At 37.2% G+C, this 144,179-nt stretch overlaps 12 protein-coding genes and 2 long non-coding RNA genes across 15 annotated transcripts in view; 7 read left to right on the top strand and 7 right to left on the bottom strand.

The window, feature by feature from the left end:
- The window catches only part of LOC130714432 (multisite-specific tRNA:(cytosine-C(5))-methyltransferase trm4b), a 4,139-nt gene extending 2,168 nt beyond the window's left edge, over window positions 1–1,971 (top strand). Inside the window, exons 7-9 of the mRNA XM_057564328.1 lie at window positions 750–817; window positions 933–994; window positions 1,582–1,971. Of these exons, the coding sequence (XP_057420311.1) occupies window positions 750–817; window positions 933–994; window positions 1,582–1,715 (264 nt within the window). The 3' untranslated portion in view covers window positions 1,716–1,971. The remainder of the gene's footprint in view (window positions 1–749; window positions 818–932; window positions 995–1,581) is intronic.
- Window positions 1,972–4,137: 2,166 nt separating this feature from the next.
- LOC130711338 (oligopeptide transporter 7-like) lies at window positions 4,138–10,529 on the top strand. Its single transcript, XM_057560910.1, has 6 exons — window positions 4,138–4,288; window positions 4,371–4,965; window positions 7,905–8,474; window positions 8,569–8,827; window positions 9,251–9,433; window positions 9,595–10,529. The coding sequence occupies exons 1-6, from the start codon at window positions 4,255–4,257 to the stop codon at window positions 10,207–10,209; spliced, it is 2,256 nt and encodes a 751-aa protein (XP_057416893.1). The 5' UTR covers window positions 4,138–4,254; the 3' UTR covers window positions 10,210–10,529.
- A 5,001-nt stretch (window positions 10,530–15,530) lies between these two features.
- Window positions 15,531–27,582, top strand: LOC130713897 (calmodulin-lysine N-methyltransferase). The gene is made up of 7 exons (XM_057563723.1): window positions 15,531–15,671; window positions 15,782–15,965; window positions 16,796–16,875; window positions 21,557–21,617; window positions 21,752–21,867; window positions 26,616–26,748; window positions 27,260–27,582. The coding sequence occupies exons 1-7, from the start codon at window positions 15,581–15,583 to the stop codon at window positions 27,543–27,545; spliced, it is 951 nt and encodes a 316-aa protein (XP_057419706.1). The 5' UTR covers window positions 15,531–15,580; the 3' UTR covers window positions 27,546–27,582.
- Window positions 27,583–30,201: 2,619 nt separating this feature from the next.
- Window positions 30,202–31,812, top strand: LOC130712417 (uncharacterized). The gene is made up of 2 exons (XM_057562253.1): window positions 30,202–30,212; window positions 30,297–31,812. The coding sequence occupies exons 1-2, from the start codon at window positions 30,202–30,204 to the stop codon at window positions 31,810–31,812; spliced, it is 1,527 nt and encodes a 508-aa protein (XP_057418236.1).
- A 2,909-nt stretch (window positions 31,813–34,721) lies between these two features.
- On the top strand, window positions 34,722–35,264 carry LOC130712416 (uncharacterized protein At4g04775-like). The gene is made up of 2 exons (XM_057562252.1): window positions 34,722–34,889; window positions 34,971–35,264. The coding sequence occupies exons 1-2, from the start codon at window positions 34,722–34,724 to the stop codon at window positions 35,262–35,264; spliced, it is 462 nt and encodes a 153-aa protein (XP_057418235.1).
- Window positions 35,265–36,005: 741 nt separating this feature from the next.
- LOC130712415 (uncharacterized) lies at window positions 36,006–37,301 on the bottom strand. Its single transcript, XM_057562251.1, has 2 exons — window positions 36,288–37,301; window positions 36,006–36,193 (listed from the first exon to the last, which is right to left on the bottom strand). The coding sequence occupies exons 1-2, from the start codon at window positions 37,299–37,301 to the stop codon at window positions 36,026–36,028; spliced, it is 1,182 nt and encodes a 393-aa protein (XP_057418234.1). The 3' UTR covers window positions 36,006–36,025.
- A 6,548-nt stretch (window positions 37,302–43,849) lies between these two features.
- Window positions 43,850–46,060, bottom strand: LOC130714346 (thaumatin-like protein 1). The gene is made up of 3 exons (XM_057564242.1): window positions 45,818–46,060; window positions 44,852–45,521; window positions 43,850–44,299 (listed from the first exon to the last, which is right to left on the bottom strand). The coding sequence occupies exons 1-3, from the start codon at window positions 45,888–45,890 to the stop codon at window positions 44,113–44,115; spliced, it is 930 nt and encodes a 309-aa protein (XP_057420225.1). The 5' UTR covers window positions 45,891–46,060; the 3' UTR covers window positions 43,850–44,112.
- Window positions 46,061–85,938: 39,878 nt separating this feature from the next.
- Window positions 85,939–87,898, bottom strand: LOC130716272 (pathogenesis-related thaumatin-like protein 3.5). The gene is made up of 3 exons (XM_057566482.1): window positions 87,724–87,898; window positions 86,778–87,489; window positions 85,939–86,582 (listed from the first exon to the last, which is right to left on the bottom strand). The coding sequence occupies exons 1-3, from the start codon at window positions 87,785–87,787 to the stop codon at window positions 86,441–86,443; spliced, it is 918 nt and encodes a 305-aa protein (XP_057422465.1). The 5' UTR covers window positions 87,788–87,898; the 3' UTR covers window positions 85,939–86,440.
- A 16,116-nt stretch (window positions 87,899–104,014) lies between these two features.
- Window positions 104,015–105,323, bottom strand: LOC130714440 (cold shock domain-containing protein 3). The gene has a single exon (XM_057564336.1). The coding sequence runs from the start codon at window positions 105,191–105,193 to the stop codon at window positions 104,288–104,290; it is 906 nt and encodes a 301-aa protein (XP_057420319.1). The 5' UTR covers window positions 105,194–105,323; the 3' UTR covers window positions 104,015–104,287.
- A 1,951-nt stretch (window positions 105,324–107,274) lies between these two features.
- On the bottom strand, window positions 107,275–110,203 carry LOC130710942 (ferredoxin--NADP reductase, leaf isozyme, chloroplastic). Its single transcript, XM_057560341.1, has 9 exons — window positions 109,937–110,203; window positions 109,592–109,829; window positions 109,382–109,515; window positions 109,029–109,107; window positions 108,774–108,865; window positions 108,602–108,679; window positions 108,007–108,069; window positions 107,674–107,908; window positions 107,275–107,559 (listed from the first exon to the last, which is right to left on the bottom strand). The coding sequence occupies exons 1-9, from the start codon at window positions 110,039–110,041 to the stop codon at window positions 107,492–107,494; spliced, it is 1,092 nt and encodes a 363-aa protein (XP_057416324.1). The 5' UTR covers window positions 110,042–110,203; the 3' UTR covers window positions 107,275–107,491.
- A 7-nt stretch (window positions 110,204–110,210) lies between these two features.
- On the top strand, window positions 110,211–111,477 carry LOC130710943 (uncharacterized). The gene is made up of 2 exons (XR_009010511.1): window positions 110,211–111,127; window positions 111,204–111,477. It is a non-coding gene; the product is annotated as an uncharacterized LOC130710943 (long non-coding RNA).
- Window positions 111,478–116,820: 5,343 nt separating this feature from the next.
- LOC130710044 (uncharacterized) lies at window positions 116,821–120,057 on the bottom strand. 2 transcript variants are annotated; one of them, XR_009010272.1, is made up of 3 exons: window positions 119,721–120,057; window positions 117,458–117,723; window positions 116,821–117,375 (listed from the first exon to the last, which is right to left on the bottom strand). It is a non-coding gene; the product is annotated as an uncharacterized LOC130710044 (long non-coding RNA). The 2 variants fall into 2 exon arrangements; XR_009010273.1 differs by lacking the exon at window positions 119,721–120,057 and adding an exon at window positions 119,146–119,178.
- A 4,913-nt stretch (window positions 120,058–124,970) lies between these two features.
- LOC130711565 (uncharacterized) lies at window positions 124,971–127,519 on the bottom strand. Its single transcript, XM_057561247.1, has one exon. It carries the CDS (start codon window positions 127,125–127,127, stop codon window positions 125,160–125,162), a length of 1,968 nt encoding a protein of 655 aa, XP_057417230.1. The 5' UTR covers window positions 127,128–127,519; the 3' UTR covers window positions 124,971–125,159.
- Window positions 127,520–140,886: 13,367 nt separating this feature from the next.
- On the top strand, window positions 140,887–141,528 carry LOC130712414 (uncharacterized). The gene has a single exon (XM_057562250.1). It carries the CDS (start codon window positions 140,887–140,889, stop codon window positions 141,526–141,528), a length of 642 nt encoding a protein of 213 aa, XP_057418233.1.
- The last annotated feature ends 2,651 nt before the right edge of the window (window positions 141,529–144,179 follow it).

Below are 144,179 nucleotides of genomic sequence, written 5' to 3'. Positions count from 1 at the left end.
TATTCTGACACAAAGCTCCAACTGAGAAGAAATAGAAAAGGTTGGTAATTAATGAGATAGTACAGGGTTATTGTGTTGTTGTCAAACACTAAACAGTATATGCATTTTCCTGTTGGATAGCTTCTAAGGGGTAATCACTTATCAATGGTGAACTGACTACTGAGGCAACCTTGGACTTCAAATGAAGTGCATTGCCTAAAACATGTTTGAAAATCTATGTGCTTAAGTGATTAAGCATGATGCAAGTTTATATAACTAATTGGATGAAGATATGTCTGAGTGGGTAAGTTGCTGAAACAAGCCCACCCGCTGCAGCATTACGTCTAAACCTCGTCAAAAGAAAAATAGTGAATTTGAGATTGCCAGCAATATCACTAACTGAATATGAGTGTAAACTTCATTTTAAAGCTACTGCTTTTGGTTGTGGTATTGCTACCCAAAAAGCATTTATGGGCTGGAGTGCTGGACTAAACAAATATCAGTCCATCAAAACATTATAGTAATGCGAATGTATGGATTTTAAGTTGATAGTTTCTACTTGCCAGTATGACAACTATCTTCAATTGGTATATTATTTTGAGTTTCTGTTTCATAGTTATTATATGTGCACCATTTATTCCAAAAAGAAAAATTAAACATGAAATTTTTGAACACCGTATTGGAAATTATTCCTATTACCATTTTCGGCTTAGTTCTTGCATCCCAGTCGTCTTAAATATTACTTTGTTTTACCTTGTGTCTCACTACAGCTGAATCTTCTCACCAACGGTTTCAGACTTCTAAAAGTTGGGGGGTCACTCGTATATAGCACTTGCAGGTTCCTTTTACTTTGCAACTTGGCCTTTTTAAATGCAGTCAAATAACATGTGTACCAAGACACTATCGTTTATATCATGTGATTTTATTCTGACAAATATGTTATTGTTGATTAGCTTAACTGTTGCTCAAAATGAAGATGTGGTGGAGCAGTTCTTGAAGGAAAATGTGACTGCTGGTATGATCGTCATGCTTCATATTCAATTTCTTTTCAGTTGGAAAATTGTCTGAAATGTCAACTATTTCTATTGTCCATGTTTAGTATTATTTGTTATCTATTTCAGCAATGCGATTAGCAGATTTACTGTGCTTGTTTCTTGTCAAATGCTATGTGCTTATCTTGTAGAAAACCCCCATTCTTGGATGCATGATCCCTCTATCCTCAAACCCTTTAACCCTCTTTCCCCCAACCCTCTTTAACTCTTTTGTTGATGGAAAAAAGTTCTGGTTGAATAAGAAATTGTCGGAGATTACAAGATCCTCAATTTAACTAGTTGACCTTTCATGTTCAGTATTACTCTTCTTTTTTCTTTTTTCATTTTCATTTTCATTCTTCTGGTGAACTCCGTTAACTTATGAAATGTAATGATATAGGATAGTTACATGTCGAAATCGTTTACATTAATTTGCATAATGAGCTGAGTAGGCATAGTTTTTAGTAATAATTCTTGATCACATACATGTTCTGCATTTGAGTTACATGCATGTGCTTGAGGTGTTTGAACGTTCCTCTTATGTTTTTGAAACTCATTTTTCAATCTACAGAGTTGATGGAGATAGATGTTGCTAGAAATTGGCCTTGCAAAGGTGGTCGCATACCAAAAACATGGCGATTTGACTCCTTAACATCACAAACCAGTGGACTCTTTGTGGCGAAGTTCACAAAAGTTGTCATATGATCTTTTTTTACTTCCTCGGAGAAAATAGGGTATGTTTGGTTACCCATTTCATTTTTCATCAAATGTGTTTAGAGATCACAAAGATTGTCATTACCAAATGAAAATGTATTTTTTCACAACTATTCTACTTCCACCTTTAGAGAGAGATAGAAATAGTAGAGAGAAGTGAGAGATATGATGTGTCATCCTTAGTTATGTTCTTTGTAAAGTTCGTTTGACTTCTTATGAATGAATTGTCCAGCACTAAGAACCGATAGTCATTTTTTTTAAAGAGAAATATATTAGATAAAAGGAGGTCTTGAAAACAAGCTTTCTCAAAGTAAGCTAACATGAAGAAAAACAACATAGGAAAACAGAACAAAAACAGCAACAGTAAAAAAAAAACGAAAGAGAAAAGAAGCATAAAGCTCTCTCCCCTCGCACTTCCATGTCCCAAGACAACAAGGAAAACAACCACCAGAAGCTAAGGCCATCCATCGAAAGCAAGGTACCAGACGAATAAGCAAGAGCCCTGCAAATAGAGGAGACAATCTGCACCACGTAGAAAAGGAGAGGACAGGCCAACCGAGAAGAAAAACTCTAGAAGGGTAAACAAAACAGTTCCAGCCAACAGCACTAGCAGACACAGGCGGCGAGAAAAAACAATAACAACACATCATAGGTCACAAAATAATGTTGTCATCTCAGCACCAGCTCAACAGAACCCATCACATACCATGAGACCAACTAGCGCAGCACAATCGAAACAGCAGGAAAGGCTTACAAGGGGCCTGCAAAGCACAAAACTCATTTTACAAAGAAAACGAGTCCTCAAAGTTATAACTAGCCCAGATAGAATTGGTCCTATGGCACCCAGATTTAGCAAGATGATCCGCCAGATTATTAGCCTCCTTGTAGATATTAGTCACTCCTAGACACCCCATCTCTGCCATGAGCAAATCTATCTGAATAAGGTCCTGAAGCAACTTCCATGGTCTATTTTGTTGAGAAACCTACAGCTAGGGAAGAATTCAATTCAATTAGGACACGACGAAAACGAAAGTGCTGACAGAATAGCAATTCAAGATCCCTTTTACTTTTGCTTCATATGCCCACAGAAAGCCAACTGTTGTTGAAAACACACCGAGCACTTGTCTCGCCGAGTTCCTCAACCACCCCCCCCCCCCTAATGCCACTCCTCCCTGGGTTCCCTAGGGATGATCCAGCCACATTGAATTGGGTGATGTCCCGAGCAATCTCAATTGGGTGTCAAGTTTTTCACTTGGATTGGGCTTTAATCAATGTATAAGCATAATGCATGTACAGGAAAGCAAGGAACTTCTTTGGAATTAATTGGAATCCCAAGATGATTTATGATTTGATTTGATCGTCAACGAAGGTATCCAATCCAAATTCTCCTTCCATCATTCATGCATCTGAAAACCCTAATTTTGCAATCTTTCAATGTCAGCAAATTTGTTCCAATCAAACCAGTGAAATTGTCCAATCCTTCTACGGAAACTCGACGGTCCTTTTCCCCCTCTTTTGGAAATCATAAATTTGTGAGGTTTCTTACCCAAAAATAAGATTATTCATAGAAAATGAATAAAACTTTCTGAATTTTGCATTGTAAATTCTTGGGGCCTACTCGTAATTAACATAAGTGTGGTACCTTATATATGAGATCAATAAAACATTGCAATTTCCATTCTCTCAATGTCCACATCATTTCCATACCGTACCTAAAATTTTACTTATGTAGCCTAATTTTGTTTGGTCCTTAATAAAAGAAAAATTGAATACGGCAGTACACCCATGACCCAACCCTTCTAAAGTGAATGTGTCCGAATTCCCGTCACAATTCAACAACTACAATGAAGATCGGAAAAAATTTGGCGCCCACTGTCCAATATTCGATAAATAAAGTTGGTGTCTCCTGTCCAATCATTTTTTATTGTGTACTTCATGTCTCATGCCACACATGGACATAAAAAATCAAAATGCAAAAATTAAATCCTTATTTATAGTATATTTTAAGTATCATTAGTTCACTTAAGATTACAGTGATTTTTGTTTTCCAATGAAGCAAAAAAATTATAGTGATTTAACTTAAATTTTATTTAACATTCAAAAAAAACTTAAACTTTATTTGAAGTTATTTAGAAAACTCCATATAAAATACAACTAAACTAAAATCTAGTAAAACTTCATTGGAAAAGAAGACAAAAGTAGCGAAAATAAAATAGTAAAATGAGTGTGGAGCGTAACAAAACCTGATTTTTAAAAGATATAATGTTAAATATATTGTCAGTGTAAACTTTTTTTCTACAAATCCCCAATTGTTTTCTGTCACCTAAAATTGTAATTTATAAATAATTTTTTCCTATGTGACATACTATGGTATGGTTGGATATCAAATCAAGCTTCTTTACACTGAAACCGTTGATATTCATTAAAGTCTATTTAAATTTAAAATATATGAATGATAAACGTTAGTAGCTTAACAACACCATAGCTTTGGTTTCAAAAATATCCCAAAATTTTCAAAGCTCAGAGCAACATGGATGATGACCACGAAATCAACGCTCCTCTAAGTACGTTTGCACCTTTAACACTAACTTTCCCTTTTATCTCTCAAACGCTAACTTAATCACTTCCTTTTCCGTTGACTTTCAGTTACAACCCACCGCAGCACCACCAACCACGCTACCACTTCCGGCGACATTTCCCCCTCACCGGCCGGCGAAAATTCCCCAATCGAGCAGGTGGCGCTGACAGTCCCAGTAACCGACGATCCTTCTCTCCCTACCTTCACCTTCAGAACATGGATCCTCGGAACACTCGCGTGCGTCGTCCTCTCGTTCCTCAACCAATTCTTCGGATTCCGCCGCGAGCCGCTCTCCGTCACGGCGATCTCGGCGCAGATCGCCGTGCTACCGCTGGGACACCTCATGGCGTCGACGGTGACGGATCGAGTGTTTTTCAGGGGGAAGAGGTGGGAGTTCACGCTGAATCCGGGGAGGTTCAACGTGAAGGAGCACGTGCTCATCACCATCTTCGCGAGCTCCGGTGCGGCTAGCGTCTACGCGATTCATTTCGTGACGGCTGTTAAGGTGTTTTACCGGAAGGATATGACGGCTGTGGTGGCGTTGCTGGTGGTTGTGACGACGCAGGTTTTGGGGTTCGGTTGGGCGGGGGTTTTCCGGCGGTATTTGGTGGAGCCCGCTGCTATGTGGTGGCCCCAGAACCTCGTTCAGGTCTCGCTTTTCAGGTACGTATTCGTATTCGTTGTTTTTCTTTTATGTGAATTGATAGTTTTCTCGTGAGTAGTGTAGTGCCTAGAATTTTGGTCTACGTTTTCTAGTCAAACTTAATATTTTTATGCTGTGTTTGCTTTGGAGGGAAATGAGAGGAAAATAAATAGAAAGAAAGAAAAATAAAGAATATGTGAGGAGAGTGAGAAGATTTTGTGGTACATTGGAAAGATGGAGAGTGAGAAGATTTTAAGTTGTTTGTTTGTAGAAATTTAGGGAAATAAAATAATTCCATAAAAATTTCTATTTATTATTATCAGACTTACTAATTCATTAAAGTTCTCAATTTATATTTAATTATTTATATTTATATCTTATAATATAAAAAGTTATTTATTATTATTACTATTCATCTACTTTTTTTAAGAGATTAATTTCTATGCACCGACGGTGTAAAAAGTTTTACACCATCATTCAATCACAACCTTTCATTTCCTATTTTTAGATATTCTTAAATTCAAAATTAATTGTAAGCTAACAAAATGGAGGGATGTAATTGAATGATGGTGTAAATCTTATTTACACCGTCGGTGCATAGAAATTAATCTCTTTTTTTAAACGTATTCATCTACTTGAGCACGGATAAATTTATTCAGTTATATTATTATCAACCCTAAAAACGCTAGTTATAGGTGCCCACTAGGGTGAGCTATTTTTAAATTGGTCCACCGGTGCACCCATGGTTATATTAGTAATTTACAAAAGCTAAAAAAAAATTTAAACCAGAAACCCTCAGTCACGCTCAAGCATCTCTCTCAATTTCTTCTTCTTCTGGCAGCAGCCCCCACCACCATGGCCTTCCTTCTTCATCTGAGAAGTTTCTCTCCGGCCGCACCACCGCCACCACCGTCGATGAGCTCTTCGCCGACGGCGTCCTTCTTCCCCTCCACAACTAAACCCGACCCGACACCCAAGCCTGACCCGGAAACTCCCACCCCAACGCCTGACCCAGAACCCTCCCCTGCAATCACCGACTCTGTAACCACCACCCCGTTCCCCTTTCCATAATGTTTGACGCGACCTGGATTTGCGATCTGCGTTCGAATCAAACTCAGATCTGGGCTTGCGATTTGAGACCTAGGTCTCGATTTGGGTTTGAATCAATCGATCTCTGAGCTCATATAGAAGGGCTTTTCACCACATATGAAGGATGAAAATATGGGTTTTGGGTTAAGGTTCTCCTCCACTCTATCCCGATATGGGTTCTAGGGTTTGAAATTGGTGGTTTGGAGTTTATGTTTCTTATTCTTCCCTTTTCCCTGTTGTTGATATGGATTATGGTATGGATGATTGAGGTTTTTGTCTTGGCGATTGATGGTGATTGTGATGCTGGAAAATTTTCTTCACGTTTCCGCTATCTCCAGCCCCAAATCAGAGTTCAACCATGGAGAAATGGAGAGAACCACTGTTTAAAAGTGAAATCGTGGAGACTAGTGGAATTATGGGCATTTGCCCTGTACCGCGGGTTGGATGGAGAGTGAATTTTTGAGAGAGGAAAGTTGGAGAAGAAGGGAACGAGAGTTTTACGTTTTTATCCTTTTTACATTAACTCAATCCTAACCACCCATTTTTAGAATATTCTAAGATTCCTTCATCCAACGGTTCTTAGGCCTTGGTCCACCGGTGGACCAATTTAAAAGTAGTCCACCCTAGTGGGCACCCTAGTTATACTGTTAATTATTTTTTAAAAACACAACCAATCAATAGAAAAACCACAAAGATGATTTGACACTAATGCGCCACCTATTGAAATATATAACAAGGAAAGAGAGGGGTAAATATATGATGTGTATTTTGATAGAAAAAGAAAGAAAGAAATAAGAGCAGAATTTAGAGAAATTGAGATGGAAGAGAATGATGATGTTAATAAATTAAATGTAGAAAAATAAATTTTTAAAACTTTCACACACACAGAGAATACATGATAAGCATAACCAGATGTTTTGTAATTTGGAGATTTTAATTCTTTTACACCTAACTTTTTTCCATTTCTTTATATCTCTCTTTTAATTTTTTTATAACATTATTTATCATATTTCTTATTTTTTCATATCTCATAAGTGGTAGTGAAAAAAGAATGTGAAGAAATTTTCCTTTTGGGAGGAAAAGCCCCCTAGCATGAGAGATATTATGCTGAGGGTGTTTTGTCCGTTAAAAAACAGATTCTCTCATTTTCTGCCCAGTAGTGGGTGGAAAGAATCTAAAGATGGGCCCCACCAAAATTAATCCAAACATAGGAAAGCTTCATGCCTTTTTCTTTCTTTTATTTCTTTCTCTCATTTTCTCGTATACCAAACATAGCATTAGTATCTTTCTGTCTTTTCATACCCTGCTTAGTATATTGTTTATATTTTTATAAAATTTTACAAAAAATGCATTTAAAGAAACATGGTTATTTAATTAAAATTCACCAATTTCTCATGTCATAATTTAATTTGAACTAAAAAAATATAGCGATATGATGAAGAGAGTTCAACTTATACTAGTTTTTTTGTTATCCTATGACACTCATTATTATTCATTGATTTCTTTTAGATGTGATGGTTCAAATGTATCAAACATTAGTGACTCACGTGATATTAGTTCAATCTAAACATCATGTGATGAGTCCACAGCCGTCACCCCCTTTCCCCTGGTTGGTGATGCAACACGGTCATCTCATCCAGTGGCCTCAAAATCAATTTCCTTCATGCTTATTTCACAAGAATTTCAAACTTGACATAGCATCCAAAATTAGCAAACACCAATGTGGATACTCTTAAGTTACCAACTTGAGGGTCCTAGACTTTGAGTTAATTTAATCCTGTCAAATTTATGAGCAATAGTAGTTACATAGTCTGCAAATTCCATGTTGTGCAATAATTTCTCAATTCATGCACAACACAATGGATTTCAGGGCGCTGCACGAGAAAGAGGAAAGGCCAAAAGGCGGGTTAACTCGGAACCAGTTCTTCCTCATAGCTTTCATTTGCAGCTTTGCTTATTATGTCTTTCCAGGCTACTTGTTCCCAATGTTATCCTCACTTTCCTGGGTCTGCTGGATTTTCCCCACTTCTGTACTAGCACACCAGTTAGGTTCAGGGTTGCATGGTCTTGGAGTTGGTGCTGTTGGTCTTGACTGGTCCACCATATGTGCTTATCTTGGCAGCCCTCTGGCCAGTCCATGGTTTGCCACGGCTAACGTTGCTGCTGGTTTTGGCATTTTCATGTATGTCATCATGCCCATTGCTTATTGGCTCAACCTTTACAACGCAAGAAGATTTCCCATATTTTCAGATGGTCTATTCATGTCCGATGGTGAAAAATACAATATCTCAAGTATCATGGATTCCAAGTTTCACCTAGACATGGAGGCTTATCACCGTCAAGGCCCTCTTTATCTTAGCACCATGTTTGCTATGGTATATGGCATTGGTTTTGCTTGCCTCTCTGCAACCCTAGTTCATGTGTTTCTCTTCCATGGGAGGTAATTAAGTCACCCTTTAATGGTTCCACTATTTTTTTAACTGTTTCATTTGAAATAAACTTTGATGGTTGAAGCAAGTGATTTGATGGTGCAGTGAAATAATGCAGTTGAGTAAGTCTGCTTTCCAAGACAAGAAGATAGATATACACACGAAGATCATGAGGAAGTATTACAAACATGTTCCTGAATGGTGGTTTGTTTGTATTCTTTTGTTCACTATCATGGCAACTGTATTTATTTGTGAGTATTATACTGATCAACTCCAGCTGCCATGGTGGGGTGTGATTTTAGCCTGTGTTGTTGCCATATTGTTTACTCTTCCAGTTGGAATACTCAGAGCCACGACAAATCAGGTATAGCCCCAATTTATCAGGTAGAAAAGTTATACTACAATTTTATGACTCTGGAGCACCCTCATTTGGAGTCTCATTCTCTGTCTCACCAATTAAATTGTGTCATGTCATTTAAAAATCACATATGTAAGGTTTTAATCGCCTACATGACATAATTTGATTGGTGGACCAGAAATGCTGTGCCAAATGATAACATAGGATCTTCATCCCCATAAACTTCCACTCTAGAAGTTTCCTGTTGTAAATAAATTACTGATTGTACCATAAATTTTGCCAAACTTAAAAGGTTGAATGTGAAGTCTTCAAAGTTCAAGAGCGCTTTTGCTACCTCTTATATTGAAAGTACTGCATATGACCTGAAATAGTTTGTTTTAATCCACCTTATTATCGACAGTACTAACAGAATTTTTTCTTGCTGAGAAGGCACCGAGTTTGAATATCATCACAGAGTTCATAATTGGATACATTCGCCCAGGATATCCAGTTGGTGTCATGTTGTTTAAAGTGTATGGGAACGTGAGTATGAAACAAGCGGTTTTCTTTTTGCAAGATTTTAAGCTTGGCCATTACATGAAGATTCCTCCTAGAGCAATGTTCATGGCACAGGTATGAACCGTTCTCCCTCATAAAAAACTAAAGTGAAAATAGACACAACTCGCACAAGTGACTCTCTTTTATGCTGTATTACATTTCTGCTACCAAATGGTCTTGTCTTGTTTGTAAGTAATTAATTATCTTTCCCTTTGCTTGCTCTGTTTCCTCTGCAGGTACTTGGCACCTTAGTATCAGCATTGGTACATTTAGTAACAATGTGGTGGCTCATGAACACTGTACCAAATTTTTGTGATAAAGAATTGCTTCCACAAGGTAGCCCATGGACTTGCCCAGGTGATCATGTCTTCTATGATTCGTCTGTGATATGGGGTTTGATAGGGCCTCGAAGAATTTTTGGTGATCTTGGACACTACTCTGCCATCAATTGGTTTTTCTTGGCTGGTGCTATTGCCCCTTTCCTTGTTTGGCTTGCACACAAGGCATTCCCTGAAAAGGAATGGATTAGACTCATCACTGTTCCTGTGCTCTTGGGAGCATTATCTGAATTGCCACCTGCTACAGCAGTGAACTACTCCAGTTGGATTCTTGTTGGATTTGCATCAGGATTTGTTGCCTACCGTTACCACCGCGGCTGGTGGAGCCGCCACAATTATGTCTTGTCAGGTGCACTTGATGCTGGATTAGCCTTCATGGGTGTTTTGCTCTACTTGTGTTTAGGGATGCAGCATATCAGTTTAGATTGGTGGGGCAGTGACTCGGATGGGTGTTCCTTAGCTTCATGTCCAACTGCTCCAGGTGTTAAATCTGAAGGGTGTCCTCTTTACTAAGTAGATGAGATATGTACAAATGTCTTCTAGCATGTTTGGATAAGCTTCTCTTTCTTCAAAATCAATTCTGAAACTCAGAAGCTCCTCACCAAAATCGACTCTAACAAATCAATTTTAGAAGGATTTTCAAACATGCACTACATCATTCTTAATTCTTCAATGTGTAGAGGTTTTGTATAAATTTTGTAAATCATTGGATTCAATTGTGAATGTTAATGTAAGTTTGCTTTCTATATGTGAAGAGGCCTTGCAATTCATTGAGTGGTATAACATTGCTCTCATAAGATATCTTAATAATGTAAGATGCTCATTGGCCCTGCTTTCCCTGTTCTTAGTATTAAATAGTACTACCTCGGATCCTATTTATACCCATGCTATTTATAAGAAACAAATGAGAGGTCTTTCATAAGATATCTTAATTATGTAAGATGCTCATTGGCTCCTGCTTTCCATGTTCATCCTTCATTAGCATATTGGGTGAATTATTTATGGCTCATACTCAAGAGTTCTACATCAGGTTTGCTTCCTACACAGACCTTTTCTTTACTTTGAAAATATCCGTAATAGCTTTAACGCATTGAGGTTCTATGTTATATTCCAAAAAACCAGCTGGCTTGGAATGATGCTTCTCTCAATCTGATAGCTTTGGGTTACATTGAAAATTAATGCTTATGAACTTGCACTGTGAGGCTTAGTTTATTTCTGTGTTACCTGGAACTATTTGGCTTCAGGGGAAATTCTTTGATGGGAACTTCCTAGGCATGCAAATTAACTCCAGATTTGTTGGAGACTTGAAGTTATGCTAATGTAGACTTGTCCATTTGCTAAATGGCTCACAGACTTTAATTATGTTAAGCCCAGTTTGGGGGGCCCAAAATTTTTAATAAGTGAGAAATATATTGATTATTTTAAAAATATACCTATAATAGAGAGTGTTCAAAAGAGTATATTGATGTTTTCCGATGAACAAAAATGAGTGTATTGAATGACAAAAATATATTATTACTATCTAATAGGGGAAATAGGGCAGGGCACCGGACGGGTTAGGTCGGATTCGGGCCGAAAACGCGGGTTGTGTCGGGTGGAAATCACCCAACCACCAGGTCCGCCGCCGACCATCCAGTTGCCACGGGCTGTTCGGGTTCGGTTTCGGCGGGTCACAGTTTCGGCGGGTGGGTTCGGCGGGTTGAACAATCAGAAAAAAAAAGAATAAAAATGGAAGATGAAGATCAAGATTCAACATTCAGAAACATTCAGAAAAAATGAAATTAAAGTTTACATTTCTCACTGGCATCTCATTACAAAAGAAAATCACAAATAACATGGAAGAAAGATCTGGATCATTTGCATCTTCATCTGCAAGAGAGGAACCTGAGGCGGTGGTGCGGCGGCTGTTTGTGTAAACATCACGAGGGTGGGACGGACTCCGGTTGCGGCGGCGAATCTTCAAGTGGTGGCAGCGTTGGACCTCAGTGAAGGAAGGGTTGCGGCGGCGCTGCAGCTTCACGGTAGTGGTGAAGGCGCACGACGTCAGAGAAGGAGGTGGTGGTGTGGCGGAACACGATCAGAGAGGAAGAGAAGGAATAATGGATGGTGGTTGTGCGTGGTGGTGGCTCGCGGTGCATGGTGGTGGCTCGCGGTGGGTGGTGGATGTGCGAGGTAGTGAAGAAGAGAAGAGAAGGGGACGACTGAATGTGTTAGGGTTTGAGAAGAAACTGAAGCTTTTAAACCTAGGGTTGAGGGTTGAGACTGGACAGGGTTGGGCTGGGCTCATTTTTTTTTTTTATATATGTTCAACGGTCGGGTTCGGTCTTCATTGGGTTTTATTTCCCTGGACCGAACTTGACCGCCAAAAACCGTCTGGGCGCGTTTTTTCTCACCCGCGAACCCATGGACTGATGCAACCCGATCCGCATGACTCGGTTTGGGCTGGGCTGGTCGGTTCCGGACCGGGCCGGTTTTTTTGCCCAGCCCTAAGGGGAAATGTAGCTCACTTGTGAGCTAAGGGAAATGAAGAGATATACAGAATGAAGGAACTAGCACTCTGGTGAAAGAACTAATTTACTAACAATTAACATTGCCAGTAAAAAAAAACTAACACTCCTCTATTATATATTCCAAAACAAAAAAAAGCAAATATCTGATTTCCTCTAGAAGACTCCTATGACATGTATCACCCCTTAAATCATTCAATTTCCCTCCAAGACAAAATTGTAAAATCAGGGTTATTAGTCATGGGGTCCATTTGGGTGGTTTCCTTTGTTGTGTTTTGGTGTGGTTTTTCATCTTGAGATGAATGTTCTATCAAAGAAGAACTGACTGAAGAAGGTACAGAGGAGAGAAAAAGCATCTAGTAATTTTTAGCAACTGCAGGAATGAACTTAGGTAAGTGATTCTCATTCTTATATCAAAGTATGTGAGTCTCAGGTTTATCATAAATTTGACAACTAAAGACGTTTTTCATCTGAGCAAATCATCCTCTTTTTCACTCACCCTACCAGTGACCTCAAGCAAAACACATGATGACTTCAAACGTTGATCCAATCTCCAAATCAAGGTTACAAACGATGAAAGGTTTTGATGATCATTGTCAGAATCGATTATGGAGACTCCCAAAGACGAAGATGTTCGACCAATCAGACTTCATCGACATGCTTCTCATGGATGTAAAGGTTTGTTTACTAGAATTTCCATGTCAAAAGTTGAGCACACCTACTTATTTGTTCTTATTTGTGTGAAAAAATTATACTACATCACCTTTTTTTTTACAAAAATACTATAAATAATTGAAGTATAAATTTTTATTAATTATATTTCATTATTTTAAGTGACAAAATCCAATGCGTGATTTGGAGCGTAGTCATGTTGAAAAATTCAAATCACTCATGAAAGAAGGAATGTGCTATGAGATTGTCAATACCACTTTGGCTATCAATTCGTAAGTTTAAACCTTGCACTCACTAATGCAGGTTGTACTTTAAGTTGATGACAACAGTGAAACCAATATAGAGTTTATAAATTCATTTTTATGGGTTTAGCTTTCTCCAATGTTTCAAGAAACCAAAAAAGATTCAAAATCTATTGACATCCATATTTTGGGAAAAAAATATATAAATATGATTTAAAACACACTGATCGGTTCTGAATTCTCTATGATTTCTTCAAGTATAGCAAAATAAGGATTGAAACTAAACTCAGGTAAAGGAATTTGTAATCTCTCTATTGGTTTCACTGCTCCAATCAACTTAAGTACAACCTGATTCAGTGAGTGCAAAGTTTAAACTTGTACGAATTGATAACCACATTCATGTTGACAAGTACCACATTTATTCTTTCAAGAGTGATTCAAATTTCTTAACATTACTACTTCAAACCTTATATCGAATTTTGTTACTCTAAAAAAATGAAATGTAATTATTAACATTTTATACGTAAATGATTGATAGTAGTTTTGTAAAACAGAATGACTATGTACTCAAAACATTTTAGATAGTAGAATTATTTCTTACAATTAAGAAGAAGAAAAAAGTTGACGTGGAGTGTCTTAGTTTTGTTTCTTCTCAATTTTATCATTTTCCAATGTATAAAAAAAACTTTTAACATGGATTTTTTTAAACAAACATTTGCATCTGTGAGAAGCATGTCGATGAAGTTTAGTCGGTTGGATTACTTCGTATTTGGGACTCTTTATAATAGTATGAATTTGAGAATGATCCTCTAAACATTTCCATCGTTTGTAACGTTAATTTTGGAGGTGATGTGTTTTGTTTGAAGTCATTGGTAAATGATAGGATGAATAAACAAAAGAAGGGTTTGCTCAGGGAAAATAAACGTTTTATAATAAACCCTATGATACCATAAATTACTCTTATTTTTAATGAGAGATCCACTTGTTACTCCAAGAGTAAATCTTTTAAACTTATTCCAAATTTCCACCCTCCAAATATTTCTAATATTGCGGGTTAAATCACAAATCCCGTTTGGAAATAAGGCAGGCATGAGTAATTACGAAGTTGCTTTGGCATGTAAACATATAGATTATTTTGACTTTTCATTTAGATAGAAAACACGAGCAAAATATCCAAAGCAAAGTGCAAACAATCTCATATGTACATTCACACTACAAACGTATAGAGTAATTAAATGTTCAGGACCAAATGTTTACCTGTTCTGAAACGTGAATTTACTTAATAGTATCTGGACAACACCATAACGACCCCCTCCTTCTCGTAGTTGTTGCTTTTTCAGTTTTTCCACCCGATTGAAGCAAAGATGAAATATGCTTTCACGCTCTAGTATTGCCTTATTTTTATTTTTAGAATTGTTATTCATGGGTGGAACCACAACTCTTTTAAAATTTTTTCTCTCACACTTCAAACGTCTCTACAATTCCCTCTATTTATAATCATCCACCTAGGGTTTGGTGTCTCCATTAGTTTGATTCACCCTGGATTTTTATTCCCAATTTCCTAATTTTAGTACAAATTAACAGGATTGTTTCCTAGAATTTTCCTAACCAATTAATTTTAGATCCTGAACCGATTTTTCTTTAGAATATTCTAATTATTCCTTAGAATCATCCTCCAATTAATTATTCCTGTAAGAAATATTTTATTTATTTTCTAAATAAATATTTAATTAAGAGAATCCCCTAATTAATTTTTAAACCCTTTAATTATTTTATTGATCACTCTTTTGATGCATCTAATTTTTTTAATATTTATTTATTATTCTTGATATTATTTATTTACTATTATTATCGAATTTTCAAAATTATTTGTTTATTTTAAATATTATAATAGATATTTTTTACGAGAAGAACTTTTTTTGTTGTATTTATGAAAAACATAATACAGCATTTATAGATTTTGGTGCATGTTTTTTGTACTTAAAAATAATATTCCATAATAATAATTATTAATATAATTTCAGTTTTACCATTTCCTATAAATTTTATCAAAAAAACTCATATGAAATATATAATTAAAAATAAAATAAAAATTAAATATAGAAATAGAAATATTTTAAACTAAATTTAAAATATGATTTTAAAAAATACCTAAATTTTAAAGTGTAGTTAAAAAATGATGTATGAAGTATTTTGAAAAATTTATATGTGAGGGACCAAATAATAACTATATATTATACTTATTTTTTACTATCCTTACTTTTCCTTTCATTCTCCAACCCTTTTCACTCAATCTAAACAACTTAAAACTCCCATTATTTCCCCCTAAAATTCATTTCTACTATATTCCTTCCTCTCCTTTTCTCTCTCCATCCAAACAGAGCACTACAGTTAATCCCCTTAAAATTCGTTCTCATAAAATTGGACTAGTCACTGAAATCAAATCCTTCCGAAAAATTGGACATGGAAAACAAAACGAACGAGAAAGCTTCCTCTCTGCGATGGAAAATCCTTCGTCGCGCGCTTCTCTCTCACCCTCCCACTCCAAACCCAGGTCAATTTCATTTCCACACCCATCAAATTCCCACAATTTCATCACCGAATCGCTTCCACTGAACCTTCCATTTTGCTATAATTGCTTTTTCATGCTTAAAATCTTTGCAGATGAGCAATCTCAAACCAGTATTAAGCGCATTTCAAGAAGGACCAGTAATGGTTTCAACATGATACCCTCTCATATAGTCGATGATGAACGTAGTAGTTTGAGTAAATGCAATGGTTCTGCAGCAAGGGATGCTCGCGTTTGTTACAGTTTACCCATCCCTGGTTCTCCACAACTATTTTTAACGTGAGTGAGTTTTATGGTGTTCTTGTTTATATTCCAAGTGTATTCATTGTTAGTGATTAGAAATTTAGAACTTTAGCTTTTAGGAAAAGAATTTGGTTTTTTCTTTTATTATAAATTACTATTAATTTGGTAACCCATTTGCATTTTATTTCTTTTATGTTACAACAAACACTAGAAATTAGACACAAAATGTAGTGGTTGACTGCATTTTGTTTGCAAAGCTTTTTCTTAACCTGAATCTGTGTGGGTTGAGTGAGAATCCCACTCTCATTCTCATTCTAAATGATGTACTGAATGTAGACATGTTTGTTGTTTCTTTATGAATTATCCTACCTCTCAGAAAAAAAAGCAAAAAAAGAAATTCGGGAAACTAGGAAAAAATTAATTATCTTACAATCCCAGGATAGACATACGGCCCCGTTTGGGAGAGCATATTTGAGTTTATCTGATAGCATAAGCGCTTGTGTTACTGTTTGAGAGAGCTTATTGCCTACCATAAGCTGTTTTGAACTTATTTTCATAAGCTACCCAGGAATCAAGATAGCTTATGGAAAAGAGCTTATGCTTATAATAACTTATTTTCAATTTATTTTAATAAATTTGTTAAAATAGCTTATGAATAAGCGCTAGCGCTTATGGTTTCTTATGACCATAAGCGCTTAATTAAGCTGTTTTCCCAAACGGGGCATTGATCCTGTTTTCTCCCTAGCGCGACATCTTTTGGTTTCTATAGAAGTAAATGTCAATTCCATTATTTGGTGAGAGATTCTGGGTTGAACATTTATGTGCTTTTTTGAATGATTATCTATTGGTACATTTTATATATGCAGACAACGAGTGGACAACCGAGCTGACCTCAGTGATTTTGAGATATGTAACAGATACAACATCGACAACACTGGGCTTGTGTGTAAGTTTATTTCATCATCTTCACAACTTGTCCATTATGGATTTTTATTTTTAATGTTTTCTGGGGCTGATTATATTTGCATAAAGTATTCTCATCATCGTTGGCTTAAGCTTATGATGAAAGATTTCTACTCTTCTATTGTTAGCTTAGAGAAGTATAGGTTTTCATAGCACAGTTCAGAAAACAGATGAGCTACAAACTCATTGGTAGCTGATTTGGAATAAGATTATGAGGCTTTTATTTGGTTTTAGGGGTTTCCATAGCTGATACTGAATGGGATTGGGTTCTGTTATTGAATTACTAGTACCATCAGTATTCTCTTTCACTCTAAACACCCACTTGCAACCAATGACATGTCTATGTGGAGGTAAAGGAACCAAGTCAAGGTCTGATTCTTCATAAGAGAAGAATACTCCTCATGCTTATAGAAGCCAAGCAATGAGGATGGGACAAGGCTTGTTTGACAGTTGTAGGTTCCATATGAGTGAGCAAATGAGCAAAAGGGTTGGGTGAAGACGAGGCTTAACAATACTAGATTTAGCCCTAGTTTGCATAGGATTGGAATTGGAAACATGGTGCTGAAGAAGGTAAGGGAAAAAGAGGAGGAGAAGAAGTAGGTGATGGTAAAATTGAAGCGGAAGTTGGGGGCACATGTAGTAAAAGAGGTAAAGAAGTAGACGAAGATGAGGGTGAAGAAGGCCTGAGGGTCAGGAGGATGATAAGGGATTTGAGATGGTGGATTAGAATGTAGAATAGGAGGAACAGCTGGGATGGAATTGAGGTAGAGGAAGAGGGAAACTGAGAGGAAAACAACACATGATAAGGAAACCGTATCTCATTGAACAAGACATCCTTAGAGATAAAAATGCGGCCCTCAACATCTAGACACTTGCAACCATGGTGAGATGGAGAGTATCCCAGAAAAATACCGTCCCTAGAATGATAACAAAACTTATTGCGTTGATTAGGTCTGATAAAATGGTAACAAGCACAACCAAAGGTTTTGAGAAACTGATAATGAGAAAGCTTTTTGTACAAAACTGCAAAAGGAGACTGAATATTAAGAACCTCAGTGGGAAGACGATCGATCAAATAGGAAGCAGTAATAAAGGCATGATCCCAGTATTTGAGAGGCATTTGGGCATTAGAGAGGAGGTTTAGACCAGTTTCTACAAGATGTCTATGTTTCCTCTCAACTGTCCCATTTTGGTGATGGGTATGAGAGTATATGACTCTATGAACAATGGCTAGATCAGCAAAAAGAGACTGAAAAGGCCTAAACTCACCCCCCAGCCAGTTTGAACAGACTTAATACAAAAACCATGCTGCAATTTTACCATAGTTTTAAATTGCTTAACTTTTAGCAAAACATCTGATTTTTGGTGAAGGGGGTACACTCAGATATACTTGGAAAAACGAATCAGAAAGCACTTTCTTGCGATTCTTCTCCAATTTCATTTCGTGAGCAATGAGAATCGACGTAATCTCAGAAATAGAGGATTAATCCGATCGATGCTGTAGAACAGTGATAACAGAGGAATATTAGTCAGGCAAGCCACCCATAATCCCTTCCAAGTTCCAATTGATCATGATATGGAACTAGATCCCCAAGCGTATTCATAGTGTTAACGATGACCTTGATCCGCTGCAAATACTCCTTCATAGTTCGTGTTCCCTTTGTGATATGCTTGATTTCAGAACAAAGTTCATTAGATTCAACCTTTGATAATTCATCCAAGACCTTCCACGAATGAACACAAGTGATAACATACGGAAGAACTGACTCGGAAATTGAAAAGAGAGTCCAGGTGAACAGAAGTGAATCTTGCTGCTCCCAAACAAAGTATGTGATAGGGACCTTGCTGTAAGTAAGAGCAAGGATTTCTCTAAAGTTTACAAGCGTAGGGGCAAGGTGGGAATAAACAATAGTCCCACTACTAGTGATGAGTAGTGTAACCAATTGCTGAGCTGGTAGATTCTCTCTGCAGAGAATCAGGCCAGGTGGTGTGTAAAAGAACCAAGAGAGTGGTGAGTGACGGTAGGCAGAAATTCTGTTAGGACTAGGGGAGGTAGGAACGCTCTCGAATCTGTTCCTGGGTTATCACTTTTTCCTGTATTTCCTTTCTGCTATTGTAATTCCCTAAAGGGATTCTGGCATTCATACCAGGATTCCCTTGAATTAATACACTATTTTTCCAGTATAGTCTCTGAAATCCCTATTCCCTATCAATGGTATCAGAGCCTTCCACCATGTCTCTGAGCTGCAAACGAGTGGCGCGGGTGGTGACGCCGGCATTGCAGTGTTCGCCCGGGACTAGACAAGGGGCTAGTGCACAGCCAGCCCGCGTGGGCGCCGAGGCTGCGGAGCGTGGTGGGATGTTAGGACCCCATTGCAAGGTATGGGACTTGAGTCCCACATTGGAAGTATGGGATTCTAATGTGGGGTTTATAAGGCCTTGGGATCTCCAACTACAACAACTAGCTTTTGTGGTGTGGTTCTCCCAAGGTTCTTATCATTGGTATCAGAGCTCCCGATCTGAGGGAGCTTTGTATGGCCTTTACCCGCGCACGAATGGAGAATCGGATGGAGAACGTAGAGAAGAACGTCACTGACATGATGTCCGTTGTCGACGAGCTTCGACAGTTGATGCTACAACAAAACCGACGCCGGAGCAGGGGTCGATCCAAGACACCACGACGCCGACACCGTTCGGGAAGCCAGAATTCGTCTCTCTCTGGAGACAATTCTTGCAGCTCTCGTTCCACGTCGCTGCGACGCGACGACGCTTCACCCAAGAGGCATGTTCGAACGGGGAGGAAGATTGATCTTCCCGTGTTCAATGGCGAAGATGCTTATGGGTGGATCGTTCGGGTCGAACGCTTCTTTCGACTCAACGACGTCGATGACACCGAGAAGGTGAAGCTCCTTGTGGTAGCCATGGAGGATCGCGCCTTGAACTGGTTTCAATGGTGGGAGGAGCAAACACCGGAACGCACCTGGGAAGCGTTCAAGGAAGCTTTGATCAGGAGGTTTCAACCCGGGTTGGTACAAAATGGTAACAAGTACAACCAAAGGTTTTGAGAAACTGATAATGAGAAAGCTTTTTGTACAAAACTGCAAAAGGAGACTGAATATTAAGAACCTCAGTGGGAAGACGATCGATCAAATAGGAAGCAGTAATAAAGGCATGATCCCAGTATTTGAGAGGCATTTGGACATTAGAGAGGAGGTTTAGACCATTTTCTACAAGATGTCTATGCTTCCTCTCAACTGTCCCATTTTGGTGATGGGTATGAGGGTATATGACTCTATGAACAATGCCTAGATCAGCAAAAAGAGACTGAAAAGGCCTAAACTCACCCCCAGTCAGTTTGAACAGACTTAATACAAAAACCATGCTGCAATTTTACCATAGTTTTAAATTGCTTAACTTTTAGCAAAACATCTGATTTTTGGTGAAGTACACTCAGGTATACTTGGAAAAACGAATCAGAAATCACTTTCTTGCGATTCTTCTCCAATTTCATTTCGTGAGCAATGAGAATCGACGCAATCTCAGAAATAGAGGATTAATCCGATCGATGATGCAGAACAGTGATAACAGAGGAATATTAGTCAGGCAAGCCACCCATAATTGCTTCCAAGTTCCAATTGATCATGATATGGAACTGGATCCCCAAGCGTACACAGAGTGTTTATGATGACCTTGATCCGCTGCGAATACTCCTTCATAGTTCGTGTTCCCGTTGTGATATGCTTGATTTCAGAACAAAGTTCATTAGATTCAACCTTTGCTAGTTCCTCAAAATAAGCATGTAATCCATTATCCATCCAAGACCTGCCACAAATGAACGCAAGTGATAACATGCGGAAGAACCGGCTCGGAAATTGAAAAAGAGTCCAGGTGAACAGAAGCGAATCTTGCTGCTCCCAAACAGAGTACGCTGGATTCACATTATCGAGAGTTTGATCCTCTTCTTTAAGATACCGTGGTGGAATCGTTGGATTCACTAGTCACCACAAACTTCTGAAACTTGTGTCCTTTGATTACTCCTTCTACTCTGAAATTCTTCTCATCAAGCGACAAGCTTGATTGTCAATTGATGTGAAAATGTTTCTGGTGCGGAAGCCATGGAAGCTGATTGAGTCAAGCTCTGATACCATGTTAGAAATGGTGCGAGAGAAGAGAGAGAAGGAAATAACAGAAAACTGATTCTATCCAATATTATTCTTTCTTATAATAGAATTTCAGTAAAGCTATTATTTATAGTAGATTGGGGAAATAACCGAACCTAATGTTCAGTTAACTTATAACTAACTAACTACAGCTGGCAACACACTAACATATAATATTCTAACCGAATAAGATATTATTTTAAGGTATGTTTTAAGGAAAAGTAAATTAGATTTGATCTGTCATGAATATGTTTTTTCAATTTATTCACGAGAGGAACCATTATAATTTTTACCAAAATGTTTTATTTGAGAAAAAGTGCATGTTCAATTACTTTTACTTTAAGATGTATTAAGAAGAAAATGAATCAGATGTTGGCTGGTGATACATTTTAAAACAACATAATTGATCATTTCAGTCTCTGATAATTTTTGTTATCTTCTAAATCTTGATTCTGCCTGTTTTATTTTCAGTTTGTGCTTATAAACTCAAGATGTCTTCTGCAGGTAATTGGCCATCAGAAGACGTTCTTGCTCACTATTGCTTGTCAAATGCTGATATATTCAGGTTTGTTTCTTTGCAGAAGATTTTATTCAGGATTGAATAACTATTTAATTTTACCACATTAGCATCATTTTCAACGTTATTTTTCTGGGAACTCTGGCTGGTATAATTTCTTAGTATGCATTAAATTCCTTTAGGTCTAAAAACGTTATTGAGCTTGGTTCTGGCTACGGCTTGGCTGGATTTGTTATTTCAGCTGTTACCGAGGCATCGAAAGTTGTAATCTCTGATGGAAATCCACAAGTGGTTGATTGTATCCTTTCGGTATGGTTATATGTATGACAATACTTCTTAACTTCTTATGTTTCCAAAAGAGAGAATTAATTATATTGTAAAGAATTCATACTTTTTTCATAAGTGAATGTAAAAAGGGTACTATAGTCCCTTCTGGGTATAAACTTAAACAACTTTCTTCTCTTTTAATTTTACTTTAAAACGTGAAACAACTGGATTTATATTTGGTGATCATTTTTTAAACTTTTGTTTATAGAGGAGGTTAGTGTCTTATATTTGTAAAATCTAATTTGATTACACCTGTGATATCAGTAGTGGATATATATTTACAAAAATGGATTTGTCACACCCCTTAGGATGTATACACCAAGGGGTGGATGAGATAGATGGAAAGGAAAGGAAAGGAAAGAAAGGAAGAGATGATTGTATTAGCTGGAAATACCCACCTCTTATATAGGGAGTGTTGGTTAGTAGTTAGTTAGGGAAAATTTCTGATTCATTATAGTGGAGTAAACCTGGACAGTGGACACTCAAATTCCCGGGGCCATTGTTTCCCTTCTATTTCTTCTCATTCACTGAGAGTACCAGTAATAACAGTTCTTCCATTTTCTCTTTCTTCTTCCTAGTTGATCCTATCATTTTGGTATCAGAGCTCCATCCAGGAGCTGTGACACTCAAATTCGCATGGTCAAGAGCAGAATGAAGAGTAGAGTGGATTCGATTGAACGTTTTTTGGAAGGGCTAAATCTGGATCTGTAAGAAGCCTGGATAATTGGAGAAGAGGATCGCAGAACACGGGAAATGGAAAAGGAGCAAAGCAAAGTGAGATATCGCAAATTGGAGAGGGCGCTTAAGGCGATTTTGTGTGCCTGGGAGTCGAGCGCAAGGGAGAAGCTTCTGGCGGCGGCGACACTGAGGAAACGATTCCGGTGGCCAACAGTGGGACAGTGCGAGGCAGGGAAGGTGACCGAAGTGATGGAAACGGCACGGATCATTGGAGAAGGTTGGAAATTGAAGTTTTCAAAGGAGACAGTGATGCGTTTGGTTGGGTGAACAAACTAGAGTATTATTTTTGAATTAAAGGAGCTTGGGATGACGAGACATTGCAGGCTGTGATGGTTGCTTTGGATGGAAAAGCTTTGAGATGGTTTCAATGGTGGGACTTGGGAGGCTTTTCACCCTAATTCGACTTGGGAGGGATTCAAGATTTCTATTCTGGAAAGGTTTCAGGTGAGTTCTTCATCGAGTCTTTTCGCATCTTTACTGGCACTGAAACAGGAAGGCTCGGGGGGAGGAATACGTAGTTTGAGCGATTCGCAGGGATGTTGAGGGTAGTAGACAAAGAGCATCTCATGGATGTGTTAGTCAATGGCTTGAAGTAAGAAATAGGTTCTGAGGTCAAGTTGTATGAGCCTAGGATGTTAACAGTCATGGATAAGAATGCATTGATGATTGAGCAGAAAAACAGGGCGTGTTGGAAGAGTGGTAACAGTGGAAGTGGATGATTTGGCAATGTGGCGAGTTCGTACAAATCTCCTCTCCTTTTTCCAGAAATGTGTCAATTGATACTGGACAGAGGACTGGAACTAGAATTCCTGCTGCAGTTTCTGGTGCTGTCAGTGTTACTTCTGAGAAATCAGTGAACAAGGAAAGCACTGGGGGTTACAGGAGGTTGCGTGAAGTTTTAATGCAGGAGAAAATCAGGAAAGGAGAGTGTTTCCGTTGTGAGGAAAAATGTGGGCCAAATCACATTTGCAAGAACAAGCAGTTTAGGGGGATGTTGTTGGAGGAAGAAGGCATTGAGGAAGAAGGGCCAGAGGTGCAGCAACAGGAGGAGGAACGGGGAGAGTTCTTACAGTTGTCATTGCATAGCATTGGTGGATTTACTTCCAGGAGGTCTTTAAAGGTTTGGGCATTCATTGGAAAGCACAAGGTGGTGGTGTTGGAGCAAACCCTCAACTTTATTTCCAAGGATCTGTGATAAGAACCTTGGGAGAACCATACCACAAAAGCTAGCTGTTTAGTTGGAGAGCCCAAAGCCCAAAGCCTTAGAATCCCATACTTCCAATGTGGACCTCAAGTCTCATACCTTGCAATTGGGTTCCTAACATCCCACCACGCTCCGCAACCCCGGCGCCCACGCGGGCTGTCTATTCACTAGCCCTTTGACTAGTCCCAGGCGAACAATGCAATGCCGGCGTCACCATTCATGCCGCTCGTTTGCAGCTGAGAGACATGATGGAAGGCTCTGATACCAATTGATAAGATCCTTGGGAGAACCATCCTACAAAAGCTAGTTGTTGTAGTTGGAGAGCCCAAAGCCTTAAAACCCCACATAGAATCCCATACTTCCAATGTGGGACTCAAGTCCTATACCTTGCAATTGAGTTCCTAACAATCTGGTGCAGTGTTTACACTTGCAGGTTCTGGATACCTCCCCTTAATGGTGGAGGAAGGAGATGGCCACAAGATTCAGTGTAGAGGTGTTTGTAGCAATATGATATAAAACCATTCATGTGTCCTTTACCCAACAACTTAAGCTTTTGGTATAGTTGGTTCATGATATGGTATCAGAGTATCTATGAATAAGTAGTATGGAATTCGATCCTTGTTTGCCCCTATTATTCTAATAAAAAATTGAATTTATGCACATGGTCTGTGGGCCTGTGCATTGTCCATGCTTCAAGCCCAAGCGGGCTCTTACGTGAGTGGGCGTGCTAGAAATGTAATATAAAACCATTCATGTGTTCTTTACCCAACAATTTAAGCTTTTGAGATAGTTGGTGTATGACATATACCATTAAAACCCGAATTACTCTTAATGGTTTGGCCAATAGTTTTCCCTCTATCTCTAACTGTTTTGCGATAATTTTCCCTTGTGCTTTATCTAGTCTTCGCCACACATATCCAAACCACCTAAAATAGGACTACCATTATTTCTACTATGAGAGTTATGTTAACGTTTTCCTTATAATTCCATTCCTCATCATATTGTATCTTGTATGATTACTCATCCAATGTAGCATTCTAATCTCTGCAATACTAAGCTTACTTTATCGTTGGCTCTTTAATTTAGCGGTCAACATTCAGTCTTATACAACATTGCAACTATGTGGTAAAAAATTTCTTTAAGTTTGAGTGGTATTTTTCTATCACAAATTACACTTGAAGCATTTCTCCATTTCATCCACCTTGTGTGGATCCTATATTTGACATCTCCCTTTATCTCCTTATAATTTTGTATAATAGAACCGAGATACATAAACTAAGAGACTTGTGGTATTGTATGTTTTCCGGCTTAAACCTCTAACCTAAAATTTATGTGCCTCTTCCTAAACTTGCATTCCTTATACTCTATTTTACTTCTACTTAGAAGAAGTTGTGCTTCCAAGGCTTGATTTATGTCATGTGCTTGTAAGACTTAATTTAATATCTCATATTTTTCATTTATATTCTCTCTAGACTCTCCATCATGACACTGGTTCTTGGATATGTTTAGTAAGCACACTAAAACTAAGACAAAAATATATCAGCTCAAAGTTGACCCTTGGTGCAAATTTGTAGTAATCAGAAGTTTTTTGCAATTCCCGCTTTTCTTTCACACACTAATAATGACGACTTGTACATACCTTTGATGATCAATCTACTCAATATGAACTCTTTCCTTCTCTAAAACCTTGCACAAAACTTTCTATTAACTCTATGGTACGCCCAGTGTTATCAAATAGCGGCTATAGGGCGCTATGCCGCTATGGTGTAGCGGATTTTTGGCTAATCGCGACGCCGCTATTGCCCGCTATTCCCGCTATTTCCGCTATTCACCGCCAAATAGCGACCGAAATAGCGGAATTTTGGCTCACCGCGATGGTCCGCGATCGCGATTTGATAACACTGGGTACGCCTTTTCTAAGTCAATGAAAACCATTGTTAAATCTTTTTAATTCCTCTTGTATCTCTTCATTAGTCTTATAGCAAAGTGTATAGCTTCTATTTTCGACCTCCTCGAAATAAAAAAATGATTTTCTATCATGTGTGTCTCTTCTCTTATTTTCTCAGTTTACTCTTCCAAAACTTCACAGTTTGGCTGAGCTTAATCTCCTATAATATGCACAATTTGGTGTCTCACCTATGTTCTTAAAATTAAAGATTCACTCATCTGATATGCTTTTAGACCTCCTAATCTTGTTAAACAACTTTTTGAGCCTTCATATATCTTTCTCTCCTCGCCCCTTCCATACCTCAATAGCATTTGATCAACTGCTTTGCTATTATCTGTTTTTTGTTTTTTCAAAACTTTTTTTACCTCAGATTCCCGGAGTCTTCAATAATGAAGTGGTTATGAATTTATGATCCTCCTTTCTAGTGTTAACTGTTAAGTCTATCTAAGTTTTGTGAAAAGTTGTATCCTGCATTAAATAGTTTAGACCCACTTTTCCCTCAACATTATATATGCGTAAGGAAAAGCTAAGGAAACTATCAAATTACATATATTATTTATTCAAAGAACCAATGTGATCAATTTGGTATTAATCCCTGTTTCTGTGCTATAGCATCCTTTACCCTGCTTTTGGGTTGAACACTCTTGTGCATATTTGACATTTCTCAATTGTAGCGTACTTAATGGGATATTTATTTTCTCATAGTAACCAACACAATAACTAAGCCTCTTTTCTATTTAAAAAAGTATTGCTGCAGTATAGCCTTTTTGAGAATATGCTTCATTAAATATTTTCATGTCAAATGGGATTGCTCTTCCATGACAATCAGATACTCAGCATAACATTGAAGCCAACTCTGGAGCATTTGGGGAAACAATTGTGAAGTCTATGATGCTTCACTGGAATCAGGAAGATATATTTAATGTTACTGACACTTTTGACATCATTATCGCAAGTGATTGGTAAGTTTTTTTCTTAAGTTTTCTACTGTTCTATACCGTTTTCTATTTCTCATTTCCCATTCTTAGGTGAAAATCTTATTTGCATTTCTACTGATATAGCTGTAAGCCTATAACTGCATACTTAATGAAAATGCTATTTTATGTCTAAACATTTTCTTTTAATCATTTGGATTAAGATAAGAGCAAACATGAGGTAGTGGTCAGACTCTAAATCTCTTGTTTATCTGGTGGGAGCTTTGGTTTATCCCATAAACAATTTTATTATATTCATGTTATGCTTGACCAATGGGATTTACTTTTTTATTTTCCGCTTTTGTTAACTTTTTATTAGTTTTATTTTTGAAAGTTAGATATGTTCAGATTTCTAAATTTATTCTCAAGTGGACAAAAAGCAGTTATATCGTGTACGAAATGCATCAAGCAGATTCACATGCATGCAGCTTGACTTGCCTTTTGTTTTGGTCTTTTATGCTAGTCTTATCTTTAACGCATGGAATGGTCATTTTGACAGCACTTTCTTTAAGGATTTCCACAAAGGCCTTGCTCAAGTTGTCAAACACTTGTTATCAAAAGCAGCTTCTTCTGAGGCGATATTTCTAAGTCCGAATAGAGGCAACTCGTTGGACCTGTTCTTGGAGGTAGCACAAGAAATTGGCTTGCATTTCAGTGTAACAGAGAACTATGACAATGATGTCTTGAAACGTCATGAGCGATTCTTGAGTGGTGAAGATAGGGTCTCTTGGCCCAGTTATGATAAAGATCACTGCTATCCACTCTTAATCAGAATTACCCTTTGAACTTTCTGTAAGATATTTTGCCTAGGGCTTCTTTCCATGGTTGGTTGACTCTAAGTTAAGACAGATAAATTTTGTCACCCAGAAACTACTCACAAAAGCTTCTCCTCTGAATTGATTTAAGCTTTAGAACCAATGAATATGAAGCGTATGCGATGGTTCACCACAAAATTGAAGATTATATTTTTGGTCACTAAAGTACCTGATATTATCAAAACTTTTTTTCAGTCCACTTGGTCTAGGAACATGAAAAAAGAAAAAGTGATTAACAGTTTTGCATTTGGTAGATAAGTATATTTAAAGTGATTAAAATGTCTGCACTAGTGTCCTGTTTATGATAAAAACATGGTAGGTTAGCTGAATCATGTGTGTATTTGCTATGAAATTATTGTCTGAGATGGTGTCTTGGATATGCTATTGGTTTCTACTCTGCAACTTTTGACAGAAAGGTTGTTAGCTTCACTGAAGAGCAGTCCATTTGAGTAAACAAAGCAACTCCACCACCGGTGGGATGAAGGTGCAGTGTAAAAAGCTGGCAATTTGTTCAATTAAACTAGATTTTAATCCAAGTGGAGGGTTTGATGCTTGCTTTTCACTTGTATGCCATAGTAATGGGATATGCTTTGAGATTATTGATGGACATGACTCGGGATTCTTAGCTATTACGGAAATGTCTATTAGACACCTATTAGTATTAATTTTCATCTATTGCTTTGTCGATTGGACTTGTCTGAATGTTTCCTTATACCCTTCTCAATTTTTCTTGCTACTTTCTAAAAAAGGATGATCTGATCACTAGTGTCTGGTAGAAAAATAGTGGGGGCCAGGGACAAGCCCAAGACAGTTCATGCTTGGTTATTTTTTGGTGTAAGACAGGAAAGACACTCATTTTCCAGTTGGGAATATTCACATCCGGGCGGGGCTTTTCCAAAGAGGTTTTTTCATTGACTCGAACCTGAGACATTGCTTAAGGGGAATCGAACATGTACTACTTGAATCAACAACTTGTTGGTAGTTGATGCTTGGTTATAATAGTATATATGGGGTGCTATTTTAATCAATAAAAATTGGGTTTCAAAATGATTGATTCTAATGGTTTCCCCCATTGTGGAGAGGTTTTTTTGTAGGGAAATGAATGGAAGAGGATTGTATAATGGTGAGACGAGCTCATTGAAGTTCAATGTTGAGGATTATAATGACAGGACAAAATACAAGTGTTCACAATATAGCAGAATAGAATCCCCAAATATATGACATGAAAGATGAGCTTGTATCAAATATGCCCTTATTGAATTTCCCTTCCTATACTTGGTCTACTTTTTTTTTTCTGTTTATTTCTTTGACACTGATCGGTTTTAAGTACACGTTTTATATCTTTTGGCATTTTTCATCAACAACCAATGGTGTGTATTGGCCTGTTGGGTTAGTTCAATTTGCCTTAGGAAAAAGGTGAAATTGGAAAGTAAACAAGAAGAGCCAGTGAGGAATAGACTTTATGTTGTCATCTTATCTTGAGGCTCAAAGTGGAATGATTTCCCTTCTTTGTGCTCTGAATGCTGTCATTGTTAATGTATGTTTGTATTAATTTCTATTTGCTTAAATCAATTGTAACACTTGGGAGCTGCTCACATAAATTTCTCTATACAATTTATTTTGGTTTTTGAGCAAACTGTAAAAAATTTCAAAGAAGAAATTCTTTCACGTTTGGGAATTGGGATGGAGTGATTCTGAAGAAAACCATTAATTAGAAATAATTTGTATGAAAGAGGAAGTTATTTTGGGAGAAGTAAAAGTGATTCCACACACGGATGAAATATCCATTTATAAGCCCACAAAGTTAAAGCATAAACACGTATGTTTCACCTATAGAACATGATAGTAAAGTTGCCAGCAAAGAAAAATGATATATATTTACATGCAGAGACAAAACAAGGATGATGATACAGTCCCCATATATGTGGGATCAATAAATTTATATATTAATATGTCATTGTAGTTTATCCATCATGAACACTGTCACACAAATAATATGCATATTATATTCACAGACTACCACACTTAATTAGTCCCTTTGTCTTTTATGAAATAATAATGGATAACAACATAATATTTTAACACTTCAATATTAAATAAAATTCATGTTATATGTATTGTATGTACTATGTAGAGTGAGTGACTTCTCTCAGTTATAAAACTTGAATTAGACCCACTTTCTCATTCATCACTTTTTCTATCGAATAACAAAAAATCTCCAATGGAATCATTCCTTATATATATATATTAAGTAAGAGTTTAATGGATATGCACTGACAGTGTAAAATAGTTTTACACAGTCATCCAACCAAAGCATGTCACATAGGAGAGATAATTGCATTTGACTTTAATTTTAATTAAAAGAATAAGATATTTTCTGATTTTGCGGAATTCAATTAGATGTCTGTGTAAAACTATTTTACATTGTCAGTGCATATCCATTAAACTCATTAAGTAAACCATTTTACAATTAAAGAAGCTCGCAACAAACAAATTTTTTGTCAACATGCGATACAATTGGTCAAATCTAGTCACTCTTGTGACATCAAAGTTTGGCCTTATTCAATTATAGAATTATTTCTCAAAGGTTGAATGTGCCATTGTTTCTTGAACATGGAAAAATATAATGAGAATAAAGTAATTTTTTTTTATTTAATCTCGTTTGGAAAACTAAGTCCTCAATAGATTTTTGTTAGTTTGAATTTCTGTCCTCATCTATAGGGATCTAATTTATCTAGTAGCTAAGAATTGGTGGGAAATTTACTCTCATCCGGAGTCTTTGTTAGCTCAAATTTTCAAGGGAGTGTACTTCCCCAAGGTGTCTCTGGTCAAGGCTAAGAAAGGTTGGCGTCCAAGCTATGCTTGGTCGAGTATATGGAGCACTAAGTGGGTTTTCGAACGAGGTGGACGATGGAAGATTGGTGATGGTCGTCAGGTAGATGTGAGACGGGACAATTGGTTGCCGCATGGCTCTCCTATTATTTATAGTGAGGATCTTTTGGTTGAATTGAATATTAATAATGTTTCTGATTTGCTGTTGAGTCAGGGTAGAATGTGGAATAGAGAGCTTGTTGAGCATGTTTTTTGCCCTAACACTGCTTTACAGATTCTCTCCCTCCCGCTGTCTGTGCACGGAGGTGTAGCAGATTCCCTTTTTTGGACAGGTTCTATTGATGGTGTTTATTCCTCAAAGCTTGGGTACTCTTTCATTAAGGACCATGATGCAAGGTCTCAGACATCTGCTTCTTTGGCGGTCTCTCCTTTGCCTGCCAATCTTTGGAAAAAAATTTGGAAATCTAATGCAATACCAAGGTGCAAAGAGCTAGCTTGGCGTGCTTTTTGTTCCCTCCTTCCGGTCCGTGATTCGTTATGGCGAAGGGGTGTGGAGGTTGATCCCACTTGCCCTTTGTGTGGTGAGGAGAATGAAATTGTGAGTCACCTTTGGCTCAATTGCCCTATGTCTAAATGTTTCTGGTTTGCTTATTCTCTTGGCCTTCGTTTGGATTCTTTTTCATCTTTACCTGAGTTTCTTTTACAGTTTTTAGCTGATGCTGATGCTGATGATGGGGCCATTTCTCGGTGGTTGTCGGCTTCCTACGCCCTGTGGGAAGCACGTAACAAAGTTATCTTTCAGGACAGACCGTTCTCGTGTGATGTTGTGCTCCAGCGGGCGTTTCAACTTGAGTTGGTGGATGATCCGACGTCGACTCCCTTTCATCCAGCGATAGAGCAGGCCGTGAGCTGGTGTCGACCTCCCCAGGGGCTCTTCAAGGTTAATGTTGACGGTTCTTGGAGATCAGATTCAACGTCGGGTTTGGGCATGGCTGCTAGAAACCATGAGGGCTTGATTCTTGCAGCAGCAGCAGATGTGGTGGAGAGGACGTCATCAGCGTTGGAGACGGAGGCTTTAGCGCTTCGTTGGTCCATTGGTTTAGCTATCTCTCTTGGCTTCCGACGAGTTTGCTTGGAGACGGATTGTCTCAAACTGTTCCAGCTGTGGAAAAAACCTCCAGATGGGAGGAATTATTTAGCTACTATTCTTAACGATTGTTTCCAGTATTGTCGCTCTTTCGATTTTATTTCCCTTTCTTTTGTTCGCCGCCCTGGCAATACTGTGGCTGACTATTTGGCTAGGCATGCTTCCTCTTTCGCCGGTTGCGTGTGGATTGAGGAAGTCCCTCCTGAGGTTGAGACTTTTGTAACCGCAGACATTTTGGCTTCTATGCCCCCCGTTTAATACATTGCAGGAACTGTTCAAAAAAAAAATTTATCTATCACCAAAACGAACATCTTGTTTTTTCTTCATCGGAAAATAAAAGGAACATCTTGTTAGTTAGGTATAATGTATATGCATTACAGAAGGTTGCACTATTATCCAATTACATTTGAGAAACATCAAGAAAAAGTTATTATTCAAATTAACTAAAATATTTTATGAATTTAAATATTGATGTCTTTAAATATGAGTGACTGACAGTGTAAAACTCACTTAATCAATGCATATAAATTATATTCAATTTGTATTACAGTTATATTTATAGAAAAAGAACTATTAGCTATAGGATCAAAAGAATCAGGGCTACTTTTGAAAATGAGGGAGCTAATGGTTTTGCCTAAGAAGTTTTTGGAGTCTTATGGCAATCTGACAAGAGCGAGGACTGAGGAGTGTCGTTTTAATGAAAAAACGATGTAGCATGAAGTGTGATTGCACAAATGATGTTGCCTGAACTCTACTAGATTACGACCCAGATCAATGCACACAGATCTTCTTAGGGGAGTTGTGGTAGTTTCTTGGGTGTTGACTATTTCTTTAGGAGTCTTTTGGGCTTTTGAGTTGTTTTGGTTCTTTGGCGGTTGATCTTTGTGTTATTGGGGGAGTCTTTTCCCTTTCCGTTGTTGGTGTTTTCTTGGTTTTTCTTGTTTAGTTGTTCTTGTCTTTTGGGTTGCGTTGTCGCTAGCTTTGCAGGTTTTTTTGTCCCTTTGGATCATATATCCTGAACATTTTCCTCATCAATATAGATCTTTTACTTTCAAATAAAAAGAATCAGGGCTATTTTGATTCCATTCTTAGATTTATATAGGTGTTCATCGATTTGGATTGGCTCGATGATTAAACCAAATCAATATAACTGGTTCAAATCTGTTTGGTTTTTTTTTTTTGGTTAATGGTTTCACTTACGTTAAACTTGAACCAAATAAAAATAATTCGGTTCGGTTCTCAAATTTATTGTTTCAACCCGAACCAACCGGATCAATAACTCTTTTCTATTTTTTACTTTTTGTCCTATCATCAAGTGACTTTAGATATATATTATCCAATTTTATTATATATTCTAGATAAAAATATTAATAAGTTATAATCTTTCACTGAATATCGGGTCAATATTCAGGGAAAGATGGTTATCTTTGGCTCAGAGACAAATTAGAAATCCCAACAGGAGGGTTTGATGGTGGTTGGATTTGGAAACTGGCTATCCCAAAAAAGGTATGTATGTTTGTTTGGTTAGGGATGCATGGGGCCCTCCTTGTCAATTAACATCGTTGTCGCCATCACTTGGTGGATGATTATTCTTGCTCGCGTTGTCGTTGGTGATTGAAGATGACATCCATTGTTTGAGAGATTGTGTTCACTCGCGTCAAATATGGGGCTAGATTGGAGCTTGGTCCTGGCCTAACTTCTGGCATCTTGACTTGAAGGAATTGATCCAGTTCAATGCCCGCGGTAGCCATTTTTTGAAGTTTCTCTTGGGTCTTTGGGGAGTGTGGCGGTGGAGGTGCAACATGGTGTTGGACCAGCACCCGTGGACGTTCCAGGTAGCTTGGAGCAAAGTCTGCTGTGACCATGATGATTTCGTGAGGTTTGGTCGTGATGGTGAGGTTGGTGAGGGCAGGTTGTTGTCGCGCGTTTGGCAACCTCCACCGGTGAACACCGTAAAATTGAATACAAATGGGAGTTTAAGGCCGGAATTAGGTCATATGGGTGGTGGAGGATTGATGCGTGACAGTGCAGGAAACTGGGTTGTGGGCTTCAGGTGGTTTGCGGTGAGAGGTACAACTTTCAGAGCGGAGGCTGAGGTGCTCAAGGAAGGGCTTTGGTTAGCTTGGAATAGGGATTATCGTGATGTGATTTGCGAGACGGATTGCGCTGATCTCATTGTTGTGCTTGGCGCTGAGGACAGGATTCGGTTTCATGATCAGGTTCGGGTTCTCATGGATATCAGAGAGCTACTTCGTCGGGATTGGAGAGTTACGTTAGTTTGGGTTGATCGTGAGAGGAATGCTTCTGCTGATTAGCTTGCGCGTCAAGGGTTCTCTCTCTTTTACCAGTCTCTTTGACTATTGATTCTCCTCCTTCAGAGCTTCAAGTTATGTTGTTGAAGAACTCTTTAGGCGTTCCTTAGTTGTTTTGTTTTCTTTGTTTATTTTCCGAAGCACCAAAAAAAAAAAGTAAAATCAACATTCAGAATTAATTTGACTATTGCATAAAATTATTGAAGAAAAAATATCTAAAATTAAATATTTTGTACATAGAAAATAGTAATATACATAGAAGAAAATAAAAAAATTCAATGATTTATTTTTAAATACCAACTCGATAACTCAAATCAAACCAACTTGACAATAACTAGATCGGGTTGATCTGGATTTCCTAATCTTTTTTATAAAATCAAGGGTTAAAAACTATAACCGTCCCTGAACTTTGAGCGAGATTTGAAAACCGTCCCTCGCCGGAAAATTATCTGAAAACCGTCCTCAGACTATTGAAAACTAAATTGACCCGTCCCTCCGGCCACCATCCCTCCGGCGAGGCCCTTATGTGGCACGCCACGTCATTTAATGAGATGACGTGTAATATTTTTTTTTAAATAATAAAATAATACTTTGATTATCAGAATTAACACAATTAACCCTAAATCCCAAATTAACCATAAATTCCTAATTAACCCTAAATCAACCCTTTATCTAACACTAATTTTACCTAAATCCCAAATCTATCTACACATAAAACCCCCAAATCTGAGTTAGGGTTCATCATGTTCCTCTTCTGCTCTCCCTTCGTGTTCCCCTTCTTCTCCCATCGTGTTCCCCTTCTTCTCCCATTGTGTTCTCCGTTTTCTACTTCTGCTTCTCCCATCGAGCAACACGATGAGAAGACCAACAACTTCTTCTACTTCTGCCACTGGTTCTCGTGCTTCTTCTCTGAACGCATTGCCTCCTGGAGAAACTTGCGAGTGTGGAGAATTGATTTTGCACCTGACCTCACACACTCCTAAGAACCCAAGTCGGAGGTTCTGGAGATGCAGGAATTTCGAGGTAAATCATACTCCTCTACCCCTTCATGGTTCTGTTTTACCTCGAATTCAATGGTGTGATGATTTTGTTTTTTATTTGCAGACACCTAAAGATTGTGGGTTTTTCTTGTGGGATGATTTTGTCCAAGGGCAAGGTGCTGAAAGACAACCAGACCTTGAATTACTGAAAATAATGCATGAATTGGAGGATTTGAAGAGGAAACATGATGAATTGAGCAGAAAATTGGAAGAAAGCAAGAAGAAGAACAACAAACTGCAAAGGAAGCTTGACTGTGAAACCATGAAGAATAATGTGGCCTTTTTTAGTGTTGGCTTTGCTGTGCTATTGTGGGTTGTAGGATTAGGGTTGTTCTTCACTTCTGGGAAATTCAAGTAGGTAGAATTGTGACTAGTTAGGTTAATGCATCTTTGTTGGTTGTGGTTGCAATAGCACTATGTAAGCTTGACAAAATTTCAATTGTAACAGCTTTGGTATTGAAAAGTAATGACAAAAGTATGGTTGTTGTTGTCTTTAAAAAGTTGTTGTATTCCCTTGTCCCTTTATTGTTTCTGATTTCTTTACTGGCCTAGAAAGCACAAATAACTTAAATAAAACATATTATAACCTTTAATCAATGCTAACAACAATTAGAGAAGAGAATCTCATTGACTAAATTGATCCCAATAGGAAAAAGTGGTCCATCCCACTTGCAATAAAAAACATAACATCACAACTTGTGGTCCACATTGAATGCCATCTACATCAGAAAAACCCACCCATATGGTGTCCAAAGTATATCAAAATGAGCACACATGTGCTATGCAAAGTACATCAAAATGAGCACACATGTGCTATGCAAAGTACATCAAAAAGAGCACCCATGTGCTATCAAAACAAAACAGAGAGTAATTAGCCCTAATTACATCAATCATTCCTCCTCATACAGCTTGAGATGCAGATGCAGCTGCCAGATCTTCCCCACCATGAACCTGAGATGCAGCTCCAGATCCTGGCAGATTCGCCACACCTTCTTCCTGAGTTCTTGCTCCATCTTCAACCTGAGATTGCACAGCTTGAGAGGCTCCATCCTGCAATTTCATGAATATGACCTTAGATCTGTCATGAATAATGATTTGTTGTATATGACCTTAGATCTGTCAAGTATACAATAAACTTACATGAACAGCTTGAGAAGTAGCAGTTTGAGTTATGACAGGAAGACTGCATCTCCTTGAATTGTGTCCAACTTGCTTACATCTGCTGCACCTACGAACTTGAGGTGGTCTAGCAACCTGAGATGGCCCAGCTTGAGAGGTTCCTCCATCCTGCAATTTCAGTTCATATGCATATACAATTTTTAGTTAATATGAAATTTTCAATTTTCAGTTCATATGTCAATTATACTTGAATTATACTTACTGTGGGAACTTGATTTTGTGCTTGGGTTTCAGTTTGTGTTTGAGTTTCATTAATGACCTGACTTTCATTTTGTGCTTGAGAATTTTCTCCTTCTTCATTTACAGGTGGGGGAAGTGTGCATCTCCTTGTATTATGTCCATGCTGCCCACATCTACTGCACCTGTGCCTTGCAACTCCTCTGTTTAGATGTGTCTGCTCTGTATCTTCATAAGGGTCCCTTCTTCTCAGTTTCTTAGGTCTTCCAGGCCTCCTTTTAAACAGTGGTGGTAGTATGTCAGGGTCATTGGTAGGTTCCCACATTGTCTGGCCATTAATAGGACTGATCTCATGACCATAGGTTGCTTCATAAGCTGCTCTTTTGTAGTAATCATGCACAAAGGACTGTGGGTTTAGACCATTGTATGATATGCATGCAACAACATGCCTGCATGGAATTCCTACCAACTCCCACAGATTACAAGTGCAAGACTGTGCCCTCAAGTCTACAATGAAGCTATCACCATTAGTACCCATGAACTTAACCTCAAACTTATCCTCTGAACTGCATGTAGGAAACCAGTATGAACTTTTCTTTATCTCCACTGATAACCTCTTCATGGGTTTGGGCATCACCTCTCCTCTATATTTCTGAAACTTTTCCCTCGGAGTTGCAAATCTACCCATTAGGTAAGTTCGAATACAATCCATCATAGTCAAGATTGGCTTGTCCCTTGCCAGAAGGATGGTTGCATTGAAGGACTCACTCAGATTGTTTAGGAGCACATCACACTTAGGGTAGAAGGTGAAGTCATGCTTACACCAGGACCTTGTAGGTATGGCAATAAGGTACTCCCATGCTGCTTGATTTTGTGCCCTCAGCTCATTCATCTTCTTTTCCCATAATTGTCTATATGTTGCCTTGGCTGCTCCCATCATGAGATCTCTAATCACAACCCCACCTCCAAACTTCTTCTTGAAGTTGGCATAAAGGTGCCTCAAGCAGAATCTGTGCTCATATCCTTCCAAACATGACATGAGGCCCTGCAAACATAGAGATGCTAAGTATTCATTGACAATTATTGTATTTATGCAAATAAAGGGTCAGTTTATTGACTTACCTTCTGCTGATCAGATATGAAGATCCACCTTCTATCAGGACCAATGTCATGCAAAAGTAAATCAAGGAACCACTCTCAGCTGTCCTTGCATTCAGACTCAACAACAGCAAATGCCAATGGAAAATATTGGTCATTTTGGTCTCTTGCAACAGCACATAACAGAATCCCACCAAATTGTGTCTTCAAATGACACCCATCTAAGCCAATGAAAGGCCTGCACCCCTGTAAAAATCCCCTTTTGCAGCCTTCTAGACACATATAGAATCTCCCAAATCTTGGTTGAATAGCCCCAGTAGGGTGTTCTAGTTGCATCTTACATGTGTTACCTGGGGATACCCTCCTCAGCTCTGCACTGAATCTGTAAAGCAAGGAGTATTTCCTGCTAGCATCTCCCTCAACCATCTCCAAGGCCATTTTCCTTGCTTTCCATGCTTTGTACCTTGTTATTCCAGTTGAGAAACCTATCCTGATCTCCTCAACCACATCATTGATCTTCATCTTCCTTGAACCCGTCATCTTATCAACCACCTTCTTTGCAACCCAGCTGGATGTTGCACTTTTGTTGTTAAAAACTCTGCCACATGTATGAGGAGCAATCAGAGTCTTGATTGCAAATGTCTGCTTTCCACCAACCTTGCTACACAACATCACAAAAGGACATTGATCTTTCTTCTTACACACTTCCCTAACTCTGTCAAAATCATTCTTTGGGAAAGTGATTCCCCTACCAGTAAGTGTAGCATGGTCTTTAGTTGCCTCTTTAAACTGCTGCAGTGAAGTGAATTTCATTCCCACCCTAAATTTGAACTCTGGCCTCATATCTTCAGGTCTGAACTGCAGATGTCTCCTATCAGGTTCATTAGAATCATCACTATCACCTTCTGACATGCTATTTAAGTCCTCACTCTCCCAACCAGCTTCCATGTCATGATCACCATGAAATCCACCAATTTCCTCATCCACATTCTGTACAGCATGCACATTAAAATCCTCATCAGTCATTTTCCTCAACTGCTCATTCAAAAGTGCTTCAGCCACACCAACAGTGTTTGATTGAAATCCATCATCAATACCCTGTGTCCTCTCCTCTTCACTGTCACTGAAGTGCACATCAAGTTCAGAATCATCACTACCTGAAGTAGAATCTCCATCAAGTGTATTTTCATTATTCTCCTCATTCATCACTTCTTCTTGCACATCATTATGCCCTTCATTCATCACCTCTTCTTGAACATCATTATTCCCCTCATTCATCACCTCTTCTTGAACATCATTATTCCCCTCATTCATCACCTCTTCTTTCACATCATTAACTGGAACCTCAACTTCAGGGCCTTCAAACATAAAGACATTGTAAGTCTTCTACACAACTATTGTATGTATTAATGAAAATAAAGGGTGACTTTATTGGACCTACCTTCAACCTCCACATCTGCCTGAACTTGAGGTTGTAATTCTGGTTCAAGTACAGGTACAACTTCTGGATCATGAACAATATCATTAATTGGAAACAACTATTGTATGTATTAATGCACATAAAGGGTGAGTTTTATGGACTTACCTTCAACCTCCACATCTGCATCAATTTCATCCTGGTTCTCTGCCTCACCTTCTCCATCATAAGCAATATCATTATCCAGTTGTGTTAGCACCTCTTCTTGTACTTCAGGTTGATCCTCTTCATCACTAGACAATTCCAATAAAACAGGAAGCCTCTTCTGCTTTGTCTTTGGAACAGTGCACATAATCCTATATGACCTTCTGGTAGGCTTGGGTGGAGCAGGTTTCTTTGCATGGGAAACATCCTTTGAAGGAGCAAGCATTTTTCCAGATGAAGCCATGAATGAAGGAGTAGCCTTAGCCTTTGATGGAGCCATGAATAAACGAGTAGCCTTGGAAGTAGCAGGCCTCTTTGCAGATGAAGCAACCTTTGAAGGAGCAGGCCTCTTTCCAGTTGAACTCATTGAAAGAGTAACCTTGGATGGAGACCTGCTAGAAGGAGTAAGCTTGGATGGAGCCCATAATGAAGGACTAGGCTTGGATGGAGCCTTAGAAGGAAGCTTAAAAGGCTTAGTTGATGTTGTAGCCTTAGCTGCTGCTGCAGCACACTTAGAAGGAGGCTTCAAAGGCATACTTGTAGACTTAGTTGATGTTGGTGCATTGGCAAGATGAGGAGTTCTACCATCAAGGAACCTCAGCAATTCCATTGGACTAGAAGGCAGTTCATCAGCAGTATGCTCCACAAACAAATGCACAGAACCACCCATGTTTTTGATAGCAAATGTTGCAAGGTCCAAGGCATCTTTGTCAGTCAATACAGGCCTTAAGTTGTGAGCAATAATATCATCGCGTGTCCTCCACCAAATTTTGAACTTCCCTCTTGTGTACCCCAAGTCCTTCACGGTATCAAGGCACTCGAAATAACACCACCTATCCATATCAACACCAACCTTAGTGATTTTGACATCTTTGTAATGCCAGTGTGGCTCCCTGGCGAAAACCCCATGGTGATGAACAAGCACACTGAAACGCATCCTACAAAATGCATAACAACACATGTCAAGAACAAGCAATGGTGATGAACAAACATGCATAGTTTCAAGCATCACTAAACCCAAATCGCACACAAATACCCTAAAATAGCAACAATCTGATTCAACTCCAAAATAGAAACCAAGTAAAAACAGCACACAACTCGCAATGAAAGGCATAAAAACACATTATGGACTCACAAATCGTATTCGAAACCTGGAAATCTTCTTTCGTCGTCGCAGCCTCTGTCCGGTTCGTGCTCTTTGTCGCCTACTTCGTCCTCAGATCATCGAATCACCTTACCCAGATCGCAGCCTTGTCTCCTTGTTCTTCGTGTTCGTCGAGGATGAAAAAGAGCAAGGGAGAGGGATGGGATTCGGACGAAATCTATAACAGAAAGGATAAGATGTTGATTTTGTTGTTTACAGTTAATCTGGGATTTAGGGTTAATTAGGAATTTATGGTTAATTTGGGGTTTAGGGTTAATTGTGTTAATTCTGATAATCAAAGTATTATTTTATTATTTAAAAAAAAAATATTACACGTCATCTCATTAAATGACGTGGCGTGCCACAATAGGGGATTTGCCGGAGGGATGGTGGCCGGAGGGACGAGTCAATTTAGTTTTCAATAGTCTGAGGACGGTTTTCAGATAATTTTCCGGCGAGAGACGGTTTTCAAATCTCGTCCAAAGTTCAGGGACGGTTATAGTTTTTAACCCTAAAATCAAACCAAACCAAATTTACTAAATTTAATCATTCAGATTCTATTTTGATGTGCGTCCTGCAACAACGATCACTTTCATCTTCGTCGATGGAAACTTCAACCCGACCACCCGACGCATGGGTTGTATTGCTATTGGATTTCTGGTTTAACGGTTTTCTATGGTTACGGTAATGAGTATCTAGTTGAAGCATTAGCTCTTGAATTGAATTGGGCTTTTTACATGCTCGTGACCTGGGGTTGAATGCTCTTGTCTGTCGTTCAGACTGTTTGCATCTGGTTGAGACTATCAAGCAGAATTTGGAGATCGATAACGTCGCATTGGGCTCGAAGTTCATTGCATAGGATTCGTTTGTTGTTACAACTATCTGGGATGTAGCTTTTGAGTTTATACCCAGAGAGAAGAACAACGTTGCTGATTTTCTAGCCCGACAAGCTTGCCAGAACTCCTCCTCGTGTTTGGAGGCTTTTTCCTTCGTTTGTAATCCTGGCTTTATTCCTTGATGATGTTTCTTAGTTTGCTATTTCTTTAGACTTATGCTTGTAATAAAAAACTCAAACCAACCAAACACAAACATCCATAGATTTATGAATTGAGAAACTATTTAAAGATAATAATTTAACTTATTTTTTTAAAAGACAACAAAAATAATTAGAGCCGTGTGTTTTTCAAAACTGAAAGACTTGTGATTTAAAAATTAAAACAAAAAAAAAACATGTCTAAGATCTTTTGGAATTATAGTTTTTTTAAATAAACTATTGATACTAAACAACTTTTCAAATTAATTTTTTTCTTACAAAATAGTAGTAATCAAACAAACCACCGGTTCTTAATTTTTCATGAGTTGAACAAGTATATAAGTTGTTGAATATTTTTGTTTTGTCTTTAATGAATGTTGTCATCGTTCAAAAACACCAAATTTTTTTTTTGGTGTTGTCATCCTTATAAGATCTAACTTGCCTACTATAAAAAAACTTAGTTACTACTAGACTAATACGAACTATTAATAGTATATTAAAAATAAAAGGGAAAATTTCTATATAAATTAAATATGAGCCTAATAAATATTGGATATTTACCAATCACCCGGTATATAATTTAATAACAGTCTTAATCCTAAAAAAGATACAAAAGCGGCACTCGCAAATTTTCATTTTCAGCTTTCAATCTCAATTTTTCCCTTTAACCTTTTCGTCACCTCCGTTGAAATTAAATAATGTAGTGATGACATTTCATGATAAAAGGGTTACAAAATACATTATCCCATCATTATATTTATTTGTAATATCATATACATCATATTCTTCTCTGCCAATAACACCGTGTCAACTTTTTCTACGTACGATGAGATTAGATTAATCAACCCAACTTTCACCCCAAAGTTTTAAAGCAATATTTCCTGGCAAATCAGATTTCCCAGAAATCTCTAATAATGATATCTTCTTTAAGTCTTATAATTGAAATTTGGAGAATCCAGCAGCTACAAGAAAACCCGGAATGAAGTGCTTTCTTAGACTCTTTAGTCTTAAGAATAATAGTTTTAAGAATGAGTGATTTCTCTTCTAAAACTTTATTACCAGAATCCAGATGAAGTTATTGATCGTGAGAGAATGAATTAATCTCATAAGTACCTGTTTGGCTATAATACCTAGTTAAAAGTTTTGTTTTCGAAATTTTACACTCCCCAGGGCTAGTTACTATCAATCCATTGATCAATTATTGATTGCTTTAACATGTATATGATATGATATGACTCAGAAAGGAGGGGTACGTACAAGTTGTAACCATTTATGGCTAATTCTTTTTGCTATTGAAAATCTTAGCATGTCACGTGTGACTCTTTCTTTATTATTTTTTAATGGCTTAATCCAGTTTTTGGTCCCCAACTTTTGTCATAAATATGGCTTTAGTCCCTCGTCGGAGTAAAGGTGGGGATTGGTCCCCAGTTTTTGGCAAAATAATTGGCTTTGGTCCTTCCGGTCGGTTGGGTCAACGCCGGAACGCCAGAGCTCCGGGAGCTGACGTGGCTTTTGCCACGTCAATTAATGAGTCTCGCTGGATTTTATTTTTCCTTTTTCATTAGAAAATAAAAATATTAAGACACACTAATTAAACACCCTAAATTAATAAAAAAATAATTAAAAAACAAAACTCTAGAAAATGATGAATGTTCATCTTCTTCAAAAACTTTTATCCTCATCTTCATCATTTTACCCAGAAAACACAGATTAATTAGGTTCTTCATTTTCCCCAAACATCCTGCCACCATCGTCTTCAAATTATTTCTAGAACATTCATTCTCCAAACATCACAATCTTTTTATTTAAATTATTTCCAAAACATTCATCCTCTAGAAAGGGGGTGGTTGCGGTGGTCTTGGATATGTAGGTTCGATGGAGGTTGATGGGTCCGAATGAAGGGGGAAATCGTGACGTGGAGGGGAGAAGAGTGTGGTGGCTATTGGTGGCTTCTTCCTCAGATCTGCATTTTGGGAGTGGTGGTGAGTTTTCTGGGTTGTTGATTTTGGGTTTTATTGGGTGATTTTGGGGGTGGTGGTTTTTCTGGAAGAGTGTATGTACTTCAAGAATTCTGAATCAAGGGTGTAAATGAATTCTGAATCAGCTTGCCAATAACTTACCATGAGCCAGTGCTTAGGTTTGTTGTGAGAAAATGTTGTGAGAAAACGCATATGAATGATGAAAAGGGATGATGAAAGGGTTTAATAAAGTGATTGAATCTGGATTTAAATTAGAGATTTTGTCTGGTTCAGATTTAGTAGTAATTTAAGGAATTGTTAATTAGGGATTAGATTTTGTTAATTAGGGATTTAAGAATTAATGTTGTTATGGGTTTCTTAATTTTTTTAAATGAAAAAGAAAAGAAAAAAGCCAACTGGACTCATTAATTGACGTGGCAAGGCCACATCAGCTCCCGGAGCTCCGGCGTTGACCTAGCCGGCCGGAAGGACCAAAGCCAATCATTTTGCAAAAAACTGGGGACGAATCCCCACCTTTACTCCGGCGAGGGACTAAAGCCATATTTATGGCAAAGGTTGAGGACCAAAAACTTGATTAAGCCTTTTTTAATTGATTTTTTTCATTTCCTTTTCTGTCTTTGCCACCTTTTATTTTTTTTTTTGTTTCTGTTGTTAGACATTACAAATAGGAGTGCCTTTCTTGCAATTTGGTAGTGAGAGTGAGTCAGCAAAATTGGTAATGGGCCTCAATACTCATTAATTTAAATGACCATGTTATTCTTTACATGTCAATGAAGGAAATGTCCTTCACATTCTACAATAAACCCCACTTGTCATTTGTCAATGAACCGTGTACAAACCAGAAAAAAAAAACTGCAACAATGCAAATGTTATCAACACCAAATTACTGTCTCTGATCTTAAGTTTTTCTATGTCTGTTGAAGGAGGAAGATGAGGGTGTGAGAAATGCAATGCAATTCAGATGCCACTCTGAAATTAAGGACACTCAGAAAGTAAATTGGAAAGAATGAAAGTGAGAGCCACAAAAAATGCAGAGTTGGAAACTGAAAACGCTTGGCTTCTGTTGGAGGCTCCTGTGGCCAAACTGGCTATCCATGAAGAAGTAGCTGCTGCAGCCTGCTCAACTGATGATCCTGGCCCTGATTCCATTAAAGACTTCAAACTGCACAACACCAAATAGCTTCCATTGGCATTATATCTTATCCATAATTTAATACTTTCTTAATTGGTTATAAAAAAGAAAAAATGCATTTTTTACTAAACAAACAAATAATTACATTTCATTTTTAGTTTTCTTTCCTTTTGTAAATGAGAAGCAGAAGAAGCATGTAGATTCAAATTTGAGAATATCATGGTTCAATTTTGTCCCCACTTTAGTCTATTATTGACTTTTGGAATGAATAGTTATCACATCATTCACCAATCACCATGCAATAATCATTCTTAACTTTTAACCCACTCTAAACCAATTCCATCAAGAATTCTTTTACTGTTCTGTTTTTTTTTCTTATATCTTTTTCTAGGAGCAATCGAAGCGATTACGCATAATTTCAGTAGATTGTGACGGCAAATTTATTTTGTCACTTAAAATCCGTATTTTAGTTGTATGCAAACGATTTTACCCATTGCACTCTTAGGTTTGACTACTAAGAATTGTGAGTAAAAAAACTTCATAAAGTATTTTGATATTTTTTTCAATGTTCTAAATCTTTACCTTGGAGAAGAAGGGCAAAATGTGACTGTATAATCAGCTGCAGCACAAGTAAAAGTGCTGGTAGCATCATCATACGCATAGCTATAAGATTTTGGACACGCAGACTTGAACATCTGCGAGTAAACCGAAGGCGCGCACGTCGAAGGTGAACCAAACGCGCCGCTGCAACAATACTCCGGCGTCCCAAACGCGCGGCAAGCACTCTGGCACGCGTCACCGCCATCCACCCTCAACTCCGCCGGACACCGCCGGTTAAGATCCGCTCCACAACCGGTTGCGGCGCAGGAGCCCGAACCGCCGCTGGCCTCCACCACCATCGGGAGATTGTAACCGTCGACGAGGCTCACGTCGTAGTAGTCCTGGGAACCGGTTTGTCCCAGGGTGAACTCCGCTAGCGTCGCCGGCGGTGCTGCGCCGTTGCCGTTGCAGTTTATCTCGCCGGAGCCGCAGTCGCCAGTGGTGCAGGCTCCGTGGCCGGAATCGTCGAATTTGCAGCCGGTTCTGGCCCAGAATCTTCCTGACCACCCTGCCGGCGCCGGAATGGTGCGCGTGTTTCCCCGTTTCAGCTCGAAGCCGGTGGTTTCGAGGTCCGGTTTTCCGAGAATCCCTGGCCACACTGTGTGGTCACATTTGTTCACGAATGTGAATGTTGTCCCTGAAATTCGAACCCCTGCATTTGAAAAAAATACAGAGCAATCAGTGTGAAGTAATGAAGTTTGTTTTGTTCTGATTTAACAATTCTTCTTTTGTTTGAAAATAACACAAAATTGATCAATAATAGAGTAACCACACTTCAATTTTTATGTACATACAATTGAATATACAACTATCGTTTAGCGTGGTTAAAAGTGACTGTTTGAATCCTTAATCAAGAATTCAATCTTAGCAGTCGCATTCTTAGTGAGACTTTTGTTTTCACCACACTCATGTTAAAATTGTGAGAGCAATTATGTAAAAAAAAATTACCTTTAAAAGCCAGGATGAGTAGGAAAATGATGAATCTTTGAGGGCAATGTGTGCAATAAGAGAATAGAGACATTTTTATGGTTAATTTCTGTTTGTGTTTTTGCGTGGATGGAGCAATAATTTGGAGATGGCACGGAAATAGAATGTGTACTAGCACATTCAAAGAGTGAAGGGATTAAGAGAAGGAGCAGAGGAGTGATTTAGAGAGAGGCTGCTGTGGTGGGGGAATTTGAATGCTAGCTCTTGCATCAGTATATATTGAAGTGTCGCGAACTTTTTTTTTTTTTGGAATGAGGGGAATGTGAAGTGAAGTCTTATGTCACCTGCCTAATTTCTATTGTTATGTTTTTCTAATAGTTTTTCACGCTTCTATTATACTAGTGCGATAACCCGTGTGTTGCACGGAATTTTCAGACCGAAAATTTTTTAGCTATAAATAAATTATTCGTGTATAAGTCGGCCGCATGAAAATATCTGAAGAGAAAAATTGAATAAATAAATGAAATTGTGTTGTATACATCAAACATTTCCTAAAACTTCCTTCAACACTACATTTACAGTGCTGGTCTGTTGTTTGCCCGTCTCATGACTTGAGCGTACTCTAGAGAGAGCTACATATAACTGGCCATGAGTGAAGACGGGCCTCGGAAGGAAGAGCCCAACCTGAGATAGCGTTTTTAAAATATGAAAACAAAATATGAAATACCATCAATTTCTCCTTTGGAATGAATAGGGTTGTAGGCATGAGTAAGATCGTCTGCAATGCGATGTTTAAGCATAAAGATCCTATATTTAGGCATTAAGATCGTACATCGATTTATGGATAAAGAACACCTGAAATAGCGCTGGAATGAACATGTTTGTCAATGTTATTTTGAAACGTTGATTGAGTCTCAGCAATAGATGTGATGATTCTCTTGTGAATGATCTTTGTCTTCCCTCTACGGGTTTGATTAGACAAAGATGGTGTCTCATTCTCCTTTTGCGGTACTTTCCGTTTTCTTGATCCTTATATGTTTGAAAGCGTGTAATTATTTTAACCGAACCAAATTTTAAATATAAAGATACAACAATTCTTGTAACTATTTCCGTTACATGAAGTAGATAGAGCATTCCTTGATTGTGCACGTGAAGGGTTATTGGTAATGGGCAATGAATTGTTATTGTTGTAGGCATTGGCTTCCCTTGCCATTGAGTTTTGAACAATAAATTAGAAGCAAAAATTAATCATGTTTTCCGCTTTAATTTTTTTCCAAAAGCAGACGTATCTCTAGTTAAAACGTGAAAAATTTAAATGAAATCGCCCAATATGTGCAAACAAACTTACTTCGCTTTGAAGTAGTTGAAGTGAAATCCTAGATCCATAAATTGCTGCGGTTGAAGATGAATCTCCAGTTCGAATACCTTAAATTAGGCAAGTAGCTAACATTAATCAATTTAAAGCATGCAAGTTTGCTACAATTAAAAATGGAATACATGTTCAAAATTTAATTACACTGTCTAAGATGAGAGAGACGAATCGTCGTATTAGTAGATAGTTCTTGTGTTGAAACTGGGGCACCATCCTGAGTTATGTGGCTGCTTGTGTACCTATTAACTTGTTCTACAAAACTGAATTAGATGTGATTCTGACAAAAAAGAAGTCAAAATTTTTCCAGTAGCTTAGCAACTTTAACTCTTTTGAGGGAGTTCTTTACTGTAAGTAACATTTCGACTAACTGGTCAAAAGAACCGATGATGGTGATCTACCTTACACACTATTTTTATTCATCTGATTTATAGTAATGGCTGGTTCAAAAGCATGCCTATTCTTTTTTCTCAGAGCTTTTATATGTCTTAAGGTAGAAGGTTGTTTGCTGCATTGCAGGTTCCTTTTTTTCCAAGTTATTCAAAATTAAAAATTCTATATTCTTTCAATTAAATACGCAAATGAGTTAGAGAGAACTAAAAGAGTGAGTCTGATAATATGGGTTTCCCATATTCTCTGATAACATCTCTTGTAAGGTGTTGACCGTATAGTAATAATGTATTATGTTATTATTTGAGCTACATCTGTATTCCACATCACATCCATCTCAATACTTCACTGATCCTACTCCATTTCAACCTTATAAATTCATTATAGGCATATGTTGATTGCAGTTAGAATTTCAGAATATTATGATAGCAAATTAGAAACGAAGACATGTATTATGAGGCACATTCTTTAGATTTTAGAGGGGTTTTTTTTAGTGTTTTATTCTTATCTCATGAGAGAGTTTTTCTCATAGATTTTGCACTATTATCAATATATTTTTTTTAGAAAAAAAAAAAGAAAACATGTGATCATTTTTTTTATTAAAAAAACCAGACATAGTTAAGTTTCTACCATTTTCGGAATTTTGGTAGGGACTGTTACATGTTTAGGACATTATACATGGAGTGAGTTTGATGAATTTGGGTTTCTCATGTTCTTTGTTTCAATGTATAAACACGTATTTTTAAAATTAAAAAGTACGACTGGTTTTACTTTGATATGTTTTTAGCATTTTTTTCTTGGTAATAGGTTGTGTTGTAGTGGCTATGGATGTGTGGGGTGAGCATATTTAAGAGTATCTCCGGTTATAATATAATATAAAATCATTAAAGTGACCATTACCCAACAGCTTAAGCTTTTGGAATTAAGTGGTTATTTGACATGGTATCAGAACCTCTATGGTCGAGCGGTCTAGAAATCGATCCTTGCTCCTCTCACTTTCTAATTAAAAGTGGGATTTAATTAAGCACATGGTAGGCGGGTATCCACGCTTCAAGCCCAAAGGGCTGTTGCGTGAGGAGGCATGTTAGAATATATTATAAAACCATTAAAGTGACCCTTACCCAACAGCTTAAGCTTTTGAAATTAAGTGGTTATTTGACATCTCGAACCATCAGACTAAAGCTAATAAAAAATAGTAATATTATGACTAAAGCTATCAATATCAATATATCATGATATTATGACAGTGGGAAAATGCTTGAAATGTTTTTGGCCGGAGATATCATGATCTCATCTGGAACTGGCTGAAGGCAAGGTGCCCCAACTTTCATTTTTCATTCTATGATTGGTTTTCTAATCCTAGTTACTGCATTGAGTGTCTCTGATTTCTCATGCATAGCCTTTCAGAATTCAGCATCACTTTTTATTTATCATGCGTATCAACTTTTTTTAATTATCTTTTCCAATTTAATTTCATTATCCGTAATTTTTATTGGTTACCCTCATTTAATTTGTTATCCATAAATGTCTTCATGTAGCTATGGCTTACTTTTCCAATATCAGATTAAGATTGGCTAATTCCTAATTAAACATATTTTAACTTTTGAATTTCAAAATTTATTGATTGAATGATTTTAATTTTGAATTTATTGATTGATTTATTGAGTCATCAATTTGAACCAATGAGAAGTCATCAATGTGGATCAATCAGAAGATGACATTTGGAAAATCATTGTAACAACCAATAAAATAAATACATGTGACATTTAAGTTGAAATATGACCCACTTTGGTAGATGAGCCTTATATATTATTAAGATTTATTGAGTCATCAATTTGAACTAATGAGAAGTCATCAATGTGGATCAATCAGAAGATGACATTTGGAAAATCATTGTAACAACCAATAAAATAAATACATGTGGCATTTAAGTTGAAATATGACCCACTTTGGTAGATGAGCCTTATATATTATTAAGATTTCTCTTTAATTTAATCATTTTATTTTCCCTTACTTTTATTTTTATCTCTTTTTGCATTTCTAACACATCATCTATCATATTTTTCTCTGATCAATTCATATTTTTTTGGTGTGAGATAAATTCAAAACGTGTATGATTCATTAGTTTTTTTTAGGATACCTGTCTTTTTTTGAAATGACGAAGTATATTTTGTTTATTTGTTAGTTAATGGCTTAACAGAGTGGGGATTATTTTCCGAGGCAACAAAAAAAAAGGGGAGTCGGGATGAAAAAGGAAAATCGTTGGTGTCAGTTAAATAAACTAGTGCTGCAAAGTATGTGTGTCCTGCTGGAGCTGAATGAAGTGGCAATATGCTGTTAGTTCTTGAATATGACGCCTACCAAATTTTGGCGGATGCAAATGAGAAAAACTGATTTATTAACCTTTTGTCATTTTATCTATTTACTTTTTTTTTTCCTAACACATGATCCATCCTATCAATTTTTTTTTTCTTTTCTATTACAATCTCTCTTGCATGGGTGAATTTACCGTGTGTAGACTACAATAAAAAATTATCTTAAGAGTGAAAACCTAGTCTCGGCACTCACACCAATGATAATTTTCATTTTTTAGTGGTGATGTGCCTGAAACAAAGAATAAAAAATAAATTAATTAAAGTTAGTATTGACTTATCGACAATTATTCTTCAAAAAAAGAAAGACTTATCGACAATTTGCGTCAGTTGAGACGAATGCTAACACCACTAACTAAGTTAGCGATCCGCCTACTGATAATTAACGTCTAATTTAGCGAACGCTATATTCATCGATCTTCTTAGCGTTGGTTATGGCCGACTTTAAAGTAGATTGTAACTGAGTCCATCTCGTGGCTCAGGTTTGCTTCAGCTAAGGTTTTTTGATAGGTTTGCATCAGCTAAGGTTTCTCAACCCCTCAGTTCATACTAGCCCTTTCACTCCCTCAAATCCTCACCCCCCTCTCACTTCACCCATTGCCACAAGATACACTGCCCCCAGAACCACTCCCTAACTCCCTCAATCAAGTGCTCAATTTCACTCAGTACTCCCTCAAACCATTACATCTCTCCCTTCGCTGCCATACCCCTGTTAATTTCCCTTATGTAGTGAGTAAAATTACCCGAAGTAGTAAAAAAATATCGAACCACAAGGATTGTGTTGTTTATGACTAAAATCCACTGATTTGTTAATGCAAGGGTGAGAAATAAGAGTTGTTTGTTCGATGTATTTATAATTTCAAAAAATCATAAGAAAAGCGATTAAACTTTTTGTTAAAACAATGGAGAAAATACACTGTGTATCGAAAAAAAGTTTCTATCTTTCCTCCTTGGATCGAGCTCTCTCTATTTTCTCCCAAGCTTTTATTCTAAAAGTCGAGTTATCTCAAGAAATAGCTAAAAAATAGCTTTTGTAGTCAACTTTACAGTGTATGGGCGCCCAACGCTCTGTTTGGGCCGCCTAACGCCCCCTTTTCCTTCAAACTAGGGTTTCTTGAACCACCTAGACCGATCAACGACATCTGAGAACCGCCCAGCGGTCTAAACACCTTGAACCTTCATTTCTCTTGTCAAATCTTGTCCTTTTGCTTGAATCTTCCATCCTACATCACTAGTTGAGATTGTAATCAAACTTAAATACATTCTAGCATAAATTTCACTATCAATAAGATCTAATCAAAAGATATAAGATTGAACAAAAATTTTCATGAATTCATAAAGATAAATGCATAAATTGCTCATTGAAATCTGGTAAAATTGACACTTATCAATAGATGGACTCTTTGGTCATTGTTATTTCTCCATTCTCGGCCCTCATTTACCATTTTACACATATTGGACATGGAAATGGAAGTGATCACAAAGCCAAGCTACACGACCGAATTTGAAGCCTTATACATGGTACTCGTTGACAAAGAGCGAGCATGTATATATAGCTTAATGTCAAAATAATTCACTCGAATAACAATTGGGAAGCAAACAAGAGTTGGAATTTGAAATTTATCAATCTAAACTTGATTTTGGTGCTTATGTGGTGAAAATAATTCGAACGTTAGCATCAGCCTTGGCCAACGTTAAAAGGATAATAGTAGCATCAACCTATACGACCAACGCTAATAATTATGATTTAGCGTTGGCCATGAGTCAATGACAATAAGTGCGTCACGTTGGTTTAGATCAGTTGGATGAACCACCTAGTGTTGACCGTCAAGACCGACACTAAGTGTTAGCTTCAAACTATTTAACGCAGGTCCTAACATCAACAATTAACCAATAATAAATCAGTTAAAGCATCATCTTTATCTTTTGCCTTGTAAATTGATACTAATTTACATTTTTCTTGTAGTGATTTATAACTACCCTATTCATATATTTTAAGGCTTAAACAAACTTTTAGATAGCGTTTGGCCCAACTTTTTTACAGCATTTAAGTTACTTTTAAGTTTAAGTTCAAAATAAGAGCTTTAAAAAAAAGGCAGAAGCTGTTTGTCAGTTTTCATTTTTTGATAGCTTAAAAGTTACTTTTAAGTTAAAAACTGTTTGGCAAAATATTTTTTAATTACTAGTTTTAAAAATTGTTTGGCTTTAAAAAAAAGATGAAGTTGCTTAAGAGGCCAAGGAGTCTGGGGGAATGACGAGAACAGGGTTTAGGGGACTGGCCTTGAACGATGTCGTGTCCCTTTTTTTTAAATAAAATAAAACTTCTCTAAAAAACATTATTTATCAATTTAATCATTTAAAAGTTACTAGAAAGAACAGAGAGCAACCGAGCATGAACACCATACCAATACAATAAGACGAAGCAAACAGAGCCTCCAAGCAACCCCCTTCCAATCGCGAGCCAGAATAGGCGAGAAACAGAGCAGGAGCATCGTGATTACCATCAATTAAAAAGTTCATATTTTAGGTTTTCAATTGTTTAGGGTTTTCTCATCACACAGTTCAGTTTTCTTGTATGGTTGTGGTAAATTTAGATTGAAAGAGAAGCAGTAAAAAGTAAAGAGAAGGAAACAAAGAAAGAGAAAGAGAAAACAAAGCCTGGAAAAAACATGAGGAAACAGCAACGTGGAGAGGAAAATAAAAGAAGAGAACGATGAGAATGTGTTGCAACATGAAAACAAGGGTTAACAGTCTCAACCGCTTATTAGAAAAAAGCTCAATTTTTTAACTTTTTCCTTAAAAGCTACTTTTTTATATTTATTTGTAAAAAAATAAGTAACTTAATTTTTAAGATCTTATTAAAAATTGTGTTTGGCCCAACTTTTACTTAAAAGTTAAAATGAAGCTGGGCCAAACACTACCTTAGTCTCTGTATAATACATCATTTTTGTTTTTTATCACTGGAAAATATTTTGTTTAACATCCTCCCAAAACTATACATTTTGTTTTTAGTCCTTACTATCACATTTTTCATCAAATCTATATGGAATTACACCTGGTATGAGTTAAATAGTTATTGTATTAAATGATTATTGTGTGTATTCATTTATACTCTTACATTAATTGTGTTTATTCTAAGTTAGATTGGATGAAAAATGTGAAGGCAAGAACTAAAAATAAAACATACAATTTTGGGAGGATGTTAAAAAAAATATTTTAAAAAAAAAACAAAATGATGTATCGTGCAGGGAGTAAAAGTTTATTTACCTAAGAACATTTCACTAGTGGAATAAAAAATTAACCTTTTACTTTTACCAGAGATCTTTGATCCAACAAGTGACGCAAAATTCCGCTGCCATCCACCTCTTTGGCTTGCCTATACTCACCAAAGAAAAATGTGCTGGTAAAATTAACATAAAGTCCTATTTCCTAAAGAAGGACTATATACAGTTATATGTCTTTGCGACAACTAAATTACCTAATTTGATCAAGAGGGATACCAATAAATTGGACCAGTAACACTGACACACAAATAAAGAGGAGCTATATATTCCTTTCACAATATACCTTTCTTCAGTTCAAATTGTCTCTTTCAAATAACATGTTAATTAGCTTCATTGTTCTTAATGCGTTTTTTCTTTTTGAAACAATTGAACATCATATTTTCTTTATAGAAAAATTATTTGTTTCTTTGCCCAAAAAGGATAGACATGAAGGGAAAACAACAATTGGATGAGCAGCAAGATGAAAACCCAGTGCTGTGGTGTTGACATATAACTGGAAACACTCGACGTGTCGACCAACAAAGATTTGTTGTGGTGACCGTTGACGTGTCCGTGGGTCGCTGCAAATTCTTGACCACTCCTTAAAACAAACAAAAGACAAAGACAATAGCAGCCCCATTTCATGTTTGGTCCCAAGGCTGCCAAGTTAATTGCCTTAATTTGATTGTAATTTGTGAACTAGCTAGAAATATAAAGGCTTAATTGCACTTTTCGTCCCTGATCTTTAACCCTTATGCAATTTTAATCCCTTTTATTTAAAATGAGCGATTTTGGTACACAAAAAAATTAAAACGTGACAATTGGGTCATTCCGTTAGTATGTCGTTAAATTGCTAACGGTGTTAGCTTATGTGGACGTCCTAAATGGTGTGGAATTGCTATTTTCACCACCAAGAAAGCCACATCATAAAATTAAAACAATAAAAACAAAATAAAATGAGAAAAACAAAATAAAACATAAAATATCACCTGTTCGCCACTAAATTGCAATTTTCCTCTTTGTTTAATTATAGTCTAATTACCGTAAAAAAATTGTAGTTTAATTAAGTTGATTGAATTTTCCTAAAAAAAGTGATTAAATTAATTAATCTTCACCAAAGTCCAGCCTCCTTCTCCTCCATCATCTTCTTCTTCTTCCAATCACACCCAGAAAAACCCAAATATCATCTTCTTCAACCTTCCATTCTCTATTCTCCACTTCATTCCCAAATCGAACCACAATTGCCATGTTTCGCTTTCCATGTTCGCGACCCTTACTCGCCTCAACCGACAAAAGCAAAAGCTCTCTGTCAGGTCGCACACCACTGTCGCCTGGAAGGTCGCGACCCTTACTCGCCTCAACAGTGACACGTCACTAATAAACGCCACGTAAGTCAATTTTAACGGAGAACTAACGGAAGGACTAAATTGTTACGTTTTTATCTTTGGTGTACCAAAATCGCTCATTTTAAACAAAGGGGATCAAAATTGCACAAGGGTTAAAGATCAGGGACGAAAAGTGCAATTAAGCCAAATATGAACTAAATATGTCGTGGAGTATTTAAGATCCACACATTCAAAAGTAATTGTTCACCCGACCCGAATGATTACAAAGTTCACTGTCGTTATCGTTATACATGGCTTAAAAGACTCACAACTAAGTGAACATTGGGTTGGTAAAGTTAAAATTATCAATAGAGATTCATCTTATCCAACAGATAGCTGAGCGGAACAAAGCTACCACATTTATTAAACAATTGTGAGACTGCTTAATGTAGTCATCATCACGAAAGTCAAACACAAACACTTGTTTTAAGGTTTAACGCCTCAATTACAACTCTCACCATGCCTAAGATACAAGCTTGATCTCGTCCATTAAGTATAAGCATTATGTATTTTTGTAATTCATTGTTCTTCTATGACTTTGAACTTCTTTTTCTACACTCTTGTACTGACTTGAGCATCAGAATGTCTTTACAGGTACCTCCCCTTCGTGTCGACACCACACCAATGTGCGGGAAGATCCACCTATAATTGTATACCACCACTGAAGATTGAGAGAATCAACTAGTTCAAATTCAAGAAAACAAAAATGAGGTCACGATATTACCCATATGAATCAAGAAAATCTCCAGCAAGAGTTTGTCCTTTGCTCTCTTTGTGACCTGAAGACAATCATGCATGCTTCTTTTTTATGGGGAGGTTCCTACTTTGGATCTTCCGTTAAGTTTGCAAGAGCAAATAGATATAGATTCTTTTCAGGCTTGACATCCTGCGAAGCTTTTCCGCTAACGTTGGAAGGAGATGCTTTACTTTGGTTCAAATATCTTTCTCTTCAATAACGCAAAGAGTGGTATGAATTTTCCTTTCAGTTTGTTCAACAATTCACCATGCACCAAAGACAATGATCAGATCTATATATCAACTGAATTATTATGCAAATCCAATGAGTGATTCCATCATAACTTTATGAGAAGAAGAGAGTGAAAATGATGGAGTGGATTAAAAATCACCTATAGTGATCTCAGCTATGATAGCTAACTTATACAAAGAATTTTGGTAGATCCAAGGAGTTCTACCAACATAATGTTACAATTGTTTCGCAGCTTTGGAATCATGATTTGGTTTTAATATTGACCAATTTAATCGGTTTTTCATGTGATTTAGATAACTCTGATGGGGTATGTGATGTCCAAAATGACCCAGGGGACATGGTAGGTTAACAAAACCATCCGTACATGTATGTGTTTTTTTTAAGATACCTCATCAACATAAAACATAATTCTTGGAAGTCCATCTCTAAATGGTCTCAGAATATTAGTGATGTCCATTCAAAATTCCCTAATGAAACTAATTATTTGTTTGCGACATCCGAAACTGATTTTCATAAAAGGGAACCAGGAAATGGCGAGGAGTCATTGCAATTCGACCTAAAAAATATAAAGGAAGGAGAGAGTATTAGTAATTGGGAGGTCTACACTCAACCATAAAAGTTAGCTCAAGAGTTAAAGTTTGCACTACTTTTATAAAGGTTATCTATGATTTATCTCTAGCTAATGTGAGACTTCTAACACACTCCCTCACGTCCAGGACTGAACAAAACTGGAAACGTAGAATCAACAACAACGAGTGACCCAAATAGGAGGTCTCCACAACAAACAACAAATGGATCTTGGATAGACTCTGATACCATATTATAAATTGTGAGACCTATACTCAACCACAAAAGCTAGCTCAAGAGTTGAGGTTTGAACCACCTTTATAAAAGCTATTTATGCTCTACCTCTAGCCAATGTAGGACTTCTAACAGAGAATGATAAAGAAGATCAAATCGACTCCAAAAAATATTATGAGTGGTTGTGGAAGTGTAGTTATAACAGAATTTGATCCAAGAGTGGATTCAAATGAAAAGGTCGAGGTTCATCATCCACATCCTAAGGGCGAACTCTTGAATTTCAACATTGGAGATTCACCGGAGAAAAAAGAAGTTCAAATTTGAAGAATTTAGATTAAGACAGAGCTTGGCATAGAAAAAAAAGTAAATTTTTAAGAAAGTATGGCTTAAGCCAAAAAGAAGCAAAGAAGCAAGAGTCTGATGGTGGAAATCTAGCATAAGCCAGATCTGGTTGTGCTTAAGCCAAACATGTTATCTTGGTTTGAAGTAATGTTTTTGCTTAAGGTAGATGTGATTAGGCTTATAATTAAGCCCAACAAGCTTTGAAAAATCTTCTATTTATTCCAAGAAATTATACTTTTGGGGGACCCTTTCACCCTTTTTCTCCCAAGACAAAGTGTGAGAGCTAAGCTCACTCAAGGAGGATCCATGGGCTAAGGTTGGATGGATTGGATCTTCAAGACGTTGGCGGAAGCCGTGGGAGGACTATGACAACCTCCTGGAGGTTATGAAACGCTTCCATAGCTTTGGTCATCTCTTATGCTCTTGAGTTTTAGTTATTCCTCTATTTTTCCTCGTATGTGTTATTTTCTATTTTTGTATTCAAATTATTGTAACTTAATTCTTTGATTTGTTGTAAACTCATTCATTGATGAAAAGAAAAATCTTTCATGTATGGTGTTTCTTTTTGCGCTTCATGCTTCTAACCAATAAATTAATAATCAAAGATCTTCACTAATTTATGGATAAATCGAAAGATTAATATGAGTTGGTTCATACTTAGTTCAATTAAAGTAGGATGCTTATGTCTTAGGTCGCAACAATATGTGTTAAAATTTTACTTTCTGAACTTCAAATTTAAATTGATCCATGTTAGATTTCAATGAACTAATATTAGATCGAGAGGTTGGTTTGGGTCCGGTCCAAGAGAAAAGTCACTAAATGAACAAGTTGTCTTAAGTTGAAAATATATTGGGAAGGAACAATAGTAGATTTTCATGTGGCATGTGGGTTCTGAGTCCTGACACGAATTTTTGGGGTGACAACGTGAATTTGTAAGCCTGTGATACATTGTCTTAGGATAGATTGGTCATTGGGAATGTCTTTGACAGAGAATTGAGCTATAATATTCCTTTTGGGGACGTGGGTCCAAGTACGCAGCGCTCGCCAGAGGATAGCCTGGCAGAGCGGGTCTTTATTTTGCCTAGATTGCTCACTTGAAGCGAGAGTTGGGCCTAGAATAGAGAGGCCCAACAAGTCCATTAGGATATCGTGTAAAGCCCACCAGATCTCTACAAATAGGTGTTGGGGTGGTTATTGTAAAGGACTTTTACTCATTTGAACCAATGACAAACTTTTACTCATCCGCATGTGTAACTTCTTAGGATTTTGGGGGCTACCCTTCCCGTGAGTCTTCAATTCAAGAACATAAATGAAATAAGTATTTACTTTGAGTTAAAAACAATAGGATTATGTGAATGCATTTCTGGTTACACTTTCTTCTTTGTTATCCCGTCAACTTTCTTTACTTGCCTTCTTTTACAGTTTTCTTTATATAGAAAATCACAAAAATAAATTCATTCAATTATATTTTTGTTTACTTAGATCAATATTTAACTGGTGAAACTAGTGTTCTCATAAACATAAGGACGATAAACTCGCATCTCCTTTACTACAGTTGAATCATAAAAGTTTAGCCAAAAACAGTATAAAAAAAAAACATTTCTCTTTCAATTATTGATAACCCAAGGGACAATTCCTCGGGTGGTTTTATGTGGTTATAACCATATTTCAATGCATATATCCTCCAGACAAGGAAAAAATAGCTTTCAAAGCATCTCCGACCATGAGTTGTTAGTTTGGTTGTTTAAACACTATTCTGGTGGGTCTAAGATGCCACATAAAATTTAAGCAACTTATAAGATTTTGCTCCTACCACGGTTTCTTGTTTTACTTTTGGTTGGGTCCCACTATATATATCACATACATTTATATTATTTCAAGGTCATGACACTATTTAAGATCATGAATGAAAGAGAAAATATAATATTATAGAAAAAAAAATAAGAAGAAAGAGAATAAGTAATTGTTGCTTATTTAAGCTAAGACTGTCCAGATGAGCTCAATCTGACCGAAACCAGCCCAACCAAAGGCTATTTTGGTGAAAACGGTCGAACCGGGTCAATTTACGGGTAGCACGATTGAACGAATTGGATTTCACATGGTTTGGATCGGTCGAGTTCGGTCTGGACTCTGAACCAACCGAAGTGACTCTACTAAAAAAATAAAATAAAATAGTCCAGGCTTATAATGTATACATCCCAAACAAAAAACCTATTTCTCTTCTTTTTTATTTTCTCTACCCTCCACCAAGATCCAAGACCCAAATCACCCATTGTCTTCTAACTTCTCTTCTCCCAATCACGAAGATACAACTTTGAACGGTGGACATCACGATGCCTCACACGTCACTCTAGAAGGTCGGTTCCCTCTCAGGCGCTTAATTTGACTCATCCCGGTTGGCTCTTTTCCACATGCAAATATAACTCTGAAGCTTGCGAGAAGATTTGTAAACGGCGATGAACCCTTCCTCATGATTAGGCAATTGTGGTTCCAATTAGGCAATTGTGGCTATAAACAACTTTGTTTCTCTTGTTTCTGTTGAGGTTTCTCTTGATTTTATTTTTTTTCTGTTGATTTTGTTCTTTTATTTTCCATTGTTCCACTTATCATTTCTTGATGATTCTCTTGTTACTCTGTAAACTTTCAACCATGACTATGTTCTATTGTTTATGTTATGATGTTTTGCAAGATGAAAAATTTCATTAAAATTATGTGGCTTCTCCTTTTTATGCTCATTGCTTTTCTTTTTTATTTCTCCAATCGGTTACCATTTGAACGATCTGATACACCCATAAACCGCAAAAATTGAAAAATGACAAAACCAAAAATTTAAGCGGATGGTGGCGGTCCTTGCAGTGTGGTGTTGTTTCTCACTCGACTTAAACCCAGATTTGGACCCGAATCCGTCCAAACCCACCCGTTGGACAATCCTAATTTAAGAAATGTTGCTAAAGTTTAAGCAACAAAAACTATCATGTTATGTTGCTCTATGGTGTTCCAAAATAAGCAACGTTGCTTAAGTGCTCCAATTGGGTTAAACAACCCTTAGTGGAGATGGTCTCATAACTAACAATTGATTTTCTATTATAGAGTGATGGCATTTGGTCTTAAAAACATCTGATCTACTTATCGAAAAATGATGCCATTCAATCTACAATTTACATTTTAATTACAATATTTTAGTAAAAACAGAGAACCCTGAGTCCACTAAATGTATTGTGCGAAATATTTATGCTTTATTTTTCTAACACCAAATCTCTCCAGTAATTTGTCCCAAAAAAGTTTTCAATTGCAAGGTACTCAGGATCGGGATCCTACGTAGGATCGAGAGGGGGGACAAAAAATCGAAGATCGCAGGATCGGGATCTGGATCGTAAGATCCTACAAGAAACGCTAATATGTATTTAATAAAATACACATATACAAAAAGTCACATATAGAACAAAAATTATTCATGATTAACCATAAGAAACACAAGTTCTTATGTTTCTTAAAATATGAGTAAAAACATAATTATATATCCATAAGTTAATTAATAGTATAAGACATATCCAAAACATTACTCTTGATTCACCATAAGAAATTAAGAACACATTATTTTAAAAGTTCCAACTAATACATAGTCATTACTTAAAAGCAAAACCCAAAAACAGAAAACAGAAGCCCCAATCCCTTTACACAAGAGATCATAAACCCGCTGCAGACACAAAACTATAGCCCCAAAAGCAATTAGTAGTACTAATGCAGCAACGAACATAAAACAAACCAACCAAAATACATGTTAACCTCATTAAATGGGACATAACGAACAGATAAAGACCTTATGCAGCAAGAAAATCATGCCCTTGAATCACAGAACAAACCACAACACAACACTAGACGAGGCACATGAGAAAATTAAGAGATGCCAACACCAAGCAAAGGCACAAGTTACAATTACACCACCAAACAACAATGGGAACATAAACAACATTGTTTCAGTTTCACCGTTTCAATGTTTCTAATTCAAAATAGAACTAGGGTTTGGAATGAGTGGGTAAATGAGTATTGACTAGTGGGTAAATTAGTGGGCCAAACCAGAAAAAACATTTTAAAAAAAAACTCAATTAAAATCTGATCCATTAAAAGAAGGATCGGATCTAGATCCGAAGATCTTACCTCAAAGATCTCGATCCTAATACGATCCACTAGATTTACGATCCTGGTCACGATTCAGATCGAATTTGTCCTTGCAGATCGTAGGATCTTACGATCCAGATCCCGATCTGACTACCTTAGTCAATTGTGTGCAAAATGCCAAAACTGACGTGGTTAAGTTGGTAAATGCGTGGATTACGACTGAGACGGGAGTAACTTAACCTATATTATATATACATTACTATAACTAAAAAAATTATACTTTCAAAGCTAACTTTATATAACATTCTTTTACCATTGGTTTAAATTTATGTATGATATCCTAAAAATACGAGTTTAATTCCCAATTTAGTGGATAAATTAAAGACCATGTATGAAATTATACTCATCACGTACGTCTAACTGTTTTAATTGAACTCTTATTACATAATGCGGCCCACGTACATCGGATAAACTCATCTAATTATGTGGAATATTGTGACGAAAGACAACATGCATAATAAATTTATCTCAGTGTGCAGTGGTGGTTTACATTTAACATTGTTGCTCAAGAAAATTAAAAGTAACAGTAGAATAATATGATAATGATGATAACCTCTTTAAAACTTATCAGAGAATTTAATATAAGAAGACTCTCATTGCTTTTTGCTAGTGTTGAATTTCACGTACGACAGTATCGACACCTTGGTCCACTTCACTGATTCGCTTACATGGCGTGTAAAGTAGTGATGTGGATAAGATTTCTTCCATCTATTTTGAACTTTATTTTATCGTCATCGTCGTCATGTCATATCCTTTTTCTTTAGGTCTTGCATGTACTCTTCATTCTTTAATAAAGATTTGCATCAGCACCGCATCATAAAGTAAACAATGTATATATGAAAGCTTTTGAAATTGTTTGTTTCATTTAGCTTCGTAAATTTACCTAATGTTAGTGGTTCAATTGGTTTATTATACATTATACTTCCATGCCGGAAAGGGAACTATGACACTGAGGATAGGGACGATGCATATATGGAACAACAATGTGATGATTTGGGTGTGAAAAGGTTTCTACTAAAAAGGATTATAATTAACTATTTATTTTTTAAAAAAAAGGGGCTAAGACTATGAGAAAACAACAAACAAGATGAAAAGCATAATTGTAACACCCCGATTTCGGTGGCGTCACTTTAGTAACCAAAAGTAAACTTAATGCGGAAAAACGTGAAATATTTTTTTTTCGATAATAACTAAGACAAGACTGAATTAAATAAAACCCAAAAGCGAAAAGCAATAGAACTAATATACAATATATAAACAGCCCCCGCTGTAAGTAACAACCTCGTCACGAGTAACCTCCAGTGACGGAAAGAAAAGTGCAACACCCGTAGGCAATATATACAAACCAAATGAAAAGGGTGAAGTGCCCGCAACACCATCCCTCAAAACTGAGAATCAGCTGACCCAATGGCCTGAAAATAAGACCTCCTAAGTCCAACCAACTCTCTGTGATTCCCGTAAGGAAACCACACAAAAAGCTATAGGCGGATCTACCCTGTCCCCTAAGTAACAAATGAAGCAAGACTGTCAGAGCTAAAACTCTACTCCTACACTAATCCTAACTCGAGGAGCTCATACCAACACTCAAAACTATGTGCTAGCATGATCGTCGTCTGAATCAGAATCCAGAACGACCAAGTCTACCAACCCTATCCGTCCTCCCCTCGCAACCGCAGTACGCTCCGATGCTGGACTCACGGGCTTAGGGCCCGAACCATGATCATCAATGATCGCAACAGAGGGTGCACTAGACCCTGCCGAAGGCACTCCCACTGGAATCTCCTCTGAGGGATCCTCCTCCTCTGAAGATGACGGTGGCGGCGGTGCTCCTCCGAATCCTGGTCCGCAGTGAACGCCCGGTGGCAAGTTGAAGCTGATAGAGCATCGCCTCAACACTCCTGACCTCAAGAGTCCTCCACTGTCCACGTGGTCCTCCATGATGCGCCCCGAATACGTCGCTCGATGGCTCGCGGGGTCAACCACCCACGACCCGGGGTCGTCCTGATCGATCATCTCATACCTAATCCCCCCCGAAGGGTGGACCATGGTGAACCAGTCCGCAATACTCATCTGACAAAAGGCGTTGTCCGCCAAAACACACACAGAAGACGCGAGGGTCAACTCTAAAGAACTATGTAGATAATAAACCCAATAGGTACAAATAATAGATAGCCACTTAGGCTTATAGCTAAAGATGTCATTCCTAGGGTTGCATGTTCCACAATAACATAAACACAATAATAGCAGATAGCATGTTCCAAATAGGTTTAACAATTACCAATCACACTCAACAACTAAATTAGTATGCATGTTGCATGATATGTATGCAGGTTAACCCAGTCAACCACATGCATTCCGGAAAGGGATGGACATCAAACGGATCAGCCCTAACACCAGCCACGGTGGAGCCATTTCGGCCCGCGTGCCTCTTACTCCAACAGGGGTAGTCAGATCAGCAGTAAACCCGTAGGTCTGCCATTTCGGTCTGCTACAAGAGACGTCTACAAACGCTCTTTCACGGCATTCCGGGTCTTATGACCATTTTGGAAACCGACGAGGTCCAGAGTACGTCCTGTGTTAATACCTCATTAATGTTGCATGTATGCAAAATGATTAGTCAAACGACGTCTCCGTCCTCACTCGACACGTCGCCACGTGTTCTAGGGAAGTTAAAGTCTCTAAAAGCTTACCCTAAGGTAAAGTCGATTCTGCGACCAAAAGACACACTTCATAACGACACATAGCTGCTCCAACAGCACCACAACAAACGCTGCTCCAACAGCACAACAACAAACGCTGCTCCAACAGCACAACAAACAAACGCTGCTCCAACAGCACAACAACAAACGCTACACTTGGATCCGACGACACTCCTCGTTTTTCCAAAACTATGATTTGACTTCCAATGCCTTCCTTCGAGGTTGTTATCATTACTTAAAGGTTTTGAGGTTATTTAAGGTCTTATGAATTTTCTTTATAAAATAGATTCTGTTTTGTCTTATCGCAAGTCTTATACATTTTCAGGATCTCCCAATCCCAAGTCGCTTCCAGAGGATGTCTCGATCCACTAAACAAAATTAAGGCCCGAACCTCGTTCGTCCTATCAAACTTTCTCAAAACTCTCAAAATAAAATCGGCATGACCTGCCCGCTATTCTCACCATTCAGAATCTCAGATTCCAGTACAGAGCATATTTAAATCATCACAATCAACAACATGTCATATATCAATAAATCGCATCATAAACACTTAGCACTTAGCATATAAAGCATGCACCACACATCCTAGATTACCCACATAGCACATAGCATGTAAGACAATCTCAAAAACATTCAGTAGATGAATCATCTACATTGTCAGCCGAAGCCTCAGAAAACATTTTCCAATCACACACAATTCCAGTGCATAAACAGTAAACAATGTCGAAACATCGACCCTAAGCATTAACTAGAGATTCAGTGAGAAGCCCTCACCTGAAAGTTCTCCAGAATGATCAACTAGTGCTTCCTCGCTCTCAAAGTGTTGGTCCTCGGGGAAATCCTCAAAAGCACCTTTACAATAAAATCACAGAATACTATCAGAATCTATCGGAAACTAAGCTATCGATACTTACTAAGGTTACTCGAAGTAATCTATACTCTAAGGTACGATAATCTAGCGCGAAAAGACAAGTTTTCGGAAAAGGAAATTTCCTCCTCTCCCTTTAATAGGTTCGGCCACTTTAGGTAATTAGGAGACTCGATTTTTCTTCGATCAAACTTGGTTCCTATGCTTTCATAAGCCGTAACTAAGGGTATTCTGAACTCGGAAAAATTATCGGATCAAAAACTGTCGCAGGGGTATTTTGGTCATGATTTTTAACTTAGGATTTTCAAAATTGAAATCCCAAAAATAAAATTTTGCAGGGACGTCACCAACGACGTTTATGACAACTAATCCTACTAGCACTAAGCTAAGGCGATAGTTTTCAGCCTAAAGGTTGAAGCTTTACACCAAAAACTCCAAAAATGGGTATTTTAGGTTCAAATTGATTCCGGCGGAATTCCGGCGACATAACGGAAAATCTAACCCGGCAGAAGTGATCTTGGGCGCATAAGGAAGAGGTTTAGAATCAGAAATGAAAGATTCAGGATAGTTTTGCAAAAACCCATAAACTATCCACTCAGAAAACTCTACAGAAAAGCTATGGAAAAAGCGATCAGAGGTAAGGATTAGCGACTATACCTCGAAGCCTTGAAGTAGCAACTAACGGATCAACGATCAAGCAAGCGATGAACAAAATTCTTCTTCCTTCTTCCTTGTTCTTGGCCGCGGGTTTGAGGAGAGAAAATGGAGGAAAATTTGAGTTTTTCTTCCTTTCTTTGCTATATATAAAGGTTGGAAATTCGCGGGAAAATGAAAGTTTCGCGAATCTGATTTTTCCGGCGTCATTCTCCGTGAATTAATAGATATGTTTTGGCAAAAGAATTCCAAAACTATAAAGAGGTCTCCTTGTATTTTTGGCAACTAATGCATAGTCGGTATAAAACTATTTTACCCGATAAGTTGCTTTTTGCATCGAATGTCGGAATAGAAAACTTCCTTCGGAAGAAAGATTGAAATCATCAAGAGAAATGGGTGTACGCGTGTAGAATATTCATTTGAAGCTCTGAATAGATAAAGTCTTCATTGTCGAGAAATTCTAGGGTTTTGAAATACCAGGGATTCGGTTTCGGCAAACTTCCGATGATTGGAATCGGACGTTCGTAGATCCTAGAGTTTCGCCTCGAAATGATGGTGATATATGGAAAAAGAGAAGTTCTAACATTTCTCTAAAGATTTTTGGAATTAACTGCCAGCGTGCCTAAAAGTGAAAATTAGCTATATACTAGGGTTTCTGACCTAGGTTTAAGCGTGTAACGATCGTGCTATAACTTTTATCGATCATAATGCAATCCTTGAACTTTTCCTGAACTTTCTCCTTCATAAATATATTTCATTTAATAAACTTTCGTTCAGGTTTCCCTTCACATTACATCAACCCTAATCGTGAATAAGAAGTTTATTCACTTAGCATAAGCTTAAAAACTCGGGCCTTACATTACTACCCTCCAAAAAGAAAGTTTCGACCTCGAAACTTAAGGGTTAGTAAAAAGTTCTGGATACTGTTCTTGAATCTTCTCCTTCAGCTCCCATGTCGCATCACCAATGTCTTTATTCCAGATGACCTTCACTAACTCGATCTCTTTCCCTCTCAACTGTTTTATCCTGGTGTCTCCAATGCTAATTGGCGGTGTCTCGAAAGACAGATCATCCTTCAACTCAATGTCATCCAGCTCGATAACATGTGTCGGATCCGCAATATATTTCCTCAGTTGTGACACGTGGAATACATCATGAATATTTGATAGAAATGGAGGTAGTGCAATCTGGTAAGCGACTGGTCCAATTCGACGAGTGATCTGATACGGTCCAATAAACTTGGGCGTAAGCTTCTTTGACTTGATTGCTCGACCAACACCCGTCGTCTGAGTAACTCTCAGAAATACATGATCTCCTTCTTCGAACTCCAGAGTTCTGCGCCTCTGATCTGCATAACTCTTCTGTCTACTCTGAGAAGTCCTCATCTTCTCTCTGATCTGCTTGATCTTCTCAGTGGTCTGTTGCAGAAGTTCCGGTCCTACCAACAGATTTTCTCCGTTTTGGTACCAACACAAAGGTGTTCTACACTTGCGGCCATACAAAGCCTCATACGGTGCCATACCAATGCTCGTATGAAAACTGTTGTTGTATGTGAACTCAATCAACGGTAACAAGGTATCCCAACTGCCCTTGTTGTCTAATACGCAAGCGCGTAGCAAATCCTCCAACGACTGGATTGTCCTCTCAGTCTGTCCATCAGTCTGCGGATGATAAGCAGAACTTAGTCTCAGCCTCGTTCCCAAAGCTTCTTGAAGAGCTCCCCAAAAATGTGATGTAAACTTCGGGTCTCGATCGGATACAATACTTGTCGGTACTCCGTGAAGTCGTACAATCTCCGCTATATATAACTCTGATAGTTTCTCCACGTTGTACGTAGTCCTCACCGGTACGAAATGAGCCGACTTAGTCAGTCGATCCACGATTACCCAAATAGAATCGTATCCCTTCTGAGTTCTTGGCAAAGCCACAACGAAATCCATCGATATGCTATCCCATTTCCATTCTGGCACATCCAAGCTTTGTAGCATACCTGAAGACTTCTGATGCTCCACCTTCGCCTTCTGACATGTCAGACATGCAGCTACATACTCAGCCACTTGTCTTTTCATTCCTGGCCACCAAAAATTCACCTTCAAGTCCTGGTACATCTTCTTCATTCCAGGATGAATGCTTAACTTGCTCTTGTGACCTTCATCCATAATCAATCTTCTCAAGTCAGGGTTGTTAGGCACACAAACCCTATCCTTGCACCGTAGGATATTGTCACTTCCTACCTTGAATTCTGGGTCTTTACCTTGACTTACCAAATTCCTTTTCCCGAGCAGAAACTCATCTTGTAACTGTTGGTCTCGGATTTCTTCCATCAATCCATTGGTAATTCTGATCATCCCAAACTTCAGTTCTCCCTCGGATAATTTCACATCCAAGCTCATATCTCGAAATTGTTCCAGCAGTTGCAGCTCCTTCACCATCATCGACGAGATGTGCATCTTCCTGCTCAAGGCATCAGCAACAACATTCGCATTTCCAGGATGATATTGCAGAGTGAACTCGTAATCTTTGAGAAATTCCATCCACCGACGCTGTCTCATGTTCAGCTCCTTCTGCTCAAACAAGTACTTCAAGCTCTTATGATCACTGAATATGGTGAAATTGCATCCATATAAGTGATGTCTCCAAATCTTCAGCGCAAATACGATTGCAGCTAGTTCCAAGTCATGAGTCGGATAATTCTTCTCATGCACCTTCAGTTGTCTTGAAGCATAAGCAACCACCTTCCGATGTTGCATCAGCACACATCCCAAACCTTGATGCGAAGCATCACAGTATACCTCATAAGGTTCCTCCGGTTGCGGTAAGACGAGTACAGGTGACGTCATCAACCGTTCCTTCATCGTCTGAAAGCTAATCTCGCACGCTTCAGTCCATGCAAACGGTTGGTCCTTCCTCGTCAATTGAGTCAAAGGTCCAACAATCTTCGCGAAGTTCTCGATGAAACGACGATAGTATCCCGCCAAACCGACAAAACTTCTGATCTCTGTCACTGTCTTCGGCCGTTCCCACGACAATACGGTCTCTACCTTTGCTGGATCCACAGCTATCCCCTCCTTAGAGATCACATGGCCTAAGAATTTTACCTCTTTGAGCCAAAATTCGCACTTAGAAGGATTGGCATACAACTCCTTCTCCCTCAGCACTTGTAAAACTTGTCGCAAGTGCTCCTCATGGTCTTCAGCATTCTTTGAATAGATCAGAATATCGTCGATAAACACCACGACGAATCGATCCAAAAATGTATGGAAAGTCATATTCATGTAAGCCATGAATATTGCTGGTGAATTTGTCACCCCAAATGGCATCACTAAGTACTCATAGTGTCCATAACGGGTTCTGAATGCCGTCTTCTGAATATCCTCGGTCTTGACCCTGATTTGATGATAACCCGACTTCAGGTCGATCTTCGAGAATATTGTAGCTCCTCGCAGTTGATCCATCAAATCATCAATCCTAGGTAACGGATACCTATTCTTGACGGTTACTTTGTTCAGTTGTCGGTAGTCGACACATAATCTCGACTTCCCGTCCTTTTTCTTCACCAATAAGACTGGCGCTCCCCAAGGTGAAACGCTTGGTCGTATGAATCCCTTCGACAGAAGATCTTCGAGTTGGGACTTCAATTCCACTAGCTCCGCAGGTGCCATACGATATGGTGCAATCAAAATCGGCCCTGTTCCCGGTACGATGTCTATAGCAAACTCAATGTCGCGCGCAGGCGGCAATCCAGGTACATCGCCAGGAAAAACATCCGTGAATTCTTTCACCACTGGAATACTGCCAACTTCTGGGTTCCCTTTGCTCTCCAAGCTTAGCAAAACAGAATACTCCTGAGATCCCTCGTTCAAAGCGACGCTGATGTGATTGGCAGATAGATACTCGGAAAGATCCGAATCAGGAAATACCACTCTCTTTCGGTTGCAGTCCAAAAGACAATGATAACGGGACAACCAATCCATTCCTAGGATAACATCTAGGTTCTTAAGAGTTAGGCATACTAGGTTAGCATGGTAGATCCTATTGTTATATGTTATCGGACGATACATGCATGCTGAATTAGCAAGTAGAGTCTTGGCAGGAGTAGCAACTATCAGATCGAAGCTCAAAGCAGTAATAGGAAGTCTTAATCTGATTGCACAATCTCTAGAGATAAATGAATGCGTTGCTCCGGAATCAAAAAGTACGGATAGAAGGTTACCGTCAATCTCGCAGTCGCCTCTAATCAGTCCATCTACCCCCTCAGCATCTTCACCATCCATGGTGTAGACTCTCGCCTTTGCAGCAGGACGCTTTCCTTGAGCAGTGTTGACGGTTGGCTCCGCCTTTGGTGCCCTGCACTGAGCAGCAGTATGCCCCAACTTGTTGCAATTGAAGCATTGAGGCCTCGTGTCGGGACAAGCACGAGCAAAGTGCCCCGGCTTCCCACACTTGAAGCACGTCAGTTCTCTGTTCTGAGTCTGACCCCCAGAACCACCAGCAGCACCCACCATGGGCTTGTAAGATCCTGATGCAAACCCTCTACCAGCAGAACGCTGATATGGCCTCCTGTTTTGAAACCTTCCCCTGTTCTGAATATTCTGAGAGCCCGACCTCATCGGCCCTCCAGTTCCAGCCCGGTTCAACCTCCGGTTCTTCATCAGCTCCACTTCCGTGGCTTTCTCCACCAATGATTGGAATCGCATGATTCCCAGCGGCCTCACTGAGTCCTCAATATCGGGTCTCAGTCCATTCACGAAGCGCTTGCACATGTAGCGCTCGTCAACATGATCATTAAAGAATTGGAAATGCTTTGCCAAAGACTCCAGCTTCGAAGCAAATTCCGGTACAGACATACCTCCCTGACGGAGTGTCAAAAACTGCGCCTCCCTCTCATCTCGGGCACTTGTCGGAAAATACTTTTCCAAGAACGCGGTCCGGAACGAGTTCCAGTTGATCTCTTCATGGTTGGCTTCCATGATTCCCCTGGTGCCCTTCCACCAGTATTCAGCATCTCCTAGCAGAAGATAAGTCGCCATGCCCACCTTGGCACCCTCAACAGTTTGCAGAACACCGAAAATCTTCTCGATTTCCTGGATCCAGAGATCCGCGGCGTCTGGATCAGTACCACCAGAGAACTTTGGTGGGTTTTGCCTCCTGAAGTCATTGAGGCCTTTGTTCTGGTCCAGAGTTATTTCCCTCTGGCGCTGATGTTGTTCACGTGCTTCTTCAGCAGCACGCCTCATGGCGTTATCATTCGCCTGTGCGGTAACGGCTTGGGCCATAGTGGCCATCATCTCAGCTAACTGGTTGGTATTCACCATATTCTGTTAAAGGAAGCAAACAGTCAGTACTCATCATAAGATAGCATCTAGCATCACTATACAATATGAGTAAGCAATAACTTCAATCAATTTTTAAGCGAAAAATCGCTTGTAGACAATCAATTTTCACTCTTTGCAGAGTCACACAACCTAGCACAGAAGACTTATTCCCCAACAACTCCCGAAAGACTCGACCGTGCTCTGATACCACAATGTAACACCCCGATTTCGGTGGCGTCACTTTAGTAACCAAAAGTAAACTTAATGCGGAAAAACGTGAAATATTTTTTTTTCGATAATAACTAAGTCAAGACTGAATTAAATAAAACTCAAAAGCGAAAAGCAATAGAACTAATATACAATATATAAACAGCCCCCGCTGTAAGTAACAACCTCGTCACGAGTAACCTCCAGTGACGGAAAGAAAAGTGCAACGCCCGTAGGCAATATATACAAACCAAATGAAAAGGGTGAAGTGCCCGCAACACCATCCCTCAAAACTGAGAATCAGCTGACCCAATGGCCTGAAAATAAGACCTCTAAGTCCAACCAACTCTCTGTGATTCCCGTAAGGAAACCACACAAAAAGCTATAGGCGGATCTACCCTGTCCCCTAAGTAACAAATGAAGCAAGACTGTCAAAGCTAAAACTCTACTCCTACACTAATCCTAACTCGAGGAGCTCATACCAACACTCAAAACTATGTGCTAGCATGATCGTCGTCTGAATCAGAATCCAGAACGACCAAGTCTACCAACCCTATCCGTCCTCCCCTCGCAACCGCAGTACGCTCCGATGCTGGACTCACGGGCTTAGGGCCCGAACCCTGATCATCAATGATCGCAACAGAGGGTGCACTAGACCCTGCCGAAGGCACTCCCACTGGAATCTCCTCTGAGGGATCCTCCTCCTCTGAAGATGACGGTGGCGTCGATGCTCCTCCGAATCCTGGTCCGCAGTGAACGCCCGGTGGCAAGTTGAAGCTGATAGAGCATCGCCTCAACACTCATGACCTCAAGAGTCCTCCACTGTCCACGTGGTCCTCCATGATGCGCCCCGAATACGTCGCTCGATGGCTCGCGGGGTCAACCACCCACGACCCGGGGTCGTCCTGATCGATCATCTCATACCTAATCCCCCCCGAAGGGTGGACCATGGTGAACCAGTCCAAAATACTCATCTGACAAAAGGCGTTGTCCGCCAAAACACACACAGAAGACGCGAGGGTCAACTCTAAAGAACTATGTAGATAATAAACCCAATAGGTACAAATAATAGATAGCCACTTAGGCTTATAGCTAAAGATGTCATTCCTAGGGTTGCATGTTCCACAATAACATAAACACAATAATAGCAGATAGCATGTTCCAAATAGGTTTAACAATTACCAATCACACTCAACAACTAAATTAGTATGCATGTTGCATGATATGTATGCAGGTTAACCCAGTCAACCACATGCATTCCGGAAAGGGATGGACATCAAACGGATCAGCCCTAACACCAGCCACGGTGGAGCCATTTCGGCCCGCGTGCCTCTTACTCCAACAGGGGTAGTCAGATCAGCAGTAAACCCGTAGGTCTGCCATTTCGGTCTGCTACAAGAGACGTCTACAAACGCTCTTTCACGACATTCCGGGTCTTATGACCATTTTGGAAACCGACGAGGTCCAGAGTACGTCCTGTGTTAATACCTCATTAATGTTGCATGTATGCAAAATGATTAGTCAAACGACGTCTCCGTCCTCACTCGACACGTCGCCACGTGTTCTAGGGAAGTTAAAGTCTCTAAAAGCTTACCCTAAGGTAAAGTCGATTCTGCGACCAAAAGACACACTTCATAACGACACATAGCTGCTCCAACAGCACCACAACAAACGCTGCTCCAACAGCACAACAACAAACGCTGCTCCAACAGCACAACAACAAACGCTACACTTGGATCCGACGACACTCCTCGTTTTTCCAAAACTATGATTTGACTTCCAATGCCTTCCTTCGAGGTTGTTATCATTACTTAAAGGTTTTGAGGTTATTTAAGGTCTTATGAATTTTCTTTATAAAATAGATTCCGTTTTGTCTTATCGCAAGTCTTATACATTTTCAGGATCTCCCAATCCCAAGTCGCTTCCAGAGGATGTCTCGATCCACTAAACAAAATTAAGGCCCGAACCTCGTTCGTCCTATCAAACTTTCTCAAAACTCTCAAAATAAAATCGGCATGACCTGCCCGCTATTCTCACCATTCAGAATCTCAGATTCCAGTACAGAGCATATTTAAATCATCACAATCAACAACATGTCATATATCAATAAATCGCATCATAAACACTTAGCACTTAGCATATAAAGCATGCACCACACATCCTAGATTACCCACATAGCACATAGCATGTAAGACAATCTCAAAAACATTCAGTAGATGAATCATCTACATTGTCAGCCGAAGCCTCAGAAAACATTTTCCAATCACACACAATTCCAGTGCATAAACAGTAAACAATGTCGAAACATCGACCCTAAGCATTAACTAGAGATTCAGTGAGAAGCCCTCACCTGAAAGTTCTCTTGAATGATCAACTAGTGCTTCCTCGCTCTCAAAGTGTTGGTCCTCGGGGAAATCCTCAAAAGCACCTTTACAATAAAATCACAGAATACTATCAGAATCTATCGGAAACTAAGCTATCGATACTTACTAAGGTTACTCGAAGTAATCTATACTCTAAGGTACGATAATCTAGCGCGAAAAGACAAGTTTTCGGAAAAGGAAATTTCCTCCTCTCCCTTTAATAGGTTCGGCCACTTTAGGTAATTAGGAGACTCGATTTTTCTTCGATCAAACTTGGTTCCTATGCTTTCATAAGCCGTAACTAAGGGTATTCTGAACTCGGAAAAATTATCGGATCAAAAACTGTCGCAGGGGTATTTTGGTCATGATTTTTAACTTAGGATTTTCAAAACTGAAATCCCAAAAATAAAATTTTGCAGGGACGTCACCAACGACGTTTATGACAACTAATCCTACTAGCACTAAGCTAAGGCGATAGTTTTCAGCCTAAAGGTTGAAGCTTTACACCAAAAACTCCAAAAATGGGTATTTTAGGTTCAAATTGATTCCGGCGGAATTCCGGCGACATAACGGAAAATCTAACCCGGCAGAAGTGATCTTGGGCGCATAAGGAAGAGGTTTAGAATCAGAAATGAAAGATTCAGGATAGTTTTGCAAAAACCCATAAACTATCCACTCAGAAAACTCTACAGAAAAGCTATGGAAAAAGCGATCAGAGGTAAGGATTAGCGACTATACCTCGAAGCCTTGAAGTAGCAACTAACGGATCAACGATCAAGCAAGCGATGAACAAAATTCTTCTTCCTTCTTCCTTGTTCTTGGCCGCGGGTTTGAGGAGAGAAAATGGAGGAAAATTTGAGTTTTTCTTCCTTTCTTTGCTATATATAAAGGTTGGAAATTCGCGGGAAAATGAAAGTTTCGCGAATCTGATTTTTCCGGCGTCATTCTCCGTGAATTAATAGATATGTTTTGGCAAAAGAATTCCAAAACTATAAAGAGGTCTCCTTGTATTTTTGGCAACTAATGCATAGTCGGTATAAAACTATTTTACCCGATAAGTTGCTTTTTGCATCGAATGTCGGAATAGAAAACTTCCTTCGGAAGAAAGATTGAAATCATCAAGAGAAATGGTTGTTCGCGTGTAGAATATTCATTTGAAGCTCTGAATAGATAAAGTCTTCATTGTCGAGAAATTCTAGGGTTTTGAAATACCAGGGATTCGGTTTCGGCAAACTTCCGATGATTGGAATCGGACGTTCGTAGATCCTAGAGTTTCGCCTCGAAATGATGGTGATATATGGAAAAAGAGAAGTTCTAACATTTCTCTAAAGATTTTTGGAATTAACTGCCAGCGTGCCTAAAAGTGAAAATTAGCTATATACTAGGGTTTCTGACCTAGGTTTAAGCGTGTAACGATCGTGCTATAACTTTTATCGATCATAATGCAATCCTTGAACTTTTCCTGAACTTTCTCCTTCATAAATATATTTCATTTAATAAACTTTCGTTCAGGTTTCCCTTCACATTACATCAACCCTAATCGTGAATAAGAAGTTTATTCACTTAGCATAAGCTTAAAAACTCGGGCCTTACAATAGTCAAAGGAAGGAAATGAAAAGGTGAAAAAGCAAAAACGGAGGATATGGAAAAAGGACCATATATTGGTTTTTTGTTTTTCTAATATTACCTCCTCATAAAAATTCAAGAGATATTCATCATTCTAAAGTGCCTTTCATGATAACATGCATTCTCCTTTTTCTTCACAAATTTATTAGGAAAATGACTTTTAAACTTGAACAGTGCAATTATTCAATCAACATATGTGTGTTTTAGTGGTGATTTTCAACCTCGCGAAACGTTTTTTTTTCCTCTTAGCGTTTAGTGTGCGTCGCAACAGAAGGTGCGAAGGCAACAAAAGCATATGAAATGGCAGCAGAGGTGATTTTTTTGGGTAAGCAGAGGTGACGATAGAGGTAGAGCGGTGACAACAACAAGACAGAAGCAGAGGTGGAGGCAGCAACTAAAGCGAGATGGAAACGAAGGTGACAACAACGACAAAGGCGATGGCAGCAGTGAGACAGTGATGGATGTGAATCATGTAATGATAGCGGTAGAGGCAATGGCAGCTGCGATGACGGAATCAGAGGAAATGGCGGAGTCGGAGGCAGAAACCAGTAGAGACGATGTTCGTGATCATGGAGGCGTTGGGGGAACGACGACAAAGCATGATTGAGATATGGTTAGGGTATGAATGCGAGAGTGAGAGAGGAGGGGTTGCGAGGCACAAGTGCATGCTGAGTCACAATCGCCGGAGTGGTGCCGCATTGGTTGCAGAGGAGGTGTTGGCGAAAAGGGCAGTGTGGGATTGAGATAGATAGGGTTAGAATATGAGCACAAGAGAGGATGGGTGTGGGCTGAATAACTACCACCGCAGTGGGGTCGAAGGGGGCGAGGATAAGATGAAGGTGATATGGGCGACATTGGATCAGGAGAGAGGGATTAATAAGGTTATAGTGGAGAGCGAAAGGGCTGATAAAGTCTCCCTAACAGAGATTTCATCGAAAGCCAACGCTAACGTATGGCTCCATTAAATGGTTTAGATCCATGTAACAGCTAATTTGGTCGGCGACATTTGTCGCTAGGCAAATGTTAACATCATCAAACAAATTAGCGTTGGTTGAGGCCAACTCTAAATTTACGTCAGAGGATGCTAATTATTGTTAGTTTGGCCAATGTTGACTTAAGTGGAAAACAATAGAATTATGACCTTTTGCGTCGGTTAGGCTGAAACTAATCAACAAAAATTAGCGTCGGGGCCTATATATGCTAAATTCATTTTGACGTTAGATCAAGTTTTCTTGTAATGTATATGCTTAATTTCTCTTAAGTAAGTACTTGTGTTGGAGTATTGTGTATGAAAAAGAAAATCCTAGTGGGAGGGTGTCCCGCGAGAATTTTAATATGCATTATTCGAATGTAATTGCTTATCATGAAGATATGTAGATCAACGATATTAAGTCTTCTCATATTTAAATACATTATTATTATGAAGTACATTTTTAGATAGACTTCAAAACATACCAAATGTCCTTAAAAAATTATCTAATATCAAGTCAACATGTCATACTCAAACTTTGAATGATACAGACTCTAGCTTAAGAAAATCAAATTATTCTCATAGCTAAGCAGTAGGAAGTATGAACTTTTGAATGTGGGAAATTTGGAATAGTTTTTCTATTATTGGCCAAATTTTCCCTTTCAAGTATTTGATCCTTGAACCTTCCCCTTTTAAACTCGTATGTTTTCCAGCTCTTACCGCTTAAGTTATCATTCGAGAACAAAATTATTTTTTTGTCAATAGATAAGTTTGCGAAGGAGGGACGTCCAATTTTGAAATAGAAAACCAGATTGGGCTGGACTGGTTATAATTCTAACTAGTTTTGTTATCCATATTTTGTGGCAATTTGACATTTAATTATAGCCCACCTATTTCCATTCTAGAAGCCCACAAATAGAAAATTGTGGAAATAGATTATCTGCCTACTCTGACAAAAAAAAAGATTGCGTACCTTGCTGGCTTATATCCATTTATCTGCAAATTCGTCTTGGATCGCAATTCAAATAAGAGTCGACGCTGCCAATTAACTACTTTATGTTTTCTTTTTCTATTTGGACTTGTCATGATTCCTAATTAACTAGTTAGGTTAAGGAGTAAGATTTTAAACAGACTTATTCGAGCTTTAAATTTGCTAATTATTTATTAAATATTATGATTGAGATTTAAAATTTCAAAGATGTTATGTTTGCATTAGATTGTAAGGCTGTTGAGGATTTACTTACTAACAATGTTGATATGCATAATCACTTGGTCCTGTGAAAAGAAGGGTTAAGGTGTTCAATTCAGAGAATCACAGAAAAGACTATTCCTACTAAACATCAAATGAGACATAGTGGCTGAAAGAAATGTAGCTTGCCAATTGAAGATCTTATCTTACAACTTAATAATTAAATCAACAGAGAAAAGGTTGAAAGTGCAAGTTTATCTTGATAGTGGAAGCAACTTTTGTTGAAATTGCGCACTTGCCCTTTCAGCGTACATTTAAGTTAAGACCTTTAGATGTATACAGATTCACGGGTTTGAGATGTGTTCCATACTTTTCAGATTGTAATTTGCAATTGTAACATTCTGATAGGGTATAAGAATATTGGAACATGGTTTCTGATGCAATAAAGTTAATTAGATGAGTGTGACAACTATTTTCTTGACACACATATTGGATTTGTATATTCGTGTGTTTCTACTAGGAGTGTAATAGTGCGTTTGATCTAACTCGTGAACCCAATAAATCCAACCGAACCTAAAGTGTTGTAAATGATTTGTTGTCACGACCCGAAAACCTAAGCCGTGACCGGCGCATAGACTACCATCCTAGTCTGGCAAGCCTCATCCTCACAGAATTATTTTCCAAACAATTTATTCAACATAACCTTGTACACTTAATTTATAAAAACACCAGAATCTCATTTGTAATTTCAATAGTTACAAAATGATAACAATATCTGCCAATAAGCTCTCCCATAACTAGTATTTCAGGTAAAATATAAAATCAACTCGAGCACTCAAGTGCCAACTCTTAAAATAAAATAAAAAGTCACAATCCCAAATCTAAATCCACCTAAGACTCCCTATAGCTGCAGATAACCAAGATTATATAAAAGACACCAATGTGACAACCTGCCCAAGGAAATAAGTCGAATGATCTGAATCTGACAACAGTCTGCTACTCAGTTGCCTGAAAATCTGTGGAGGGAAATAAGGAATGGGGTAAGTCACAAAGACTTAGTGAGCAGTCAACAACCACCATGAACAGGAAGGGGAAACAGAATAGGCACGATTTTTTCTCTCTCAACTCATGTATAAACAGTTTATATCAACAATAATACCAGTTTAAATCATTTCCAGAATGAACTTGACAAAAAAAAATCATAAAGCTCATTAATAATCACTTCAAATAAATACAGTTAAAATCATGTCCTGATATGAAAACATAAAACCATAAATTTAATATCATAGGGTCACACATGTAGAACCGTGAGGCGGCTCCATCTCGTTGATAGCCCTTTCCTCCTAAGGGATGGCCTATCCGATAGGGGCGGCTCCATCTAACGGATAGCCCTTTCCTCTCTCACATCATATATCGTATCGTATCTCATCGGGGGAAGCTACATCTCGTTGATAGCCCTCTCCGTGCACTGGCGGCTCCATCTAACGGATAGCCCTCTCCTCCCGGAATCAATCTAGCTAGGTGCACCTAGGTCGTTACCTCCGTTAACGGCTACGGGGTTCTATCAAGGATCCCCAAAACCGTTTTCTCAAACCAGGTTAAGTCTCAACAAAGTCTCAAAATCAACTTTCCAAGTTCATAATCTCAGTTTCACATAATTTCCAAAATCAAAGCAATATAAATTATTTTCTCATGTTAGTTCAGAATCAGACTCAGATCAACTTCATAAAACGAGCTTTCAAATAATTCACGAATTGCAAAACATGTTTCCCCAATTTAAATATATAGGTAATATATCAAAATGATCATAAATAACAATTATAGAGTAATAAAATTATGCCACAATGATTGAAAACCACTCACAATACGACGAATCGACTGAACTGCTCTCAACAGCTCCACGTCAATCAAACGCACCACTAGCCAACGAATCTGAACACCAAAATTTAACTTCAAACCTTCAGCCTTAATTATCTTATGTCCTACTACCCATGAGCAAGTACAAAATCTCCAATTATATACCCAAATCCCTAAAAACAATTCTACTTAATTATAACATATGCTATAATACTATTCTTTAAATTTATAGGTTGTGGGAATACCTCCATGACATCACAAAGCAACTCTGCAGTGGGTACTCTTCTCCTTCCTCATAGCACAAACCCTAAGTCCCAATCTTTATCTCAAAATCCCTTTCACTTGAACATCAAAATTCTCCTTCACGAGAGTGTGGTTTTTTACAATAGGATTTGGTGTGGCTTTTCATGTGTAGAAGTGGAAGGAAAGGACGAAATAGTGGAGGGGATGCAAGTCGCATACGGAGGCACAGGAAAGCAATTCTAAGAGAAAAGAAAGAAGGATACAAATTTGAGGTTTCTTTTTGTTTGTTGTTTTGGAATTGGTAATGGTAATTGGGGTGTGGGCTGCGTGGTATAAAGGTAGGCTAGGTTAGTTATATTTTTTTTTCCATTTTCTAATAATAAAAAAATATATAATTATTGAAACGGGTCGTTTCATTTGTTTTAGATCAATTTGTTTCATTGAACTCGACCGAGTTCAGTTCGGGTGTCGGATTGATGAAGTTGAACCCGTAGAGATTGAACTATTGAGAAACAAAAAGTGCAAAAATATAGCATAGGTTTCTTTCAAATCCTAGCTACCAACCGTCAAACATTCCTCCTACCTCCATTGCCCATAACAGAACACAAATCCCTTCTATCGGTAGCAGTCCCCCAAGATCACAACTCCTCCCATAAAACCAAAATCTTGTTGTCGCATCTCCTCTTTCGCGAGCTTTAAAAGCTCTCCCGGAATCCCAACCGTGAAGTAACCACAGAATTGTGGTGCTGCTAGCTGCTCACATCATGGAGCTTGGATAGCATAATGGTTAATCCATTTTTATGTGTCACGATCACCCAATCCGAACCAATATCAGTTGGTTCGTTTCGGGTCAAGTGATAGAAAATTGAGTAATTTGAACCAACTCAACTCAAACACATTTAATTGGCTTGACTTCAAAACACTTAAAACTTGAATCAACCCGATTACACCCTTATATTGTGATAATATTTGACTTTATGATCTTTTTTTTTAAAAGACAAAGAACTAAAATATAAGATACCACGAGGGGTGCTATATATATAACCCACATACAGAAAGGAGACTAAGAGAATAGCAAGGACAGCAAAACAAAATAAATCCACTACCCCTAACAAACATGGGCAGAGTGATTCAAAAAAAGAAGAATTGTATGTATATTGATATAAAATATCGAGCCTCAGTGTTGACCTGTACTCTAGTGCCTTTTTCACCTTTGTTATGGTAATCTCCTTCATTAGTGATGGCTAACAATATGCACCGGAAGTGTATGCTTGCAAGGCGCAATTCTTTCCTTAAATCACTGATGACGGAGATGAAATAATGATTAGAGTTAAAAAGAGTGTGTATTAACATTTTCCATATGTATTGGAGTATGGATCGTTTCTTTAAAAACTCATGGCAGCTACTCTCCACATCTTGGCAAAGGGGGTTCTTCGATTGGATTTTCATGACAAGTGTGTAGGCAACAAGCTTCTTTTCCATTGAAAAACACAACTAACATTACTGTTGCTATAACTTTAGACAATTTGTTAAGAAGAACGACATAGGTGATTGATAGTATCTTTTGTTTGATAAAAATATGTTGAATTTGACAATACCATATATCCCCATAAAAATGTTACGTGCTTATAAGAGATAGGCTTAAATAAGTTTTTGGTCCCTAACATTTACTATATGTTTGATTTTTGTCCCTCGTCGGAGCAAAGGTGGGTTTTAGTCCCTAACCTTTGCCAAAAGATTTGGTTTTCATCCCTCCGGAGCTCTGGGTCAACGCCGAAGCTCCGGTGGCCCATGTGGCAATGTCACATAAGATTAATGAGGCTATGTGTTATTTTTATATATTTATTTAAAAAAAATGGAAATTAACTCAATAATTAAAAAGTAAAAACCCTTAACTCACTAATTAAAAATCTAAATTAACCTAAACTAATCCCTCACCACAGTGCACTAATTAACACTCATTCACCACCAACTACCTCATCAACAATTTCAACTTCTCCCCTGACTCAATCCTCGCCTTGATCAAAGCCCACGGCTTCACAAACTCTCACATACCAAAGCTACCCAAAGCTTTTTTCCTCCGACCCCAACAAGTGTTGGAGTCCAGTCCCACATCGGAGAAGCCAAGGTAAGAGGGAGAGTTTATAAGGAGATGGACCCATAAACCTAATGCCTTAAGGTTTTGGGTTAAGATGTGGTGTCCAAGATCTCCTTGGTGTTTCCCCTCGACCTTGCCCCGTGGGTCCTCGCCATGACTCTCCCCAATAAGTGGTATCAGAGCCGATGGTTCGTGGGACCATGACGGCTCCTTGTGTCGAAAGTCTTCCTAGCAGTGTGGCTAGGTAGCAGGTTCCGTTGGCAGGGAACGGCGGTGCAAGGTGGATAGCTTCCGCAGACGGGAGGACCATGGGTGATGTGGTTGAGGGACTCACACTTGAGGGAGAGATTGTTGGAATCAAGTGTTGGAGTCAAGTCCCACATCGGAGAAGCCAAGGTAAGAGGGAGAGTTTATAAGGAGATGGACTCATAAACCTAATGCCTTAAGGTTTTTGGTTAAGATGTGGTGTCCAAGATCTCCTTGGTGTTTCCCCTCGACCTTGCCCCGTGGGTCCTCGCCATGACTCTCCCCAATAACAAGACCGTTCTTCCCAAATTCAATTTCTTTCTCTCAAAGGGTGCTTCAAATTCTGATCTTGTGAAAATCGTCACCAGGAACCCCTTTGTTTTGCACCTGGGTTTGGAGACTACCATGACCACTTGTGAGATATGAAGAAATGGTTGTTTCAGCATTTGCGAGATATCTGTGGTGCATGCTAGCATCTGAGGAGAAAATTGAGGCCATGATGGAGTTTTTGGTCAACCGCATGGGTTGGGACTCTTTGGTGCTTTCCAAAACCCTAATACTGCTTTTGCTGAGTTTGGAGAACTATTGGAAGATCATGTGTTGCCTAATTTGGACTGGTGGGAGGATCTGAGATGCCGGTGGAAATCTGGATTTGAGATGCATGTGAAAACCCAGATCTAGGTTGGATTTGGGTTTCAATGAGTGCCTCCCTCTACCTCTCGATCTCTCCTCCCTGTCCCTTCAGTCACACCCTTTGTATAACCACCGATGGCTTCACAGTGGCTCCGACCATGTAAGTCTTTGAATAAAAGGTTGGGGGGAATGGGTTGTTAAAAGTTGCGATTTTGAGGAAGAATCAGTGGTGAAGAGGGGTGAAGATGGTGTTGGGGTTGCTTGGGTAGGGGTTGGGATGGAGTGTCTGTAAACAATTTATGGGCTTGGGATGAGGATAAAGGAGAAGAAGATGAGGAAGGAACAATTTATGGGCTTGGGATGAGGATAAAGGAGAAGAAGATGAGGAAGGATGATGGTGTTGATGATGATGAAGAAGAAATCTGGGTGGGTGAGGGTTTTAATTAATTAAAAATGAGGTTAATTAGTGCACTGTGGTGAGGGATTAGTTTAGGTTAATTGGGGTTTTTAATTAGTGAGTTAATTTCCTATTATTTTAAAAAATTAAATTAAAAAAAAGTAAATAACACCTGGCCTCATTAATCCATGTGGCAATGCCACATGGGCCACCGGAGCTCCGACGTTGACCTAGAGCTCCGGAGGGATGAAAACCAAGCATTTTGGCAAAGGTTAGGGACTAAAGCCACCTTTACTTCGGCGAGGAACGAAAACCAAACATATAGTAAAGGTTGGGGACCAAAAACTTATTTAAGCCTAAAAAATAATGTTACGTGGGAGGAACCAACTCAAGAACATATATATCTGATGAATAATGTTTAGTACACAAATCAATTCCACCTCCACCTAACGAGATAAGGTAGAAATGAGTGATATGATTTGTGATGTGACAGGAAGCGCAGAGAGAGATAGGAAGAAAAATGTGTGGAAATGTGATGGAAGAGAAAGTGAGGTGTGTATATATCATTTACTCATATCTGATGAATAGAACGAGTTAGATATGTTATTTAAGACCGGATATCTACAACCTCTAATATTATTATTAATCACTACACCAAAACAGCAGTTTAGCGGCCAAATTTTAGCGGCGGTTGGGGCAACTGCCGTCGCTTTCATTAAAAACGGGATATTTCGCGGCGGTTGGGGTCAACCGCCGTCGCTTCGTTTGGTTTTGCGGCGGTTTAAAACGCCGGTATGTGTTTTTTCGTTTTACGGCGGTTGGAACCGCCGGGATGTTCACTTTAGTAACAAAACCCTTCAGCTTGAATACAATTTCAATTCCCCCACTGCGTTCTCTCTATTCACTCTGTCGCTCACAAACCCTTGAGCACATCACCACCGTCCTCTCCACCGTGCCGTCCTCTCAACCACCGTCCTCTTCACCACGCCGTCCTCTCTACCACCGTCATCTCCACCACACACATCACCACGCTATGTCTTTCATCATCTCCACGGTAGGCTTCATATATCTTCGATGGGGTCTTTGTTTCTCATCTCTTCTATGGAATCTCTCACTGACTCTGTCGTCTCTGGTGAAAGAGTCTTGTTTTCTATTCCTCTCTGGTGAACTTAGAAGGATACCCCATATCTCTCAGCTTGAGCAACGCGAAAAGGTTAGGGTTCTTTGTTTAGTTCCCAATGCAATTCCAATTTTAGGGTTTCTGTACCACAAGATTAGAGGATACATTCTGCTAATTAGGTTAGGGTTTCTGCTAACAGTTTCCTCTTTGTTTCAGGTTTGGGTCCTTGGTAGCACTCTGGGAGTATCTTTTGGAGCAATTGTGGATTTTTGGCGTGAGGTTTGTTGTTATCCAACTCAATTGCAGGGCTAATTCTTCTTTAGAGTGGTGTGTTTTTCCTTGACAATGTTTTATTTCTGGTTTTGAAGTTTTCTGAACTTATGTTTCTTATTTCTTCTTGACTTCTTGTTCCTTCTCTCTGGTTATTTCTTCTGATTTCTACTTTAAGATTCTTATTTGATTCTAATTCTTTTGTCCTTTTCAAGTACTGTTGGTTCTCCTTGCTTGCACATGGGCAGGGGCGGAGGCAGTGGGGTTACTCATTGGTGCCACAGTCACCCTCAAGTTATGAATTTCTTCTAATGAATTCTGCTATATATGCTTCCCCTCTTTCAATTATGTACTTCCCTCTTTTCAGTATCACAGTATGTACTCAGTTAATTTCTTTTCTTTTGGTTTCTATGAGGAACCCACAGTTAACTCCCTTATCTCCCTTAGCTAACATTCAGTCTTGATTTAGTAAACATGAAGTTTGAATGGTAGCTTGCATTTTACTAAAACTAATTTCTAGCTATGTTCATTTTCTGTCCCTAATTCATATTTATTCCAAGTATTTTTCTTTTCATAAATTGGAACAGATCAATTAGTTGGAATTCATATAATGATGACGTCCACTTTGGCTCCGAAGGTAGAAGACTAGAAAAGATACCAAATCGTATGAAGTTAGTTAGAAATATAAGGAAGCAGGTGAATCTTCATATAGTTGTCATCTCTCCGCTGTTTGTTATGTTGGGTATTATATGTTGTTTCTAGTTTCTGTAACAAGTTTTAATTGTTTTCATATATAATGGCCATGTGCAGTTTCAAAAGTTTGTAACCACTCATATATTATGGTGGAGAGGTCTTGCACAGTTTTTGGAAGTTAAAGGATACATCATGGAAGGAGATGACAAGGTATTCTTGCTTTAACTAGAAAAAACCAATCCTTGTATATCAATATTGCAAGTTCAGAATCAAACTGTGTGCTATTTGTTAAGCTTTTTCTATCTTTGGTTTATGATTGCTAAATGAAACTTGGTGGGCAGAACACCACTCCATCATTTTGTTGCCCAACAGTGGTCATTGCAACAACTTTAATATAATATAATGCCTAACTTCAATATAGCATTGCAATAACTTTTATTTGATAGCTACACACTTCATCAGTTCATCTATATTTCTCTATTGAGTAATTAAAATATATTGTCTCTTTTCAGCCTTCCTGGATATACCGTTCCACCGTTGCCGAGGGTATACTTTAAGAGGTAGTGAGGTACCCACATCTCTTCTTTTGCAGAATTAGGTTACTCTCTCTATTCTTCTTAAAATAAATGATTTGTCTCTTAATATGAATGTTGTTCTAGATGAGAGAACTTAGTGTTATTCTATTTGTTGATGCAACTTAATGTGATGCAATTTGTAGAAAGATGTGTGGTTCAACGGCTGTTTTTATGTGTTTTACTTTTATCGTATTTAAAATTTTTGTTTTGATGTAAATGCTGAAAGTGCGTTGCTTCTTTAGATTTCTTCTCTATGCTGAAAGTGCCTACAGTTTTTCTATGGGAGTATTCAAGGGCAAAACAGGGGTCATTGGCGGCGGTTTCAACCGCCGCTATATTATCAAGTAGCTTGGCGGCGGTTTAAACCGCCGTTAAATATTTAACGACAGTTTGCGCGGCGGTTCCTCAAACCGCCGGTAAAGTTGTCCGCGACGCTCAACTTAGCGGCGGTTGGCCAACCGCCGGGAGTCATTTTTAGCGGCGGTTTAAACCGCCGCCGGTCCTACTTACAACCGCCGCCAACTGTCAGTTTTCTTGTAGTGAATGTTAACTAGAGGTATTGTTCTAATCTGCATAAATTAGTATCCCTATATAAATAAGCTTATAACAATGAAACCGTAATTATTTTATTCAGAACGAATCAATAAAACGAAAATGTAGCTACTTTACAGCCGTAGACGTAAGTAATTTAGTCGAACTACATGCCCAAGTCTTGAGTTGTGTGTTTCTCTCTACTCTGATTATGTATTCGTGTTACTGTTGTAACAAATATTTTTATTTAGTTACAATGTAATCCTTCAAACAATTTCCAATCCTTCTTCTTCTTTGCATCACTGAAATTTTGTGCCAAAGCATTGGAATCTGAACCATCGCTTTCAGCGTCCGCCGGCCACACTCTCTCCATATGTCGCCCTCTTGGTCGTCAATAAAGTCCCCATGACCAAAACTCGATCTATCGCATAGGACAATAATCTATTGGGCTTCACATTCAAAATAATTTATGGGTATCACATTTACAGAATTCAACTAGTAAAACAAATTAAAAACCATCCAAGTATTGCTGGCAGATCATATATATTTACATTATTGACTGATTCATATTGATCCAATTAAATGAATTGATTTCAAGAAAAGAAAAAAATCCTAATATTCCACCACCCAGTTTTGTTGTTTTCATTCTGGTACATTGTTGTCATTAGATAGAGATCGATGATACACGGATGCCAGATGCTGCTGGTACGCATTGTTCCAATGTTAACATTAATAACAAAGTTTAATTTAGTTCAGTTGTTGGAGTTAAAAGTGCTGCAGCTGCTGCTGCTAATTGTATATCTGTGAACAACAAATTAATCTCCTCATGCAGCATGCAACTTGCAAATCAGTTATCTATCCAAGTTGAGGGATCCATGGACGCTATATGATCACTTGCACATGCTTCTCTTGCATTTTCCATCACCTTAATTATGCATTCAACTATAGCTATGCAATCTGACAGTGGCAGTTAGTGAGATATAAAGAGCCTCTGATTCCACCTAATTGAGCTGCCACGAAATTGTCCATAAAACTGCGCCAATTGCCACCGCCATGACTTTGCCTGACCCTGCATCCACGTGGCCGTGTCCTACCCAAATGTTCACTGCCACTGGAAATTTCCCATTCCCTGACTTGATCAAACTGCATTATTCAAACCATATCTGTATTTTAGTTTTATATTTTTTCAAGAAAATTTAGCTACATCTTCATAAATGTGAGATAATAAGATCGAACACCGAAAAAGTCATTCGTTGGATGAGACCACTATGGTATCCAAAACAAATAGCGTCTGTTAAGAAGAAGAAAAAAAAAATTGCAAGTTGTTGTAGATTATACCTTTTGGATTTGGGAGGTAAGGGACAGAAAGTGATGATGTAATCCGCAGAAGCACAAGTGAAGGTGCTAGTTCCATCGTCATAAGCATAGCTATAAGCGCGTGGGCACGCACTCTTGAAGAACTGCGAGTAGGAACTTGGCTTGCATGTTTGAGGATTCGCGTAATCGCCACTGCAACAATATTGCGGATCCCCAAACGCTTCACACGCGCTCTTGCACGCCACGCTCTTCCCTCCACCGCCTCCTTCTTCCTCCATTTTCACCTTCAGCTCCGCCGGACACCCTCCATTCAAATCCACCATGCAACCGGTCGACGAGCAGTTCCCTACGCTGGCGCCATCGGGGTCCACCGTCGTGGGGAGGTTGTAACCGTCGACCAGGCTGACGTCGTAGAAATCCAGCCCTCCTGCACCGTTCAAGGTGAACTCCGCGAGTGTTGCCGGCGGGATGGCACCTCCGCCGGAGCACTCGATGGTGGAGGAGCCGCAGTCCCCCGTGGCACATGTGAATTTCCCCGCGGTGTCTGTGGAGCACATGGTTCGGCCCCAAACGCGGCCGGACCAGGCTGCCGGCACAGTGAAAGTGTTGGACTCGCCGGGCTGCAAGGCAAAGCCCGTCGTGGCCAGCTGTTCTGTGCCGGCGCCTGATAAAATGCCCGGCCAAACAGGGTAGCTGCACTTGTTCACAATGGTGAACATGGCTGCATTCGAACCTGCACAAATTCAATGTTTAATTTGTTTTAATAACACTCAAATTCTCAAATAAAAACAAATAATTTGTATGCATAATATATCTAGCTATAATTATATATAGTTTTAAATTATTTGTTACACTTATAATGAGTCTTTTCTCTTTGGATTGGTTAGATGGATTTAATTAGTAACAGTTGTTTATGATATGATCATTACATGGTAATCTCTCTCTGTGCAGTGGAAAATTTAATCACCTTTTAGGAAGTGAAAGAGAAAGAGGAAGATCAGAGACGCAGCAAATTGAATTGAAGAAGGCATTGTTGAAAATGTCAGGCAAATGAATGCAGATGCAGGATAGAAAGTGAAATATAGATGGAGTAGCTAGTGTTGTTGGAGGTGTATGAAACAATGCTTATTTTGTAGTGGCAGAGAGTTGAGTTGGGGGGATAGAGTTTGATATCACACCAAGTTCTCTTTTCTCTTTTTTCTCATTTTTCTTTTATTATCTTTTATCTTTTATTATCTTTGACATTATCTTTGACATTATCTCTCATTTTTCTCTTTTATCTTTTATTTCTATTATATCACTTATATTTGCATTTCTCGTGTTATATTTCTATTTCTATTTAACAAATCGGATAGATGTTAAATAATTAAATAAGTGTGAATGAATCATTCTTACACAAGTGTTACAATCCATTCACACTTATAGTATTTTTCACTTCATTTTCTATCTATTTTTATTTTCAATTTCAATTACATCACATATATATTACAACTATTATTTTCCACTTCACTTTTTATCTCTTTCTTCCAATTAATCCACTAATATAAAAAAAAAAAAAAAAAAAAATTGATGCAGTGTGAATTGAATTTTCTCCATTATAAAGAGGGATTTTAGCGTGGGGGCTATGTGTGGTTGTGGGCCCAGGGAATATACGGTATGGGTCAGGTCCCACTTTAGCAGTTGCACATGCATGCATAAGCCACCGTCAGTCACAGACACAGTCACACAGCTGAGATTGGCAAAGTGTCTCTTTTTAGAACATGGCAAAGTGTCTTAATTTGATAGGTGAAGATTTCATTTATTAGCATATTTAACCTCCAAATCCAAAGAAACTTTTATCTTTTTCATCAAAGAACCAACCTATTTATAAAATCACATATTAAGGCTTTTTCCTATAAATCAAGAGTATTGCTTTCTATTGATGCTCTTACTCTTTACACAAAAACACTCCAATAAAACGTCAAACAGAGTGCTTAGAAAGAAAGATTGAGGTCAATTGGGACTGACCTTCACTCAGTTACTCTTGTGTAGTTACCAATTTGATTATTTTTCATATGAATATTTTTTCCCCTGCTGATGACTACCTCTGTGTTGAAAGTTGCTAAATCCGTGTGAGCACATGCTCCCCACTATGAATGCCATGCCATAAACACATATGCAATACAATGCATTTTGCAATAATTGGTGCATTTCTAATCGATCAAAATAATGGATTTAAAAGCTTATGACTAAAAAATACTATGAGGTACAGTTTGTCTTGTAAACACAACTTTCACTACCTATTAAATAACGGCAAAAGTTATTATGGGTATGTTTGATAGGAAGTTTCAGTTTGCATAGTAATAGATAAATAGACACAAAAATAACTCTTAAAATAGTGATAGTTATTAAAAAAACGAATGAAATAATTTATACTTTATAACCTCTAATTAGAAATGTTTTAGTAATAGCATGAAACATCACTTGATTCTTCTAAAACTTAGAGCATTGAGAATGATATGCTCATGTGATTTTTCATTTTTAAGGGTGAAATAATTAATTATTTTAAAAGCTTAAATGTTGGGCGACCACATGAATGATTATATATATATATATATATATATATATATATATATATATATATATATATATATTGGATATAAGTTGGTAAGGGGTTCGGAAGCAAGCAGATTAAGGGGATTAGAATTAAAGCTGGTAAAAGAAGTAGGATGCAGCCAGACTACAGAAACAATAAATTAACTGGAATAATAAAAGCGCAGTAAATAAATAAATTAAAAGGAGGCTCAGCCTTCCATTGACAGAATTAAATAAAACAGGAGGCTTAGCCGTCCATTAAACAAGATTGCAGAAGATTGTTATTATTGAAATTTGAAAAAGATTGAAAGTACAGAAACAGATTGAATAATTGAAACACATTGAAAAGACAAAGCAAGAAAAGATAAGACTTACAGTTTATCTCTCTAGGATCTGAAACAGATTGAATAACTGAAACACATTGAAAAGACAAAGCAAGAAAAGATAAGACTTACAGTTTATCTCTCTAGGATCTGAAACAGATTGAATAACTGAAACACATTGAAAAGACAAAGCAAGAAAAGATAAGAGTTACAGTTTATCTCTCTAGGATCTGACTATCTCTCTGTCTAAAGTCTGCCTCTTAACATAAGAAGGACTCTCTATTTATAGAAAAATACGAGCACTGTTTGAATAGTTCCGGTTATGAACAGGAACTGTTCGGTACTAACTACAGTGAAAAGTCAACTTTGCTACAGTAAAAAGTACAATTATTGAGTTGAAAATCAAACAAGTTCATCTTCACTGTCTTCCAGGCTGTCTGGGACAAAACTGGAGTCAGATTCTGATTGAGATGGAATCCGATGCTTTTCTTTTCTCTACAAAGGGTTCTTTGAAGAAGATGCTTGATTATCTTTTGAATTCTTTTGTAGTAGTTGAAGAGCAACTTGGAGGCTCTTTAATAAACCTTCCTCTGAAGAGGCACCTGCGAGTGTTGTAGTGATGTGAGCCTTCTGGTTGAGCAGGAGGCAAGATTGAGGACTTGCATGATTCAGATATTTCTTATTTGATCTAAACCAAAGATTGATATTTTCTTTTGAAACTATCGAAGCATCAAAGTTTTTCCACCATTTGATTGAGGCATGTTTGTGGAGCTCAGGAAGGTTCTTGGTTTTAATAAAGTACTGCCATGCAAAAATCCAAGACATCGAAAAGATTGTACAAAAATTTAAACTAATCGGATAGTTATTTAAATCCTTATTCCAATTTTTTGAAAATAGTTTGAATCCCTCCAGTACTTCGGGGGAAAGATATCATTTATAGGTCCAAAAAAATCTCACCCAGAGTGGAACCAATTTGGAAAAGAGTAATTGGTGGCTTTCTTGAAATAGATAAGCTAGGAATGCTTAAGATTTTTATTCTGGAAGCCGAGAATGGTATTTTCCCAGGCTCTGACATAATCCCAATAATTAAAACCTTTTGGGTCGAAGTTCTTGGAGAATTTCTTGGTCTTGTTGGGATTGTTACCAAAGTCTGAAGGTTTAAGAACTCTCATGATTTGAAAATTTGAATGAGTTATTAGGGATTCATCATTCTTATCCCTAAAGTGTTTGATTTCCACATTATCTGTATCTACAAGAATAAACTCATAGAAGTTTTGGGTTTTGTTGTGGCTGATTGGTTCAAGGTGGCTTGATGTCGGGAAAACGTTTAAAGTTGTTATAACGACTAAGAGCTCACCACTAGTCTGATCCCAATACTCTGGTTCGACCAATATGATAAATTTGGAGTTTGGCTTTTTGAGGTATTCTTGTCTGGAGGCCATTTTAGCCTTTTCCCTATAGAGATATTCACGGGTGAGATAGTCAGGGAGAGAGTTTGTTGAGCCTTTTATATATTCTATGTCAAAATCAAAGACACTTAAAATAGCTTGCCATCTAGCAAAAATTTGTTCTGAAGCTAGATTTTTAACATCCTTTTGTAATATATCCTTGGCAGATTTACAATCTACACGGGCTAAAAACTTTTGGTTTATCAAATCCAATTGGAATTTTGAGATGAATAAAACAATTGCTAAACCCTCTTTTTTGACAGTAGAATAATTCTGCTGAGCAGGATTCCAGTGTTTTGAAGTAAAAGTAATAATTTTTTCTTTGTCTAAACTTCTTTGTTTCAAGATGCCTCCAAAGCCAATATGAAAAGCATCAGTTTCAACAATTTTAAAAGCTTGGGGATTGGGTAAATAAAGACAAGGAAGACTTTTGACTTGAGACTTTATTTGTTTGACAACATTGGTATGGACATCCGACCATGGAGGAGGATCCTTTTTGAGTCTATCATGAAGGGGTTTTATGAGGTTGCTAAGTTGTGGACAGAAATCAGCAACATAATTGAGGCAACCCATAAACCTTTATAATTGAGTTTTATCAATAATTTGATCAGGAAATTTGTCTGTAAATTCAATGGCACGATTGATAGGAATTATAGTCCCTTGGTGGATATTGTGTCCAAGGAATCTGATTCTGGTTTGGAAGAGACTAATTTTTTATCTGAAAACAGCAAGACCATTTTTCTTAATAGTGGAAATGAAAATGTTGATATGCTTGAAATGTTGATCAATGGATTGGGAAAAGACCAGAACATCATCAATGTAGACAATTGTAAATTTTTAGTAGGGATTAAAAATATCATTCATGATCTTCTGAAATTCAGAAGGGGCGTTTTTTAATCCGAACGACATAACATTCCACTCATATTGTCCAAACGTGACAGTAAAAGCGGTTTTATACCTATCTTCTTCTTTGATTTGAATTTGCCAAAATCCGGATTTCATGTCAAATTTGGAAAAGATTTTAGCATTATGTAATCTTGCAAGAAGATCTTTTTTGTTAGGGATAGGATACATATTCCAACAGAGGGCTTGATTAAGAAGCTTGTAATTAATTACAAGTCTGGGAGTTCCTCTTTCTATTTCAGCTTGCTTGTTAACATAAAAGGCTGAACAAGACCATGGACTCTTACTTTTGCGGATTAATTTTTTGCTTATAAGATCGTTGATTTCTTTTTGACAATATTAAAGAAGTTCTTCATTAATTTGGAGTGGCCTAGCTTTGGTGGGAATTTGCCTATCATTGAAATCTTTTTCATAAGGGAGATCAACCATATGGCGTTTTCTCTCCCAAAAAGCGTTTGGTAAATCAGAACAAATGGAAGATTGAATTTCTTTAAGGAGGTTTTCAATCCTAGATTGGTTCGAAGATTGTTGTAATTGGGCTTCAACGTTCTTGAACGAAATCTCATCTTTGAGAAAATTAATATGTCTTTCTTTATAAGATATGACATTCAAATTCTTGACAAAAGGAGGTTTGGAAAATTTGAAAGTAATAGGTTGTCCTAGATGTTGGACAGTAATGCCATCTTCAGTTGTCAGATAAGGGAAGAGTTTTTTTATGAAGGGTGTTCCAATAATTACCTTGCTACTCAGATTTTTGACAAGCAAGAAAGATGTTTCTATTTCAAGATTTTCGTTTTGAACGATAGCCGAAGAGATTTTATACCTGATAATGAGCTTAGAACCTTCAACAGCACTGTGTTTTTCAGTTGTTTTTTCAAAATATTTAGTAGGAACAAGTCCCTCTAAAATGCAGCTAGAATCAGTCCCAATGTCAAAAAGAGCTGAAGTTTTAAAGCTAAAATCTCCTATGATGATTTTGACATCAATATAGAAATTTTGGATTGTAACATAATTAATTATTTGCAAGAAATATTCAATATCATTTTCAGGATAATTGTTATCTTCGTCGTTAGGTAATTTTGATGTTGAAGGTTTGAGGGTTAAATAATCATCTTCATACGACTTTTCTTCAATCTAGCTATCTAAGATGAGCTGTTGGCTAGCCTGTTGTTGCTTCAGGCTTTTGACCTTAAATTTTAAGTTGTTGACCTCATATTGGAGATCCTGGATGGTAACAGGCTTAATACTGGATTTCTCAAGTCTCTTAAAAGTTTCTCTAAGATTAAACTTGTTGGTGGTGAAAGGACCCCTAGGAGGTTTGCCTTCTAAGGTGGATTATAGTCTCTCAAGATATTTCCTTTTCTCTTCTGGGTCAGGAATGGCATTAATTGTCGTAAAGAGAAAATCTTGCTCATTGGTTAGGACATTAATAGAAGAGAAAGATTGAGACCAATCATCATTCTGGATGTGATTAAGGTCCTCAGATTTGTCAGAATTAGGAGAATGTGATTCTTCCTCATCAGAAGATTGGACAAGGAGGTTGTTGAGCTTGTCTTCTACTTCGGGGTCAAGTTTAAGCTCTGAAATCTTTCCTTGGAGTCGTCTCCTATGAAGTGTCGGGCTATGGTGAAGATGAGAGTATTAACAACATCAGAGGTATATGCTTCATCTTCCCCTCTGATGGGGTTACTCTCATCATCATGCTTGATGGTTGTTAGGACTTGGAGTCTTTCATCATCAGTGAGATAGTTATCCCACCAACCTTTGAGTTGACCGCAGAAACCTACTATGAGGATTTCTACAATTAGGGTTTCTGGACAGCTGTTTGAAGTAGCATAGGCTATGCTACCATTTTCATATTTTGGAGGATTTTGGTGATATCATACCCATTTTCACCATCAATGTTCCATTCATAGATATTGTTGGCACTGAAGCTCTTGAAATTAGAAGAATCTATTTCTTCTAATAATAAGTCAGAAGCAGTGGCCCTATTGTAATAGAGTTTGGTTCCTTTTCTCCAATTTTTTCCTGGATTGTGTATGACAGGGGTGGTTTTAGGTAAAACCTCAACAGATTCTGTTGAATTCACTTCTTCGATGTTGTTTACGGATGGTTCTAGTGTTAGTGAGGTATCTTGGACAACAGTATTGAGAAGTCTGAGTTGTTCAACTACCTTACAAAGGAACTTGTTGTCTGCATCTTTTTCGGTTTGGGTATTTTGGATGTTTAGTTTAGAACCTTTTGTTATTTGGTAAGGTTTAAACAAGGGTTTCTCTTTGTGGTTTTCTTTTTGAATCCCTGAAGAAGAGGGAGTTTACATCTTAACTTTTACTTTGTACACAAGTTGGAAATAGGCTTCATCACCTAATGCTTGTAGGTATTTGTTTGTGTGGTTGACTTGTTCCATGAGATCTTTGATATCTTTCCATGTGACTCCACCTTCATCATTTTTCGTTTTGAAAGGGGATGCTAGGATATAAATGTTTTGGGCATTTTTAAGCATAAAGGGGGCCTTGGGAGGTATATCAGATTGTATTGTTTTTCCATCGCTTAGTTGCCAGGTTATGACATCGACTTGATAAGGGTAATCAATCCCTTTTTTGATGGTATAAGCATGGAACCAGTTGAATAAATAGATATTTTGTTGGACGAGTTCAAGAAATCTATAGAATCGCTCTTGGATATCCTTTTTATTTTGACCTTGGTAGTTTTTGAAGAACCATTCTCTTTGAGGAGTCCATTCCTCAAAATAGAAAACTTTTCTAAGAGATTCTTTATCAATAGTGAACTCTAGTGATTGCTTCAATGAAATTTGGGATTTCAAGGGAGGAGTAAGTTGGGGATAAAGTAGATCTCTAGTCACCATTATCCATTTGGTAGGTTGTTTTTACAGGAGTTGTAGTCTCAAAACCAGTAAGGTGGATTGTAGATTCATCATGGGAGGGTTTAGGTTGAGCTCTATACTTGGGTTGATTCCTACTGATGGAATTGGTTCGAGACATGGAAAAATATCTTCAAGAAATAGCATATCTAAAATCATCTTTAGTTCTAATCGATCTAGGTAGGGAGAAGGAGTTTTTCCTGTCAAAGACTAAGTCAACTGAATAGGAGTTTTTCTATTGACCATTTTTCTGGTAGAGTGATATCATTCCACTGAATAGTTTTTGGGACAATAATATTAGCTTTTTTATTGTCAGTTTCTCCATACTTTTCACAACCTGTTTTAAGGAAATGAGATTTGATGGAGTTCATAACCTTATATTGAACTTTGTAGATCAAGGTGATTGGGATAGATCCTTCCTTCATATCATATCCATGGAGCTTGATATTAAGGAATAGAACATCAAGAATGTTCTTGTCATCTAGACTTACCGTTAAGTCTGGATAACAGTTGAAGAAGATTGGTCCATGACTCAGGCTAGACTCAATAGTTCCTAAGAGGAAATCGTGGAAATTGTTATGTCTAGTATCCCTTAGACATAGAAGAACAACAACGTCAAGTGATCCTCTAGTAAGGGGTTTCATACCAATTTGAACACTACTTATGTGCAGGTAGTTGAAACCTTTGAGAATATGTTCTCTGATGCTTTTCTCAGAGAGCAGATGAATTTCTTCATCCTCTTTTTGAATTTTGTATTTTCGTTCGACAGTTCTAATGACGTAATATGATTTTTGAAAAAGGATCCATTTGGTTTGTAGATCTCGTTATGAGATATTCTTGGAATTTCCCAATTATTAAGATCCTGATTGATGTCTTCAAAATGGATTTCTTCTTTGAAGATTTTCTTTGAATGATTATGAGAGAAGATGAGGAGGGCTGGGAAGATTTGAAAGAAAGCTTGGAGAAGGAGCGTAGCATAATGAAAGACAAATCTTCATTACCCATTAATATCATTGTCATCACTTGGTTACATATAAAATTGGAATTATAAGTTATGTTCTGAGTTGTTCTTAATTTTTAGGCTGGAAATGAAGACAAGATCATACCAAAGCCACCATAAAACAAGTGATTAAACAGAGGATATAAATCTTGTTCAGATCTGACAAAATTATCTATAGTATGGCCAAAATAGACTTACAGCCCAAAACCCGCGGGGCTTACTGCCATATGCCTCCGCTATAGATAAAAATAGTAAATATGTACAGTACTTAAGTCCTTAAGTGTACTACCAGTATAGATCCAGGTTATTCCAGATTAAATATGTAAGAACAAAGCAGATAAACAACTTATATCCAAGTTACTCATCATATTCCTACTTCCCCATCAGGCTCTTATATATATATATATATAAGTGTTCGTTTAGGTTTGAAGCTAAGTGCGGAGAATGCACATGTCCACCTACTTTATTTTTTTTATTAGAAGAATTGAGGGCAGCAATGGTCGAACTCTTGATTGTTTTGGTCATTGAGGATCTTATACCATGTCAAACCCAAAAACTTAAGTTGTTGGGTAAGGTCACATGAATGATTTTATAGCTTGTATTGTACATCAGTTGTTGTGGCGGTTTAGTGAAGACCGTCATATTATACCTAATGATTGAGGTAATTGTGTCGATCGGTCAAACTGTCATCTATATGTAATTTACATCCGTCAAAATCGTCGTAACATAGGAAAACTCACAGCCACAATTAACATGTTTTTTTTGTAGTGATTATTTCTAACATTAAGCATGATTCAACAATGCGGGAAACAATAAATGAGTATCAGCCTAGTTCAAAGAGACTATATTAATTATTTACAAACTACATCAACCATATGAACATTTAAGGGTCAATAGTCAAGTTGGTCTCTGAAAGTGTCAGCCGCCTTCAAGTTGGTCCCTAAACTTTTAAAATGCCTCTCGCGGTCCTTGAATGTGGCAATAATCATTCACATTAGTCCCTGACGTTAAAAACGAAATCAGTGACTTGGATTATTTTTTTTATTTTTTTTATTTTTTTCCTTGGTGGAACTGAAATGTTAGGAAAACATTTATCCGTCAAATTAGTCCCTGAATGTGGCAAATTTATCCTTAACAAAAAAAGAGAATTTCTATCATTGAAAACCTCTGTTATCTTCTTCCATCTTCAAGTTTGAACTTGAAAACCCAGAAAATTTTCCAATTACAGAAAATAAAAATTAGAAAATTTAAAACCCCTAATTTTTTCTAATGTTAAATTCATCTTTGTTCATCTTCTTCTATTGAATTGTATACTTCCTTTTTAGCATCCAATTGTTCGATTGATCTTCTTGGTTTTTTCATTTTTGTAAATGCTTCTTATCCTGCTTCTTTTCATTTGCAAGAGATATACTTTGAAGAATTCAGAGAAAGTGGAATTTGAAATTTTGGAAGAATTTGGTGGCCATATCATAGTACCTAACAATTCGGTGGTGGTGGTAGTGTTGGGTGAGAGAGAGGATTTGGTGGTGGGGCTTTAATGGAGTTGGGTTTCTGATTTTGAAGGTTGGGTTAGGAGGACGAAGATGAAGGTTGAGGGAGGAAAAGGAAGAAGATGAAGGTTGAGGGAGGAGAAGGATGAAGATGAAGGTTGGGTTGTTTGATTTTGTTTTAAGTTAATTAAGGTGGCAATGACCAATTGACCACCATTTTTGCCTATTAGTTGCTGACATTTTTCCTGGGAGTTCCATTTTTTGGGGGAAAATAATGAATTTCCACATCAGCTCTCTCACATCAAAAAAATAATTCCAAGTCATTGTTTTTCGTTAACGGTCGTCTCAGTTTTTAACGTTAGGGACTAATGTGAATGACTTTTGCCACATTCAGGGACCGCAAGAGGCATTTCAGAAGTATAGGGACCAACTTGAAGGCGGCTGACACTTTCATGGTTGATTAGGCTCGTTTTTGTCGCTGCTGCGACACCGAAGTTCTGCACCCATGGCCAAATCAACCATCCTTCAGCATCTTCCGTATTAATCTCATCCAGTATTTCAAGTTTCTACCTTTTTACTTCTTTTCAAAGTTCTACATGTTCATTCAGTCCTAAAGGATTCTCAATTATACTCTTTGGCTTGGTTTTAATGATTATATTGTTGATTTCCACCTTTTCCCCCAAAAGAAGTTTCCAACCTCTAGGTCATGCTTTACTTTCTATGTTCTTTGTGATGAGGACTTTCAGAAGTCAACATTCATTTTGGAAAGTGTTTATTTATATTGGAAATGAGGACTTTGATGTCTGTGAGCAATGCCTGCTATTTTACATTTTCCCTTTTAATTTCTTGCAGTACTACCTAAAAAGGTTCAAGGTTTTATCCAGTTTTTCCTTCATGGAGGTTGAATCAGCAGAAGATGCGGTATGTAAATGAGACTGTCACAACAAGGAAAATGGCACTTAAAGGCTGACAGTTTGCGGCGGTTCCATGAAAACCGTCGTAAAATATAACATTGAGGTGGTTATTGTAGCAACTTGATTTTTGAGGGTCGCAATAGTGACTCAACAGTGAATTAGATATGTTGTTTATCTTCCGAAATCAAAAAGACGCAGTTATATATTCCTTTTCCTTTCTTTCTTTTTCCAAAACATGCTCTTGATTCATGTATTACATATACCACATACTTACAAATATAATTTATTGCCAATAATAACACACGAGCTATTTACAGACAAGCTTAAGCTCACGCACACGCCAGCGCTTTAGACAGATTCTTCTCTTCGCAAGCGTCTTCCATTATCGATGACAGGAACTCATCCCTAAAGCGGAAGTCACCGCCTGTGGATGACACCTCAAGAACATCCATGAGAGAGAGTGCAAGGGCCAACTTCCAGTAACAACTCTTCATGGGAGCATAGATGTAATACAATAATATAATTATATGCAAATAAACAAGCCAGACAGTGTATATATCTAAGTCACATCATAAATTATACACTTTAAGATTTCAACAACAACAACTCTTAACAATTCATCACACACATGCACTGTACAAGAAGAATTACACATAAAAACCACAGATGAAGGCATCAATCTTAGATTCAACCTACATGTCATGCTCATGCAATGCCTATAGTAATCCGAATATAAACTCCAACTCATAATGGAGGCGGGACAAGCATAACTCAATTTGTTATCGGCTAAGATTAAAGAATTTCGTTGCTCATTATTCGAGTGGTCTTCACTTCCTATGCAATGTATAGCTCAATGTTAATTTGCTGGTTTAGAAGGTAATTCTGATCTCGCTTACTGGTTTGTGGATACTAGGCAAGATGGTCTTGGAATTGTTTGAATAAGAAAGACACTCTATTTGTTAGCTCTCGTGAAGCTTTAGGAAATTTGATTTTCATCATTTTCTTGGACTGGACCTGGCTGGCTTTACTATGGCAGAGTGGAAACTATGCTTGCTTCAATATAATTCACTTCAATATAATTCTCTTTTCTCCTCTTTTCCTTCTTGTATTGGGTTGAAGTACCCCTTGTGCTTCGCTTCAATATAATTCATTTGGCTTATCAAAAAAAACTCAATTTGTTATCATGCCACTTATAACTCATATTGCTACTCAAGTTGTTGCTCAATCTACTACTAAAACTATATTTTACTTGCCTAAACAGCTTAATGAATGCATGATATAGTCTATCCAATATCCACAAGCATTCCTCACAACAATCAACAAAACAACATAGACATCCCCCACAAATATTCGTATTCAATTTCAGAGACAAGATCACTTTCGAACAAAATTTTCTTCTCGTTTCGTTGGGATCATCCTTCCCGAGCGCCGAGTCTCTGAAGCAATGACTCAACGGAACGTCTTGTAATAAGTTTGAGTGTCTTTTTCAATGCGGTCCACCCAAAACGAGTGCCAGTCTTACATCCCTTCATTTCTCCTCACCTTGACCCTTTTCACTAGTGATTCACATCAGTAACAACAGTCGATGGGTGATTCATCACCCTTCCCTTACAGATAAACTCGCATCCTTTCGTTTGAAAACATCTCTTACGGTTCTTTTCATAAAAGTTTTGTGATTCTTTTCGAAAAACATGTCTTATGATTTCGTTTGGGAAAATATTTAATTCCTTTTTTCCAAGATACGTCTTAATATTCTTCTTCAAAAGATAAGGTCTTATAATTCTTTCAAAGATGTTACTTGCATTATGAAGATAGTAGAATCGTCCTTAGTTTATAAAGAGGTTGATGTATTCCTTTAATGCATTATAAGTTTTAGTTGAAGAAAGACATAGGACAGATTCATTCATTTTTGAAAGGTTCCCAACCATAGCCGTTGTTACACTACAAAAATAATTTTTAAAACGTTGATTACATTTATAATTAAAACCCTCCCTTGACACTTTTTCCAAACATTAGGCTTACGTCCCAAACAAAACCCTTATGTTAGCTGAGTATGAATGTTTGATCTTCATTCCCTTATATTTTAGACATTATTGTAGTACTATCTAAGATTTAGTCTCACATGTTGTAAGTGTCGTTTAACAACTTTTTGGACTTTAATTCCAAACATTATTGAAAGAAAAAAAAAATTGAGCCTTCTAAAAAGAATGATGTTTTAAATTTTAGCAAAGTAATTCACTATTTGGGCCAATAGATTGGCACGACAATGCACAAAGTTGATAATCAAGCTTTCTCCAAATCTTGATTTGGAGAAAGCTTGATTTCTCCAAATATGTTAAGGCCTGTTTGGTCTGTTGAGAATCAAGACTCTGGTCTGCTAGGGTTTTCTGTCCAGTGAGCGCCGTTTCCCCCTTGGGGGCTCCTCCCCCTTTGGGGGGCTCCTCCTCCTCTAGGGAGGTTTCCTTGCTTATTTAGTAGGTTGTTCTTCCCACAATAGGTGGGTTCTTCTGCACAATAGGTGGATCTGTTACCCAAATAAGTGGGTTTTTTTCCTGATTTTGTTCAGGCTTTTTCCTGATTTTGTTCAGGCCTTCTTCCCTTCCTTTGGTCACTTCAACCGCCTCCGCCTCGTCCACCATGGCCGCCTCCGCCACCTTCACTTGCCACCGGGAACCTTGAAGCAGAACCAGTGGTGTGACGCCGCAACCTTCTCCTCGCCGTAAGCATCTCCGCTCCCTGGGCCTCCACCGAATCCAGATCTGAGGCTTTCAACCCATCGTCCATCTCTTGAAGTGCTCTGGATCTAAAGGTGGAACCTTTGGTTTTGCTCTGACTCTGAAGGCGGAAGTGGGGGTTGAGTCGGTTGCGGATCCTTCCGTGCGGATTCCTCCCGCGATGACTTGCTCTACCTCCCTCCTAGTCTTTCCTCACGGCCTCTGCTTGCTCTCTTCATGCTGCGTCCGCCGCTCTGTTTCTGCTCCCCCTGCAGCTTGATGCTGCTGTATGTTTTGAATCTACAAAAGTCCTCTTTCTCTCCCTGCTTTCAGAACTATGGTTTTGTCCCCCTGATAGTGCTACTGAAGTCAAGTGTTAGGCTTCCATGTATGTGGCACAGCTAGCAATTCCGGCAGAGTCGATGAATTGTTGAAAGGGAAGCGCTGCTTAAATTTGAGGATAAAGTTTCTCCGCTCCGAAGACATAGCTATCTTTAATTTGGGGTTTTAGAGGTTTTTTGTACGGGCCTTTAGGGTTTTACATCATGGTTTCAGCTGACTGTTGCAGCTTTGAGTGTGCATACTTGCTCTTAATTTGTTTATTTTTGTGTATTGCGAATTGCTCTTTGAGATTTACTCTCACTTGATGTAAGTGCCGTTTGGTAACCCTTGGGTTTTTATTCAAAGCATCATTGACAAAAAAAAAAAAAAAAGCTTTCTCCAAATAGTCACAAAAACACCTGCTAAGAAATCATATGTTTGCATATGCAGGATAAGCTAAATAATTCTTCCTATTTAGCTATACTAAAGTGTTTGTACGGGTTGTAGAAATAGAGAAATCGCTTGTAGGATTCTAATCTAAACTCCATATTCTTTACAAACTAAGGTACTCAGAATAAGAATAAAGGCTTTATAAAAAGTGTGATTGAGACAACTAATTGCTGGAGAACCATTAGATCACTACACCAAATCAATAGACATTGGATCAGGACACGAAGCAAAAGTAGGACTTGCGCACTTCGATACCAACTAGGAAAAAGGTCCTAGATAAATTTAAAGAAGAGATTTTCTAAATCATTTGAGGGAACAAGACTAACACATCATCCTTACAAGTTACAAGCATATAGAAATATATTATATTTATATTTACAACATAATTAAAAAAGAAGATACTTCCTATATACATGAATCTGTAGATACGTAATCTAATTATTAAAATTGTGTTATTTCTAATAACATAATAATGTTGAGTAAGTTGTATTATCTATTCATGGTTTTACTTTCAGCAAAGTTGAGTTACATAAAAATATAGACATATTCACTATTGGACCATTCCTAAATTAACCTTTTTTTGGACCATTCCTAAATGAATAAAAAATCAAGAAAAATCAAGTCAATTCACTGAATTCTAAATAGTGGAAAGGGCTGAGGCAAAAAAAAAATAGTGGAAAGGGCAAAAAACCGTTTATTGAATTTTTTTGGTCGAAACCGTTTATTGATTGAAAGAGGACAAAACCCCTTCACACCCCAATGCGTGAACAAGAAACAAGAATAGCCCAATCATATGAGGCCCAATTTTGTGAACTTTGGGCCTTTCAATCATGCTGTTTGGTTTCAATCACGCCTTTCAAAATCGCACCTCAGAATCTAATTAAATAGCATAAGGTTGAGCTATGAACCAAACAAAATCGACTACAATCAAATCATACTGGCAAGCCAAGGTTGGGCTGGGTTGGAACCCAAATTGACAGCTCCATGAAGAATTAAAAGAGTGGTGTCTTACTTACATAAGAGAGTATTGTATCCTGTTGTTCACTATTTCAGCTCATTAGGCGCATCCATGCAAGAAACATAAGACCTAACTCATGCAATTTTGGTCAATTTTGTTTGGTTCAGATTCTATTGAAAACATAGGGCCCAACCCAACTCAACCGGGAAAAAAGTGATCACTCCAGTACATAAAAGAGAACAGTCACAATCAATTCCATCATTGACAAGCTGGTTTCTTATTCAGTATCCTAGATTTTGAACAGGTAGGACTTGCTTGCACAGAGCCTGATCCAGTGTAGGTTAAACACGAAACAGAAACTAGAACATAAGAACTAGGTTGGCAAACAAAATTCTGTGTGAACATGATTTCCCAGAAGTTACAGGTAGATGCCTGAGCAAATTAAGAGGACAGGACTGAAGAGAAAAACAGTTTCAGAAATTGAATTTCTTGCAGCAAAGAATGCATGCAGTCACTACCAAAAGTAAGTCAATTTGAGCTGTTGAATGAAGATCAAGGAGTTATACCAAGAATAACTATGAGCCGTCCAATCTTGATCCAATGGCTCAAAATGGTTGACAATAGTGACTACATCAATTTCCAACTACAAAGACTACTGATTCACAGTTTCACATATACAGAGTTCAAAACAGGGGGGAATTGGGGAATTTCCTTTTAAGAACACAAAATATTAACCCAGTAAATCTAGTGCAAAAATAACCAAATCTAGCTATCCTAATAGGAGATGCATCCTAATATCCCAACAGCAACTCAAAAGATTTGCCAGAATATAGCACCTGGGAATAAAATTATGAAAGAAGCCAATAAAAAGTTTGACATAGTTTCAGGGGAAGTATGTCCAAGACTCTAAGGAAGAGTTGCAAAGGCGACACAGGATGGAAAATCAATATACTTAAAAGGTCAAGATAGATCGGAAAATAACAATGTGACATTCATGTTTTCAAGAGGAAAAAATACACATGAGTCAATCTTAGTACCCATTATTGCAAGCCTCAATCCAAATTAATGTTACAAAGAATCAACCATGAAGTCCAGACCCAATGAGAATTAGTGAATTACTGCTACAATATCTATAATTGGATTTAGATTAGCATCTTTGGAAAGGCATAAGATTGGCATTATGATTTTAACTCGCCTACCATCCAAATTGAAACAAACTTCAGTCTAATCAATCAACACATTCAACTTCAGGATCTAAAATTTCAACTGACCAAGAGAGTAATAATCGGAAGCAAGGTCTAACAGTCAAGTAACAACTATAACGAAAACCACAAAAGGCATCATGTAAACCAGTAACAGGGTCAAACCAAAACCACAGCAATTGCCATAACATCTCATGTATAAACTTCCCAAAATATCAGAATAATAATAATAATAAGAGAGACTAATAAGCTAACTGTTAAAAGGTGCCAAAAAAGAGATAATATGCTATGTACTATTCCACCTCTTATCCTCAGCAAAAAGCAACCTCCCTCTTCAAATCTTCACTGCACTTTCACCCAGAGGCTTCAATGCATTCCCTAGCAAAATGCCCAGGCTTCCCACAATTGAAGCATGTGTTTCTCCCAGCATTCCCACCACCACCACTGACAGCAACGCCACCATCACAATCCCTAGCCAAGTGACCAACCTCCCCGCATCGAAAGCAACCTCCGCCGCCGACTCCACCGCTGCTCGGACCCTTCGCGGTTGCGCAGTCCCTCGCCATGTGCCCGATCCCACCGCATCTGAAGCAAGACGCGCTTCCTGGACCACCGCCGCCACCATTGCCTCCGCGCATGCAGTCCCTAGCCAGATGCCCAAACCCACCGCAAGTGTAACACGCGCCGCCTCCGCCTCCACCTCCGCCGCTGTTGTTGCTCCGGTTGCAGTCCCTGGCCAGATGCCCAGTGTCGCCACAGTTGTAGCATCCAGCGCCGCCTCCGCCGGAGTTGTTGTTGCTCCGGTTGCAATCCCTAGCCAGATGGCCAGCATCACCGCAGTTGTAGCACGCAGCGCCGCCTCCGCCTCCACCGTTGTTATTGCTCCGGTGGCAATCCCTAGCCAGATGCCCAGTGTCGCCACAGTTGTAGCAACCACCACCGCCGCCGCCGCCTCCTCCACCGTTACGCCTCTCGCCGCCCCTCCATCCGCCGAATCCGCGCGGGGCGGAATCCTTGCGAGTGGGCTGGAGAGCGGCGCCGTTGGGGCCGGTGACATCGACGGCTTTGGTCTTGTCGTTGTCGCCGGTGGCGATGGAGAACTCGACGAGATCGCCTTCGAGGAGGGTTCGGTAGCCGTCGGATCTGATGGAGGATTGGTGGACGAAGAGATCTTCTCCGCCGTCATCGGGCTTGATGAAGCCGAAACCCTTGACATTGTTGAACCACTGAACGACGCCGCTGAATCTCTCTTCCGCCATTGGATTGCGATTCGGAAACCCTAGACACCGTCACAAGTGGCGGAACGAATCGCCAAGAAAACAGAACACCAAGAACAAGAGCAAATAACCCCTAGGGCTTCTCTCTCTATTTATACTGATTGATTCATTCTAGATATTCACATCAACTACTGAATCCTAATCTAATCCCTACATTAATATTAATAATATTTATCATCAAAATAATATATTATATTATACTATATTTTACTATATTATATTTTATTATACTATATTATATTATATCAAATTATTTTATTTTATTTTCTTCTATTTTATACTCAAGCACGATTTGAGTCGTTTTTTAATCCCCTTTCACAGGACATAATTTGAATCTGAATTTAAACATGATATGATGAACAAATTGTAGATTATGTAATCATTGAATTTGAAAAATTATATTAAAATTCACGATTAGAAATCATGTATTAAAATATATGTTTAAATCTTATACATAGCGTATATCTTTGTAAATTTAAATCTGAATGTATTTTAATTTTTTTTTGAAATCGTATTTTAAATTATATGTACATGAGATGATTTAAGAATTTTTAATTGAATTGAGAGTATCTTTTTTAATTTTAACCATTTAGGAAATTTCAAGCTTATGAAATTATCATTATTATTTTGTATTTACATTATTTATGAAATCGATTAGGATTGTTAATTCAGGGTATTCGTTTGAGGGATCTGGATTCTCTGCAGCCCAAACTCTCTACATCTCTCTGCAGCAGTGTTTTCTTTTCTACCATTGGATGAAACCAACGTTTCAGATTTATCAAACAATTAAAAGATAATCTAATCAAGTTAAAGCCACTGCTACTGTTTGAGCAGAGGGCAACTCCGGTCACACATCAACCTCCTTTTTTCATCATCACGTTAATTAGCAGTTTAGCACACAAATTTCATACACCAATTTTTTTTATAAACAAATTCCATACACCAATGACTCTGCCATTTTTTATCTATCAAACATTGTATTCCCCAACATAGAAGATGATGATACTTGTGATGGGAGGAGTAAACGCTAGAGATGGGGCTCACGCGATGTTCTAAACGGAGAAGACCCTCAATTTGCTCATTTTTTAATTATTTAATTTTTATAAATTTGAATCGTTGGATTCATCCAATGGTGGACAATACTGCTGCATAGAGATGTAGAGAGTTTGGGCTGGAGAGGATCCATTCTCTTCGTTTGAGTTTGAAAAAATTCGGATATAAAATCATAAAAACAAAATTCAATGAAGGTGGGTTTGTTGTCATTACAAAAAAACTTGTAATTAGTGACGGCTTAAAAAGGCTTGATAAGCACCAAAAATCGAGTAATCCATTGTTTCCAACGGCCAAAAAGTCGTGGATATTGGATATTGGACTCCTCGGTAATTTATTACTGTAAAGCCGTTAGTAATTTACTGACGGTTTTAGCCAAAGCTAATTTACCAACAATTTTAACCGTCGATAATGTCATTCTTTTTACCCTTTTTACTACTACGCATCCTCCTCCTCCTCCTCATTGTTTTCTGGGACAACGAATGAGGAGCTCCAACTACTCATTAATGTCATGGTTCATATGTGGATACTGAGACACCGAATGAGGAGCTCCAAGGCTCCAACTACTGGCTCATGTGTTATGGAATTGAAGTCTAGTTTGTAATGCGGTGGTAGTGGTGGTAGCGGCAGTGTTGTAGGGTTGTGGTGGTGAAGACGGTGGGTGGAGGTGGTGATAATGGCGGTGCAATTGGTGGTGGTGGTGGCGATGGCAGTAACAACAATGGTGGCAATGGCACTAGTCGTAATGGTGGCAGTGGTTGAGGGTGGTTGCGGCAGTGGATTCATTAAATAATTTCAAGAAGCTTATATGTCACAATCTTATAAAGTCTTTTTCATCATCTATATGGTGGATTAAATAATCCATCATTTTAATGTATTAGAGTGGATTGATGGATAAACCTATACAATACAATATTAGTATCGAACAATTGATAAACTCATAATGTATTGTATAGGCATCAAGCCCCGAGTATATTTTTACTATACCTCAGCATAAGATGGAAGATGGAAAGTGGTACAGTGAAGTTGGATTCGTCTATATAACATCATTCATCCCTCAAAAATATTACTTCTTGTCGGGCTTTCACAACAGTTGTTCATCAACAGTGTAAAAAAAATATATCATCATAGAAAAATTACAGGGCTGCATATACCTACAGAATGCAAGAGGGGTGATAGATTTGTTACTGCATAAAGTAGGACTTGATATCTGTGCAAGTGGAACTGAAATTAATAGACTTCAACATTCCATTGCTCTGCTTTCTTCAATTGCCTCTTGTACTCAATCCAATCAATGCCTACAGTACATAATGAAACACAATATATGATGAATAAAGTTTCTCTCCAAATGGTGCACCAAAAAGAAAAGAGGTTTCTCTTCAAGTGTGGAGAAAGAAAAAAATGAGTCTTACCATCTCTGGCAGCCAATGACACCATAATGTCATCAATTCCCTTTTCCATCCCTTTCAGTCCACACATGTACACAAAAGTGTTGTCTTTCTTAAGTAGTTGCCACAGCTCTTCTGCATATTGAGCCATACGGGTTTGGATGTACATCTTCTCTCCTTTATCATTTGTTTGCTCTCTGCTCACAGCAAAGTCCAACCTGAAGTTTTCAGGTGATTTCTCCTTCATCTTTTCAAATTCCTGCCCAATACAAATTGCAGTTGTGTCAGTATGTGTCAGTATATACCATGAAAGAAACAACATGGCTTAAAAAATTGTGAGAATCTGATTCTTCTCACCTCCTTATAAAGCAGAGAGCTGCTTGTTGGGACACCCAAGAAGAGCCATGCCAAACCATTGAACTACAAATATGTCAAAACAAGGTCAATAATCAAATGTGGTCACATACAAACACATTCTGATAATGCTAAGTTTATGTTGTTATGCAGTAGTCAAGGTGGTTTCCCTATGCTAAAACAACAACGACAAAGTCTTGTGCCTTTAAGTGAGGTCGGCTATATAGATAACTCGACGCCTGTGATGTTTGATTCATATTAAAGATATGGTCAGCTTTACGTTGACTACTGAAAGTCTAACACAATCTTTCTTCTTGATCCGGGGTTCCGGCTATGAAAACATATTTCCCTATGCTAATTGGCTACAGAAAATGTGTGCTTCTTGAGCAATAACTCAGGTGGAAACCTGGCCCCTACTCATCCTTTGGATCCTATGAACAAATATGATTTATAATAAGTAGTCTCCAATGACCAGTCATCAAGTCTGTTATATGGTACGGTTAAGTTATTCTATGCACTCCACAGCATATTGTCCTGAATCTGGTTAATGCCAGATACTTAGAAGTCAACAAGGGTTTTAGATTTTGCAAACACTTACCTTGTAGTCATCATGCTTCTCGAAGAACATTTTCCATAAAAATGAGCGAAATGGGGCAATCCCAGTTCCAGTTGCCAACTATGAAGAAAATTCCAATGATCAATGGTGAAAATCAAGACAAAAGCAATGACCACCAAATAAGATATTCATTGTCTATTAAATGATAATGTACCATGATGACGGTGGCATTAGGATCTTTTGGCATAAGCATTTCTTTCCCAACAGGTCCAGTGATTGTTACTTCAGATCCTGGCTTCAAGTCACCTGGATGAAGGGGACACAAATAATTGGTAAGAAGAGGTAAATCTGTATATATCATTAGTGATCCAAACCCATAAAAGACCTAGGTTTAAACAAGTTTCGGATCCAAAACACAGCCAAATTTCTTCAGTCACATTGCACAAAAACTAAAACTATTCATCCTTACACAAGAAGTTTGAGCAGACTCCCTTGACAATTTCTCCGCTATCGTTTGTGTACACTAGCCGTTTCACGCAAAGAGAAACCTGAATGAATGCAATCATGTGAGATTGAAAACAAATCAATGTCTCAGTGTAAGGAATATAAATTGTTGCACAATTGAAGTGTTGATCTTCATCTTTCAGCAGAAGAAAGTTAGTATCCAACAAAGACTCAAGTCTCAAATTAGCTGAGATGTACAATAGACAAGCAAGGTTAAAACATGACGCAACAAAGTTGACAAAAGATTAATGATGCCTTAACTTCTAAACAATTAAACCCCATTAATTTGTGATTGTAAATAAATAACATGAAACTCACAGTCTTAGAGTCTCCAAAGTCACCAAGGGCACTGCTGGCAATGGAATACAATCTCAGTTTGTGTGGTTTGCCATTCTTGTCAATACCTTCTGGAATCACCCCAATTGATTGTCCCTCTCTGTAAGGAACCTCCCCTGAGACAAATACACAAACAGTTTGTCAGTAATCTGCATCATCCTGCATGGACAGTAAAGTCAAAAAGGCTCTCACCTTCAGTGCTGAAGACCATATGCCATGTTTCTCCAGGAGCATCATCTCCAGTGATCTTTGAGTTGAGAAGGACTCTTCCAATATATGGATTCTTTGGTTTGAACTTGTTCACAACCACACCTTCCTCCTGTTTCTTGTGCACCTTCTCAACCTTAGCTGGTGGAGCCTGTGTATCAGTGTCAGTGGTGACTTGAGCCCTGATGGAAACAACCCTTCCACTAGTGTATTGCAATGGAACCTGAAAACAGAGAAAGGAGGATAACCCAGATCACAATTCAACAAATCAAACACATTTTCAACCTCAATTATCAGCTGGTACAATACAAAACACAAGTAACTAACTACCTTCTTGAACACAACTCTCTCTGGGGCAACGATGGAGGTTCTGCTTGTGAGAGAGGTGGATTTGGTGGATGGAAAGGAAACTGCAGCAGTTACTGCGGCAGCCATTGGAAAAAGATTAGAAGGAGAGACAGAGAGAGAAGGCAATGATATATGAAGCGATGATGAAACGTGGTAGGGAATGAAGTATGAAGATTCTTGATGCACTGAGGATTATAAGATTGAGTGGATGAAATTGGAAACCAATGGGGTGGAGGATATTATGTTTGGATAAGCGGAAGTGTTATCTCACTTCACATATTTCTTCTATTCTCAATAGGGTTAAACCTGAAAACCATCCCTGAACTTTAAGCGAGATTTGATTTCCGTCCTTCGCCGGAAAATCTTCCTAGCGCCACCCTCAAACTACATTTTTTGTTTGAAAACCGTCCTTGCCGCCGATTTACCTCCGGTCACCGTGCCAACCGTCCTATGTGGCCATGCCACGTCATTTCATTAAATGACGTGTCATTTAAATAAAATAAAAAAATTAAAAATAAATTTTTTAAATTTCTAATTAAGCCCCCTAAACTAATAATCAACTAATTAAGCCCCCTAAACTAATAATGAACTAATCAAAAAATTAAAAATCAATCAGTAATATAAGCAGTTTCAAAAAAAAAAATTCAGTTTTTACTTCTCCTTCTTCAAACTCTTTGGGAGTGAAATAATGCTATGTTGAACAACTTCAACATCACAACACAACCACAGATCCTCCAGCCGCTGCCCACCACGTCCGCGACGCACCCCTGTGCACCGCTCCTCCGGCCGCCGGCCGCTTGCCTTATTCGCGAGCCCAACGCGCCTCTGGTAACCACAGCGCCGCCACTGGTCCTTGCTTGTATCCACCCCGCGCTCGACCCCAAGCGTCGCCACTCCCCACTCTGGCATCGCCGCCCTTGGTCGCCCTTCTTGCAGCAACCGCGCCTCCGTCCTTGTCTGGCGTCACTCAGATCTGGATTCAACAGTGAAACCGCCACTAGGAACAACAACAATAGCAGTATGGGTCTGGTCTTTTGCATCCTGGGGATCAGATTATGGGTGAGGTTGGGGGTGGTGGGTTAGGTTGGAGGCGGTGGCTGTGGGTGTTGAAGATGAGGTTGGGGATCGAACACTGCCCCAATTCCATTGCTTCTTCTCTCCTCCGTCCAAATTGTAAGATGCTTTTGATTCTCTTCCCTCAAATTCAATTGAAAAAGTGATAATTTCTCCTCTTTTTCTTCAATTACAGGTTCAATTCTTTTGCAGCAAATTCATATCAGAATCTCTGGTTGTGGCTTAATTTGCTGCTGAAGTGGGAATTTGGATAAAGGCCGTGGAGTGTTATCTTGATGAAATTGAAGAAGTGTTGTTTGTCTATTTAAAGACTAAGTCTTATCACCCTGTCTTGATTCTTTGTGTTGCGAATGGGTCCTGTGTTTGTAATTGCTTGAAGGTTGTAGTTTTTGTATTTTGAAACAGTGTTTATCCAAGTGTGGGAACCAGCTCTTGTAGTTTTCCTTTTCTGTTTGGTCTTTGTAAATTGTAATGGGTTTGGAGTACCCCCAAGTACTCCCCGTTTAATTCAATTTCACTTTTGCTGACAAAAAAAATTAGTTTTGATTTTTTTTGCAGTTTTTTGTTGAACTTGATTTGATCCTGCAACTTTGGTGGGTGGGGGAAGATGAGGTTGGGGCTGTGGGAGTAAGGTTGGAGGCGTGGTGGTGGGTGTGGTGGGTGGGGGAAGGTGTTGGAAAAATGATGATGAAGAATTGAAGATTGAGGTGAAGATGATTCTGGAATATGATGAAGATTTGAAGAAGGTGAAGAAGATTATGGGGTTAGTTTTAATTAGAAAAGAATTAGAGGAAGGTGAAGAAGATTATGGGGTTAGTTTTAATTAGAAAAGAATTGGAGGAGTTAATTAAAATTAAAATTTTTAGTTTTTATTTTATTTAAAAAAAAAATTACACGTCATTTAATGAAATGACGTGGCAGGTCCAAAACGGACACCTAGACACGGCGGCCGGAGGTTTTTAACGGCAAGGACGGTTTCCAAACAAAAAAGGTAATCTGAGGGTGGCGCTAGGAAGATTTTCCGGCGAGGGACGGAAATCAAATCTCGCTTAAAGTTTAAGGACGGTTTCCAGGTTTAACCCTTCTCAATATTATTAGCAACATTCTCTGTTTTTATTTTTATAGATGTCAAAATTACTGACATTTGTCGATACCCACCGATAAAAATCCGCTACGGTGAAATTACCCGCGCCCACGGGTATCCATGGATTTATTAATGAATATTTTCACTATCCATTTATTAATAGGGCGGGTACGGATATAGATGTATCTATACCCATGGATACTCACCCGATATATAAAATACTGAAATATCTTTATACATATATATATATATAGATGTATATTAAGTCTAATATCTAGTGAATTTGTGTTTGAGTTATAGTTCTCCTTCAAGTAAACTTATACAATGGTAATGGTGAAAAAAATCCCTTAGACCCAAAAAAGGGTAGGAAATAAGTATTTTCCTACACACATTGATTGACCGTAAAGTTCAATCTTAAATTTTACTTTTAATATAATTTTCTTTTGAACAAATCCATGTAAATTCATTTATGTTTATGGGTGTCGGGTGCCCATGGATATCCACAGATATTTTAAAATTCAGTTAAAATCCACTTAATAGATATCCATGTGGGTATGAAGCGGATACGGATATAAATTTTTACGTGTGAAGCGGGTGGTGGTTATATACAATTCATGCCCACCCATACTCATTGACATCCCTAGGTAGAAAGCAAAATACTCTGTTCTTTTTGTAAGGAAAATACTCTGTTCTTTACTTCTTTTCTACATTTCACATGATATATTTTTGGTACAAAGCAAAATACTATGTTCTACACTTCACATGATATATTTTTTCAATGATATTTTTTAAGAAAAAAAGTTGGATCTTTACCTTAATTGAAATCAACTTGAAATAATGTGTACCAATACAAAGCTTACGTGTAGTTATTAAGTCAGCATTTATATGTTTGTATTAATATTTTCTTTTATAAATTTTAATCATTAATATTATTATCACTATTTTCTAAGTAATCGTTGACACATATCCTACCCATTCATCTCCTTTGCGCCGGAACCTCATCGGCCACGATTCCAAATCTCGTCCTCCCTATAAGCTTTAGGCAAATAAAAAAAAAAAATCACTCTTCCTTTGTCAGTCACAGTCACAGTCTCAAAATCTCGCTATATTCATCTTCTCTCTTTATACTTAACTAGTATACTAACCCGTGCCATGCACGGATAGTATTTTCTGAAATTTTTGTAAAATTATTATATTTGAAATAAAATTATATTTGAACTATTTATCATATATTCATAATACTTAATTCTCTTCCGGTTGTATCTTTTTTATGTAAAAAAAAAATCTCTTCTACTTGTTATACGGCTCATTAATATATAATATATTTTTCAATATCGTATTAAGCTGACAGCATTGATATAAATATATTTTAAATGAAAATTTAGATTATAAGAAAATAAAGTGACTCGTGCGATGCACGGGGAGTTTTTCTGAAAATTAATTTTAATCATATTTTTTCATTTATCTTTTATAAGATGAGTTTAATAGATATGCACTGACAGTGCAAAATAGTTTTACACAGACATCCAATTGAGTTCCGCCAAATCAGAAAATATCTTATTCTTTTAATTAAAATTAAAGTCAAATGTAATTATCTCTCCTATGTGGCATGCTTTGATTGGATGACTATGTAAAACTATTTTACACTGTCAGTGCATATCCATTAAACTCTTATAAGATACATACCAAAAGATTTTAAATTACATAATTTGTTTGGCAATAAATTTTATGAAAGTTTACCTTAAAATAGGGGGTTGCAGGGGCTTTTTACCGTGTAACTTTTATATATATATATATAATTATGTTTAGAAGTACTCCTTATATTCTCTAATATATTTTTTAGTTTAAATATGAAAGTTTTTTCATTTAAAATATCTGATTTCAAAAAATCATGTAAAATATCCCTCCACATGAGAATTTTTTTAATGACATATTTCCACTATCATACTTTCATACCATTTTAAATATTTACACCTAAAATAAATTAAAAAATTATGAAAAAATACTTTTTTTTTGAAAACTGAATAACATATTATTAGAAAGCCTCCAAAAACAGGCTAGCAACGAATCACATGTCTGTGTCGCATACAAACCCCCACCCAATGACCACATATTGACTTTGAGAGAGGGCCTCATTAAAACCTTAGAAGGAAAAAAACCCATTGGGAAAAAATCCTAGTAAGGAAAAAGAGTACCCAAATCTCAAAGGGGTCAACACATCATACTACATAGCCAAAACCCCCCTTACAAACACCCAAAAGCAAATGAAATTATGAAAAAATACTTAAATTATATTAGTTTTATCCTGAAAATAATTTATCCCATGGGAGGTTTTAATATATATTACTCCCCGTGAAAGTATTTTTCCCTTCTTTTTTTACTTCATCGAAAAATTACATGAAAATAAAAGAATAATTACACAGCAAGCAGAGCGTTCGTCAACACCAGAGTTTCAAGCTCTATCGGTGGAATCTCAAAAACCTAAACAACAGACGCAAAAGTGAAATTACCCCACCTCGCCAACCAGCCAGCAACCCCATTAAATGGAAAGTATTTTCCCTATTTAGTCCTCAAAATAATTTTCCGTTGTAACCAAAAAAATATAATCCTCAAAATATTCAAAAACAATTTAAAAATATACTAAATGTTCTTATAAATTACCCGTAGCAACTTTTCACCTGTAATTTAAGTATTAGTTTTAACATGATAATATTTTCATGTAAGATATTCCACCTTATGGGAGCTCCTTACCTTATAATTTAAACATAAATATATGCATAATATATTATATATATATGTGTGTGTTCATATATCAAACTATGGAAATTTTATATATATTCATTCCAAAAAGTTTTGAAAAAATTACGAAAAATTATTCATATAATATTATATTTTGTAAAATACTTTTTCATAGTTTAAATATTTCAGTATTTTCATTTACAATATTACTCAGCGTGGTAGATTTTTTTTCCGTAGAACATATTTCAATAATTATGAAAAAAATTCTTAAAATATAAAAAAGATTACATTAGTTATGGGATGAATTTTGTTTCATAAAAAATGTTCCTCATGGGAGATTTTAATATATATTACTTCCCGTGAAAATACGTCTCATTTTCCGGAAAGCTAGTCATACTATTCCTTTTTATCACAGTTAATGATGAAACAGGATCTGGATTTGTCTGCAAATGATGATGTCCACGCCTGACTCTTCCCTATCAAATTATCATGCATATATATAAACTCAGGTACCATGTTTTCCGATTTAGGCACTATATTGAATCTCCATAGCCTTCACCCTTGAAATCGTGGCTAATTAAACCTTGAGCAGTTCCTTCCACCACCGTCGTAGCCCCCTCCAATTGACCCGTGCGATGCACGGATAGATGTTTTAGATTATTATAAAACTGTAAATTAAAATCAAAGTTTAGGAAAATGTAATGATAATGTATAGACCAAACATATTAGGCAATACAAATGAGCAAATTAGAAACTGTCTGAATCAGTGAGGTCTAAATAACAACACATAGTTTGTCCACCACCAATACAAACATAGGCCAAAGGAAATTAATAGATCTTCTTCTTAAAAATTATTTGTGTGAACAAACTGTAGCCAATCACCAATTATATGGCGCTCAAATTCCCTTATATTGTGTTAGTACATATCACAAAAATACCTTCAGCTAAGCTCGTCTCTTAGAACGTTCACTATGAGATGGCCTAGATGGAATCATAGCTTCTCTTACCTTCGCACCAGACAGGCACCGCAAGTATATAATAAGTATAATTAAATGATTCACATTATTGCTCTGATATACATTAGAAAATTTTGAAATTAACATATAACATAGTAGCATATAGTAACCTTTTTATAATTTGTCAAAGAGAAAAAGTCAGCTGTCCCGACGGTGTAAAGTTTTTTTACACCGTCAACCAATCAGATTTCAAGGATGTGCCACGTCAATTAATGAAATTAAATAAAATGAGATATTTTCTCACATCCTTGAAATCTGATTGGTTGATGGTGTAAAAAAACTTTACACCGTCGGTGCATAGAAATTAAACTCTTTGTCAAATGTAATCTTTTGAGCTTAAATTCATAATGGCCAAGGAGATCATCATTAAGTTCATATTTATTTTGTAATTTTATATGTTTTTCATTTATTTTATAGGAGTATATGTCAAATTACATGTTATATAATTGTGCCTTCTATTTCGCACAACATATTTTCATAGATTTTAATAATTTGAATTCAATACAATTTTGATTATATACATTTCAATATTTTTTATTAAAATATACATGACAAATTATAATTATAAAAATTTTAAAAAATGATAAACATGATAATATCGAAATTATTTAAAAATGATTTAAGAATTATAAAAAATAGTTACACTGTAAAGTTTATTCATAATAAAACATTTCAATAAGTTTATTTTTCTTGTAATAATTAAAAAAAATTATTATACCTAAATGAAATATGTTAATTTCCCTCTTCTTACAAATCATCCCAATAAGTATATATCAACAATCAATTAACAAAACACATGCAATCCAAATCTAAAATAGATATAGGATTCCCACCTTTACCCTCTTCACAAAACAGGAGATAGAGAATTTTTCCCTTTTGATTGAAAGATGTTTCTTTCAATTGAAGTCATCAGCTTCTACATGTTCTAATTTTCCTCAAAGCAAGAGTAACATTATGTTAAAATTTGATCTTATTCAATAATAATTCAAATGTAATTAAAAATTATACTTGTCCCTAAAATTATAATTTATATACATGCCTATAATCAAGAATCCCACAGATTTTGCAGTACTTTGCACCAAAATAGTATCTAGCCTAACTCTTGTAGCCTGTACAATTTGAGACCCAAAGCGTTAACCAAGATGACAGTGCTTTTTTTAACATTTTTTTTCTAGTTCCTTTTCTCTATATCTAAATTTTTTTCTACCTATGATAGCACATGACCAGAAACTTCTACATTCCTTCTACTATTTCATTAAAGAAATCATCAAGCTGCACTGATATAGTCTCTAAGTAACTCTTCATGTTATCAAATTTTTCTTGGATATCACCATATTGTGTTTCATAACCTGCTATTCTCTCCAACTCCACTTTCAATTCTTCCATCACAAATCACAATATTCGCTTGTTGGAAATCAAATAGCAGAATCCCTAGTTGCCCATCAATCTGTTTCTGCTCTATCTCCTTTGCACCTTATACTGCGACGTTGTCATCATTGCCATTTGTTCTATCCATAAAACATTTTCAAATCATCAGTAAGAGAACACAAAAAAACCTACACAACCAAGAGACCATAAAGAGAAATGAACCTGAAGATCGTTTGTTAAGTCCCACACCATTATAAAGCTTCTACAAACACATCGAATTGATATATCACACATGACTCCTGCACCAATTCTATTATACTTCTGATTTCACATTGTGTTATCATACCACTTCCATAAGTTCCACTTCAATGCTTAGAAAAGACTTGTACATGTTAAAAGGCAACTCGGCCATTAATTTTATGTCAAGTTGTCCCAAATATCTAGGATGAAGATCACACTTGATTATGAGCAAGTGGTCTCATTTAGTCCTGAAAATAAAGAAACTCATCAAAGTATACTATTAAGCAAAATTGAGTCTTAAGATAAGAATAGAATCTTGCGAGAATGACAACTCACACATTCAGCCCCAATTACTATTTTTGTGAATATAATTCCAAAATTCATATCTATCAAAATCATCATTGAATGAAACCAAGTAACAATTTTACAACCCATTCATAGAATAGATAAAAAGCAAGAGCCCATAAGTGATTTGAAATACACGCACTCGATGAATAAAATGGTGGCTATCATCCACCATTTAACAGAGCAACTCTAGATAACTTTCACAAAAATGGATTAGCAACAAAACTAATACAAACCACCCATAGCACCTTTTCATTTAGCCACATCATTTTTTGTAACATAGCAGAGATCCATGATTCCTAAAGTGAACCATATAGAAACTTATAAAAACTCAACTATCATGAAGTCATAGATAGAAGAGTGTTTGTAGTCAAAACTTGCATATGCCTTTGTTCATAAGTAATAGATTTGTCTAAGAACTTGTTTCTAGACCTCTTTATCTAAACAAATCAAGAAATGACAATGAAGATCACAACAAACCGAAAAAGAGAAGAGAAGTGAATAGAACTTAAATCCTTTTAAGTACCTCAAAAGACTGATGTAACACATGAGCAAATGATTCACATGTTGTCCATAAATATTTAGTAACAATTAAAAGATTAATAACATCACTTGGTCCTCAAAATGTATCGAAAATTCTAAATAGTATATTATCACTATTCATCTCTTGAAGAGAACACAACAAATTTTTCTCTATCTAAAACAAATAGCTTCACCTACACCTTATTATTGGAGTTCTACATACTTTTATATATTCCTATGATTAAAACAACTCAAAAAGGTTAGAGCTTTTAACAAAATAAAAAAGTTAATATCTTAATGGACATTTCTAAAAGATAACCAAGTACATCAATAAAAAGAACTTTAATATTGTAATATTAGCTAAAATTATATCAAAATGTGTCAATGACAAATTAGAGTCTACCACAACAAAAAGCATTTAAAATATTTAAATACCCAAAACCTTAAAAGCATTTCTACAAATTAAAATAGAGTAAACAGAATATTAAACTATCAATCCTAACAAATCAAATATTCTCCTAGATATCCAGGCCCCTCATATTCATATTCTCCTTCCCATGACATGTAAAATTCAAGATCGTATTCTCCTGCTCTTAACAATGAGTTTCAACAAAAAAAGGTATTGATGACATTATAAGAGTGCAGCTAAAAGAAAGAAAGAAAATGTCATTTATATAGTCCTAAAAGAAATATGAGATCCTGAAACTCCGTATTGTAAATTGAGGAGACGAAGAAAAAAGGCGTCTATTTTAAAACAAAAAATCTTGGTGAATTTGGTTAAAAGCAAAGATTTCTTTGATTACCGAGAGGAGAAAAATCCAAGCCCGAAAGGAAAATAATGCATCATGATGAAACTTACTACACGGAAAGCCCTGTAAAAATGAGAGCTAAACAAATTAGAAGAGTTGAGGACAAAACAGAGCTGCAAATAGCAGAAAACAACTGGTAGATAAATCAGATGTATTGTTTAAATGCTAATGTTTCAGAACCTTCATTCAACGAAATAAAATTTGCAGCTCCTATATTTAGTTCTCAACCATATTAAATTCCATAAACAAACTCCACCATCTAAGCACGTTATTTGGTTAACTAAATCATCTTTATTCATGGTACAAACTCCACCTTTCCTCACATAACCCTTCCAAGTCCAACAACTCTTCTTACACCTGTCTTTTTTAATTGTTACCAACATCCAATGGACTTGGACCTCAAACAACAACAAAAAAAAAAACCGAGAACATAATCAAGTAAAGCAAAAATGTATTATGTAATTTCATATAAGTCAGGAATTGTTTGAGAAAAGAAACCATTTGAGATATCCTTTTGGAGCATATAGATCAATTGAAGCAAATGCCCAGCAGGCAAAATTCCTTCATACCTCTATGAGTGAGAGATTCCTCCAACTCTGCCTTCAAGAAATCCGGCCAGCCATCCTCCGAAGTCTGAATCCAGATGCGCACAACAACTGCTTCCATTCATCCCAATTTATAGATCGTTCAAGAAGGTTTGCATGCACTAATTTCAAATTTCAAATTAAAATCATCTTGAGTAGCTGACTATAGGGAGGCATCATGGTTTACAATTGATAGGGCTACAAATGGAAGAGAAAAGCAAGGGTTGTTAGTTTTGATAAACACGTAAAGTTAATGGTTGCAGGCTGCAGTTAAAGAAAACACGCAAAGCTGCCCTGATAATTTGCCGTGTTGTTTTCTCTATTTTCTCTATCCGTTAATTGGGTGTTGTGGGAGGTTTGGGTAAATTCATAAAGAGGAATTTAAAAAATAATCAACAATATTTAATGCAGCAGTTACGGATTCTTGTAAAAATAAATAAATTCTTGAAGATAGAGATTGAAAGCAGAAAAATTCAAATAAAGCTTGCTCATTGGTCATTGGTGTGGCAAGGAAGGTTTTAGGCTATCATTAATTACCTACACTTAGGTTTAAATTAGCCAATCTTTAACTCTCTCTTTTTTCAATTTTCCTCCATTTACAGGCTGTGGACCACGCTAGGGAAGAAACAGTATCACATATTCACATCATCACATGTGTTCAGGTCCACGTGCCAACGTGAAGATGGAAGTTGCTAAATATAGTATTACAAATTTCTTTTAGATTTTTTTTAAATTATTCTGCTAACATGGCGTAAAATAGGGGTTGGTTCCTCTAGTGACACATGTCAAACTTTCCTTGTAATGGGTTCTCCTTTTATTTATATTGAGATTTACAGGCTGTGGACCACGCTAGGGAAGAAACAGTATCACATATTCACATCATCACATGTGTTCAGGTCCACGTGCCAACGTGAAGATGGAAGTTGCTAAATATAGTATTACAAATTTCTTTTAGATTTTTTTTAAATTATTCTGCTAACATGGCGTAAAATAGGGGTTGGTTCCTCTAGTGACACATGTCAAACTTTCCTTGTAATGGGTTCTCCTTTTATTTATATTGAGATTACTTAACGTGGGTATCATACAAAAAAAATATTATGAGTACAACAAAATTCACCATAGAAATTATATGTATACATAATTAGATAATTAATTTTTAAAAAATATATTATTCAAAGAAGATACTATTAAAAACACATTCAATTTCCAAAAATGTTATTCATAGAAAAATATGTTAAAAAATGTGTTAATAATAATTTTTTTTTAAAACAGTTGGGAGCAAAAAAGTTGTGAGGAAACAAATTCAACCGCTTGGAGAGTTAGCCCCACAATGATGTGAATGTTTCCGACTCAAACAAGATTGCCTCTGAAGGAGGATACTTGTAATGTAAGCATAAAAAAATATTTATTATTTGGTAAAAGCTTTTCATCATAATGAAGTTAATAATCAATAATTTAAATGTAATTTTTTAAAAAATAAATGCAATAAGATGAAAAGTTTGATTAAATTACTTCCTTTATATTCAATGTGTGGGTAATTAAAAATTGTGATGCACAAACTAAAAACAAGTAAGTCGGTAGGATGAACAATTACATTCATTTTAACATTTAATTGAAATAAAAAATATTTATTTATTGAAATCTAATTGAATATGTATGGCTGTGTATAGAACTTTAACCATTAAATTAAAGATTGAGTTGCCTAAATGATCATAGTAAAACTTGGGTTAAGTCAACTTAGTCATAGGTGAACCAATAATATTTAACCTAAATTTTTTCTTAAATATCATTGGTCTACCTAAGATTAGGGTGATTTAACCCAAAAAAATTCTAGGGTCATTAAAAATTGGTATGTAAATAATTAAATATATGCACTTAAGTTCCTTACTCATTTTTAATATTTTTATTTCATATTTTCAGTATTTTTTTATCATAATTAAGGGAATAAATACAATATCACTAGAATCTAGATATTTTTTTTTACCACATAAAATATATTAACATCAGTGTTCTTTTGTTTTGTTTTGATATTTCTTCATCAAATGAACCATTTTTTATTCACATGCCCCACTAGCGTTTTAGTTGGCTTGAATGAATATACAACCAATATATGTAAATCTGGTCAGTCAGGACGATTAAATGTAGAACTTTCACTCTTCTAACCAATTGACTTAATATTGGGCTAATTTGTTAGATTGTAGTCAAGAGCCTATTTGAGTAAATGTCAACACTTCAACGCAACCAACATGACAGGCAAACAAACAGTAAAAAACCTCTACTATTGATCACTTCGAGTACTATATATACATGTTTGATCATGCTATAAGTTAAGAATGGCTCATTTTTGCTCTCATATTGTTAGGAGCATCTTCTTTCTCAATCAGCAATGAGTTAATTTTTTCTTTATTACTTTTTCTTATCTTCCAATGACACAATAACGAAAGAAACAACATACTCTTTGGCCTCAAAAGCCTTGATTTTTCTCATTTTTTAAAGTTTTTCACGTAAAATTCTTGTGTTATTATTGATTGCTGCTCATATTTATTTAATTTCTTCAGTTGTTTTATTTCCTTAACATTAAAAAATAACTATCACAAATATAAAAACCAGGAGCTCTCAAATTTTGTTGTTGAGTTTTAGACTAGTTTTTGAACAATTTTAGCCGATTTTTAAATATATTTGTTTTTTCAACTTGGTTAAAGAAGGGTTAAACCCCCATTTTTTTTTGGCTTAATACATCAGAAGGCCCCTGGAATTGTAAAGGGAATCAATTCCAGGGCCTGAAAAATTTTCGCATCAAATTAGGTCCCTAAATTTTTTTTTTAATTCAATTAAGGACAAAGTGGTCCAGCAGATGATGTGGCTCGAACTTTAGCCTACTCAGCTTTTCCACGTGGCATTTCTAATTTTTTTTAATTGAAAATTTTGAAAACTTAAATTTTTTATTCCAAATCATAAATTAACAAAAAAAAAAAAAAACCCAACCCCCACCCCACCAGGAAACTCAACCCGACACCACCCTCAACCCTAACCCTCCACCAACCCGCAGCTTCAACCCTTATGATCCCTCCCTCTCCACCATTATCAACACCTCCTCCTTCTCCACCACCACAAAATCGAAAGAGACAAGTTTTGGGTCGTTCTCCACCCCTCCCATTCAGCCACCGTCCACTGAGAGCTACTACTAGCAACCCACACCCCACTTTCATTTTCCACTGAGAAGCACGAAGCGAAGCCCCTCTCACCGTCTTTGAAATCTGAATCTGAATCAGAGAGAAACAGAGAGAGAGAGAGAGAGAGAGAGAGAGGAAACTCTTGTTTCTGCATTTTGTCAAATTCATGGATCCCACAACCAAAATAATAGCAGCAAACGAAAGGGGAATCGGTGGGGGTGGTGGTGGTGGTATGAGGTAGAGCGGAACAGACTCAGATGATGGCGCCATTTCCCTCTTCTATCTCTTGTCCTCCATCTGGGTTGCCGGTGGGGTGAGGTGGGTTGTGATGGGTTCTGGGTGGGGGTGGTTTCTGTCGTGGGTTGCAGGTGAGGGTGGGGTGGGTTACGAGGTGGGTGAGTTTCTGGGTGAGATGTTGAAGATGATGACAAGGTGAGCTGGGTGCTGGGTTTTGGTGGTGCTTCTTCTTGCCTAGATCTGATCGCAAGGTTGTTCCTCTCCCTCTCCTCTTCCTCTTCTTCATCTTCTCTTTGTGGGCTCAGTTTCTGGGTGGGGTTAGGGGTGAGGGTGGGGTGGGTTGCGATTGGTGGGGGTGGGTTTCCGGTTGGGGGTGAGGGTGGCGTGGGTTGCGGTGGGTTTCTGGGTTGGTGATATGGTGTTGAAGATTAGATTTTTAAATTAGGTTTATTAGATTATTAGGTTGTTTAGTTTAGGATCATTAGATTAGGTTTTTATTAAGTTTTTTAAATTTTTTTTCTGATTATTTTGTTGACTTGGAATTAAAAATTATTTTTTTAATATTTTTTAATTAAAAAAAACTTATAAAAGCCAGGTGTCACTGATGACTAGGACAAAATTGAGATTTAGCCTTAATTGAATTAAAAAAAAAATCTTAGGGACCCAATTTGATGCGAAAATTTTACAGGCCCTGAAACTGATTCCCTTTACAATTTCAGGGGCCTTATGATGTATTAAGTCTTTTTTTTTTTTTTGTCAAAGAAGGGTTGTTAAGGCTCAAAGGATGGCAAGCCCAAACAACAAGCAGGAGAATCAACGGGCTAGGCTCGAGGATAGACAGATAAGCACATAGACCAATTTTGACAAAAAAAAAGCACATAGACCAATATCCTTCAACCAGCCGGATTCTAACAAGGATAACACATGCATTACAGTCAACAGAAAGAAACACAAAGTAAAAACTTAACTACCTAACATAACTACCCAACAACCAGACTCCAGCGCCATAACTCAGCTAAGGAGACCAAACTAAAACAGGGGAGGGACAGCCAAACGGAGCAAATGAGGAATCAGATCCCTGTCATACATATTTTTTTTTTGATACCTGTCATACATATAACTCACATTCACATTAGGGGGGAGAGTTCAGCAGTACATTTAACTTTTTCCATCTATGTGTAGAATTCAACCTTTTCCCCTCTCAAGACAGTTATATAACTCAACTCCAAGATTAGAAACGTAATATTGCCCCACTTAATTTTCAGTCAAGTTTATATGCCACCCATTGACTTGTAACTGTTATCCGCATCAAATCATTGTTAAATTGTTGTTTTGTTTCTATTTGTAATTTATTATTTTTATAGTTATTTTGTAATCAATAGAATATCATGTAATTAATAGATATGTTTCATTTTAGTTAGCTTTATTCTAACCTTTATTTCCTCCATTGTAATTCTATTTAAGTGTGACTCTTGTATAGTTGTATTCTATTCTATAACACACATCAATACAAAGAGCAACTCTTTCTTCACATGGTACCATAGCAGTATCCTCAGTGACCAATTTCAATTCTTTTTTCACAGTAACATTGGCCAGGTGTTTTGACTACCTTTTGATCTGCTAAGTTTGTTGCTCTTCCTGCATCTGATTCTGAGTTCAGCCTCTCCTACAACATTCTTGGTTTAGGAAAGAATTGCAAGCAAACATGAAAATTTCAATATAGGAGGCTAATCTACAAAGACAACAATGTTGTTGTGACATTGCCGTATAGGGAACTAAACAATTGAAGAGGGCATTTCAGAAGTTCAGTTAGACAGGGAGGAAATTAAAGTTAAAACATATAGATTAGACAAACAATAATCTTTATAGTTGAATAAGCATCTAAACAATTGAAGAGGGCATTTGATTGTATATACAGTCAAGAAAAATATAGACTTAGATCCGAATCATTGAATGAAAAACCTCACAAGGACAACATGGAGTGAATCAATCTACTCTTCTCTCCCTATTGATATCATTTTTGGAACATTCTCGAACCTCTAGACTGGTAAAGCTCCAACCTACTCTTGGACTCATGCAACAATGCCTCAAGCGTTTCATCTTGGGTCATGTTAGGTCTCTTGGATGCCCATTCAAGCACTGCGAGCACCTCAGCCCGAGCAAGCTCCTCACTGTCAGCAACATGCAGAGCAATGTACGAGAGAAGAAACAATGCTGGAACTTGAACTGTGTGCTCTCCAAGATACACCAGCTGGACCAGGTGTTTTGCACCACCTGCAGTTATAATCGCCTTGGAGTGATCAATGTGGAGGTAGTTCTCGGTGCAGGCGAATTTCATGAGGGAGATTGTAGCCTCTCTTGTCACCTCTGCCTCTCTTTCATCCAGAAGCCGAACCAAGGGACCGATGATCCTCGTCTCTGTAGCTCTGAATGTCCTTGCTAAACTCCCAATAGCTTTTAGGCAGGGGATTAGGAGGTCCGTGTCTTCTTCGTCGATGATCTTGAGCACTTGATCAACAACTGCTTTGCAAGCAGGAGAGTTGGGCTTGAATGCTGATCTTCTCAACTCAGGATCTTTCTCAGCCACTTCAGTGATCTCCATCACTGCCATGGCTGAATTGTACTTGACATCTCTAGACCCTTTCTCAAGGAGAATGGCAAAGCACAACAAAGCCCTCGATTCCGTTATGCTGCGACAAATGGAAGAGTTACCCTTGGCTAAACACCACAAGGCCCTTGCTGCCATTGCTTTCATCTTAGCCTTAACCTCAGGGTCTTCAAGCTCCCTTCCCTTCATGTTAATCCCAGAATAGGAATAGCTATGCTTAGCCGGTGTTTGTGACGAGTTTTGACTCGTTTGAGTCGTCTCATTGCCTTGGTTGGAGTTCTTGTTGGAACTAGCATGCATTGCCATTGTACTTGTGACCACTTTAAGCATCTGATTTTGGGACTTATCAGCCAAGGGATGCTGTATCCGACTCTTCACCTCCTTCTCATCCTCATCCTCTTCTTCCTTCTTCTCCTTCTTCACCTCATTGTTAGAACCGTTGTTGTTATTGCTACTCGCGATCACAACCGCGTGGATCGATTTCGTAACAATGGAGTACTTACTATGCTCCTGAACCGTTTCAAACGCGAGATGGCTCACAAGCAATCGAACAATGTGATGCTGAGCAAAGAGATCTTGGCATTTGGGGTACTTAGTAGCAAGCTCAGAAACAGCCCAGGCAACCTCAGCTTGCACCTTCAACGGTCCCTCCTTGAGAATCTTCCCGAAAACCGAGCAAACACCAGCATGAACCATGTGCTCCACGCTCTCCGCGTCCCGGCCGAGAAGCCCAATTGCTTTAGCAGCATTCTCCTGACCTTCCTTCTTCCCTTCCTTGATAAGCTTCAGCAACGGTCCAACCCCACCTTCCTCTATGATCAGATTCGCGTTGCGGTCGTTATCGCGAACCAGCGACACCAGCGACGCCGCCGCGTCGGAGCGTTCATCAAGGGAGCCAGTATGAAGCGTCGCAACCTGCTCCCAGATGAGTCCCAAAATAGGCTCGTTGGCGGCGATGGGCGGAAGTCCAAGATACTCCCCGCCGCGCTCCTCCGCGGGAGCGGAGACACGTAGGAGCCAGGAAACATCGCCGATTGAATTCTCGAGATGCGACGACATCTTGCGGAACGCGGCGGCGGGGACGATGCTGAACACGCGCTTCATGAGGCCGTTGGCCTTGCACTTGAGGACTAAAGTCAGCGCTCTTTCCAGAACCTGTTCAGTATCTCCGATGATCCGCCGTGTGGGGCGTTCGTAGAGGTCGGAGCTCGCACGCGCCGCCTGACGGAGAAGTCCGGCGAGCTTCTCCGTCTTGGATTTCAATTCTAAACACTCCACCTTGAACGACGCGCTTCCTTCCTCCGCCGCTTTGCTGACCTGGTCCGCTAATTGGATCGGTTTCGCGAGCAGTTGTTTTACTATTTCCGCGGCCATTGCGAGAAAATTGACCGATCTAAGACTCAAGAGTGAGTATATAAAGGGGCTTCAATTCTGCGTTTTGTGTTGGTTTGTGGTGTCGTTTTGGGGATTCAATTTCGGGTTAGATCGAGTTCGAGGGAGAGAAGAATATGCAAAATGAGGTGTTTTGTGAACTGGCTTTGTTGTTGTTGTTGTTGTTAGTGTGTGAGTTGAAATGGGTCCAATGACATGTGAATGAAAAAAATGAATTCAAGCAAGAAATGATGATGGTGTGTGTGGATTTAGGGTTTGAGAGAGTGGTTGGGTTGGGAGCATGATATGGAAATGGAAAATTGAGATTCTGAGGGTGGGTGTGAAGGAGAAGAATCTCATGGTGGACGGGGTTTGCGAAGACCAAACGCGGTTTACGTCTTGTTTAATGTTATATAAAAGGTTGGGTGTGGGTGAAAATTTGACGCTTTTGATTGAGTTTGAGATTTTTTCCCCTTTGTGGAATTAGTAGCGTAGTTTTGAAGTAAGAACGTTTTAAAATTTAGAGAAAAAATGTGCTAGTTAAGAGGTGATCTTTTATTTCCAATTTTGTTTCCTTGTTTTGTCTTTTTTTTCGAATAAAGGAAAAGATTTCCAAGATTTTTATCGCGTGGATTTTTTTATTTGACGTTCATTGATTCAAATTAATCAACCGTACACGTCACAAGGTATATGCAATAGAATTGTTGTGTGGGGTTAATTGGAATTTAATGTGAAATAGAATTGAGTCAATCATTTTTAATTAATTTTGGTTTTGTTCAAGATTTTAAACTTTTCTCAGTAAATTCAAATGAAACTGAGATGATTAAAATGTGTTTGAATACTTCATTTCCTGCTCTCATGTATCTTCTACTAGTATGATAACTTGTGCGTTGCACGGAATTTTATGTTAGAATTTTGTAATAATAAATTAGTTTTCATATATATGTAATTTTTAAATTATACATAAGTCAATCGTGTAATAATATATGAGGAGAAAAATAGAATAAATAAATGAAATTGTGTTGTACACATCAAACATTTCCAAAAACTTCCTTAAACACTACATTTATAGTACTGGTCTATTGTTTGCCTGACTATTCCAGTATTCAAAGTTTAAGACCCTTTCTTGAGCGTACTCTAGAGAGAGCTACATATAACTGACCATGAGTGAAGACGGGTCTCGGAAAGAAGAGCCCCACCTGAGATAGTGTTTGTCGTTGGCTTTTGTTTATGGTCATCGCAAAGCATACTGCAATTGAAAACTATCTTCTTCTGAATTTAATTGGAAATTTGGATCAGAAGGAACCAAGTCCATTATTGAAATGTGCACTTTGTCATTAGCATTGGTTCCAGTGATAACAGTTGCACCAATATAACGTTCACCAAGTTCAACAACAATTAATCTGGTTCCATTGCATAAACCTGCTGCTTGGTCTATATTTCTCAAAAGCATGATTGGAATATCAACTTTCAATAATAGTTTGTGGTTTGACATTCCTTAACTTTTAGTGTTGTTCAAAAATTATGTGGTAAACCACTCACCTTAGATTTCAGAATGCTCATAAGATCGTAAGGCAGAGTTGGAGCTTAGATATTCATGTTCTGGTGCAGCTATCATGCCAAGCATGTAAGTGTTTATCATTTCAACAGCCTTCAATGTAGGGGTTAATATTACTCTATCATGAAAGAATTGCGGTCTTTCATTCTGTGCGGAAGGTCAAGAGATATGTACATTTAATCTAATCCATTATTGAGTCAAGACTAATTGGGATGAGCTCATCTGACATATCTAGTTTTATACTCGTGCATTGGAGATATTCTATAGTTTTATTTACATAAATATTTTGAAAAATTAAAAAAATACATTGAAATTATATCAAAATTATTTTTGACATGAAAATATATCTTATCGTAAAAATTTTTAACAATGTAATTTAAACTTAATGATTGTATATGTATATGTATATATACATTGATTTTTTCTGATCCTCATATAACATAATTTTACTACTACATTTTCATTATATCTTAATTATGAAAAAATAATTTTTAATAGTTTTAATAAGAATAGATTTTCATGTAAAATGTTTCTTCTGTGAGATATTTTCATCCTGCAATTTGTACAAAAATAAAAGAAAACTATATTTACATGAAATTATATTTCAAAGCAGTGAGATTTTCTTAAAATTTACATTTCTAGTATTTTTCATGTAAAATTTACTTCTAAAATTATTTTACAATAATGAAAAAGGTATTGGAATGAAATCAAAATTTAATTATAAATAAGTTTTACCAGTAAATTAGTTTCATGTAACATATTTCACCTCGTGAGATTTTTTTACTATGTAATTTAAACATAGTTATATATATATATATTATAATAATCTTTTTCTAGTCATCGAACGATATAATTTTACTCTCACATTTTCATGCTTTTATTTTTTTTCAAAATTATAAAACAAATTATGGAAAACGTATTAAAATTATATGAATATTTATTTATCTATTCTTCTTAACATTAAAGTATATTCTTGGAAAAATGTTATTACAAAAAGAAAGCAGACTATATATGTAGTACATTTTAAATATGAGATTATATTGTAAATTAGGGAAATTTTATTAAAAATTATTTTTCTATTAATTTTTATATGAAAGTATTCTCATGTAAAAAATTTCTTGCCATAAGAGTCTTTAACCATGTAATTTAGTCATTCGTAAATATAGACTATATATGTATCAATATTTTCTAATATGCGCATTCATACTTATTCTATATTTACTCTTAAAACTATCTGAAAAATTATAAAAAATGTACATAAACTATAAGAAAAATTGTTTTTATGTTAGTTTTATCATGAAAGTAATTTCATTTAAAATGTATCTCCCCGTTGGAACTTTTAATCCTGTAATTTGTACAAAAATAAGAGTACATTATATTGTTTGATGAATTTCTTTTCCTACTTTTAGTTAATGAAAGTGATACACTGGTGCTTTTAGTTTCACTTTTAGAATTTCTTAAACTCATGGTAGTCCAAATTTATTATTTTTCATTATAGAGTTTGTTCTTAATACTAACTAAAGTGTTCCCTTATCTTGGGGTTACAAATGGAATCTTTAACAAATATGACGGTGAAGTAGTTAAGTTGATATTTTCAAAATTAAATTTCAATTAATGTTATGATTATTCAATTTAATTGATTCTTTCTTTATTTCTCTCTTGTTCTAGTTCTTTGATTGAGACTTTAATGCCATTACGATTTCCTATAAAATAAAATTTAATTTGAAAATTTTCTGACATAAAAAGCAATAAAATTCCTTTCTATTCTACAGTACATTAGCACGAATAATAAGTTTCCTCAAATCGCAAAATCCATACATAAGCATGCCTGTAGTGGAAAAACAAATTTGATTTGAAAAGCTCAAGTTCTTCATCAGAATTAGCTCGATATGGTGTCAAAACTACTCTCTTTATAAATTGTCTAATGTCAAGGTACTTGTAAAAAAAAAAAGAGCAAAGCTCGAGAGTCAATCACATGTGCTTAACATGTTAGTTTTAACATCACAATATTTTCATTAAAATTTTCCTTTCCACCAGGTCTTTGTACTCTAAAAAATATTGAAATTATATTAAACATACAAAATGTGAAACATAATTTGATACATAAATTATAATCATAATAGAAAAGAATCATCCCAAACTCATTTTCATTTAAACAACTTGAGGAAGAATTTCTAATCAATCTATTTTCCAGCAAATTTGGAACTGAAATACTTCGAACCCCAAAAACACCATCAGGAGCAGCTCCTACTAAATAGACACTGCCTTGTTTCCTAAAACAATTGTACTCTCCAAAATTAACTATCTTCAACACAAATTTTGAGGGTCTGATAGAGAAATGATCTTACATCTTCCAAAGAAATATCTTTTAAATATATTTTCAGAACAATCATTTGAAATATGAACAAAATAACAGCTCTTTGTACAAAAGTTACATATATGAATTTCACTGTGAAAAGCACAAAGTAAACACGGGCAGTCACACCCTCTCTCCATTTATCAACAATTCAAATGGGGACCTCATTTTATTATATTGTTACTTCTTCAAGCACATATTGGTATGTACCTACTAATGTCAGTTTCTTATGAAATTATATTACTAAAAGATTTCACTGATCCAAAAATTGTTACCTTTCTATATTGCACATCAGTGAGGGTAACTCGTGATGAAATAAGAAAAAGCAAAGGAAGTGACAGTGTATATGTTCCACTCCAATATGTTCAATGCCAATAGTTCCACATTTCAAATCACTTGGATATGAGCTCTTATGAATAAAATTCATGCTCCATCAACTACTCCTGAAATTTGAGAATAGAAGCAGAAAAATATTCAATATAGAAGACCAAAATTATATGAATGAAGTGCTTTGCTCACTATCTTGTGTAATTTTGCATCAGGTTGTGAAGAGAGTGCTTGATAAGTGACAGCATAAACTAAAGTATGAAACTGATACACAATCATTTTACTGATATGTACCTACTAATGTCAGTTTCTTATGAAATTATATTAGTAAAAGATTTCACTATCCAAATATTGTTACCTTTCTATATTGCACATCAGTGAGGGTAACTTGTGATGAAATATGAAAAAGCAAAGGAAGTGACAGTGTATATGTTCCACTCCAATATGTTCAATGTCAATAGTTCACATTTCAAATCACTTGGATATGAACTCTTATGAATAAAGTTCATGCTCCATCAACTACCCCTGAAATTTGAGAATAGAAGCAGAAAAATATTCAATATAGAAGACCAAAATTATATGAATGAAGTGCTTTGCTCACTATCTTGTGTAATTCTGCATCAGGTTGTGAAGAGAGCGCTTGATAAGTGACAACATAGACTAAAGTATGAAATTGATACACAATCATTTTTTAAAAAATTCTAGAATAATTTTTAAAAGCTTATCCCGTATAGTTTTTGTTTGACAATAATATAACCACTTTATTAGCTTTCTTTGTATCCAATCAACCCTCTCTCTCTCTCTCTCTCTCTCTCTCTCTCTCTCTCTCTCTCTATGCTCCTGCCTGCTGCCCATTTCCTTCTTTCAGCTTCTTGTTGCATATGTCCAATGGCGCCTTGATTCTTTGAGGTTCCGATTTCAGATTAGCCTAATTAAACCAATCAACACACACATGGACCAAAATATAAAACAGACACAAAAGTAGCTTCAAACTAATACATTAATCAAACAGTGCCAACTAAATTAAGTTTCCACTTACCAAAATAGATCAGCTTCCCGCCATCCCAGCCATGTATGCATGATCTCGTGAGATGTGATCATTCCAGATCCATACTTCCAGTAAAAAACCTGTAAATAAAAATACATTAACACATATTACTTGAGGGCCTATTATTATATAGAGGAACTACAACCAATCACTTGGCTTGATTTGTTTCTGACATGTCATCCATGATATTGGAGCAATTCTATATGCCACCTCATCAATGTCATAAGAACCCATAATTCTTCACATACTGCATTCTCTTACCCATTGAAAATTTAAGGATGACTATGTTTTCACCAAAAGCTAAAATCAAAGGGGAAAATATAGGGCAAGTATGGACAATATACCGCTACTCTGTGAAAAGTGCTTCACATTTAAACTACTAATTATATGAAAATGGAAACCTCTCAGAATTTAACAGTAGCTGAAATGGTAAATGACTATCAAAAGATGTCATAGGTCCTGTTATACTTTGTGTCTACAACCAACCAAAAGAGAAAACAATGATGGAATGCATTTTGTATTATGCAAAAAAAAAAAATAAGATGGTATTTTATAAGGGGATACAATTAGATTTAGATTGTGATTCAATTATCTAGTATTTTTTCCTTGGTTTTTCAAAAGAAAAGCCTAATAAGAGACAAAAGAAAAAAATAAGAATTAAAAGAAAGATTTCAAATAATAAATTTGATTAAAATCTAATTGGGATTCATAGTCCTTTTCTATTCATTTCAGAATAGTCAGACCAAAGAAGTATATTAGTATATTTTTCTTATTTAGGGAAAATCAGTTCAATAGTGCATGATAGACCAACAATATAACAAATTTAAACTGATACAAATCTCTTTAAATGCGTTCTGGACTAAAATGTAGCCTTCTCGCAACAAAGGCATTAAAATGCAGCTAGCTCCATTGTTAATAGAAGCGAGTATTGCAGATAGCTTGGTACGAAATCTTTCATCAATATCTCCAAACACACATCCATGTATATTGGACATTGGAAGCATCATGCATAAAAATACTTAGACTTAGAAACATAATGCCTAAAAAAATAAGAGAAGAAAGCAACTTCATTGGAAATGTGTTTGATTCGACTATTTCTATAATATTCATAAAATAATTTGAATATAATAAATAATGAATTTATATAAATTTCAATTTTTTTGATAATGATAATTTTTTTTATATTTTTTTAGGATAATATTTTTGTCTATTCATTATTGAACAATTTGTAAATAATTTTTTACAATATGTATTTAATGATATTAACGATTTTTGTGTTTCTATTAATATATAAATATAAATATATTTTTCTATCAAAGGTTTAGGTCTATTATTTTTGGAAAAACGTATATTTATTTTTTATGGAGCAAATATGTATATTGTTTTTTAAAAGTAAATACGTATATTGTTTTTTGACGGTCAAATATGTATATTGTTAATACTGTTGTGTACTATACATTTATTAATATACTACTTATAATACATATTTAATATATTGACAACACCAAAAACAGTATAAATAGTCCTCTAATCACATTATTTTTATCTATGACAGCATGAAAAACAGTATAAAAAAATACTTGCTGTGAAAAAAAAAATGTATAAAAGAATACTTTTATTGATGTAGACTACAAAGTGCAAATGGACCAAATGTCAAAATTCTTATTTTTGTATCTCAGCCAGATTCGAACTCACGATCATAGACTCATGTTATAAGATTAGAACCTGTTTCACTTAAAACTCTACTTATTTACGGAACTGCCACCTTGTTTTCATCTTCATGATTTATGTTTTCATTTCTTAATTTATTGAGTCAAACAATATGGGACCAATCAAAATTAGACATTTGGAAATTCAATAATATCAACTAATAGAATCAAAACATATGAAAATTAAATAACAATGTGGCCCACTTTGGTGGATGAGTTTTATATATTATTAAGATTTCTATGTTGAGCTTAGATGATTGTCGAGGAGATTATGTCAGTTTGTTGTGTGTGTTGAATGCAAGAGAACATTTGAAGTTGTGGTGCTAGCTTCTAATAACAACATCAATGAGTTACCTATGTGTTGTAGTGGTGGTATGTTGAAGTCTAGACATTGGTCGTTGACGCTTACTTTTCAAAAAATGGTCAACTCAACTCAACTTTATTATTCAGTTAAGCTCACGAGTTACACGAGTCAAATCAGGATAACTTAATGGTCAATATTAATCTCTTTTTTCCAACACAACCCATCAATGAGGCGAGTTGGACTGGGTTGACTCACGAGTTTTGATTTATATTGACAATTTTTTTAGAGTTTAATTTCTATGCACCGACGGTGTAAATTTTTTTTTACATCGTCAACCAATCAGATTTCAAGGATGTGAGAAAATCTTTTTTTATTCAATTTCATTAATTGACGTGACACATCCTTGAAATCTGATTGGTTGACGGTATAAAAAAAACTTTATACCGTCGGTGCATCATTCTTTTTCTCTTTTTTTTTACTATCATAAGTGTGACATGTACCGTGAATTAGTAGTATGAAAAGTTATTAAGTAATGAATGAGCATGGACTCCTGGTATATCAAATTGTTTGACCCATCAGACTAAAAAATAGGATAAGCCCTCCTGATGTTGTTTGAAATTTTAACAATGGCCCATTAACTTCTCTTTTAGTCAAACCATTTACTACTGCTAATGTTTTTTCATGGCCCATTGCCTGATTATTTTTAAATTCAAAAAATAAAAAATTACATTAAAATATGTTAAATTGATTTCTCTTGTAAAAGTATTTTTATTGTAAAATAAACTAACAATTGATAAAAAGTATAAGTTATTTTACGCTGATTTACAATTATGAAAAGCACGTTACTTTAAAATGTGGATATAGTTTATGGTAGTTTATTCCCCCCCCCCCTCCCCCCTTAAGCTACTAATAGTAATTTTCAAAATATCAGAAATTCATTATATTATATTTATATTTTTATTTTTTTAAAGCTGAACTAAAAATACTTTTTATTAAACAATCGCGACATATCTTTCCCATGTTAAAAACAAAAAACATTATTTCCTTGTTGTAACAAAAAAAAAAACAAAATCATAACAAATGGACAGTTTATCTAAAGACCAAAAAAATTGGACTGTTTATCTGCTTGTTAATTAAGCGCCACGCATCTAAACTTTTCACCCAAGTGACCCAACACAAGAAAAACAATTGTCAATTCTTATTGGTTAAAATTTTAACCACCGGAAATGATAATGTTCGTTTGCGAAAAGGACAACTTTTTCACTTTGCTCTATGGGAAGCGTAAGTTTTTGGTTTGCAGCATGCAAACTGTGAAACAAACAGACCTGAACCTCCAAAGCTAATAGATCGTTCGTCAGTTGATTATTTTGCCTGTGGTACGACCCTGGTGGAAGTTTCCATGTTTTGGAAGGAAAAGTAAACTGTCAAGGATTTGTGTGCTCGCCCTTTCTTACGTTGTGTACAATATTCACTGCGAATCTCACCTTTATATGGATGATCTCCAATCATCTCAAAGCCTCTTGAATTGGATGAAGATTCCTTCAGTTTATTAGGATTTATAAACTTATTTTAACTCAAGTTTGTTGAGAATTCAAGTGCGGAGTTGGAGTCTCACATTGGTTAAGTTTGGGTGAGGAGAAGAGTTTATAAGAGATGTGACCCATAAACCTAATGCCTTAAGGTTTTGGGTTAAAATGTGACGTCAATATCTCTTGGTGTCTTGCTCCTCCGCCCATGGGGGAGACAGTCAAGAATTTAGAGTTTATTATAAAAGTTATCTTTGTTATATATTTAAGCATGTGTTTTTAATAGGGCTGCACATGAGTTGGGTTGGATGAATTTTCAGGTCAATTAGGATCCGAACCGATCAAAACGATTTCTCTTGGATTGGGTTGAATTTCGTGAATTTTCACCGGTTTGAATGAAGTGATTTGATCGCTATATTAAAATAAAAATAAATTTGAAATATTGAAAAATTAATATTAAAAACAAGTAGTCCAAGTCTCTAACATGCAATTACATCATAAGTTCATAAATACCGTCTACAATAATGTGAATGTCTATGTTTCTAATAGAATTAGTTCAAAAAAAAGTAATGGTTAATTTAATTTTTTATTCTTGTATAATAAACGAGATTCGTTTTAGTTCAAGAATTGTTTTTACATGTTTATCTTGTTTCTAAGTTTTTTTTTTAAAAGTAGCAACAAATATATATATATATTAGAGTTGAAGATGTCATTCGAGGGTTGGCTGCAGAACTTAAAGAAAATTTTCCTTCTATTTGTTAGGATCTTTGCGCTTTTTCTCTTGGGTGTTTGTTTTGGTCTTTGGGTGTGGCTTTGTGGTTGTGTTTTTTTTCCTTTCCCTTTTAGAGTTATTTAAGTTTAAAAATATTGAATAATATGTCAAATACTTATTAGTATATAAATATTAGCATAGTTTTAAAACTCGGCTCGGACTTGCTGGTCCGACCGGTTGGATCGGGACTCGGTTACCTGACCGGTCCGAGCCTCTTAACAGATCGGTTAAGCAATCAGCTCACTGTGAATCGGCTTGACTCGCTGGTTCGCCGATTGAACTGATGACTCGGTCAGTTTTTTGTCAGACCGGCAAGTCACCCTTTTAATGTTTTTTTTAATTTAGTTGATAATGGGTCAACATGTGAGGCCCAATTATTAGACTAGAGTAGAGCTGGCTAACTATATAATACAGTGGGCCTTTCATTATTATTATAAATTCTGGTAACAACAGTTTTTGGTTACATGGGCCTTTTTTTTTTAATTCTTCTGACAAGAGTTTGATAAAAGTAGAAAAAATGTGAAATTATATTTAAAATCTGTTGCAAGGAGCATTCAAGCACGAGACCAGAAGGGAAAAATGGGAAGTCGGTCCCACTAGACCATGATATTGTTTGATTATATCACATGTCTTTTATAATTTATACCTTAACTTCACATTACCATGAATATTTTTAGAATATCTGAATATAGACCGAGTCAAGTAGTCCGTCTGTTGACCCATTTGGTTGACCAGTGACTCATTGACTCAGTACCTCGACCGAGTCGACCACCGAGCCGAGTCTTAAAACACTGGATATTAGGCTAGAATTGTATTTTCTTTTCTTTGAGTTTTTTTTTTTCCTTCTATTTAACAGGACAAATTTTTATGTTCCATAAATCATGATCAAGTGCAATAAATAAGGGCTAATTGCGCCAAAAATAGAACAATGCAACTAAAACTCTTTCCCATGCCATTTTATAAAAATATAAAGGCATCCATTTCACGTGAAACAAGTTTTACAGCCGAATATTATACCTGGTAAGAGGAGGATCCAACTCCAAAGATGAAACCTGGAGGGAAACTGTTTCGGTTCAAAGAAGCAAGATCAAGAATTGGAGCAACTTTATGAGTGCAATGAACAATATTATTCGATTTGGTAATCACAAGAACGAAAGCAACGAGTCCCAAAAGGTAAAAACGTTTGCATGATGATGCCATGTTAACCCAATATCATTCATTGAATTTGGATTAGCTAGGGGCCCTCTATGATACAGTATCATTGATACTTGAACACGTCTCAAGTTAAGTTGGAGCTTGAACGCGTTCATACTTCATACAATTTTCCCCCTTTGCAGTTGACGACGAGTCGACAGAAGATAATAATATATTAATATGACGATATTCCTACAGGATATAAGGATAATCATGTTTTATTTGGTATCACTAAGGACTAAGATATCTCCACCGTCAGTATCACTAATGTAATAAATATATTATTTAACTGAAGTTATTTTTTCTGGTAATCAAAATTTTATATGTTTGGTACGTGAAGATGTTTTTGGAAGGAGAGAGTTAAATGGCAGAGAGAGAGAAGAGAGATGTTTCAACCTTGCTTGGTAGGGGAGAGTGAGGACGAAGACTTTCTTTACGGTAAAATTAAACCAAGTTATATATTAAATGGTGAATCAATCAACAACACAGGGAGAGTGAAGATGCGCAAATGCTAATGACTCACGGTACCTTACTAAAAATTGAACTCCAATTACTATAATAGCCTTTTGTTTAAGTTTCCCTTGCCAACAAGACCTAGTGTTGATATGGGGATATAACAATAATTTCTAGTGTGATTAAGTTTTTTTTATTGACAAATAATAATTGTTAGTAATTTAGGAAATTAGTTCTCCTCAGAGTTCAATCTTGTACCCTTCACCTAACCTTTGGGGACTCCTAGTGTTATTAAGTACTCCCTCCGATCCACAATATAAACAAAACAATTGGTGTTTTGGTAATTGATTTCTTTGTAATGATGGCTTGAATTTGTGTGCATTTATCATTTAGTTGAATTTGTATAGGGACTAACACATTAGTGCAAGAAATTTGATTAAAAGTTCTACTTAGTTAAGATATCAACTTTCTGCCTTCAGGTGCTCCAGGGAGCAATCCCGCCAGGTATGATTAATCAAACTTTACTTGTTTTAATTCCTAAGATTAAGAAGCCTGAGCATGCGACCCAGTTTCGCCCTATTAGTCTTTGTAATGTGCTTTTCAAGATTATTACTAAAACAATTGTAAATAGATTGAAAATTATTCTACCTGATATTATATGTCAAACTCAAAGTGCTTTTGTTCCAAGTAGATTAATTACTAATAATGCGCTGGTCGCTTATGAGTGTTTTCACTTTATGAAGAAGAGAATTTCGGGTCGTAATGGCATGATGGCTCTGAAACTTGATATGTCCAAAGCGTACGACAGAGTCGAATGGTCTTTCTTGTAGAGTGTTCTTCAGAAGATAGGGTTTCCCCCCTCATGGGTTTCTTTGATTATGAGTTGTGTCACCACTGTTAGGTTTTCCATTATGCTTAATGGAAATCCCCAGCCGAGTTTTGCTCCTTTTAGGGGCCTACGTCAGGGTGATCCTCTGTCTCCTTATCTTTTTATCCTGTGTGGAGAGGTGTTCTTAGCTCTTATTGAGAAGCGTGTGGCTTCTAAAATGTTGCATGACATTAAAGTGGCTAACAGAGCACCTGTGATTTCTCACCTTCTTTTTGCAGATGATAGTATCATTTTTGCACGAGCCAATACTCAGGAGGCGGAGTGTGTTCTTGACATTCTGTCCACTTATGAGCGGGCTTCTGGTCCGGTCATTAACCTGAATAAGTCTCAGCTCTCTGTGAGCCGCAATGTACCCCTCAGAATGGTTTTAATGAGCTAAAGTAGCTTTTGAATGTGAAGGCATTTGAGAGTTTTGACAAGTATCTTGGTTTACCCACCATGATTGGTAAGTCCAAGACTAGAATTTTTAACTTTGTTAAAGATCGTGTCTGGAAGAAGCTCAAAGGGTGGAAGGAGTCCGCTCTTTCCAGGGCAGGTAGAGAGGTTTTGATTAAGTCTGTGGTGCAAGCGATACCTTCTTATGTTATGTCATGTTTTATTTTACCTGACTCTCTCTGTGCAGATATTGAAAGGATGGTGTCCAGATTTTACTGGGGTGGCGATGTCGATAAGAGGGGCCTCCAATGGGCTAGCTGGAAAAAGTTAACTCGTTCAAAATTTGATGGTGGTCTTGGCTTTCGTGACTTTAAGTCTTTTAATATTGCCCTTGTGGCTAAGAACTGGTGGAGAATTTATACCCAACCTGAAACTTTGCTTGCTCAAGTTTTCAAGGGGGTGTACTTTGCGCAAGGTGATCTATTGAGGGCCAAACGTGGCTATCGTCCAAGCTATGCTTGGTCTAGTATCTTGCAGTCCAGCTGGATTTTTCAGGAGGGTGGTCGGTTGAAAATTGGTGATGGCAGTCAGGTTGATATTCTTCATGATCAGTGGCTACCTCAGGGGGTTCCTGTTATAGGTAGTCAAGATTTAATGGCTGAATTTGGAGTGTCCAAGGTCTCTCATTTAATTGATCATGCAGCCAAATCTTGAAAGTATGCTTTGGTGGATTTTATTTTCCACCCAACCATTGTATCTCATATTTTAAAAATTCATTTGCCTTTGAATGGTAGTGTTGATACTCTCATGTGGCCAGAAACTGTTGATGGCAATTATTGTTCCAAATCTGGTTATATTTTTGTTCGCAGGAAGCTCCTTGACGCTTGTTCGTCAACCTTTTCCCGGCCATCGCTTCCAGCTCCTTTGTGGAAGAAGTTTTGGCGTACTAGTGCCCAACCTCGTTGCAAGGAGGTGGCGTGACGTGTGGTTTCATCTTTACTTCAAGTCCGTGTAGCGCTTCGTCGGAGAGGCATGGATGTTGACCCTTTGTGCCCGGTGTGTGCTAATGAGGAGACAGTGTTTCACTTGTTAGTGTCTTGTCCTGTGGCCCAGAATTTCTGGTTTGGATCTCCCCTTTCCCTTCGTGTGCACAGATTTAGCTCCATGGAAGACTTCTTGGCGGACTTTTTCCGAGCAGCTGATGATGATGCACTCGCACTATGGTAGGCTGGAGTGTACGCTCTATGGGAGATGTGCAACCGTGTGGTTTTCCGAGATGGTGAGATTCATGTGCCCGTTGCAGCCGTGATCCAGCGATGTTCCATGCTAGCTGCTGCGCTGGTGTCAGAGGTGACAGTGGTGCCTAGACCAGCCCCGTTGTTGAAGGCAACTTGGGCCCGACCACCTTATGGTATCTACAAGCTGAATTTTGATGCAGCTGTGGCTACAACGGGAGAGGTGGGTTTTGGTTTGATTGTGAGGAATATGTTGGGTGAGGTCCTTGCTTCTGCAGCACAATATCTTCTCCATGCAGCTTCAGCGATTCTTGGGGAGGCTTTAGCCTTCCGCTGGTCTATGCAGCTTGCCATTCAGATGGGGTTTCGTCGGGTTCTTTTTGAGACATATTGTTTGCAGCTGTTCCAGCTTTGGAATAAACCTCCAGATGGTCGATCGTATTTATCTAGTATTGTTGGTGATTGTTTTATGTTATCTCGTTCTTTTGATTATGTTGACTTGTCTCTTGTTCTCCGTGGGGGCAATTCTGTTGCTGATTCCTTAGCTGGTACCGCTTTCAAGTATACTGATATGGTTTGGTTGGAAGAGGTACGTAGGGAGGCCATAACTTTGGTTCATAAGGATGTAATGGCTTCTATGTCTGCTTTTGATCAATGAATTTGCAGTTTCCTTAAAAAAAAAATAAAGTAGGAACTTAGACAAAGTACCGTAGAAAAGAACAATGATCATGAGTGAATTGAAATTTTTAAGAACATAATTACGAACTGAAGAAGTCATACTTGGATACTCCTTTATATTGTTTACTTCGTTAATTTACAATTTAATCAACAATTGAATCCACCCAAAAAAATCAATTACCAATGAGTAGAAATTGGTAGTAGACACCCATAATGCTCATATACTCGATCTTTTTAATACATCGGTCAATTTTGTCCTTTTGTTTGAGCAAGGGGCTTCGAGTCCAGTGTTGACAAAGATCAGATAGGATCCTACTGTGATCCTCGATCTCTTCCTTAATATTGACCAACGTTCTATCGATAATTTAATTAAAGATTGAGTCAAAGGAGAATGTTGCTGTAAAAAGAAACTCATAAATAAAGACTAAACTAATTTCATGAATTAGGAGACATAATTGGAGCCCCAAATCCATCTCTCGTTAGCGAAAGCTACCTACATAGTTTTGTTGAAGCTATGCCAGTACAACACAGTGCACTTTTGTAGTCTCTTTATCTATATTCGGTGAACACTTCAAATACCTCACCATACCGATTTCACAACTCGATTTCTTCGCAACTTTGGAGCCTTATCTTGTCTTGCTTGCTCTTCTTTTTTTAAAAAATTGTATAGCTATCAATGGTCCTCCGCTCCTTGAAAACTTTCATTAATGAAAGGTTAAGTAGATTTTACTTGTATGCATTTAATTGGTATCCATGTATAACTATTAAAAAATTGTTCTTAGTGATTAGCATTAAGCATGAAAGACTAATGATCTAGCCTTACCCATATACTTATAATCATTAGATAATGTTACCTAGTTCAGATTTAAATAGTCAGTTTTCACCACCCTGATCAATTCAAAACAAACAATAAGCACATGCATGGTAAAATCATTTACTTATGGCAAAGAAACATATGGTTAACTCTAGTTCGGACTTAAGAACGAGTGAGTTTTCTACAAAAGTTCGAATCAATCAAAATACCCTAGGAGATAAACCTAAGATATAGCATGAAGCATTAAAGAAAAACCATTGATTCATTAACATAGAAACATGGATATATATTGCATTAAAAAAAAATCAAATATATTACATTAGCATCAAAACAACTACTTCCAATCTCCACAAATGAGATTAGCGATTCATCTCCATGGATAGCTTTACAATCATAAAAGAGAAGAAGAACAATCAAAAACTAAATCTGTGACGATTTTCCGTCGATGAATATAACTCCAAAGTCTTATCTCTAGTCTCCTACACTTTCCTTGGTGTTCTAATGTGATATGGGATGAAGAGAGTTCAAAGGAATCCCAAAAATATGATATATTTAGAATCTCCCCAGTATTTCACCTTAAATAGGGGTTTTGACCGCCCTAGTTCACTCAAGTCAAGTTAAGTTAGAAATTAAGTGAACATTTCTTCAAGTTGATGTACTTTTGAACCGCCTTCAGTTCACTCAAGCGAACTACACAATAGAAATTTCTTTTTCTTTATAGATTATGGTCGCTTGAGTGAACTTTCAAGCGAAGTCTTTATTTTCATTCAATTTTATGTTCGCTCAAGCAAACCTTTGAGCCAAGAATCCCTCCACTTTATGTTTTCTCATGATTCAAGCCTTCTTCAAGTGAATCTTCATGCCTAACTCGTCCTACATCAAAATTAGGGATTAGAACATAAATTATCATGAACCTCGATATTTACTAAATTACTAAAATGAGGGCTAAATTATATGATAAATAACTAAAGCACAAAGGTTAAATAAGAGCCCAGAATAAGAGTGAAAGACATTAAAATTTGACACTTATCAATAACCAAGTGAGTCATCCTAATATTCACCATTGTCATCCCTATTTCTCAGCAAGTTTGTAGAGATTGCAGAAAGTTGTGAAACACCTTTGTGGCTTCCCTGTCTTTCTCTCCTTCCTTGTGACAAACGAAAGGTGCCCCTCACCCTTTTTTTCTCTATCTCTCACCATCCTCTTTTTCTCTTCTCAAACTTCCTAATACTAAACAGAGTTTTAAAGGCCGAGCTAACAATAATGACACACATGTGAACTATGAGGCCAGAATTTAAGCTTGAAAAAAGCATTGTGAAGATGACGCGTGTGGTTCTTTTTTTTTTTTCTGCAAAAGGATGTCTAATATGTATATTGTAGAAATAAATGGATAGAGATGTGGATTGTATACTGGTATAGATACCGTATACCTAAAAGCAGAGGGATCAACACGCTGTTAGCAGAACAAATATCACACTCGGATAAGCCACACACGTGCTGAGTCAGCGCCAAATTAAATGCTCAGACCTAGTAGTGGATAATGTTATTTTTCAATTCACTTGAAAATGCAAAATAAAGCTCTCCTCTCCAATTCGCTGGTTCTTCGAATTGATGGTAAATAATTTAATATATTAAAAGTCAAGCTGAAAACAAACAAGTAAATGTGAAAACACCCGTAAAATAGTTCAAGTAGTAGGATCTGAGGGGCATATCAGTTAAGTAAGAGAAGTTCAGGTATCGACTTCTGGTGGGTGTAATTTATTTTTTTAATGTAGCAAACAAAAGTAAATGTAAAAACAAATAAGCGCTCACTTAT

The sequence above is a fragment of the Lotus japonicus genome, chromosome 4 (genome assembly GCF_012489685.1).
Source record: "Lotus japonicus ecotype B-129 chromosome 4, LjGifu_v1.2".
Lineage (NCBI taxonomy): Eukaryota > Viridiplantae > Streptophyta > Magnoliopsida > Fabales > Fabaceae > Lotus > Lotus japonicus.
Note: the sequence above shows the minus strand (reverse complement) of the source record. Positions and strands in the feature narration are given on the sequence as shown.

Bases quoted from the DNA above. Each gene is read 5' to 3' on its own strand.
- LOC130711565 (XM_057561247.1), bottom strand. From the start codon at position 127,127: ATGGCCGCGGAAATAGTAAAACAACTGCTCGCGAAACCGATCCAATTA.
- LOC130711338 (XM_057560910.1), top strand. From the start codon at position 4,255: ATGGATGATGACCACGAAATCAACGCTCCTCTAA. The intron at 4,966-7,904 runs GTACGTATTCGT...AATGGATTTCAG, and splicing joins GTTCAGGTCTCGCTTTTCAG to GGCGCTGCACGAGAAAGAGG. The intron at 8,828-9,250 runs GTATAGCCCCAA...CTTGCTGAGAAG, and splicing joins TCAGAGCCACGACAAATCAG to GCACCGAGTTTGAATATCAT.
- LOC130712415 (XM_057562251.1), bottom strand. From the start codon at position 37,301: ATGTCATGTTTGGAAGGATATGAGCACAGATTCTGCTTGAGGCACCTT. The intron at 36,194-36,287 runs GTAAGTATAATT...CTGAAATTGCAG, and splicing joins CACAAAATCAAGTTCCCACA to GATGGAGGAACCTCTCAAGC.
- LOC130716272 (XM_057566482.1), bottom strand. From the start codon at position 87,787: ATGCCTTCTTCAATTCAATTTGCTGCGTCTCTGATCTTCCTCTTTCTC. The intron at 87,490-87,723 runs GTGATTAAATTT...GAATTTGTGCAG, and splicing joins TCTCTTTCACTTCCTAAAAG to GTTCGAATGCAGCCATGTTC. The intron at 86,583-86,777 runs GTATAATCTACA...TGAATAATGCAG, and splicing joins TTACCTCCCAAATCCAAAAG to TTTGATCAAGTCAGGGAATG.
- LOC130712416 (XM_057562252.1), top strand. From the start codon at position 34,722: ATGAGAAGACCAACAACTTCTTCTACTTCTGCCACTGGTTCTCGTGCT. The intron at 34,890-34,970 runs GTAAATCATACT...TTTTATTTGCAG, and splicing joins GGAGATGCAGGAATTTCGAG to ACACCTAAAGATTGTGGGTT.
- LOC130714346 (XM_057564242.1), bottom strand. From the start codon at position 45,890: ATGTCTCTATTCTCTTATTGCACACATTGCCCTCAAAGATTCATCATT. The intron at 45,522-45,817 runs GTAATTTTTTTT...TTTCAAATGCAG, and splicing joins ACTCATCCTGGCTTTTAAAG to GGGTTCGAATTTCAGGGACA. The intron at 44,300-44,851 runs GTAAAGATTTAG...GGTGTTGTGCAG, and splicing joins TTTTGCCCTTCTTCTCCAAG to TTTGAAGTCTTTAATGGAAT.
- LOC130712414 (XM_057562250.1), top strand. From the start codon at position 140,887: ATGTGCAACCGTGTGGTTTTCCGAGATGGTGAGATTCATGTGCCCGTT.
- LOC130710942 (XM_057560341.1), bottom strand. From the start codon at position 110,041: ATGGCTGCCGCAGTAACTGCTGCAGTTTCCTTTCCATCCACCAAATCC. The intron at 109,516-109,591 runs GTGAGAGCCTTT...TATTTGTCTCAG, and splicing joins TATGGTCTTCAGCACTGAAG to GGGAGGTTCCTTACAGAGAG. The intron at 107,909-108,006 runs GTGAGAAGAATC...TGTATTGGGCAG, and splicing joins GCTCTCTGCTTTATAAGGAG to GAATTTGAAAAGATGAAGGA.
- LOC130714440 (XM_057564336.1), bottom strand. From the start codon at position 105,193: ATGGCGGAAGAGAGATTCAGCGGCGTCGTTCAGTGGTTCAACAATGTC.
- LOC130713897 (XM_057563723.1), top strand. From the start codon at position 15,581: ATGGAAAACAAAACGAACGAGAAAGCTTCCTCTCTGCGATGGAAAATC. The intron at 15,672-15,781 runs GTCAATTTCATT...AAATCTTTGCAG, and splicing joins CCCTCCCACTCCAAACCCAG to ATGAGCAATCTCAAACCAGT. The intron at 26,749-27,259 runs GTAAGTTTTTTT...TCATTTTGACAG, and splicing joins ATCATTATCGCAAGTGATTG to CACTTTCTTTAAGGATTTCC.